Source organism: Loxodonta africana, chromosome 9 (assembly GCF_030014295.1).
Source record: "Loxodonta africana isolate mLoxAfr1 chromosome 9, mLoxAfr1.hap2, whole genome shotgun sequence".
Lineage (NCBI taxonomy): Eukaryota > Metazoa > Chordata > Mammalia > Proboscidea > Elephantidae > Loxodonta > Loxodonta africana.
In genome coordinates, this window is record NC_087350.1 from 87,643,983 (window position 1) to 87,788,161 (window position 144,179).

Consider the following 144,179-nt stretch of genomic DNA (forward strand, 5'->3'; position numbering starts at 1 on the left):
GGGACTGATGTCTCCTGACAACATGTCCAAAGTATGTAAGACATAGTCTCGCCTTCCTTGCTTCTAAGGAGCATTCTGGTTGTACTTCTTCCAAGACAGATTTGTTCGTTCTTTTGGCAGTCCATGGTATATTTGATATTCTTCTCCAACACCACAGTTCAAAGGTGTCAATTCTTCTTCAGTCTTCCTTATTCATTGCCCATCTTTCATACCCATATGAGGTGACTGAAAACACCATGATTTGGGTCAGGCATACCTTATTCTTCAAGGTGACATCTTTGTTTTTCAACACTTTAAAGAGGTCTCTAGCAGCAGATTTGCCCAACGCAATGCGTCTTTTCATTTCTTGACTGCTGCCTCCGTGGGTGTTGATAGCAGATCCAAGTAAAATGAAATCCTTGACAACTTCAATTTTTCTCCATTTGTCATGATGTTGCCTATTGGTCCATTTGTGAGGATTTTTACTTTCTTTATGTTGAGGTGTAATCCATGCTGAAGGCTGTGGTCTTTGACCTTCAGCAGTAAGAGCTTCAAGTCCTCTCCACTTTCTGCAAGCAAGGTTGTGTCATCTGCATAATGCAGGTTGTTAATGAATCTTCTTCCAATCCTGATGCCCTGTTCTTCTTCATATAGTCCAGCATCTCAGATTATTTGCTCAGCATACAGATTGAATGGGTATGGTGAAAGGATATAACCCGGACACACACCTTTCCTAACTTTAAACCAATTAGTATCCCCTTGTTCTGTCCGAACAACTGCTTCTTGATCTATGTACAGGTTCCTCAGGAGCACAATTAAGTGTTCTAGAAATCCCATTCTTCGCAATGTTATCCATAATTTGTTATGATACACACAGTCGAATGCCTTTGCATGGTCAATAAAACACAGGTAAACATCTTTCTGGTATTCTCTGCTTTCAACCAAGATCCATCTGACATTAGCAATGACATTCCTGGTTTCATGTCCTCTTCTGAATACAACCTGAATTTCTGGCAGTTCCCTGTTGATATATTGCTGCAGCTGCTTTTGAATGATCTTCAGCAAAATTTTACTTGGATGTGATATTAATGATATTCTTCAATAACTTCTGTATTCAGTTGGATCACCTTTCTCGGGAATAGGCATAAACACGGATCTCTTCCAGTTGGTTGGCCAGGTAGCTGGTGTCCAAATTTCTTTGCATAGATAGTGAGTACTTCCAGTGCTGTATCCATTTGTTGAAGCATCTCAATTGATATTCCTTCAATTCCTGAAGCCTTGATTTACACCAATGCCTTCAGTGCAGCTTGGACTTTTTCCTTCAGTACCATTGGTTCCTGATCATATGGTACTTCCTGAAATGGTTGAATGTTGACCAATTTTTTTTTTTTTTTGGTATAATGACTCTGTGTATTCCTTCTACCTTCTTTTGATACTTCCTGTGTCATTTAATATTTTCCCCCATAGAATTCTTCATTATTGAAACTCGAGGCTTGATTATTTTCTTCACTTCTTTCAGCTTGAGAAATGATATGTTCTTCCCTTTTGATTTTCTATCTCCAGTTCTTTGCACACGTGTTATTACACTACTTTACTTTGCCTTCTCAAGCCACCCCTTGAAATCTTCTGTTCAGTTCTTTTACATCATCATTTCTTCCTTTTGCTTTAGCTACTCGATGTTCAAGAGCAAGTTTCAGAGTCTCTTCTGACATCCATTTATGTCTTTCTTTCTTTCCTGTCTTTTTAATGGCCTCTTGCTTTCTTCATGTATGATGTCCTTGATGTCATTCCACAACTCGTCTGTCTGGTCTTCGGTCATTAGTGTTCAATGTGTCAAATCCATTCTTGAGATGGTCTCTAAATTCAGTTGGGATATACTCAAGGTTGTACTTTGGCTCTTGTGGACTTGTTCTAATTTTCTTCAGTTTCAGCTTGATCTTGCATATGGGTAATCGATGGTCTGTTCTGAAGTCAGCCCCTGGCCTTGTTCTGACTGATGATATTGAGCTTTTCCATCATCTGTTTCCACAGATGTAGTCGATATGATTCCTGTGTATTCCATCTGGAGAGGTCCATGTGTATAGTCATGTTTTATGTTGGTGAAAAAAGGTATTTACAATGAAGAAGTCGTTGGTCTTGCAAAATTCTATCATGCAATCTCTGGCATCCTTTCTATCACAAAGGCCATATTTTCCAACTACTGATCCTTCTTCTTTGTTTCCAACTTTAGCATTCCAATCACCAGTAATTATCAATGCATCCTGATAGCATGTTCAATCAATTTCAGACTGCAGAAATTGGTAAAAATCTTAAATTTCTTCATTTTTGGCCTTAGTGGTTGGTGCGTAAACTTGAATAATAGTCGTATTAACTGGTCTTTGTTGTAGGCATTATGTGCATTATTCTATCACTGACAGTGCTGTACTTCAGAATAGACCTTAAAATGTTCTTTTTGATGATAAATGCAATGTCATTCCTCTTCAAGTTGTCATTCCTGGCATAGCAGACCATATGACTGCCCGATTCAAAATGGCTAATACCAGTCCATTCCACCTCACTAATGCCTAAGATATGGAAGTTTATGTGTTCCATTTCATTTTTGATGATTTCCAATTTTCCTAGATTTATATTTTGTACATTCCATATTCTGATTATTAATGGATGTTTGCATCTGTTTCTTCTTGAGTTGTGCCATATCAGGAAATGAAAACCCCAAAAGCTTGACTCCATCCATGTCATTAAGGTTGATTCTAACTTGAGGAAGCAGCTATTCCCCAGTTGTATTATGAGTGGCTTCCAACCTGAAGGGCTCATCTTCCAGCACTGTATCAAATAATGTTCAGCTGCTATTCATAAGGTTGTCATTGGTTAAGTCTTTTCAGAAGTAGACTGTTGGAACCTTCTTCCTAGTCTTAGTCTGGAAGCTCAGCTGAAACCAGTCCACCATAAGTGACCCTGCTAGTATCTGAATACCGGTGGCATAGTTTCCAGCATCACAGCAACATGCAAGCCCTCACAGTATGATGAACTGACAGACACGTGGGGGATATTATCATTAGTTATACTTAATTAATGATCCCTGGTGGGACAATGGTTAAACCCTCGGCTGCTAACTGAAAGGCTGGCTGATCAAACCAACAAGTTGCTCTGCAGGAGAAAAGACCTGGCACTCTGCTCCCATAAAGATTACAGCCTATGAAACTCTATGGGGCAGTTCTACTGTGTTCTATATGATCCCTATGAGTCAGAATGGACTTGACAGCCCACAACAACATAATTTAGATAAGGTGTACTATCATCACTCTTGGAGTAAAAGCTTTCAGAGGAACAAGACCAGGTCTACACAATACCACTGAATTTCTTTCCTTGAGAAGGATGTGGGCCAGTTAGGTTACAGCAGCCTGACATTTTATTTAAGGACTAAAAACAATTTTGTTGTTTTCTGATACCAAGCAAATGCTATCAGTGCTCCTCAGATTATCATCTTATTTGTTTCTGCTACATTCTTTGTTCTCATTCTTTCCTTTCCTTTTCAGTTGTGTTTTTTTCTTTCAGGATACCCCACCTTTAAGAAGAGATACTAGGGCTGATGTAAGGCCAATTAATTCTCCTAAATGGATGAGACAATAAAAAGCCTTTACCCCACTATCCTTTAACAATGGAATTCTTCCATAACTTTTATTTATTATGAAGTCTTTGAAACCACGGGCATATAGTTATCCTTAGTAAGACATTAAACAAAACTTCAAGAACAACACACCAGAGAAATTGTTTGATGTAGAAAATTCATAATAAACCGTGAGTTGTTGAAATCAGGCACATTCTAAATGGAAAAAGGTTGATTAAAAAATGAAAAATATGTAATGCAATTCTCTCCAGAAAATTACAGAATAACCTATTAAATTTTGAAACTAAAATAAGGAAATGAACACTCTCTGATAAAAGGACCCTAAGTAATAATTTTTGAATGTGCAGTAAAGGCTTGTAAATAGCCAACAGATAACAAGACAAAGGACTTTACTTATTTCTTACAGAAATGGCCTGGAAAGATCCCAGAAACTTTATGCTCATAAAGGTTATAAATTAGAAGGCAAAACAACCTAGGAAAAAAATGAATATTAAAGAAATGACAATAACTTACTTTAGTTAACAAATTGATAGTTACATGTTTCACCTTTGTGACAGTGAAGAGACCAACATATTTTTGTAATAATGGGTTGATTGAGTTTATCTCTGTTATGTGAGCTTTATAGCTCCCTTAGCTCACCATGACATAGAACCAAGAGTCATAAGTCTCTTAAGATAAGTTCCATGTCTTTTCTATTTATTATGTACCCTACACGGTTAGAAGTATTTCTCTGTAATAGCTTTACATTTTGCAATTTTGAAAAAAGAAAAGAAATGAATGGAAATGTGTGCTGCTGGTTTTATGATCACACGATATAAATCATAAAATGGTTTTCTTTCTCCCTTGGAAAGCTATTCAGAGAGTTCCTTTTCCCATGGGCTAGTTGGCCTTATGCTAAAACCTTCGAGAAGTTAAAAGAGAATAGTTCATTCACTGCACATGTGTTAGTGAAGCTGCATGTTTAAGTCTATGAAAGTTAATATAGTCTGCCCTTGTCTTAAGGAGCCCCGGTGGCACAGCGGTTAAAGCATTCGGCTGTTAACCAAAAGGTGGGCTGTTTGAAACCACAAGCTGCTCCTTGGAAACCCTATGGGGCAGTTCTACTCTGCCCCTGCAGGGTTGCTGTGTGTCGGAATTGACTTGATGGCAATGGGTTTAGCTTTCGATTTTGGATCCTTGTCTTACCAACACTCTCAAGAATAACCTAAATATTTGAATAAATAACTATCATCAGGGATACTGCCTCCAAGTGCAGGCAGTCTACACTGACGAAGGTGTCATTGAAAGCCTAAATCCAGAGCCCCAAAGTTAACTCAGTCTCTAATATCTGGTGCATTACAAAAATTAATACTGTATCAAAAGTATGGACGCCAAACACCGTTTTAGGTCACTAATAAAGTCACTCATGAGGTTCATCCTTCAGCCAAAGATTAGACAGGCCTATAAAATAAACAAGAATAAACAGGCACACCAGCCCAGAGGCAAGGGTAAGAAGCCAGGAGGGAACAGGAAAGCTGGTAACATGGAACCCAAGGTCAAGAAGGGGAGAATGTTGACATATTGTGGGGTTAGCAACTAATTGCTTAATGAGAAGCTAGTATGTTCTGTAAACTTTCATCTAAAGTACAATAAAAAAATTAATAATGAAGATACAAATCTTTCACTGTTCAACATTCCTTTCAGATTGCATTGAAGTTTTTCTTATTCCTGTGGGGGACTACTGTTGAGAAAGTCATGAAGAAATGCGCTCTAAACTGGCACAAGTGATAAAAATGGGCCTTCCTGAAAATTAACGTGGCCCTACTTTGTGAAAAAATATCAACTCCCCACCTTTCTGCTCATGAATGGAAATTGAGCTTTGCCAAATTCTTGTCTAGGAGAGAGAATGGGAGGTCAAGAGTATATTGCTGCCATAGTCAGGGACTGATTTATCCAAAGAAATAATAGTTTCCCCAAAGAACCTTGGTTCTAAGTGCTGGCTGTAGCTTGCTAGGGATGTAGCATTTGTTTGGAATATGTTAACCTATACTCAGATTAAGGCAGTCAGAGGTGGATAACTGAGGGTAAAGTGGGGTGAGAAGCCCAATTATGTTCCAGATGCTGTGCTGAAAAAGGCTTGGCACAGAAATATTGAACATTATGTTTGAATACTCTAGTTAATCCAATCAATGAAACAGATCAGCCGCAAAATTGGTAAAGATAGCTTTTGCATTATACTCTTCAAACAATCTGAGATCTAATCAATAAGCTATGGGGAAATTTTTCAGAAAATTAATTATTTGTAAATTGTGGCCCACCTGTAAACTTACTGTGGAGAAGCACAGTACCTTTATTTACAAAGCTGAGTTATGGGTCCTAGTGTCAAACAGAATCGGTTTATAATTTCAGCACTGCCACTTAAGGATTTGTAACCCTGCAGAGTTTACGTAACTTCTAAGAATTAGTTTGCTCATCTGAAGAAAGAAAAAAAAAAAAAAGCTCATAGTAGTACACAATCCAACAAATGATTGCAAGGATTAAGTCAAAAATAAGATACTAATTATGAAAGGCAATCTATAATAAGTAGTTTTCATTAAAGAAAAAGACAGTGCCTATTTCTGTTATTATTTGTATTGACTAGAATTGTATTCTGCATACAAGCAGTGCTCAGTGAACATTTGTTGACTCCCAGTAACTCTTTAATCCATTGAGCTTGTTATTGAAAGGCATGGTGATGTGAATATTGCATAACTAAATTTCATAACAATATTTTCCTGATAGAAGATTCCCAAATTAGATACTTATTGTTTGCCACATTTTCAAAATAGCTGAGGAGAAAGAGGGTATGAAATTAAATGTCCTGGAATTGTAGATGCTATTGTTTCAAGATGAATGTTGGTCATATTGCATTTGTCTATGTTGAGGCTGTGACTCTAAAGGAAACTTGGTAAACAGGAATGGGAATGGATGAGGTTCCATTTAGTTGCCATACTTCAAAAATGCAGTAAGTCTGTCCTTGGAATCTACAAGCAATTTACTTCTGTTGAGTTTTCTCACATATCATTTTATAAATTAATGTAAAGACAAAGTAAGAATTCTCTTAATAATACTTTTGTTTAAGCTTGAAAGAGCACAGAAAAAGTTTCCATATGGAAATCAGATGACCACATTTTTCTCTTGCTTTTCTAGGCACCAAGAAATATGTCTTCACCAATGTTTCATGAGAATTTTCTTATTTCTGACTGAAGCAAATGACCATCTCCTTGTGACTACAGAGCTTGCCAAGTGTTTTACTGAAGTGCCTCCAGGAATAAATTATGCTCTTCAAGTGTATTTAAGATAATCAACTTGCATATGTTACCCTAGGAAAAATTATCTATGGATATAATCCATAGACCACCAGTCCTTGTGGGGACATGTGGACGTAATGCCTCGAAGTATATCTTGGTAATACGGCAAGCTTTTATAGATCCACTTTAATTGTTTTAGCCTAAAGAAATTTCAACGTCTGCTCTTTCTTGAACGAAAAGATATAATAAAAGTGCATATTTTAGAGTGCTTCCTTCCCTTAAGATTTGATGATATGCCACAAATATGACCTGGTTTTACTTCCCAGAGCCATTCAGCTTTAAGTATCAGATACTTTATTCCCATATTACAGGTGGTGAACAACCATAAAGTTAATAAACTTTCCTAAGGGGACATAGTAAGTTGACCAGGAAACTCAGAACTGAACTCAGATGAGACTAGACTTTCTGATTTCTCCTTTGTGTGTTGTAAAAACGCCCTAATGTACATTTTGTAATTCAGCTTTAAATAGCTGGCATTATCGATCCTTTTTGCCTTCTTTTGTAAACTATAAGAAAAAGAAACATGGTATCACAAGAAACTATGTACAATATTGTATACCGTATTCACCATCCTCATTGTAAGCTATATTTACTTATATTCTTCTACTATAAGAACTGAGTCATCTTAGGTACGAGTTCCCTCATTCTGTACTGCTTTTAGTTTGGAGGTGTGTGTAGGGGTGGAGGAGAAATATATTCAATTGAACATAACTGTTACAGTTATGGAAACCCTAGTGGCATAGCGCTTAAGAGCTACAGCTGCTAACCAAAGGGTCAGTAGTTCGAATCCACCAGGTGCTTTGGAAACCCTGTGGGGCAGTTCTACTCTGTCCTACAGGGTCGCTATGAGTTGGAATTGACTTGATGGGAGTGGGTTTTTTTTGGGTTAAAATTATGTTTGAATTGTAGCTGCATCAATATCTCATAACGGTTTTAATAAAATTTTGAAATCTGTGAAAATCACCCCAAATAAGAGGATTTCCGTCAAACGAGCTTATAAATGTTGATGTACCAAACAAATCATCACATATATGGGGAGAGAGAAAATAATAAATTTTCTAGTGAGTTTAACACTTAAAAACCACCTACTATCTGTTACCTTTGGTGTATATAACCCATTGCCGTTGAGTCAATCCCGACTCATAGCGACTCTATAGGACAGAGTAGAATTGCCCCACAGAGTTTCCAAGGAGTGCCTCGTGGATTCGAACTGCCAACTTTTTGGTTAGCAGCCATAGCTCTTAACCACTATGGCACCAGGGTTTCCTTTGCGTATATAGCATACTTAATTTCCATTCTGTTTAAGTAGGTTTTTCTTTTATAAGCTTGGTCAAATTCTTACAATATTCTTACCCAATATTTCTGGTGCCTGGAGGGAGAAAAGTGGGTGGAAAGAAAGTCATGCAAAACTCAGATTTGTAGAGAGGCATGGAATTCTCTTTTAGGGAGAGACTATGATTAGTAGTTTCTTTGACCCAATGGACAATGGATTTCACAGCTCTCAAGGCCCCTTAGGAAAACCTGGTGGTGTAATGGTTAAGTTCTATGGCTGCTAACCAAAAGGTCAATAGCTTGAATCCACCAGGTGCTCCTTGGAAACTCTATGGGGCAGTTCTACTCTGTCCTATAGGGTCACTATGAGTTGGAATCAACTTGATGGCAACATGTTTTGGTTTTTTTAAAGGCCCCTTAAGGAGATGCTACTCTAGAGAAACTCAAGACTAAGGATTGCTAACGAATTCCATTAGTTTATTATTTTTAACATTTCCTTACTTATAGAGCAATGTAGAAAATAGTCATCCCCGCCTCGCTCTTGTATAAATACCCTTATTTATATTTTAGGAGTTCCTTGTTGCATTGCCTTGAGAGGGAAAAATTGAGGACATGGGGAATAGAGTATTTGCTGTAAATAAATAATCTGCTCTGCTCCAGAAATATCATGTTTACATTCAGCTGTTATATATTAACAAAATCTTAATACATAAAATCATTTATAAACCTTTTTTAAAAATTTTACTTTATAGTCAAACTCCATATATTATCGTATATATATTTTTTATACATATAATACATATACACGTATTATCATCAAATGGAAGATAAGTCTACTATCTCCAGCTTTATAGCCCAGAGATGTTTCCATGGCCTTGGTCTCATCGCCCCGTGGAATGTAAACACATTTCATTTATTAAGATCTTGTACCGTAGTCACCATATTTTTAATGCTATCCTGAATGTAAGCATGATATTTCTGGAGCAGAGCAGATTATTATTTACTTACAGCAAATACTCACTCTAGTTTCCCATGTCCTCAATTTTCCCCTTTCAACTGAGGCAATGCAACAAGGGACTCCCAAAATACAAATAAGAGTGGTTATACAAGAGATGGACAGGGACAGCTATCTCCTTTCCATCTTGAGAGACAGAGAAAAAAATTTTGCTCTCTCATGTAATAAAATTCAACTTGGGAAGGGTGCTGCATTCTTACCATTTGAAATATGAATATGTATCTCTAGGGGGAAGATAAGACTACTATCTCCAGCTTTACAGACCAGAGATGTTTCCATGCCCCTGATCTCATCCCCTGCCTACTCCCATGAAATGTAAACACATACCTCAGGAAAGGTAAACACATTCACAAACTCTACAGCCATAATTTATCTTTCTAGACTTATTCTTTTTACTCAGGTCCCAAGTTTCAGTAAAATTTGCTCAGAAAGCCCTAATAATGCAGAAACAGGAATATTTTCCCTAAAGTCATACAGACCTCTGTGGTCACTTTCTACTCAAACTCTCAAAATATTTTCTCTCAGGACTACACACTCAGCATTTATTACATCATATCATGGACTGAATTGTGTCCCCCCAAAGTATGTGTCAACTTGGTTAGGCCATGATTCCCAGTATTGTGTGGTTGTCCTCCATTTTGTGATTGTAATTTTATATTAAAGAGGATTAGAGTGGGATTGTAACACCCTTACCCAGGTCACATCCCTGATCCAATGTGTAAGGAGTTTCTCTGGGGTGTGGCCTGCACCACCATTTATCTCTCAAGAGATAAAAAGAAAGGGAAACGAGTAGAGAGGGGTGACCTCATACTACCAAGAAAGCAGTGCTGGGAGCAGAGAGTGGCCTTTGGACCTGGGATTCCTGTATGGAGAATCTCCTAGTCCAGGGGAAGACTGATGACACAGACCTTCCTCCAGAGCTAATAGAGAAAGCCTTCCCCTAGAGCTGACCCTGAATTTGGATTTCTAGCCTACTGGACTGTGAGAAAATAAAATTCTCTTTGTTAAAGGCATCCACTTGCGGTATTTCTGTTATAGCAGCACTAGATAACTAAGACACATCATAACTGCATTTTTCAGAATTTGCTTAATCTCTCCAATCATAAGTCCATTTTGTCAGGAACAATGCACGTTTTCTACCACTAATAGATTATGGAGTTCATTCATAAGAAAGACCAAAGAAGAATTGACAGCTTTGAATTGTAATGTAGGTGAAGAATATTGAATATACCACGGACTGCCAGAAGAACGAACAAATCTGTCTTGGAAGAAATACAGCCAGGATGCTCCTTACAGGCAAGGATGGGGAGACTTCATCTCATGTACTTTGGCCATGTTATCAGGAGGGACCAGTTCATGGAGAAGGACATCATCCTTGGTAAAATAGAAGGTCAGCAAAAAAGAGGAAGGACTCTCAAGGAGATGGATTGACACAGTGGTGCAACAATGGGCTCAAACATAGCAACGATTTTGAGGACATTGCAGGACACAGGACTGCTGTTGTACATAGGGTTGCTATGTGTTGGAACCCGAGTTCACGGCACCTAGCAACAACAGCAATATATGATTAGAGGGAAGGTAGGGAACTAAATCACAATATATTGGCACATTCCATAATAATGATCTCTTATTCAATGCTCACATAAAATCTCAGAATAACATACACTCTTGATTGTCTACCAACTCAATTTTTGTTATTTGGTTTGAGTATGCATATCATCCCTCATAATATATGAATATATTCTGATAAGTGTAAGCAATCATGATAATCCCGTACCCATTGCCAGTAATTAGCTCAAGACTGGCCATATGTTTCAATCCAGGCCAATGAGATATGAGGGGAATTCTGTTGGTAGATATTCTGGGAGATGTTTTCTTAATGGGGAAATATTATGGCACATAGGAAGAGATGGTCTTTTTTCTTCTTTGGAGGTGTTCATTTCTTTAAGTGACAGCTGGAAATGTGCCAACCATCATGCAACCACAGAGAGAGCAAAAGCTACACATGGAGGATGACAGAGAGGAAAGAAAATGGAGTGAGGTGCTCAGTAACATTGTTTAGAAGCTAAAGTAATTAATTTGGGAGTCATGCTACGTCTATTATTTTTGTTGTGTGGGACGATTCATTCTCCTTTTTGTATATGCCATTTTGAAATGAGTTATCTGTTCCTTGCGGTCACTGATACAGTGGTATTACCCTTACTCTTTAAATGAGAGAATGAAGTATCCAAGAGAGTAGCTGGCCTCCTAAGATCATAAAGGGCATAAATATCAGGGTTGGAATTCATATCAATTTTAGTTACTGAACTTGTTTCAGCTAAAATATGTAATTTTCAGAGATGAGATGAAATATTATTACTAATTTGAGGACATTAAAACTAGTATTTCTGTAGTTATTTCTAGGTATAACAAAGCATGTTTTTGCTTGTTTGGTTTGATTTTCATTTTTACTTATAGAAAGTATCTCTGGAAAAATACTTAAATGTTATATATACATTTATATTTACAGAAGTAAATATTAAATGCTAAGCCTTCTGCTGCTTATGTGTTCCAGAAAGAAAATTTCATTACATAGCTAAGATCTGGATACATGGGTTCCTAAATATGAAGATAATAAGGTTCAATTCAATTTGAGGTGCAAACAGGTACCCTAAAAGATAGTTCAGCAAACGCACAAAGGACACTTATGATAGTATTCCTTTTTCTCCCTCAAAATATGGAGTCCTAGCCTGGATACTTATGTCCTTATGTACTCATATTGATGTCATGGGAAAAGCTGTACCTCCCTTAGGACTTTGGATTAGATGACAGATTTTTTTGTTTTTAATTTTTTAATTTAAGCATAACTTTCCTCCACATTTTTATCTCATTTATTAGGAGGGTTCCACTGCTTCTCCTATAGGAATAATTCTCTCAACCAGCTCCATGAACTGTTCAAAGCACACTCTCAATTCCTAGGCTTTTAAAACAGAAATCAATTTATTTGAGGTACGGCAGTCAAATAGGGCAACATGGCCAGCTCCTCACTATTCTTTCTTAAAGTAGAATATTTGTAACAAACAGCGTGGGATTATGGGGTCTCTGAAGCAGAAAATAGCTGATGTGAAGGCATATGGTCATTGCCAGACACATTCTGGATTTTAGAATTTACCAAGTCAGCAATCACAGTCTCAGTGAAGGCACGAAAAGCAGATGTCTGACCCCACAGTTCTCATATAATCTAGAGATGTCCACTGCAACTGCTCTGTCAGCTGATGTGTCACTTTAAATGTATACTTCCATGTAATAGAAATTTAAAAAGCTCAGCAGTTGGTCAAATCCCAGCATGCGATGACTAAATGGAGTAGATGAGCAATGACTACCAGTCAGTTCCGCTCTTACTCTTTATTAGAAATTGTCTTTGGTAGGCTGTTTCTGTTGGGCTTCTATCAAGGGAGTGGAACTACTATGAAATCAGAGAATTAGTTCCAGATAACACAGAATCAATTCTCATAAATCATAATTTTTTTTTCCCCACTGAAAACCCTTTGCTTAAATATTTCTGTATCTTAAGCTAAGGTTTTACCAGGGTAACAACCACTTGAATGATAAGGAATAAGAGATTAGTTATAGGGATTGGACAGTCACAATTATGGGAGCTGATGTCAGTTTACAGAATGCTATCAACTCTGTGCCTGATTGTTGCTGTTATTCTGTGCCATCGAGTCGATTCCAACTCAGCAACCCTACATGAAAGAGTAAAGCTGCCCCATAGGGTTTCCTAGGTTGTAATCTTTACAGTAATCTTTATGTAATCTTCACTCGTCTATGACAAGAGATATGGAAGACAGGCTTCCTGGCCAACCGACTGGAAGAGATCCATATTTATGCCTATTCCGAAGAAAGGTGATTCAACTGAATGCAGAAATTATAGAACAGTATCATTAAAATCACACACAAGCAAAATTTTGCTGAAGATCATTCAAAAATGGCTGCAGCAGTATATCGACAGGGAACCGCCAGAAATTCAGGCCGGTTTCAGAAGAGGACATGGAACCAGCGATATCATTGCTGATGTCAGATGGATCCTGGCTGAAAGCAGAGAATACCAGAAGGATGTTTACCTGTGTTTTATTGACTATGCAAAGGCATTGGACTGTGTGGATCATAACAAATTATGGATAACATTGCAGAGAATGGGAATTCTGGAACGCTTAATTGTGCTCATAAGGAACCTTTACATAGATCAAGAGGTATTTATTCGGAGAGAACAAGGGGATACAGGGTGGTTTAAATTCAGGAAAGGTGTGCATCAGGGTTGTATTCTTTCACCACACCTATTCAATTTGTATGCTGAGCAAATACAAGAAGCTGGACTATATGAAGAAGAACGGGGCATCAGGATTGGAGAAGACTCATTAACAACCTGCATTATGTAGATGGCACAACGTTGACTGCTGAAAGTGAAAAGGACTTGATGCACTTACTAATGAAGATCAAAGACCACAGCCTTCAATATGGATTGCACCTCAACATACAGAAAACAAAAATCCTCACAACTGGACCAATGAGCAACATCATGATAAATGGAGAAAAGACTGAAGTTGTCAAGGATTTCATTTTACTTGGATCCATAATCAACAGCCATGGAAGCAGCAGTCAAGAAATCAAAACACACATTGCACTGGGCAAATCTGCTGCAAAAGACCTCTTTAGAGTGTTGAAAAGTAAAGATGTCACCTTGAAGACTAAGGTGCACCTGACCCAAGCCATGGTATTTTCAATCACGTCACATGCACGTGAAAGCTTGACAATGGATAAGGAAGACGGAAGGAGAATTGATGCCTTTGAATTGTGGTGTAGATGAAGAATATTGAATAGACTATGGATTGCCAAAAGAACAAACAAATCTGTCTTGGAAGAAGTACAACCAGAATGCCCCTTAGAAGCAAGGATGGCGAGACTGTGTCTGATATACTTTGGACATGTTGTCAGGAGGGATCAGTCCCTGGAGAAGAACATGATGTTTGGCAAAGTACAGGGTCAGTGGAAAAGAGGAAGACCCTCAATTAGATGGATTGACACAGTGGCTGTAACAATGAGCTGAAGCATAACGACTGTAAGGATGGTACTGGACTGGGCAGTGTTTCATTCTGTTGTGGACAGGGTCGCTATGAGTCAGAATTGACTTGACGGCGCCTAACAACAACAACAACAATTGTTATGGGAGCAGATCACCAGGTCTTTACCCCAGAAAAGTGGATGGTGGGTTCGAGCCCTGAACTTTTGTTTAGCAGCTCAGGGCTTAACCATTGCACCACCAGGGCCTGTGTCTGGTAGTGGGTCTGAAATCACTGAACGTCAGCACAACCAGCTGTCAGAAGAAAACCTAAATATGAAGCAAAGGAGATGGAGAACAAAGTAGAATCCAGGAGGACAAGTGAAACCCATGCCTGTATCTCACCAGCTCCAGCCTCAGCAGCACAGGTGACCTGCCAAAGAAGCTGATGTCCCTGCCACGGAACTACATTCAGGCCTGATCCAGGACTCAGAGAAACTAAAAGAGGAGTTCTGGTGGGAGCCAAATTAGCTGTGGGTCTGATTGCTAATGGCAACAGAGTGAGAGAGCGGATCAGCAACACCTTCTAGCTGCAGTGAGCCCTGACAGCCTACACCTTTAGAGTATAAGGGCTGCTGGTTCACTTCTTGACTTCCAAGTCTCATACAAATTTCTCTTATGACTAAACCTAACCTAAAACCTTACAATAGAAGGGATTCTGGGTATCATAGCTCCACCTTGACTAAGTTGACACAGTATAAAATCATAACATACAAGTTTTTCAAGCGTGTCCAACAAATCTCCTTGTCTAGCTTAAATCTTATATAAGACCTTTTAACACATGTGATGAGGAAAACCTTAAGCCCTGTAATATACCATGTGAGAAGGACTATGTTGAAACAGAAAAATTAAAACTGCTAGAGTTTCTAATTTCATTCCCCATGAAGTCATCTTATTTTATTTCCCGTCTTTGCATGTCCATGAAACTGCCTGCTGTATTTCTACAAAAAAGCAATATCCTTTTTTTAATTTGGCTAGGTCAAAAAAGATTTTGTTCCAAACAAACAAAATGTCCTTGACAATAATACTAACCCTGGTTAATCGGATAACCATGCAAACTCTGAATTTTCCCCTTCTTGCCTCTCTCATAAGCCTGGAGACAGCCTTAAGTACCAATTCTAGAACTTAAGAGAACAAAAAAAAGTCCTCAAGCTGCTCTAAAGTCTCAGGCAAAAAGAAATAAAATAAATAAATAAAACACACAAAGGAAATCATAACTATTTCACAGTTTTAGAGAAGAAATATGTTTACAAATGTGAAAAATTTTTTAATCACAAGTGATCAATAAACAGTGATCTTTTTCTCCTTTATATGAATGTATATACAAACTGAAAAAACAGCCTTGTTGAATAAACACAGAGTGTTAATTTATTTTAGAAATCTAGTTTATAAATGCAAATAATTATTTTTACTTAAATGCTATGAATTTTGTATACAATCTATCGGAAATTACCTTTATGGTAGTTTTCTCAATCTTTACCACCCTTAACTATTTCTTCAGATCAGTTTCCCTTGCGCTATCCCTTATTTCTTCTCTTCTATTCCTGTTGACTTTTTGCTAAAGAAATGGCCTTAGAAGATGATGGCATAGATGTTGAGGAGACTAAGCCCTTAAACCACCTTATTTTCACTGAAGTTTCCTGTTGTTTCAAATCCAAATTCATACACCCTACCTGCTTTGTCTAACACTTGCCAGGGAAACAGAACCTTGAATTGGGTTGGATGGTTATGATTTTGAGATTCTAATATTTACATGCTGAAGTGCCAAAAAACAAAAACCTGTTGCCAAGAGAATATAAAGTGAAAGTCTTGTGGACAAATGCTGCCTGGTTCCTCCAATGTAAGTGATGTTTTTTTTTTTCACTTGTTACAGAGCACAGGTATTAGCTCGAGGGAAAAAGGGGCTTCTAAAATGTTTAAATAAATGGATAAAGCCCATTTTCATATAATTTGAAGTAATTTGATGGTCTGCAAGTGTCCAGAAAGCAGACTAAGCATCAAAATCATTACGAGGGGACTGGCATAATCTAAATGCTTGAAATAGCATTGAGTAGAATGTGGGAATGCTGTAAAATAAAATCATTATGATCGAGGTCTTATTTGAAGGAGAAAAAATACAACAAGTAATTATTAATCAAGTTCAAACTAAAAGAACAATTAACTAATCAAACAATCAAAAAATATTACTTTGGCGCTGAAAAGTGTTAATTTGCCACATTGTGTGAGAAGTTACAGAAGCCCTGGGTATAGCTCTTGCCTTCAAACTGGCTCCCATCCTCATAGGAAGTTATAATCTAGATGTAGCATTAAAATCCCACCAGCAGTGTGTCCCTTTCTCGAACATCCCGCTTTGTCTGTGAGCCCGATGTTTCCCTCGTTTGCTTTTGAATTGATGTAATTTTCACTGAAGAGAAGATATCTCTCTTATTCTGTGTCAGAACAAAGTCCTAGTTTTGTTTGCTCATTGCAACAAAGAAGTGAAGAATCAAGTGTGTGAAAACACCACAGCTTTGAGTTTGCATTTAACAAACAACAACAAAATATTTTTCCGTAAAGAGATGGAAGGACCTAAAGTTAAAAAAGAATGGTTTCTGTATAAATAGTTGTGTCTCAGAGCAGCATTATCAAGAACCTGGCCTCTGCGATCTCAGTGCTAACAAAGTGACACCATTGGCCTTTGATGATTTGTGACAGTCATTGCATTTCAATTGTCTGAAACCAGCACTACCCTCCAGCATCCTCCTCTTAAACACGAAAAGCCATTTATCAGCACTGTCTGATGAGGCCTGAAATGACTTCAAAGATTCAGCTGTAGACCTCTTGGAGCTTGGATCTGTTCCTAGCACTTTTACTGGATACATTTTAAGCACAGTTTCCTGTTAGACAAACACCTTCACATGTTATTAATGGGAAGTTAAAACTCTCATCCTTTGGACAGTTTAGATAATAACTTGCAGTGTGCTTATGCTTACCTATAGCTGAATCAAACCAAGGTTAAGTGCAAACTTCTAGTGTAACGCTTTATGTATGGCGCACGAATTGCCTAAGCATTATACAATATAGCAGCATTGGGACGCTGAGAAGGAAAGAAAATTGCGTTGTGTTAAAACATAAGGATAGTGTCAGTGATAAGAGGCCCAAAGACTCACATAAGTGTTAAAACATTGCTTTTGTGTGTGCTTGGAGAATAGCAGGTAGTATCCTTCAGAGTTTTACTATTTTTACTGGTTGGAGTTGATTTATATTTATATGTTACTTCAGTGTGGTTATTTTTTTTAAAGCAGAGAAGTGAAAATCTCCTGATAGAATCAATCAATCCAGCAAGTTTTTTTTTTTTTTTTTAGAGTATATACTATTTTTCCAACACTGTGCTAGATTCTAAGGGGAATAAAAACATAGCGTGCATATAAGAAATCTCCTGGCCTTTAAAGAGCCTACAGATTCGGTAGATAATCGAAGTTAACAAAGTTAAATATACTCAAAGATCAAAATGTATGGTTCTCAGAAGATACATGCTTTCTTTGGGGAAGGCTTCCAACTGGACAGGGACATTGAAGGTTATCATGATTTAGCAGCTGCAAAGCCAGATCCAGGATAACTGCGACCTAGACATTAAACTGCCTTCTGGAGTTGTCATGCCACAAGTATCATGACTGTGCATAAAATAAGGAGAAAGCAAGCCAGAGAATGTCCCAGCAACAGAACAGAATATGACATCAGGGTGTGTTGTTTTTAGTTGTTATTAAGTCAATTTCGACTCATGGCAACCCCATGTGACTCCATGTATGCAGAGTAGAACTGTGCTCCGTAGGGTTTTCAAGGCTGACCTTTTGAAAGCAGATCACCAGGCCTGTTTTCTGAGGCATCCCTGGGTGGTTTCAAACCACCAACCTTCCAGTTACCAGTAAAGTGCTTAAGTGTTTGTGCAGCCCAGGGAAACTTGTCAGAATCTAGGTCTCATTAATTTCTGGATTTCCATGACTTCCTTTTTTTATGTACTTTGGGCCCTGTATTGGATCCCTGTCTGCGTAGGTCACCCACCAGTTTTCTCCCTTCAGATATGTGACCAATTCCTGGAAGTGCTCTTTCATCAGAGGAATTTCTCAGCTCTTGCCCAGACTTTGCGGAGCTCTTGCTGCCCTTTAAATTCCCTCTTCTCTCTCTTCTTCCCAATAACTATGTATGGACTTTTATTTGTCCCTAGCACTCAAGTATTTAAATAAGCTATTTAAATAAATGAGGAATCTTTACTATTCTAGCTAGTTTTTATTCCATTTTACTCCCTCAGGGGTCCACAGTGCTTTAAATTTTGACTTTGGATTGGCGATCAGAATGTTCGTTAGAGTTAAAAAGGAAGATAAAGCAAGGAAGTAGTGAACGACAAAGCTAGAATCTTTGATGCCTAGAAGATCCCCTAGACTTCTGGTTTTCAGGTTGGGACAAGACCTCTTCTATCCATACAAAACCCTGTTTGGTAGAACAAACAGGTATAGTAGATTCCATCGATGCCTCAGTCAGGTGCTCCTTACAAGACAGGTGCTTCTATCTCTAGGGGTCGGCTTCTTAGAGTCTATGGCTGAATCATGGGAGGCTAGGCTCTCCTCCTCAGGGAAGATCTGCAGCCAATAATTAACTCACAGAGACTGCAAACAGCACCCATATTGTCTCAAAGAGGGACAAATCTGTGGTGCCATTCATGCTACACGGTTCTCTGTGAGATTATAGTCTAAACTTCAGGTAGGCCAATGATTCTCAAATTTTAGTGTGCATCAGCATCACTGAGGGCTTCTTAAAACACAGATCATTGGACTCCAACCCAAGAGTTTCTGATTTGGTAGCTCTGGGCCTGGGAATTTCCATATTAACTGATTCTCAGGTGATGCTGATGCTGCTGGACCAGGGATCACATTCTGAAAACCACTGAGCTGGACCTGCATCTTGAACTACCTTCTCCGCTAGTCCTTGCCTGTTTCCCTCACTCTCTAAGTTTCACTTGAGATCACTCTCATAACCATTCACTTACATAAGAATCCCTATCTCAGGCTCTGTTCTAGTGAACCTAACCGTGTCAAATCAGACCTATTTAAAAAAAAAATCAAATTTATTCAGGGATACACAAGGTTTTTGCATATGCAAAGTCAAATTAACAGCAATAACCTCGATTTCACGAGCTTAACGGTCTCCTTCCTAGAATTTCTTCTGTGACTGCTGTTCAATGAGTACTAGCACCAGTGGACTGAAGCATCCATAGTTGCTAGGCAGAGTGTGGGAAGGGAAGCCTCTGTCTCGCTTGTGGTGACCCTGATAGAAGGATCAACAGCACTGGTACAGGTGCCTCCACATTTCACAGAGCTTATTGAAACTGTCCTTGCACAAACTGTTAGCCCCTTTTTCTCAACGTTGGAGACCAATCAGTGTGAGGACACGGGGAAAGTGAACACGCTGTTCTTCAAAGTCTTCTTCCCAACTAAACTTTCCTGCCTGGGTCATGCTTACTGTGCCTGTCTGCTTTTTACCTCAGGTTGACTTTTCACAAAAGTGCTTTCATAGTGCAAATTTCTAAAAGACTCACCGATCTGATTTTTCTAAGTCTCTGTTAGATTGAAGCTGGGAATCAAGACAGATGCTGTACTTGTTTATGGCAGGAGTTGAACTTAGCTTGTCCTCTGTGAAGTATTGCATTATGCCAATGCTCCCGAAAAAAGTAGTTGTAGGTATGAAATAATGAAAAGGCAAAGTTTATGTTAAAAGCAAATGACTCTCAAAATCCAGAGCTATTTTCCACCATCCTCTTTAGTGGGTTAATGGGAGCTTCCATACCCTAAAAGTTGACTCACTATTTCTTTTTCCTTCTCATGTGACTGCCACAAAGCTTTGTACCCACTGCAAGAATGCAATGACTAAGAGGGCAAACATTCTGCTCTTCACATAGCAATGATTCTTTGGAATTACCTCCTCCTACATTAAAGAAATCCACAGGGCAGCAGAAATGAGTCGCGGGCTCTTATGTGAACCTTAAAAAAGAACTGCGAAATCTCTATTAGCATTAGCTTTTTGCATTTTTCTGTTTTCACTGCACTGTGCAACCTACTATAAACTTGGGACAAATGCTTGAATACCAGCAATATATTCCTGAATTCACTCATATATATACTTGGTTTCAGAACTTTTAAAACTACAAGCCACTACCCCATGGGGGGAAAAAGTAGTCCCTCATTCGACTCTAAGAACTCCTCTGAAATCACTAAGATATGCTCACTTCTAGATAAAAGAGTCCTCAGAACTGACATAATTGGTACTATTCGGAACACGATTACATCTAATTGTTTCACCTTCCTTCGGTCTGGGCCAGGTTTAGAAGATCCAGGCATTCTGTGACATTTGAAGGCTCTGGTAACAAATAGACTCATCTCCTGAACAACCTGATCCATAAAATGAAACAATTTCACTGCTTGTGACATTTAGCAGTTTTTATTCTTCACCATGAACAGGATTCCTGCCCTTATTATTTAAAATTAATTTGTGATGATATACTCCATTTATGCAGTGAATATTACATCCTATGGTAGTTCAATATGTCCTTAAAAATACTGTCTAGTTTACTCTGACTCCTGGCTACCCCATGTGTGTCAAAGTACAACTGTGCTCCATAGGGTTTTCAATGGCTGACTTTTCAGAAGTAGATCACCAGGTTTTCTCAATCTTAACCGAAAGATTGAGACACACGTGGGGACACCATAATAATAAAAACGTACAAACAAGAATTAAAAAACAAAACCAAACCAGTTGCTGTCAAGTCAACTCCAACCCATAGAGACTTCATGTGCTGCTGAGGAGAACTGTCCTCCATAGGGTTTTCATGGCTGTGACCTTTCAGAAGCAGATCAGCAGGTCTTTTCCTGAGGCACCTCCAGGTGAGTCTGAACCATCAACCTTTCAGTTACTAGCCCAGTGCTTAACGATGTGCACCACCCAGGGACTATAGCCAAACTTATTAAGGGCGTACTGTGCTGTGTGCCTCCATTAAGCTAAAAGCTTTACACCTGCTATCTCATTTAATGCTCAACAGAATTATGTGAGCTATGTACTGTTGTGTGGACACCTGGTGGCATAGTGGTTAAGAACTACAACTGCTAACCAAAAGGTCAGCAGTTTGAATCCACCAGGCACTCCTTGGAAACTCTGTCCTATAGGGCTGTTATGAGTTGGAATTGACTCCATGGCAACAGGTTTTTTTTTTTTGGTATTTATGCACTATTGTTTACTTCATTTACCAAATGATTAAATTGTTCATTTACCAAACGATTAAATTGAGGCTTAAGAGGAGAGGTGACCTCCTTCAGGTTACATACCTGGGGGTCACAGAATTGGCAAGTTATTTTGATATCCTTGTTTCTCTCCTCTTTCCACATTTGGAATGACTTGCTTTTCACTGCTTGCTTAGTTTCACTTCCATTCAACACTTGAGATTTCAGCTTCCAGTCACTGTTCATGCTGATCTAATTCTGACCTAATGTTTTTGTTTTCCAAACTTGGATCATGCCTTTTTTCTAAAATCTGGTGCCGGCCCTCCTAGGGCAGCCTGAGTATAGGAAATATAATTCTACTCAAGAAATTTACTGGTGGACTTCCCCAACACTATTTGAATCTTGGATCTCTAATTAACTTTAGTGCCGGCAATATTTTTAAACTCTAGTGGCCAGAGAGGTATTGATAATGAAAATAAGTGCCCACACTCCTAAGAAAATATTGATTATTTAGCCATGGTAACAAGTAGCCTCCACAATGATTTTATACTCTTTCAAAATCAAGGCAAATTTGCCTCAATGACCAAACTTCTCGGTTAATCAGTGACAATCTCTCCCTTCTGAAAGCCAGTCAATAAGGAATAGACTCAATGAACACACTACCGAAGGTCAACTCATCAGCAATAATCCCAACTGATTTCCCACTTAGTTTCTGCAGTTTAAGTCAGTTCACTCTCATCTCTGAAGTCCACCAATCTCTGAATTCCATTAGCCTGCCTTCCAAAACTCATGCATAAATTCAATAGTAGGTTTGCCTGAAGAGACTATGCCTGACCAGCATATCTCTCCCTTTCTTAAGTAAGGAATTAATCCATTTTGTGTTTTTTGTTTTGTAATGTTTGCTGATACCTGTCTTAAAAAAAAAATTTTCCACCACAGCCAAATTTAAGCAACCAATATGCCATTAACCAGTTGGCAAAATTTCAGGAACTTTAACAATTGGCTCTTTTAAGCTGGTACTAGCCAGTTCCAGTACACCACCAATATTTCTCCAGATTATCAACCACATGTCATGGGGAAAGAGAGGAGAGTGGGCAGGGAAAGTCACTGAGCTGTCTGTGAAAAGAAAAAAATCTCTTTCGATGGTGGAATATCTCTGTATGTAGAATTTCAATTAATTCTCCTGTTTTAGCCCAGTGCCTCACCTTCTCCTTCCCCAAACAAAGCAATAATAGCAACAAGAATAGTAATTTCCAGGCCATATGTAATGCCACAAATAGCTAATTTTGAAAGTGATGACTCTACAATGCAGCTCAAAACTTTGTTTTTTTTGGAAGCATATTTGAAAATTTTAAAGATAACAAAACATGTCATCCTTCTAAGAGGATTATCATTTTGTAAACTGAAGCATTTCATTTTTGTTTGCTTAATTCTAAGGACATTATAAGTGATAAAAACCAGTATCTTTGACATGTATTACTCCCTTTTCTTGCCCTGTTTATTTCCTTGCCAAATATAAAACCAAATTGATGAAGAAGATAAATCATATAATAGTTTTAAGGGTTGTGATTCTAGTTTTTTTCCAAGAAAAATGCAAAGTATGTTATGAACTCTGCAAGTGTGAAAATACTCTTAATTAACATTCATGTATTAAACACCTATTCTGTCTGTACCAAGCACTGCTACAGAGATAAAATGGTGAAAATTCATGATTCCTGCCTTCAAGGAGTTTTCAGTTAGTGAAGGAGAATGAAATAAACTTATAACAGAACAAGTTAACTAATAAAATGGAGGAACATACAGTGAGACATAGATGAAAGAACCATCAAAAATTGTCTGACAAATTTAGAGAAGACTTAACAAAGGCAATGAATGGCATTGTTGCTCTGAAACGCAGCATGCTTTACAGTTAGAAGGCTGGATTCTGGTGCTTGACAGTCTAGATTAGATTCTAGCTCTACCACTTACTACTAGCTGTGTCATGGGCCCAGTTACCTAGTCTTCTTGTAACTCGATATTCTGAGTTAGAGAAACTTACATGACAATATCACCTTCCTAGGTGGGTTTTGAAAGATTAAATGCATATAATACTTAGCACAGTGTTTGCATAGTATTATGTAAGTGTTTAAAGGATAAGGACCAGTTTCATGTGAGGATAAGCTTGGGAAGAATATTACAAATAAAGGCAACAGCACAGTGAAGATGAGTTAGGAGGCTGATAGCAAAGCACCTGCAATCCATGCAGAGGGTTGAAATTTTTGACCTGGGTATCCAGGAACCACTGAACAATTTTTATCAGAAAACGTGCATATTAAAAAACTCATTCTGGGGCAGTCTGAAGCAAAAATTGGGATCTGAGACTTCAGGCAGAGGCAACAGGTAGGAGGCTGTTATGATAGCACAAGGAAGTAAGGAAGGAAAATTAAGGGAGGTAAATGAGAAGATAATTAGAAGACAGAATAAACTGCACAGGACTAGAAATAGGGGTAAAGATAAAGAAAAGCATATGTGTGTGTGTACTTTTCCTGCCTAAGTTTATTTTAAAGAAAATTAGAAAACTAACAGCTACCAAGACTATGAACAATGGAAAGAAATTTTAATTATTAAAATAATAACGAGAAAAGATATGACTACAGCTTCATAATGCTTCAAATGAAAATATTTTAAACAAGGGTTGGCTGAACTATTTAAAGTTTTTTTGTTTGTCTGTTTGTTTTTAAGTATTTGGGAAAAGACAGTGCATTGAAAGGAAACTATCGTGGAACCAAATCTGTGCTCTGTCATTTAATAGCCTGTCCATGTAGTTCACATGAGTTCAATCATATTGTACAATTGGGATATTGTAAAGAATGAGAGCTTAAAAATGTTTCTGTATAAATCCAAAAAATTTAAAACTAGCTGCAAAGAAAGGATTTTCTAGTGAACGCAATAATTCACAAATTCAGCATGTTTTAGAATTAGAAAGAACAACTGAATGTTTTAACTCCCTCCCATTTTAGGGAACACTGGTGGCACAGTGGTTAAGAGCTCAGGCTATTAACCACAACATCAGCAGTTTGAATCCACCAGCCATTCCTTGGAAACCCTATGGGCAAGTTCTACTCTGTCCTCTAGGGTCACTACGAGTTGGAATCAACTCGATGGCAACGGGTTTGGTTTTTTTTGGTTCTATGGTTTTACAAAAGGAGGAGAAGAGGCCCAGAGAGTTTAGGTTTGATCTAATCACATAGTTACTGAATGAGTGCATTAGAACATCACTAGACCTACAACCCATTTTCTCCTATTCCAGTGTTTCTGCCACTAGTCCACATGCCATGAAGCTCTAGCTCTACTATCAGTGTTCTGCTTTGAGCCAAGTGATATTTCCTGATAATCAAGAATCTCAAGGACTAGGTAAAATCTTTTCTCTAAATGTTTTTTATACTTCAATTTACCTGCTGCTTAAGTGTCTTATAAACCAAATATAATCTTTTAACATCATTAGCAGAGGCTTGTTCATTCCCCTTAAAAAGGGAGATGTTAGACTCTATCAGAAAATTTATGGGTCATATTTATAGGATTTGAGAAATAAGAAGATATGTTGTTCATGTTGTTTTCATCTCTCTTGTCAGCAAAACTAAGCTATGCTATATGTATTCCATACAGTTGCTGGGTTAAGCCACTAGGAATTAAATTTTTCCAACAATGGATCCACCATAAAAACTGAGGCAGTCTTCTATCACTTGGTGCCTTCTTTCTTGAGTTAGAGTTAAAGCAAGATTTTTTTTTTTTAATTTGGGGACACAGAAAATAGGAAAAGGGGAATATGTTTTGAATTCTAACCCATTTTAACTCAGCAGCATTGAATTTTTCAGTTTTCTTGTGTAAGTCAAAAAAGTAGGGAGAAATTATGATTTTAATTAAGCCTGTAGAAATGAAGGCATGATATAAGCACCTCCAAATTATTCTTTCATTTTATTTGCTTAAACTTACCAGATGCCAGAAAGAATGTCAGTGGCCCTAGTTAAGGGTGTGTTCTAGTTGTTATCGCCTCCCAACTCCTCTCTTCTCAAGTACACTATCATTAGTGTCACCGTTGTAGTTTGAAGTGGCCATGGTGGGAGTATTTACACATGAACTTCGACCAGTTAAGCAGTTACCCTTGAGTCGACTCTAACACATGACGATCCTGTATGTGTTAAGAGTAAAACTGTGTTCCATAGGGTTTTTTAATGGCTGATTATTTGGAAGTAGGTCGCCAGGCTTTTCTTCCAAGATTCCTCTGGGTAGATCTGAAACATCAGCCTTTTGGTTAGCAGCTGAGAGTCCATCGGTAATTGCTCCAAATCAGGATTGTACTTTTATTATTTTTATTTAATTTCTTTTTTTTTAAGCCAGTTTACCAGCATACCACTTTCCCAATCCACCATACTTGACACAGTGTTGAACACATTCTGTCTCAGTTTGACAGTGGGCTCATAATTTTATCACTTAACACAACATATAGAAAATATCTTCTTCTTTTACAGATGAGAATACCGAGACCATGAGTGGCTGAGAATTATAATAGTTGAAGTAGGACTCCATTTTCCCTCAATCCAATGTACCTTCTTCATCACCAAGCTCTGTCATATTAATGACATATTTGAATAAACAAATGGAAAGAAATTGATTACTCAGCTGTCCCTTAAATCAGACAACGTCTCTAGCCAACAGGAGACTGCTCAAATGAGTATTTCTTTTTGGAACTACAGTCAAATTCTAGGGACACACTGGCATGCCAATCAGAATGTCTGAATTCAGTCTTGGCCTTACTACACATAAGCTAGGCTTTTTTTTCTCATTGCTAAAATGTTGATTAAAAATATCAGCTGTGAGTACCCTATCCTGTTACCCAAACCTGTTGCTGTCGATTCCTACTCATGGTGACCCTACAGAACGTATAGGACAGAGTAGAACTGCCCCATAGGGTTCCCAAGGTGGATCTGAACTGTCGACCATTTGGTTAGCAGCAGAGCTCTTAACCACTGCTGAGTACCTTATAGGATTGTGAGAGTACAATAAGAAAATTGATTCTAATGGTTGGAAAATTGTCAAATGCGATCTAGACAAAGAAGTCTCTAGGTGGTACAAAGGTTAAAGTGCTGCTAACCAATTTTTTATCTCTGGAAATTTCAATTAGCCATTGAAAAACCCATGGAGCACAGTTCTACTCTGACACATATGGGGTCTCCATGAGTCGGAGTTGACTTGATAGCAACTGGTACTGGTATCTAGACAAAGGATTATTTCTAATGTGATTATTTGCAGATATTAGATACTGGAGAAAGTTTAGCACTACAAAATACTAGTTAGAAGTGGGCTCCAGAAGCTTTTTCCAAGGACAGGAAGTCCTGTACTTATTCTCCTTGAAATGTTTTAGACAACTAATGAATTATTAATCAGAAATCAAGCATCGAATCAAATGAACTGACTAGTAAGAGAATAACCACTAGTCACTTTAGCAATTTTCTTCCCTAGCATACAGATATCTAAATATCACATTTGTCCAAATCCTGCATTTAGTTACCTTAAAGGAGATAAATGCTACTATTGACTGTGGTGTTGTTTTAATCATTTCTTTGAAAAGAAATTAGAAAATAACATGGATAATCTACGTTCCTAGCTTGAGCTAACAAGGTGACTGTTCCAGCCACTTTAGGAATCCACTAACTGAAATGGGGATCTAGGACACTTAGAACAAACATATGGCACTATATTCTTCTAACCCACATTTGATGGTGTGAGAACTGTCAGAGACATGTGCCTTCTGTATTTTCCTCTGACTGAGCACTGGCATTACTGGTGCATAGTGCTTAAGTAGCTGGTTGAGCTGTCTGTCAAATCAACTGACTAATGGCAAAGAGAGCCTGATCTCAGGCAATGCAAATACCAAGGGCTTCAATAGATGCTAATGTGATAATGTGTCTTTTGCCTACTTATTCAAGTTTTCCTGAGTTTTCCCGTTCCTCTTGTATTCATATATTGGCTTCATTCATTGTGTCATGTGTTACTTTGGATGTATATCCAGCAACCTTCGGGCATCTCTAGCAACTTCCTTTCTATGGGAAAAGCAGTTTTTGTCCTGAGCATCTAGTGTGAAGAAAGCACTTAAAGGAGAAACAGGATAACATAGCAAGTAAATCACAGGCCTGGGAGGCAGATCCCCAGAAATTTGTTACCGACTCCGTTTTGAGGTCATTGGGGCTCCTGGAAAAGTACTGCTTTAACTCCTCCTTGCCCTGGTTTCCTCATGTCTAAAGTGTGGTTAATAATAGTACCTACCACATCAGCTACTCGGCCAACCTACTGGAAGAGATCCATATTTATGCCTATTCCCAAGAAAGGTGGTCTGTGTCAGGGTTGTATCCTTTCACCACATCTATTCAATCTGTATGCTGAGCAAATAATCCAAGAAGCTGGACTATATAAAGAAGACCTGGGCATCAGGATTGGAGGAAGACTCATTAACAACGTGCATTATGCAGATGACGCAACCTTGCTTGCTGAAAGTGAAAAGGACTTGAAGTACTTACTAATGAAGATCAAAGACCACAGCCTTCAGTATGGATTACACCTCAACATACAGAAAACAAAAATCCTCACAACTGAATCAATAAGCAACATCATGATAAATGGAGAGAAGATTGAGGTTGTCTAGCATTTCATTTTACTTGGATCCACAGTCAACACCCATGGGAGCAGCAGTCAAGAAATCAAAAGATGCACTGCATTGGGCAAATCACCTGCAAAAGACCTCTTTAAAGGGTTGAAAAGCAAAGATGTCACCTTGAGGACTAAGGTGTGCCTGACCCAAGCCATGGTGTTGTCAATCACCTCATATGCATGTGAAAGGTGGACAGTAATAAGGAAGATGGAAGACGAATTGACACCTTTGTTAGCGAAGAATATTGAGTATATCTTCAAATGCCAAAAGAGCGAACAAATCTGTCTTGGAAGAAGTATAACCAGAATGCTCCTTAGAAATAAGGATGGTGAGACTACATCTCACATACTTTGGGCATGTTATTAGGAGGGATCAGTCCCTGCAGAAAGACATTATCCTTGGTAGAGGGCCAGAGAAAAAGAGGAAGACCCTCAACGAGATGGATTGACACAGTAGCTGCAACAACGGGCTCAAGCGTAGCAACAACTGTGAGTATGGAGCAGGACCAGACAGTGTTTTGTGGTGTTGTGCATAGGTTCACTATGAGTCAGAACCAACTGGAGGGCACCAGCAACAACAGCGACAACCACATTAGGTAATAATGAATGCAAAGCTTTTTTCTTTCTTTTTTTCAAGTAAGAAACAATCCTCAATAATGTCATTTTGAGAGCTTTTAGCCTTCATAGTTTTAGACAAAATTCTAGATCAAGTTATTAATTTGCATATTGTTCAATTTCTGAAATTGTAAAGTCATGGTTTGGAAAATAACTTTGTAGTATGAATGGCATATTTATTAATATTTAGTCATGTTTAGTCTTTCATCCTTACAAGGTAAATGTCCTTGAAAAGCACCTCTTGTAAATATGTGCTCGGCAGCTTGGTTTCTACAATAATTTACACAATGATACATCTTACTTAATATGTCTTGTGTGCTGCTTACTGAAAATCTATACAATTATTAAAGTGATGAAATGCTTTAGCCATACTGTGGTTACCTTAGCAAATTGTTGCAATGTGGATTGCAAATAACTGCCTCTTTTATATTCTGAAACAATTTTTAAAAAATGATCATGGCATATAGGCTACTTTAAAACTTTACAGATATTTTGGCATTTTTGCTTCATAACAGTAATATATAACAATATTAATTTAGTTGTCAACATAATGTCATTGTGATAATTTTATAGTTACCTTAGCTACAAATAATCTGTTACTGAGTTACTTTATTACACACAACTATTCTTTTATATATTTATTTGTTGAAAATATTATGTAGCATTCTACTGTGCAAGGCACTGTTTTTAAGAGAAATGAGTAAGACGGTTACTAAAGAAAGTCCCTGTCATTTTGAGCTTAATTTCATTGGGGAAGATAGACCCAAAACATGTCGAATACATATGAAAAAATAGAGGGAGAGCAAGTAATAGGAAATGGCCTGGGCTTGGGAGTGGGGGATATAGGGAAGTTTGCAAGGGGCAAAGTTACTTTTCAGAGAATTGATCAGAAAGTCCTCTCTAGTCATGCTTTGGAGCCCTGGTGGCACAGTGCTTAAGCACTTGGCTGCTAACTGAAAAGTTGGCAGTTCGAACCACAGCCTGCTCCATGGGAGAAAGATGTGGCAGTCTGCTTTCATAAAGATTACAGGCTTGGAAACCCTATGGGGCAGTTCTGCTCTGTCCTTTAGGATCACAACAAGCCGAAACAGAATTGACAGCAATGGGTTTTGGGTTTGGTCATGCTTTAGCACAGATCTGCATGAAGTGAAGAAGTCAGAAGAACATCATGGGGAAGATTACTCCAGCAGAGGAAGGAAGAACTTGACCATTTCCAGTAACAGAATGAAAACCAGTATAGCTAGAAGTCGGTGTAAACTGGCGGATTTGGCATAATCTGGTATGGCGTTTTCTGAATGGACTCTAGTTTTGTTGTCTGTAGAAAGGATGGAGTGGGGTAGGGAACAGGGTGGGAGGGGGAGACAGCAGAGAATACTTAAGAGCAGTTAAGAAGATACTGTTATAATCCAAAGAGAAATGATGGTACTGTAGTCCAGGACTGTAATACAAGTAATGATAATTAGCTCTTTTCAAGATATATTTTGAGAGAAGAATTCATAGGTCATGAGGCCTTAATTAAATCCAAGAGCATAAGATCTCTGGTACTCTCTTTTACAGACTGTAACGGGCAAATTTCATCAATCTCAAAGTGTTGATATTACTTTAAAGATCATCTCACCCACTTTTTCACCTGTTTATGAACTCTCCTTACATTCTACCAGCAGATGGTCATTCAATGATCATGGATAAGAATTTTAAGACAGTTTTTTCCTTTTTCTTAAAATGAACCTAAAATTGACTCTCTAGACCTGGTTCTCCTTTTGGAATGAGACACGGAACTAATTTGTTACTGCCTGTACAAAGATTCTATGTTTTTAACAGTGTAACCTTTTTTTTTTTTTCTCTTGGATCAGGGGTTTTTAAAGGCTGTTCTGTGGAACTCTGTGGTCAAATTACCTGAGAAAATACTGCATTCTATAAACTCCTCTTAAAAACTCACCAAGCACATTAGCAAAAGTTTGAGATATCCTAAAGTAATCTTTTCTACTCTGATTAACACTGTGTTCCTAAAAGCTATTCTACCCTGGAATCATTATTTTTATTTTTACACAAGACCTAGTCATATTTCAGAAAACTAGGGTATGTTGTATTTCTTATAATGGTGACTGAGACTAAAAACTCTTCAACCATTTCACATATGACATGATACCAGGTTTCCCTGCAGTGCTGGCTAGATTCCTCTGTACAGATTTATTTTGAACAATATATATCCAAAAATATGGCAGAAAACTTAACATTTCTGATGTGCTTGGAGTAGCTGCATATTTTCTGTGGCTATACTTCTTGTAAACCTGAATCCATGTTCCTTTCAAAGCAACTTAAGTGTATGTTAGGTGTGTTGTAATTGTATCACATCATTGGTCAGGATAAACAGAGAAGGCCCCACCAGAGGAAGAGTTGCCAAGGCATTTCCTCCCTATGTAATTGATGTTGTTCACCTACAGGCTGGACTTAGAACTCCTCTTAGATTTCAATAGGAATAAAGGGATTACTACATCATTTTCACTCTTAATTCTAACATTGTTGTTATTGGCAATGCCACCCAGCTTTGTGTCACTTACATACATTATATATTTTGATCTCAGACATTGATGGAATTTGAATAAAAAAGGGGACCAAAGATAGAAATTTAAGTTAATTCACTACAGTCCTCTCACCAGTTTGGTATTAGGTTGTTAACAAAAAACACATCAAGTATAGCAATACCAGACAAAATTTCACCATCTCATCCCAAAGGATGTAGCTGAAATTGCTTTTTTGAAAATAAAACATGCCATTATTATGTTATCACACAATATACCAGTGTCTCTCCTATTTGAAAAGTACATAAATCTACTTGTTCTTACAAAATACATTAGGTTCTTAGTACTTCCAACATACATTTCTACATTTTCCTTTAAATCAGTAGGTTAAAAAAATTTGTTACTTTTCCTATAACTTGAAGCTCTCTTAACTTGTATTTTTACTGCATTCTGGAAAATCACCTTTACCATCTTTTGGAAAATTAAAACATTTGCTAATTTCCCTTTTTAATCTGTCTCTAGTCATCCATGATTTCTCAGTTTTTTTAGAGTAGTCCTGAAGTCACATTTACGAGTGCTTTGAATAATGTAATTTCTTGAACCTACAGATTTAAATCCCTTTACAATTGAAGACAATTTTCTTCATTTAGCTGTATTGGAGGAGGGGAGCCCATATAGCTAAAAAGAAGCAGAAAGGACATTAGAAATGGATTATAATTAAATCACTGCATTGAAGTATAAAGAGAACAGTTAGATGGATACTTTAAAAGATGAACAAACTAATTTAACTGCTTCTATTTCCACAGGGTTGATTATAAGTAAAATAAGCATATCTCACACAAATTCTACTAAGGTTTTAAAAAGCTTAATCTATTTACCTAAATCATTTTACCCCAATTCAACTGGTATGATCACTGGCAGTATATTCAAATATATCATAATTTTGAGGTTCTGCAATTTGGTTGATTTAGGCTATACACAATAAATAACAGCGAACCTATAGGACAGAGTAGAACCGCCCCATAGGGTTTCCAAGGAGCACCCGGTGGATTCAAACTGCCAACCTTTTTGGTTAGTAGCCAGAGCACTTAATTAACTACTATGCCACAAGAGTTTCCAAATAAATAAAGTAAGAGTATGAAATTATACTGTAATGGCAGTTGAAGAGAGGTCTCCCAAGTATGCATAGTATTAGAAACCATTAGAAGATTTAACAATTCAAAAACTGGCTGTTTGTGTCAACACAGGTTAGAGGAGTGATTGGATAAAACAGAGGGAGCTGTGATTGTGAGAAACAATTTCTATTAACATGAATAAATAAATACATATGCACTGTGTATGTTAGAACACTGAAGACCAATGCAACTAGCATTTATAGCAGATACACATTCATTCCGTAGTTAGGGAGTCATTCAAATATTTACTAAGCACTTATTACATGCCAGGCATTTGCTGGAAACTAAATAAATACAAATACATTATTTTCCCTATTCCCATAGACTTCAGGAGATATTTCAGTCTACAAGTCAGATATCTACACAACTACACTGTAATAGTAAAGAGTAAGAAAAATGATAGACGAATAGTCAAGAAATAGAGGTAGCTCAGTGACGGCCATGATAAGTACTATCAGGAAAGGAAAGAAATCTTTAAGAAAGAATATTATTGTTATTTGCATTCAATAACATTAGTTTCAAACAAAATAAAGCAAAAATTGACTTTTTCAGTGAGCAGTTAAAAAGAAATGGAGGATAAATATTACATGTTAATATAGCTGAAACATGGGAAATGGGAAAAACAATTACCCATTTTTTAACAAGTTAATAACCGTTAAAGTAATGGAGTCAAAAGTGTGAAAGTCAGAAATAGTTTCTAATTTTGAATTTTCAGACGAGCACAGAACCTTTCAAAACTTATATTTTCCATTTATTTTTTTAAATACTTTACCTTTTTGATACGTATGTATGAATTACTTCATGAAGTTTTAATGTATTAAATAAATGAAGTTAATGGAAATGCTAACACTGTATCATGGAGCCATAATTTTATAAGAAGTTGGAATTTCTTACTCAGAGGAATTTCTGGTCAACAGCAGACTTGAGGATGGGAAAGAGATTCACGGAAGCATGAAAGGCAGTGAAGCACAGAAGGCAGTGGAGATGTAGATAACAGGTTTGAGATTCCTTTATCGGTAATGTACGAACTGACAGTGCTGAGAGTAGAATTATTTTTTTTCAAGTTAGTCCTCCGAAGATGTAAAGATTTAATGGCCTGAGGAGAAAAGCTTAAATAGTATAGGTTATATTTCCAAAGGCAAATCCAAACCTAGCGGGATCTCTTTTAAAATGCTATGGTAAGAGTAAATGGCGCATACTCAGTGACACTATTTCAGGTTTTACTTCATGTGGTTGCTGTGCCTGAGGATATAATTACTCCTAACAAGTGTTGATACAGCACTGTTATGTTATCAAAAGCAATAAACATATCTCCTTTCCAGAGTTGTTTTATTTGGGGAAAAATAATCATTGTATGAGTTAATGTAACAATGACTATGTTGTTAAACTAAGGATCCAATCACGGAAGTTTTGAACATTTATACAATGTTGCCTGCTTGAGTTGACAGGCAGCAGTGATCAATTTTTCGTTATTACAGTACTGATCTTTCTTTGATCATTTCTAAGGCAAACTAAACAGACAATGCCACAATATGTAACGTTTCACAGGATTTTTTAAAAATGACAAAATGAGTAAGATGTGTCTCATTCATAAAATGTTAGGATGAATTTAGTGGTTTAGTTTCTTTTTAAGGTTGCATCATTTTAGCAAGATCATTTCAGAATAACAAAAAATGAAACAGGAGAAAGAGTAAAATAAGAGGGAGGCCAATACCAAATGAGGGGATTTTTTGTGTGGACTGAGAAAAATCACCAGATCTAATATAGAGAGAACTCCTACAAATCAATAACAAGAGTACAAATAACCCAGTTGGAACATGGGCCAAGAGTCATGAGTAGGCATTTCACAGAAGAGGAAATAAAAAGGCTAATAAACATATAGAGGTGTTCAAAATCATTGCTGATCACAGAATGCAAATAAAGATCACATTGAGATACTGTTTTTTACCATTTTGAGACAATACCTTATTATGGAGGTGCTAGATCTACATGATACATTAGACATTGGTAGTAGGAGTGTAAATTGGTGAAAACACTTTGGAAAGAAATTTGACATTTTCTCCATGGCTGAATATCCATATCCCCTATGGTCCAGCAATTATACTTGTACATATACAGCAGGGGACATGTACAACAATGTTCATAGCTGAATTATTCACAATAGCAAAAATGCAGAAATCACCTAAACGCCCATCATTGGGAGACAGAATAAACTCCTTGGAAACTCTGTGGGGCAGTTCTACTCTGTCCTATAGAGTCGCTGTGAGTCGGAATCGACTCGATGGCACTGGGTTTTTTTTTTTTTTATATTTGCATAATACAGCAGTCAAAATAATAAATGAACTATGTTGTTGTTAGGTGCCCTCAAGTCAGTTCCTACTCATAGCAACTTCATATACAACAGAAGAAAGCACTGCCTGGTCCTGCACCATCCTTACAATCATTGTTATGCTTGAGCCCATTGTTGCAGCCACTGTGTCAATCCACCTCGTTGAGGGTCTTTTTCCTCTATGCTGACCTCTACTTTCCCAATTCCTCCTGATAACATGTCCAAAGTATGTGAGATGAAGTCTCACTGTTCTTGCTTCTAAGGCGCATTCTGATTGTGCTTCTTCCAAGAGAGATTTGTTCATTCTTTTGGGAGTACATGGTATATTTAGTATTTTTCACCAACACCATAACTCAAAGGCGTCAATTCTTCAGTCTTCCTTAATACATTGTCCAGCTTTCACGTGCATATGCGGCGATTGAAAACGCCACAGCTTGGGTCTGGAGCACCTTAGTTTTCAAGCATCTTTGCTTTTTAACACTTTAAAGAGGCCTTTTGCAGCAGATCTGCCCAATGCAATGCCTTGTTTGATTTCCTGATTGGTGTTTCCATGGGCATTGACTGTGGATCCAAGTAAGATGAAATCCTTGACAACTTCAAATGTGTCTCCCTTTATCATGATATTGCTCATTGTTCTAGTTGTAAGGATTTTTGTTTCACGTTGAGATGTAACCCATACTGAAGACTGTAGTCTTTGATGTTCATTAGTAAGTACTTCAAGTCCTCTTCACTTTCAGCAAACAAGGTTGCGTCATCTGCATGATACAGATTGTTAATGATTCTTTCCAATCCTGATGCACCAGAGAATACCAAAAAGATGTTTACCTGTGTTTTATTGACTATGCAAAGGCTTTTGACTGTATAGATCATAACAACTATGGATAACATTGGCAAGAATGAGAATTCCAGAACATGTAAATTGGGCTCATGAGGAACCTGTACATGAATCAAGAGGCAGTCATTTGAACAGAACAAGGGGATACTCCTGGTTTAAAGTCAGGAAAGGTGTGTGTCAAGGTTGTATCCTTTCACCACATTTATTCAGTCTATGCTGAGCAAATAATCTGAGAAGCTGGACTATATAAAGAAGAACGGGGCATTAGGATTGGAGGAAATGAACTACAGCAACATCCAAGTATTTGTGTGTGCATATACAATATGGAAACCCTGGTGGCATAGTGGTTAAGTGCTATAGCTGCTAAAGAAAGGGTCGGCAGTTCAAATCTACCAGGCACTCCTTGGAAACTCTGTGGGGCAGTTCTACTCTGTCCTATAGGGTCGCTATGTGTCGGAATCGACTCGATGGCACTGGGTTTTTTGGGGGTGTATATTCGATACAATGATATAGGCAAAATGTAAATCTCTAAGGATTAAACATACCACGATGTTCTTCTATAAAATTAAAATAAATAAATATAATCTTTTAGAATATATACAGATATAGGAGATCCACACAAAAGCAAAACAAATAAATGATGAGCATAAGATTCAAGATGATGTTGGCAGAAGACAAGCAGGATGGGTTGCTTATGGGACAGGAGGACATATGATTAGATGTAAATTTTTTTCAAGATTCTAACTTTTGTAATCAGGAGCCCTGGTAGCACAACAGTTAAGCACTTGGTTGGTAAAGGAAAGGCTGGCAGTTCCAACCCACCCAGTGGCTCCATGGAAGAAAGACTGACGATCTGCTTTCATAAAGGTTACAACCTAGAAAACCCCATGGGGCAGTTCTACTCTGTCACTGGGGTCACTATGAGTATAAATTGACTCAATGACACACAACAACAACATAAGTTATGGGTGGTGGGTTCATTGTTGCTTACTACATTCTCAGAAAACAAAAAAATTAAGTAATTGCATTTAAAAAAAAGTGGGCCATGCATGGAACAATGATGATGGTGTGTCATTTATCAGGGGTTAATATTAATACAGTTCCATGTAACTGAGGTCCTATACACATATGTATCTATAGTAGCGGAAATGCATGAGACTGCTGATTACCCTAGACCAAGCATATAAATTTGTCTTAAATTTTTACTATATTTCTGAGTGTTCTCTTTCCTGATCTTTCTGTCAAGAAAAGCAGGGTATAGTATAATCTTGGGTAAGAATTACGGTTAATTTGTTTCTGTATAATTTAGATTTTATTAATACATTTTACATAGTCAACAATTTACCTTCTCTCTCACATCCCATAACCAATTCATGGTGGAAATTATCTGGGCACTGTTAGAGGGGCCAAGCTGTCTGATTGTAATTAATTTGGTGGAGGAATGAAAGAATAAATCACAATCTCTTTAGTAATAAAGTTACCCACCATTTAAGACTCTATGGGTAATGCTATAATTCAACAATTTGAACTACATTGAGAAACAAAGAAAATGGTTTCTAGGATACTATTGATCTATTTAGGCATGAGGCTAAAATAAGTACTATCATCTCTATATCTATAACAGAACCTATTAATTATTCATTTAAAAAGATTAAAAAAAAAAAAAAACTTGTAACCCAGAAAATACATAAAATGAATTTAGTGAAATTTTACCATGATTTCTTTTTTGTTCCTTCTAAAAAAATAACTGTGTTGGGCAAGTGGGTCACTGCTTCCTTGGATTTTGTCAACACGTTCGGAAACAGAGTCTATGACTACGTTGCTTTATCTCCCCACTGAGAACACTTTCGAGTTGGCACTCTTTCAGAAAGAGTTACATTCATTTTACTGTCAGTATGCTTCTTGGAATAGAAGCTATACATTGTCTTCTTGATGTTTGCAAAGCTTTAGAAAACCCAATGTCAACTGGCAGAGGGTTGAGCCATGCTATACAACATTCAATTTAATTGGTAAAATTTTCGTTGATGTTTTATGTGATGTTACCAGCTTTAAAATAAAAATTTTGCAACGATTTCTTCAGAATTACATTCTATTAAGAGACATAACTCTTTGAGTGTAGGAATATGAAAAAAAAGAAATTATAAAATTTTTCCCTTGGTTAAAACATTTTAGAAGCTTTAAATTTTCAAGGTGAAGAGCTTACTTTTGTACTACTCTGTACTGTTACCAAGTACTCTAGGTGGTGGTGTCAAGAGGAAGGCTTCTTTACTGTAGGCTCCAGGTTTCATTATTCATATAATCATATTTTATTGATGGAAACACTTTAAAATCTCTTTTTTCTGTACTCACGTGTATGCAAAGCCACAATAGCATGATTTATTAATATGAGAGCTATTTAGACAAGATCACATTTTAGTAAAGACAATAAAAGTTTTATGTGAGGAAAAAAAACCCACAAAAAGTAATCTAGAGAAATTTAAGGATTATAAGAAACACCTATTTAATAACCTTGAGAAAATGAATTTAGGCTAAAAATTGCCTGTCGCAGAGAACGGATAGCTTCTAGCTTGAATGTCCATGCTCTCCTTTCTTCTCAGTAAGAGATCTCTAATTATTAGCTGGGCATTTTGCCACATAGCTACAGAGAACAACTCCTCCAGCCTGTCTTACAGTCCTGGTGTGATAAGGTCCGGCCAGAAGTTATATTAGCAGAAGTGTTTTGCGGGATATCCCTGAGGGTGCTTTTTCACCTATCTCCATCCTACTTTATATGATGACTGGGGTTTCAGTTGACTTCTTGGATCACAAAATTACCTTGGGAATGGAAGTCACCTGTAGTGGACCAACAAAATAGAACAGCCTGTGTGTCTGACAAAATGGAGCCACAACACCTACAGCCTTAGAGTGTGCACCCCCAGACTTCTTTCCTACCAGAGAAATGCTCTATTGTTTAAGTTATGGTGCTACAATTTAATTTACCCCTTATGACCCACAGAAAATAACTTAGCGTACCCAATATAATCAGGACTTTTCTAAATTAATTCCAGAATTCAAGACCATTTACGTCATGGGTTGAACTGCGTCCCCCCAAAATACATGTCAACTTGGCTAGTCCACGATTCCCAGTACGGTGTGACCGTCCACCATTTTGTGATCTGAAGTGATTTTCCTATGTGTTGTAAATCCTACCCATACGATGTTAATGAAGTGGGATTAGAGGCAGTTATGTTAATGAGGCAGGACTCAATCTACAAGATTCAATTGTGTTTTAAACCAATCCTTTGAGATTTAAAAGAGAGAAGCAAGCAGAAAGACAGGGGGACCTCAAACCACCAAGAAACAAGAGCTAGGAGAATAGGGAGCCCTTTGTTTCCTGCTCTGAGAAGCTCCTAGATCAGGGAAGACTGTTGACAAGGACCTTTCTCCAGAGCTGACAGAGAAAGAAAGCCTTCCCCTGGAGCTGGCAACCCGAATTCGGACTTCTAACCTACTGAACTGTGAGAGAATAAATTTCTCTTCGTTAAAGCTATCCATTTGTGGTATTTCTGTTGCAACAGCACTAGATAATCAAGACAATTTACAATCTCATTCAAATGTATTGTTTCAAAACTACTCCTAAGGGATATCTCATCCAATGTTCTATTTACTTTCTTTGACGATCCTATTCACAGCCCCACCATACTTTTCCCATTTTATATTTACTAATTTCTCTCTTTCTCCATTTGACTTCAAGTGTTCATACATTACATACACCCTTGAAAATTCAGCATCAACTTTTAGAAATCTTTCCTTGATCTTCTAGTTTAGGGATTTCACTTCTCCATATTCACAACATCTATTTTTTTAAACAAACATAGTACGATCATATATCACCTGAAGACACATCTTACGTTGTTTTCCTACATTGGCATTTAAGCTTTAATTCTTACTTTCAATGTGCCTTTTAGTATTTGTCACCCCGTGTATTTAAATCATCTTCTGTAACTATCCACCAACAGAAAATAAAATTAAATAAAAACAAAACTTTTTTTCCTTTACTTTGTTTCCTACGTGGGCAAAAACTTGGCTCTATACTTCTCCCTCACAACTGCCACTGCCACCTGATTAACCCCTAAATCCTGTTAATCTACCTCCTTTATCTCTCTGGATCTGTATACCTCTTTCCGTATCTATTGTCACTGCCTTAGTTCAGACTACATTTTTAAATGCTAACTGGTCTGGTCTACTTTCCTTCATTTTTCTTCCTCTAAAGTGATGTTTTGAGAATGTGTTTATTCATTGTTACTCTTTTAATTCAAATTCTTAACAGTTTTCCCAAGCTTTGTGTAATATGTTCAAAACTCTTAGTTTTTTCAAGTCCCATTAATAGCTGGCTTTAGCTGACTTCTCCAGTCCCATCTCTTTGTTGCACTTCCTTTCTTTGCTTAAACTGTAGTTTAGTTTAAAGGTAACAAACTCTATTTCTATCACCCTCCCCCCACCCATTTCTGAAAACTTTGCATAGGTTCGTGCTTCCGTGTTTGTATTCAAGCTACTGCCAATTCATCCTTTTGAAATTCTGCTTGGAATTACTCCTCTGGGTAGTATTCCCTGAATTTCTTTTCCTGATCATTTCCCTTTATCCACCCACCCCCCCAAAAAAAAAAAAAAAAAAAAACCCACTGCTGTTGAGTCGATTCTGACTCATAGCAACCCTACAGGACAGAACAGAACTGCCCCATAGAGTTTCCAAGGAGCACCTGGCAGATTCGAACTGCCGACTGCTTGGGTAGCAGCCGTAGTACTTAACCACTATGCCACCTTTATCCACATATCCCCTAAAACTATGTAAAGGCCTTTCTATGTGCCCCCATGGCCCCTACAGCGCAAATGATTATTCCTGGGAGAGTTCACAGAACTAACAAGTCTTAGAGCCCAAAATCAAACCCAGGGAGCCTAACTCCAGAGTCTGCATATTAACCACTACACAGAAATGCTTGAATCTAGAGACAAATCCTTTGTAAGCTGCCCATTATTCCACTATCATCAGGGTAAATAAAGTTCAAAGTCCTTGGCCTGGTATGCAAGCCCCATCACTAAAAAAAAAAAAAAAAATTTTTTTTTTTCTTTTTTATTAGCTGTCCCCTAAATGATGAGTCTCATTCTCAGCACTCCTTTATGTCAAGAATTTACGTAAAAGTCAAACTAAGGTAGGAGTTAAAGCTTTCTATTTGTTGTTTCATTTTCCTGTTTTTGCATTGGAGAATGTCATTTTGAAATTTTACATAATGGATTATGAATCCACAGATGTACAGACTGAGGGACAGTGGAAGAAAACAAGCACTACTTTGTGTAAGAAAACCAGCCAAAGTTGTTCAAAAAAGAATTTTATTTTTTTCCAATTACCGTATTACCTTGTCTGATATTCTTCCTTGTCAACAAAATGTCAAAAATAATCTCTGGGACACCTACTTATCTTAGGAAGATGACAACTGACATTTGAATAGACTTCTTCAGCAAAACACCAACTGCTTACCCAAACCCAGTGGTGGCGTAGTGGTTAAGTGGTTAAGTGCTACCAACGGCTTAGAGGGAGATTTATTCCAACTCCATGCTTGGTCTCTGTTTATTTTGTTGCAGCATGTGTTCTGAATTGAAACCCTCAAACAGCAACTAAATTTTAAGCAAGTGACATAGTTGCCAACACAACATTATAGTTAAAAATAACTGCATTTAAGTTGGAAGCAGTGTAGTAAGATAGTTAAAAGCAACAGGCTATAGGTTTAAAGCCTGGTTGTGTATTTAATGGCTGTGATAATATCAGGAAATGATTTGTCTCATTTTATTATTAGAATGATAATAGTATTGCCTAACTCATGGACTTGTCTTAAAAATTAAACGAGATAATGTACATTATGCAATGTTATGAACTGAATTGTGTCCTCCAAAACAGTGTGTCAAATTGGCTAGTCCATGATTTCTAGTATTGTGTGATTGTCCACCATTTTGTCATCCTATGTGATTTTCCTATGTGTTGTAATTCCTACCTTTATGATGTTAATGAGGCGGGATTAGTGGCAATTATGTTAATGAGGCAGGAGTCAATCTACAAAACTAGGTTGTGTTTTCAGTCAATCTCTTTTACATTAAAATATATAAAAGAGGGAAGCTAGCAGAGAGACAGGGTGATCTCATACCACCAAGAAACAAGCCAGGAAAATAGTGTGTCCTTTGGACCTAGGGTCCCTGCGCTGAGAAGCTCCTCCATCCAGGAAGATTGATAACAAGGACATTCCCCCAGAACTGAAAGAGAGAGAAAGCCTTTTGCTGGAGCTGGCACCCTGAATTCGGACTTCTAGCCTCCTAGACTGTGAGAATAAATTTCTCTTTGTTAAAGCCATTCATTTGTGGGATTTCTGTTATAGCAGCACTAGATACTAAGACATGCAATTAGCATAGTGCTGATGTTATTGTGAAAACCCTGGTGGCATAGTGGTTCAAAGTTCTGCTGCTAACCATAAGGTCAACAGTTCAAATCCACCAGGCGCTCTCTGAAAACCCTATGTGGCAGTTCCACTCTGCCCTATAGGGTTGCTATGAGTCGTAAACTACGGCAACAGGTTTGGGGCTTTTTTTTTTTTTTTTTTAACATCATTGCCATCTGTACTTTCCCTCCACTGTCCGTGGCTTTTATTTAGTCAGAAGCCATGTACTGCTTCCGGCTGGAGAGTCTGTGATGAACAACACAGCGAAGCCCCTGCTCTAACAGACCTTACAGCTAATATAGAGCTTTCTAGTATAGTACTAAGGAGCCCCAGTGGCACAGTGGTTAAGAGGTCAGGCTGCTAACCAAAAGGGCAGCAGTTTGAATCCACAAGCTACTCCTTGGAAACCCTATTCTATGGGGCAGTTCTACTCTACCCTATAAGGACGCTTTGAGTTGGAATCAACTTGACGGCAATGGTTTTTTTGTTCCCCCCTAGTGTTAAGTGTAGTGTTAAGAATCTGGGCTCTGGATTAGACAGCCAAGGTTCAAACCCTGCCTTGCCAAGTGACCTTGACAAGGTTATGTGAACTCTCTGTGACTATTTCTCATCTCTAAAATGGAGATAATAATACTTAATATGTTTATAGTTAGTATTAAATCTAGTTCTTTAGAATACTGGATGGTAAATAAAAGGTACACAGTAAAGGTTAGTTACTATTTGAGTGAAACCAGCAACTTTTTGAGCTAATTCACAGGACTGAATTTTTCAAATCAGACTCCCATGTATCAGAGATCATAAGCAGTATCAAGCTAAACTAAATCATCTCAAGAATAGCTCTCCAGGTCTTTCCTTCCTGTAACAGACAAGCCCCTCTAGCCTCTAAATGAACCCTGAAGAGTTCCTCACACAGTGGTCAGCACTGCAATTATGAAACATCTCCACTGTATGCCCTAGACAGTTGAACTATTTAAGCAATATTCTCCAGAGATCCATGCATCATAGGCAATGGGTGTTACTTGCTATAGGTATTCCTTAGCCAGAGACATCCTGCTAAAGGCACTCCAACAATTGGGCTCTTCCTCCTGGCAAAGATTATTAGTCTGTTTACCGAAAAGAGGGTGAGTTGACAAGATCAGACTCGGTCTCTTGCCCTCTCTTCTTTCCTCGAATGTCCCTTCCTGGTAAAGGGAGTGAATGTATTGAAGGCCAGGTACTTTAACTCCTTCCAGCCTTTTTTTTCTTAAGTTATAGAGGAGATGTATCTGTTCATTCTCTTTTCCATCCAACCCCTCAAAGATACTTTTTTCTTCCTTTTTGATAAGTAAAACTTTTACATGGTTCCAAAATCAAAAGAATGTGAAAAGACTCACCTCAACCCTTGACACAATCTTTCTTTCCACTTACCCTTCAGTCCCAACCACTTCTATTATTGTCTGGTGTTTTCTCACTGCACTTCGGTATTTTCACTTAAAAGATATGGAGGCCTTTCCATACCACGATGAAAAGCATTTCCTCATTCTTTTTCGATAGTAACAGAGTCTTCCGTAGTATAGATGTACTGTATCTATACCCTAAAGATATAAGTTTTAAGAAATATGAGCTTCAGGAAAGAACTACTGTATCTCTGCAGTGTGTTTCTAAATCATTCTGTATTGAATTTCGTCTGTGTTCTTAGCCTCCTAATAGAATTCTCTTCCTTTTATTAACATAAAGCTATCAAGATGGAAATAAATAGTCACAAGTTTTCTGAAAGCTATAAATTCATGGAAGACTGCCCCACCTCCCTTCTAGAAACCTTGCCGCTCAACATTTGGCATTCTCACGGTACTCATGTCTAAAAGACACAATTGTATTTTAACACAAGAGAACTAAGCTGTCTCAATGTTCCCACATTGAAATCAATATTGATAAGATTGTATAAGAGCTAAAGAGCCTATTCTGAATTGAGCATATTCCTTTATTCAGCATTAAAACATACAAATTCCCTTCAACTTTGAATAACTGAAAACGTGTGTGCCTGTCTGTTCGAATCCAGCAATACTGTTAACAGCTCAAGCTTTGGAGTCACGCAGATATACTCTCCAATCCCAACTCAATTACGACAAAATGGCTTAGGCTCTTTGGGCATGTTTGCTTAAACCTGTTTCCTCATAATTTGAGGATATAGACTTTAGCCTAGTGGAGCGTAGAAAGGATTAGCAGTTATCCCGTATATGGTTGCTTTCATTATCATCTTTATTATGTACCTAAAAAAAAAATGCTATACTAGATGTTGGGGTACAACAATGTACAGGACACCATCCTTGCTCTCATAGTTCAGAGTACAATGCGAAAGGCGTACCAGTTAACAAACAGTCACTTTAATCTAAAACGATGGAATACATTCATAAGTAAATGCTAAGCTCCAGCAAAGTAAAAACGTATTCTGAAAATACATTTTAGAGAGCAATCAGCTCAAGGAAATAAGGTTTAAGACAGTCTCCACTGAAAGAAAACCATATAATTTAACTCCAATTTTCACTTACTATTTTTTTTAAGGATAAATATACAACACCAGAACAATGCAGTAGTTTTTTTTTTTTTTTTTTAATTTAAACCCAGTGCTGTTGAGGTATTTAATTCGGAAGACTCTTGGATCTGACAGTACCTCTAAGTTTCAATAGCTCTCAATTCCGTACATAGGAAAGGGGCAAACTCTCTAACCCTGAGGCTTGCTTTTCCTGTTGACTGCCATCTTTTTTTTTTTTTTTTATTTTCCATAAAATCAAAGTGTAAAAAGGGGGGAAAAAAGGATGATTCATATCTCCACATTTTTGTTTTGCTTTTGGACAACAAATGACAAATGTGAATTTGGTTTTGCAACAATCCCAAAACCAGCAAGGACATTTCATTTCCTTGCAAGAGGAGTAAGAAGCAAATGCTTCCTGAAGAGAATACACAAATCTACAGGTTTTTCATTTTTGTGGAAGGTGGGTAAATGTCATGAATATGATAGCCCTGACTACCACTACAGCCTAGATACCTCACAAGCCAAAAATCCTGGGCAGGTGTCTGAGCAGCACATGGTTTCCCACAACGTCCCCAGAATGTAAACCACATTTCAGGTATTCAATTTAATGACTTTACAAATGACTTATGCTTATTTTAAAGAGAAGCATTAGTAGGCAACAGTGGTCTGCACATAAACAGCAACCACCAAAAGAACTTCAAGCCAAAATCTCTTGGGAGAGGTGTTTTCTTTGAATGCTGAGTAGTTTCACCAGTAGAGCCTCTTGATTACCCCATTTCTCTAATTCATGCCTAACATGCTGCCACAATATTTTGCTGTTAACTGATAAGTTTATATAATCGGGAATCATAAGTTAAAGATGGACTTTTGATGGAAATACTTTATTCATTCTTATTGCCACTTCACTTTAGAGTCACGGACAGTCATTTATAAACTAAGAATAAGAACTGGAGCTCGAAGATGCATGAAATCTTGCGGCAAGTGGGCAATTTAAAGACTCATACCAGGTTCGAAAGCGCCGCGAACAACTTCCACTGGGAAAGCTGCAAAAACTCAGTGTCCTAAATACATCTTGGAACACTAAATCTAAAATGTAGCTCCCGGCAAACTAATACACAAGGAAATGAAATGCTTCTTTGTCCCCTAGTATCTCACCACCGAATTCATTATTCATTTTTGCCTCCAGAAGGCTCTGCGGTTTAGGTTCGTGTTTTTCCCACAACTTTGCATGAGAAGAAAAGCCTGGGCGCGGAACAGCGCACCCGGGCTCTCTTAACGCGCTTCTGTGTGCAGCCCCGCGCACCCGTTGCAAATCAGTGGGAGCGTGTCGCCAGCCTCGATCGATCCACCGAGCCTAACACCGCCTTCTCGGCCAGTGCTACCTCCACACTGAATGCAAAACAGGCTCACCCCTGAAATGCACCTGCGTCCTGTAACCACCGGTCCGCCGCCCCCTGGGCGCCGCAACATTCAATCGCGACGGCTTCAGGAGCGGTTCCTGAGCCCGGAACAGCGCCGCTCCAGCTACTCCCAACAGTCTTAAGTTTCATCTTTTGCACCAAATCGTCCTTCTGTTCCACTTTTGCGCCTCTGCGACTCCACGTTCTGTGCTCACTTACCCTCTTCCGGGCAAAAACTGCTGCCTTCCAACTTGAAGGGGACCCCGGAGCCAGTCAAGTGCTCCCTCCTGCAAGCGAAGAGCCACGGGATGAATACCTCCGCGGAGCCGTGGGCCCCAAAACCGGAGCAAAGGAACCTTGCGACAGGACAACACTACGCAACTTTGCGTTATCCTCCCACAAGTCTCCGGCGGCAGAGATCTTTGAAGCCCCTGAGTGGATAAACTCGCGGCAAACCTCAGCCTGGCCGGCACTTGGGAAGGCAGAGGAACGCTCAGCTGGAGTAGCGACCCCGCGGAGCGCACAGGCGAATCATGGTTTTAAAAAAAAAAGCAAAAGTTTACTTTCTGTGAGCAATTTTGCAGTTCATTCCCAGTGAGACAAACTCCCGCTAGGAAGGTTCCTTACTAAGGAGCTGTGGCGAGTCTGAGGCGCTTCCGAGAGGGAACTCTTCCATCTTTACGGCACGCAGTGATCCCTCTTCGCTTTGGAGGGAAGCGATAGAAGTTGGCACCGGAGCTAGCCGGAGACCGGGGCAACCACTCCAGAAACAAAACCTTGGAAATGGCTGCTAAAGGGGCTGGGTCTCCAGACTTCTAATCCCTCCCCTTTCGCTAGCTGAGTCGCTCACCTGCTACCGTCCAGTTTACAATATAAGCGTAGACTATAAATTAGTCCAGTTCCCAAAGCTAGGAGTCACACATCCCTAGGCAAATTCTCTCAAAAAGATAGGAACGAGCTGCAGGAGCTCCTTGGGGAATGTTTACTGGAGGGAGCGGATAGGAAGCGGGAGTGATGAGTGGGGATTATGTCCGGGAACCGACGGATAGGCTCTTCTATTCGAAGGACCTCGGGGAGTCCCTCAGCATCCTTGCGAACTGCTGCAACCACTTCAGTTTTCCTCTATAGAAAGGGTGGAGGTGGCCCTGGAGGGTGGAGACGAGGACAGGGTTAATCCTTAGCCCGGCGATCTCACTCAGGCTGTCCCTGGAGTAACTGGCTGCAAGGAACGAGTCAGGGAGCCGAGATGCTGGAGAGGGCAGAGACCAGGGAGGTGGCCAAACGGACTGGAGGGCTTGCAGCCAGGAACTAGCTGCCAGCGATCCGCTAACTAGTGAGGACTGATAGAGTCTTCCCGTTATTTGCATCCTCCGAGACCCTGCCCCTCCTCACCTTTTCCTGACTCTTTGCTAGCTAGTGGCCTGGGGCCGTCCCCGGGGTGGGCGTGCGTGTGTGCCTGCGCGCGCGCGCGGTCGTGCGTGTGTGCGACTGTGTGTGTGAGTGTGTGAGTGCGCTGCCCGCGCGCCGAGCCCGGCCGCCGGGACCCAGCAGCCCGCCTCCGCCTCGCGTTTCTCCTCCTCTCAGCCGCCTCCTCGCAGCCTTCTCGCCGGCGCCGGACCAGCCCCACCCGGCCGCTGTTGCCTTCCGTCAAAGTTTGCCCGGCGCAGGCACCTTCGCCAAGGGGATATGCCCACGGAGACGGGTTTCTGAAGCTGTGCCTTGGAGTGCCTCTTTTTACAGCACCTCCCAGCCTCGTCCCCACCTAATCCGAGCAGAGAGTAGATTTTCCAAATTAAGGGAGAAGCAGAAAGGTGGGTGTTGTGAAGAGAAAGAGAGAAGGGGCCGCAACTCAGAGTATCAGCTTCTTTCCTGCCTAGTGTTCGGGAATTGATTGACGTGCCTGTGGGTTTAAAGAAGAAAATGAAATAGCCAAGTTGGCCGAGGAGGGGCTGCGAGGCTTCCGGATGCCAGCAAGGTTGTCCCTGTCTCGGTTTCCACACTTGGGAAGGTTTGGAGGAGCCTCCACTGAGACAGCTTTTTAACCGCCATCCCCTCCTGATCCTTTTCAAAGGAAAAGCCATCAAAACTGAGGCTGGGAAATCAAGGAGAAACCCCTGGACTTGAGTGCTTCGCATCCTAGCCTTTGGATTTTAAGGCCATAAAGGCGAATTAACAGCGTTTTTTTTTTTCAAGGTAAGAGATGGTAAAACTGCTGTCAGAAATGCCGGGAAGAAGAGTAACTTAAAATAGATGTTGGGGTTGCGGTGATGGTGGTGGTGGGGGGTTAAGCCAAGTTAACGTGATCACTACCGGCGTCGCGCCACGCGATTGCACAAGCCGTGGGAATGGCTTGGGGCGGGCAAGTCGAGGGGTAGCCGGTGCCGCCTGTGCCCAGTTGGGAGGCAGGAAGCCAGAGGAAGTGTCCTGCCTTTACACTTTTTGTATAGCCCAGGCAGCTATACAGCGTGGATTGGGGTTTTTCCCGGCGAGTTTTTTTTTTCATTAGCACCGCATACCCACCCCCTCGTTGCCACAGAGAGCGGTGCGCACCAGCGAACGGCGCTAGGACGCGGTGGCAGGTGAGCCTGGCGCAGGTGGGCAGGTGGCGGCGTCGGCTAGCCGGGATAGGGAGAGAAGCCCTTGTCGCCCCCCGGCGGGCTCCCTCCGGCCGGCGTCGGAATCAGAGCGCCCCAGGTCGGCTGCGGTTCCCTCAGCCTCCGCTAGAGGCTCCCAGCGGGCCCAGCGGAGCGGGTGGGTGTGGGGGCGCCGGGAGGCGGCGGGGCGAACGCGGGGAGCTAGCGCGCCCGCGGGGTGGCGGAGCGGGCGCGGCAGGGGTAGGCGAGCCGGGCTGGGGCTGAGGCTAGGGACGTGAGCCGGAGTCCCGGCGCGCCTCCTGGCTGCGCGCAGCGCCGCGGGGACGCAGGTCCGAACCCGGACTGAGCTCGCGAAAGCTGCGTCCAGAGCCGGAGCCACTTCGGGGATGCCATCCTGGCCCGCGCCCTGAACGCAGCCCCGGGGAGGTAATGCCCTCTTTTCTCCTCTCTCTTTTCTTTCCCCTCTCTGTAAATTCTTAAAAGCCCAAGGTAGGAGGAGGTGGAGGGTGCGGGTCTATGCGGTCTATATCGAAAGGTGCCTTTCAGTCTCACTTCGTGATGCTCCGTGGAATGTGTATTCGAACTAATCCCTAATTTGCCCGCCTTCCTTTAATATTTGCCTGCTTTAAGGGAAGTTTTCTGCAGCGAGCGCTGGGTGGCTGGTCTTTGGGCTGGGCTGCTTCGAGGCGAGCGAGGGGATCCACCGTGTTCCTCTGAGCTGCAGTGGACTGGAGTGCGCGACCCAAGGGGTGGGGTGTGGTGGACAAGGGAGTACCACACCCTCTCCCTTTCCTCTTCTTCCCTCTTCACCTAATGGTGAAGCAGCCTCCCCATCCAACATTCTACTGATTCCCTTTCCCAAGGGATTGGCTCTGAGAACAGAGAAAAGCTGCTGAATTGGGGAGAGGCTTAGGGATGAGAAGGAAGTCGTGGCAGTAACATCGGGGAGGAAGGAGGGAAGTTAAGCTTGTGTGTATGAGGTGGGGGTGGTGGGTGCTGGGAAATGGCTTTGGGGTTCACATTATTTCATGATGTCGGCTTCATTTCACATTTCGCACTGTCTGACATAATCCAGTTTGCTCAAGCCACTAACAGAAAATCACCTCTACTAGGTACTGCCTTGGGCACAGTGGGTACTGAATATGTTTGATGTTGTATCAAAGCAAATAAAAAAAAAAGTGGGTATTGCATGTGCTTACTGTGATTACTCTTGTGTTTGTCAAACAGCTGGCAATATATGTATTTTTCAGTATGCTGTGTTGTGTTTGTGCATACCATATGTGTTCATTTTACACCCAGTAATGCAATTTTTCAGAGTCCTCTAAAGGAGGCTCTTAACAAACGTGATTTGTGACATTAAACCTCCTGCAGAATAATACCTAAGGAAGACAGAAAATAGATAGGGCATGAAATGTTCTAGGAACACGCAATAAACATCAAGGTCTAGCATTTCTGAAATGTTGGGCCACATGCTGAAAGAGTGAACATATTTTGCAGAAATAGGAAGCCGTGGTTAACATTTTAAAAGACGAGGATGTTCTTCGAGGTGCTGTGACCATCATCCAGTAGTACACATTACTTCCAGTACAGTTAGAGTGTGAGGCAGAAAAGATGAAGCACTTACTGCCGAAAACCAGTAAAATGTTTTGTGAGATGCTGTCAGGTACTTCATCCTAGGAATTTAAATGGAATGAATTGCCTGTTGGTGATGACTGAAGTGTAGTTGAGTGGAAATGGAAGCAGATCAACTAATTGACATTTTTCATTCTAGAAAAAGCACACAATATGATCTCAGGGAGGATTGTTATAAAGTTTGTCATTCATGTATTACATTGGATTGGTCTCTGTGTGGAAAGCAAGGATGTTTTGCTGAAGTCTCGAAAAGGATGGTTTATGTTCTTAAAATATACTGTTTCAGAAATGTTATGTGACAAACTGATAATTTATTCACCTAATAGAGTTATTTGCATGTATAGACACAAATTAAATATTTGTTGAATTAGTCAAGACAGATGCATAATAAGCGTTTAATTTTCTTTCGGAAATATACCTCTGAAGCCAAAGTAAGATCTTGATAGTGTTAGTAATCTGTATCTATGGTGCATAAGGGATATTGTGTTTCTTGACATTTAATTGAGTCAAACTTGTGCGGTTGGTTTGTGACCTCAAATTCAGCTCTAGAACTACGTTTCTAAAGATTTTTTTTCTTCTCTCTAATAAATGTGTTTTTAAAGGAACCTAAATGTTGTAGTGGTCCATGGATACCATGGACCTCAAAACTGAGTACTCAGAAGGAAACTTCGTGTCAAGTATAAGAAGTGATAGGAAGTTGTCACAAATTAATTCGCTTGATGCTTCAATTAAAAACTGATTATTATCTGCCTCTGATAGTCATTATGGTTGATTTCATTTGGTCTCTAGATATTCTGTGAAAGGACTCTAGGTGGAAATGTTTTCCTGTAGTACAAGGAGAGGAGGTCAGTATATGCAAAAAGGCTTGTCTGTTGCTGATTCTCCAATTCTGGTTGCATTTTATCCATAATGCAGTAGGCTGGATTAAAAACAAGTAAACAAACAGATTTTGAATTTACATAAATATTTCCTTCTTTGTTATAGCATTCAACCTCTGGGTCTTCCATTCGTAATTTTGATGGGAAATGTGTCACTAAGTCCTTCCTTTTATTAGTTTAAGGTCTACTTTAGTAGTTAGGAACTTTAAGAACTACTTTAAGGCTAAAAGACCATATTTTCTGAAAGAAAATAAATTGTGCTTAAAAAAAGATGTTAGGTAAGGAAATGAAAGAAGAATAGGAGAGCCAGTTTAAATTCAAGGTAGCAGGCTTTCCCAGCTGTCATGTATCTCTGTGATTTCCTTTTTCTGCAACCGTTTTGCTATTGTTTTCCTAGTCATTCATTCATTCTTTCCTTCTTTCTGGTTATAATATTTTCTACAGAAGGAAATCTGTGTACATTTATTTTTAGTTATTTTACAGTATTAGTCCACAAATTATTTTTAAATAGGAGGTAACCTTAAAACATTAAAGTTGTTTCATTATTTTTGAATTATATGCATGAAGGTAGCCACTAGAAGGCCGGTTTGATTCTTTAAGGGGTTTGAGTCTTCAGTTGATCCTCTTAGGCTGTGGATGCCTCCGGCATCTGGCTGTAACTCTATTGGTTTCTGTTTCTGGGAAGCATAGAATCATAGTCACTGGATATAGATGGACTGACTTAGAACGTGGCACATTTGTCCATTGAGTGACTTATTTCCATGTAGTAAATGCTTTTTCTCTGTGCGTACTGTCTAAAGTAATTATATCTGAAATGTTCATATTAAGCAAGTAGTTGAGACACACTCGTAAGTGTATATCTGTTCGGAAATTAGTAAGGTCTTTTAGGAAAGCCATACCTCCATTCAAAGCCCATTAAAAAACCCATTGCCGTCGAGTCGATTGGAACTCATAGTCGACCCTATAGGACAGAGTAGAAGTGTCCCATAGAGTTTCCAAGGAGTGCCTGGTGGATTCCAGCTGCTGACCTTTTGGTTAGCAGCCATAGCTCTTAACCACTACTCCACCAGGATTTCCACCCAAGTCTCTAGTAAATGTACCTATGTTTTTTAAAGTGGTATTACTCAACAAATACAAATGCTAAATGGTTCTTAAATGCCCTGAAGAGAAAATCCTGGATCCAAAAATCTTCTAAGGTAAACTTAATTCAGTGCCACCAGGATAAAGCAAGAATAAGTAGAAAAACCACTGAATTTGCATCAGAAGGTTTGCATTCTATGTGTGTCTCTTATAGTTAAATAACTTGTCATTTTTGAAAGGCTCTCATTTTTTTAAGGCTCAGTGTTGCTTTCTGTAGAATGGGAAAATTTAATATCTACCCTGTATTCTTGAATTTAAAATCTTACCACAACTAGGTTTAAGCTTTGGAAAAAGAAAAATAAACCTTTCAGTTTCCAAGCAAATGACAAGTAAATTGTAACACTTGATATTAGAATAAATAAAATATTTTTAAAGAATTCCTGTAAAACCTCCTTAATAACGTGATTTTTGATATACCTTCGAGGAAATGATTTTTTCCCCCTCCACTTTACAAGAGTCATGAAAATAAAATTTTAATTAAAAGTTATATATTTGGGATGATTGTTGCAAAGCTATTACTAATATAGCACAGATTTTGTTATGTGTGGAAATCTTATAATGCTTATTGTGTGAAACATAAAAGTCCATTTGGGTATTTGAGCTGTTTTTAAAGAGTTGTGATGCTAAAGGAAATGAAGAGAAAAAGCAAAGTAGGAATTTTATGAATAGTAATGTTTAAATAGAAACCCTGTTTTTTTTTTTTTGGAAACTCTACATTTTCCTTCATACTGTGTATACTTAATATGACCCAGGTCACAACTACCATTGTTTTATTATTGTCAGACCAGTTATTCAGTTTCTGTGAATACTTTAAAAATTTTTTAACTTGTGAATTGTTGGATCATGGTTTAATGGACACAAAGCTAATACAGGATCTTGGATTTTGCAATGGAGTTTGCCCAAGAATGATATAGTCCATTTACCCTAATTTATTAGAGTGATTTTAATGGTAACTGTGGTGCAGTGGTTAAGAGCTATGGCTGCTGACCAAAAGGTTGGCAGTTCAAATCCACCAGTAGCTCCTTGGAAACCCTATGGGGGCAATTCTCTTCTGGCCTAAAGGGCCGCTATGAGTTGAAATTGACTTGATGGCAATGGTTTTGTTGTTTTTTTAGTTATAAGTTATTTTCATCAAGTGAACTAGTAAGAAAGTAAATGGTAGATATTAAATGACTCATAGACTTGAATTAAATTTTAAAAGCCCCGTTGAAATAATTAGGTGTTCTTTTGATAACATATGAAGCCTGCTAGAATTTGAGACTGGAATAAATTTTGTTGCTTTTCAAAATGTATTCTCTAGTTAATAGTGAGAACAACCTATCTTCGTTGGTTGCAAGGATAAGCCAAATGCCATTTCCTTCCCTAGAGTTTTAGTGCCATTGTAAATAAAAACTATGTGCGTATTTGTTCTTTTCTCTAGCAAAATGAGTAAGATTAAATTCAAACCTAGGTATCTAGACTGGAAGACAAATTACTTTTTTGTTGCAGATATAATAAAACATATTATCAAATTGTCTATAAAGAGAGAGTTACTTTCTTTACAAAAATCGAAGCCAAAATTTAGCACACAGAAATATATGCAAAGATCTAAGATTCCCTGCACACTTCTGTTTCAAGGTATAGCACTACAGAGTTTTTGAAATGAATTCTAAATTGGACTGCATAAGAAGATTTTGTGTCTTTTTACAATCTCCTTCTATTATAATGTAACTATGGTTAGCTGCAAGATATCTATCTGGTAGCCAGCATGAAGGGGAATAATTAGCATAAAAACTGTATTGCTCGTCATATATCAAGGGAGCCATTGCTCGTCATATACCAAGGGAGCCAACAATAGCGCCTTGTGATAAATGTTGATTTTGAAACAGTGAACTTCATTTGTCCAAAGGGAAGAGACTTTATCTTTTTAACAATTTTTTTTTATGTATATATAAATATGTATATTAACCTGCTGAAAGCAGTTCTCATGAGGATATGTCTTTGGTTGTCACCTGCTGGATAAGCATATGATTATGGATTACAGATAGTTTCTCTTTATGATTTGTCTTTAATTTCATTTCTAGATAAACACTAAAACTATAGCTTTGATTTCAATTAGTTAAATTTTTATTGATTAATATTCAAGTATTTATCGATGTTAAAGTGATTTTCTGTATGATATTCAGGATATAATGGTGTATGTGAACTGGTCCTTGATCTTAAGAATCTTGTGATTGATCTTAAGGTGAGAAGGCAAAAGTGAATTGTAAGATAACTGAAGATAGAGGTTTATCACCTCATTCAGGAAGTGTTCATTAAGTATCTATTATATACAAGGCTGTACAAAATAATACAAGAGTTGTGTCACCAGGCACTTGAGAATAGGGTGAAGTGACAGATGCCTGGGAAGGACTCATAATCGAGAGATAATTAGGCTGAGGGTGACTGGAATATAAATGAATAGTAAATACATAACCTTACTAATAAAACAATGTAGATTAACACAATTGTGAGATAACCTCTGCTGATGAGCTAGGGCAAAGACGAAAACATTAATAGACCTCAGTGTTGGTAATAGAGTGGGGAAACAAGATACTCATATGTACAATTGGCATTGTAAACTGGCTCAATTCATTTGAAGGGCTATTTGATAATATGTGTTAAGTTAAATATATTCATAATCATTGGTTTCATAGTTCTTCTAGGAATTTACTCACAGAAATGCTCTTATGAATCTGCAAAGTATATTACATATATGCAAGAAGAAAGAGAGAGCCTGAATAGCTTCATATATTTTAAAGAGATTCAATTTGTAGTTAAAAAGCCTTTGCACGCCAAATGCCCAGAAGGTGGTGAATGGGTTAACAAAATGTAGTGTATCATTACAGTAGAATATTATTTGGCAGTAAAAAGGAATGGAGCACTGATAACATGCTGCAACATGGAGGAACCTCAGAGTCATTAGGTTACATGAAAGAAGCCAGACACAAAATACCATATCCTTTATGCTCCTATTTATATGAAATATCCAGAGAAGCAAATCCATATAAATTAAAAGTTATTTTCATCAAGTGAATTAGTAAGAAGCTAAATGGTAAATGTTAAAAGACTTAGATCTGAATAAAATTAAAAGTATATCAGTGTTTGCTTGGCACTGAAAGTGGGAACAGTAACTGCAAAGAGATTAAGAGGTCTTTTGGATTGATGGAAAATTGAATTATGCTGATGGTTGTGCAAATCCATAAACTCACTAAAAATCATTGAGCTGTTCATATAAAATGAGTGAATTTTATGGTACATAAATTATACCTCAATAAAGGTATTTAAAAAACCCCAAACCAAAAACAAAACAAAACCCCAAAATATTCGCTCAAAGTAAACCTCATGCACAGATGAAGTCTGTGATAAACTGTTTTAAACATTTAAGGCATAAATAATCACGGTTCTGCAAAAACTCTTTGAGTAAGTTGTAGAGGAGGAAACACTTCCCAACAAATTGTTCTATATATATATTTTTTTTTCTTGTGCTTTAAGTGCAAGTTTACAAATCAAGTCAGTCTCTCATACAAAAATTTATGTACACCTTGCTATGTACTGCTAGTTGCTCTCCTCCTTATGAAACGGCACACTCCTTTCCACCCTGTATTCCCTGCGTCCACTCAGCCAGCTCCTGTCCCCCTCCGCCTTCTCACCTCCCCTCTAGACAGGAGCTGCTCGCATAGTCTCATGTGTCTACTTGATCCAAGAAGCTCAGTCCTTACTAGGATCATTTTCTGCCTTATAGTCCAGTCCAATCCCTGTCTGAAGAGTTGGCTTTGGGAATCGTTCTAGCCTTGGGCTAACAGAAGGTCTGGGCACCATGACCTCCGGGGTCCTTGCAGTCTCAGTCAGACCACTAAGTCTGGTCTTTTTATGAGAATTTGATGTCTGCATCTCACTGCTCTCTTGCTCCTTCAGGGGTTCTCTGTTGTGTTCCCTGTCAGGACAGTCATCGGCCAATAGATTTTATGAGACCAGCATTACTCTGGTGACTGAAACCATTAAAGCCAATGTAAGAAAACTACAGATCATTATCATGATGAACATAAAAAAACCCAGTGCTGTCGAGTCGATTCCAACTCATAGCGACATAGATATGAAAATTATTAACAAAACTTTAGCAAATAGAAATCAACAATATACAGAAAGATCATGACCAAGTCAGATTTGTCTCCAAAAAGCAAGGTTGGTTTATCATTAGGAAATCAATCAGTATTAGTTCACCATATTAACGGACTAAAAAAGAAAAACTGTATGATCATCTCAGTAGATAGATACAGAAAAAAAGTATTGGAGAAAATACGGCATTATTCTTGATTAAAAACTCTTAGCAAGCTAGGTATAGAAGGGAACGTCCTCAACTTGATAAAAAGCATCTGTGATAAACTCATAGCTAATGTATGTCATAGTGAAAGACCAAATGGTTTTTATCTAAGATTGGGAGCAAGTGAAGGATGCCTACTCTAATCACTTCTACGAAACATTGTAATGGAGATTCTAGCTGGTGAAGCAAGGGAAGAGAAAGATTTATTAAAGCAGACAGACTGGAAAGGAAAAAGTAAAACTAAACACATTTATTGCAACATTGTTTAGTAGTGAAGAAGAATTGAAAAATAAATCCAAATGACTGATAGGAAAATTGTTACATCAACTATGAAATGCTTATAGAATGGAATTCTTATTTTGCTGGTTTAGTAAGAAGGTGAATGAAATCTTGGCAGCTCTTTAAATGTCATCGTTGAAAAATCTCTAAAATACATTGTTAGGGAGAGAAATGTGGTTGTAGAACAGTGTTTAGTCAATGGTAGATTTGTTCATTCATTCAGCAAGTATTTATTGTTCACATCTTTTGTATTAAGCACTGGGATGGGTCTTGTATAATCTCTTGGCCTGGGGGAGGGAGCTGATATAATCCTGCCTTTCAGAGATTTATAGGCTGATGTGGGAAAGAGCTGACTGGAAGAAACTATATTATGAGAAATTGTGTTATAGTTAAGTGAAAAACTAAATACAGTGACAGGGATTTACCCATGAGGGTAGAGAAAGGCACAGAAAGATTTCTTTAAGAGGTGCCTGGTCCTGGTGAGCACTCTGTAGAGAGCTATTTTTATAATTTTGGGGTGCTATTGACTTGATTTCGACTGCTGGCAACCATGTGTGATGGAGTAGAACTGCCCCATAGGGTTTTCTTGACTGTAATCTTTAGAGAAGCACATCTCCAGATCTTTCTCCTGTGGAGCCCCTGGGTGGGTTTGAGCCATCAACTTCTTGGTTAGCAGCAGCACTGAACCATTTTTGCAAATGGTTCAACCAGGACTCCTTATTTTTATAATAGCCTAATCCATACCATTCTTTGCTACCTGACCTTATTTCCCTTCATATCCATTAAGCTTCATACCCACTGTCCAAGGAGTATATATTGCACTTCCCTACTACTCTGATTTTCCCTGTGTTATTACGCTCTTGTCTCACTTGGAGTATTTCCCATAATCATCATCAGCATTAGTTGAGCACTTACTATATAGAAATGCATTATCTTAAGTGATAGGTATTCACATTTGCTTAATATTTATCCTTATTCATTTAATTAGTCTAATCGAAGACTTCCTGTTTTTCATATGCAATTGTTTTTATTTTTTCTGATTATAAATTTAAAGTATTCTATCATAAAAGTTTTAATGTTAATCATAAAAGTTTTAATGTTATGGAGATACATAATTTACAAGGTGAAAGAGCTTCCTGGGATGCCCTTGCACCCAAGGTTTTGACAAACTTTGAAGCTACGTTGCGCAAGAAATTAGAGAAGAAAGGAAGAGTGGGACTGAGCATTGTGTGGGTTAAAGGTAAGGGGATTAAGTGGCCAGGGATCAGGGAAAAAAAAACAAAAAAACTTGAGAGATGCTAAATGGGAATCTTTCAAGTATAGTGTTGTACTCTGTAATGGCACTGATTCTTTGATTTCAGACTCTTCAGAATATCACCAAAGTCCTATTAACATTGGTGTGATTGGATTCCTGGTGGAGGCTGGTGACGAAGCTTATATTTATGTCAAGATTGGGGCAGCAGTACCAAAGAGGCAGCTTGTGTGGAAGAGAAGGAAGTAGCAGATATATGGTTCACAGATGGTCCTCTTTTGTTCTTCTGTGTACATGACTTCTGTCATTTAATCCATTTAACTATGGCTTGGGTGCATCCCTACCAAGCATCCCTTCCAAGCAGTTGTCTAACCCAGCCTTAAGCACTGGAGCCTACGGCAGATCATTTTGCCTCCCTGCGTGTTGTTTTAATTTTTCATTGTTTTCTGCAAAAACTCATTCTACCTAAATTAGATTGATGACTCTCCATTGCTTTTTATTTCCTAAAGCATCTTTTGATCTAGTCTGTTGAGAACATCTTAGAACAGATTCATAAGTTAGTGATATTATTTTTGTAGATGCTCAAAGTAATATAGAAGCATGTAATAGATGGTTGGTTCAGTATCCAAGGTTTTTCTTGCAGAATAGTTCAATTTTCAAAAAAGTGCCTGTCTTTTGCAGAGAAGCTATAATCACCATAGCAAAAAAAATGAAGTGTTTTGTCATTAGTTATACTCAAATATATTTAAACGAGATTATAAAATGAAATAAATTCTGCTTATTATAGGTGCTTTTTCTGGGTTATGTACCCTAGCAAAATGCTTAGGTCTGAGTGACTGTTAAGAAGAGGTGGGTTGGAGGACTGTTTGTTATACCGGACCTGGAGGTGGGCTCTGGTCCTGTTTGGATTTTAAAGAGAGATTAGGACCAAGAAGCTAAAGGCATTAATACCTGACCAAGAAAGAAAGAAAGACAGGGCCAATGATTTTATCAAAGCAAATCTCAAGGGAGGATGTGTAGTGAGGTTCAAAAGAAATAAATGGGTTCAAATTACAGCTTTAGAATATGTATGATAGTCAGATTTTTTTGTCACTGGTAATGGTAGAAAACCATGTAGAAGTTATTTGCATTTAAAAAAAATAATCATCCATTTTCTATTTAGCTCATTGTGGGAAAAGAAAGAATTGATATCACCTGTACTAATTGCTAATAAGAATAAAGTAATGAATTAGCTCATAATTCATACTAAATTTTTTAGATATTGGTAATGGTACTTAAAAATAAAATCACCTTGTGTCCCTTACAAAACCACTCTACTTTTGTTTATATCTTTATGCCTTTGCACATTTCCATTTTTTTTCTAGCAGAAATAGTAGCCTTCTCCAAATCGCCCTGGTGAACACTTAGCCTTCAAAACTTAAATCTAGTATCACGTTTCAGAATAAACCATTTCAGAAGCCCTGGACAGAAAGCAATCTCTACTTTTACATGCTTCTCTTATTACATATGCTATTTAATATATTATTATTACTTTTGTTCATGGACCTGTGTATCTTTCAGGATTGTGATCCTTAAGGGTAAAATTTCTCTTATTTGTCAATGTTTTTGCATTATCTAGAACACAAAAAAACTCAAACCCATTGATGTCAAGTTGATTGGGACTCATAGTGACCCTATAGGACAGAGTAGAGCAACCCTGAAGGGTTTCCAAGGAGCAGCTGGTAGATTTGAACTGCTGACCTTTTGGCTAGCAGCTGACCTCTTAACCACTGCAATACCAAGGCTCCACCTAGAACATTATTAAATATTTTTTAAATGAATTTTGAGATCACCGTATTTTTACACAAATAATACATGCCTTCTACATTTGTTTGCCAACCTCGCCCTCCCCTCAAGAAGTATTTTCAACAGTGCTGCTAAAAAAAAAAAAAAAAAAATAGTGTAGCGCGTTAATGAAAATAATTTGTGGGGAGAGGGCGCGGTTGGCAAACAAACATAGGAGGCACACGTTATTTGCATGGGAAATACAGTATTAGATCACTTAGAGAGTTTTAAGTTGTATCCGAAACAACAGCAATACTATTTCCAATTGGTAAAAGAGCATGCAATAGAATAAACGTTTAAGGATTCGGTTACAAATCCTGACTCTGCTATTGACTTCTAGTTATTGGACCTTGAACAAGTCTCTTGATCTCTGGAAGCCTTAGTTTCCTAACATGTAAAATAGACATAACAGTGCCTTTCTGCCCTGCCCACTTTACATGGAGTTTATAATGAGACAATAGATCCAAAACCAAAAAACCAAACCCAGTGCCGTCGAGCTGATTCCAACTCATAGCGACCCTATAGAACAGGGTAGAACTGTCCCATAGAGTTTCCAAGGAGCATGTGATAGATTTGAACTGCCGACCCTTTGGTTAGCAGCCATAGAACTTAACCACTATGCCACCAGGGTTTCCGAGACAATAGATACTGACTGTAAAATAAACTTGTGTACTCTATAGCTATACAGCTGAAGGTCATTTTTGTAATAAGTATATAATTAAAAGCCACTGATAAAATAATATCGAGTGCAATAAAGCTCATTACTTTGAAAAACTACTCAGATGGCTTGTAGAGAAAAGCAACAAAACCGATCAACTTAAAATTTTTTTCTGTTGGGTGTTCAATGCCTTTTTGTTACAGTTTCTCAAATGTTCATATAATATGATTTTATTTTATAGATTAACCAAAAAAGGTTAGCAATGCAAATCAGATAATTGCAGTTTAAAGACCTGATTATAGATGGATCAGTTAATACCTGTCGTTTAGTCATTTAGACCTTTAAGAGCTTGTGAACAACTTCTTTAGCTTACAATAAGCACAAATTTTATGCTCTCTTAAAATTATATGCAAATTGTATATAATGATCAGCATTTAATTCTTTTGCATTTTCAATATTTGACGTCTTCAGACACTTGTATCCTGTTTTCCTCTTTGATACATTTTAGATCGTTGATGGAAACCCTGGTGGCATAGTAGTAAAGTGCTACGGCTGCTAACCAAAAGGTCAGCAGTTCTACTCTGTCATATAGGGTTGCTATGAGTTGGAATCGACTTGATGACAATGGTTTTTTTTTTTTAGATCATTGACAGAGAAGAATTCAGGGACCAAAAAGTTACTGATTTAATGCTAGTTCGGTTCTGGGATATCCACTATTAATGTGTTCTCATAGTATAAGGGATTATCGCCTTATACCTAAATCTAGTTTGTTGGAAATAAATTATGTTTTTCGTCTCTACCCAGCATTCCTATTTGGCCAATGTTAGAGTCTAATCAGATTTTCTGCCATTTATTTTGCTGTGATGGAGCATTTTCCTAAGCCTTTTTGACTTAAGTCAGATTCTCACTGCATTTTTATCTTTAATTTTGGTTTCATGTATCTGAAATAAACGCCAGGGTAGTCTAGTCTAATTTCTAAACTTTTTTTTTCCATTTCTTTAGTAGCTTCTTATCTAATGCTTCTGAGATTCTCTTGGTTAATTGATGTTTTTCATCTGATTTTTCTAAAGATATCCTGATAGCTTTGTTTTTGTTTGGGTTCCCTTTGAAGTCCACACCCCCTCCCCGCGCCACACACACACACTTACTTTCTTTCTGACTTATTTCCACCATTCACTGAAACTGTGTTTACCTAGCATAAACGTTTGTCATAGTTGTGTTTTTTATTTAAACAAACAGGTATTTCTCTCTTTTGCTTCTACCACTTGCCATTCAAACCTCTGTTGAGCTGATTGTTTTTTTGTTCATGAATAAAATCTCAGCTAGGATTCGTATTTTATCTATTTACTGTTAGAAAATAAAATGTTCCCCAATCACTTTGAATGACATGAATAGTCTCATTTCTGTTACATCCATTTCATTGTAGAAAAAAAAAAGTTTTAAATTCATTTAATATTAAACTTTTTTCTGGTTCAGTTCTAGCCAGCTTACTATGGGAAAGGGCAGTTGGTTAGCCTCTTCTGTTTTTTTTTTTTTTTCCTTCAACTTGACTTCTTTGCTTTCTGCCCTATTGAAGTAGGCTGCCTCTGGCTTCACTGGGGTTAAACCTAAAGGAGGTAGAAGAGGAAAAGGTGAGGTGTAACTTGATTGACAAGGAATGTAACACGGAATAAGCTTCCTCTGAGTTTGGACTCTATTTTTTTTGGTACTTTTTATTTATTTAAGCTCCAGGGTGGTATATTACCTACCACATATATATCTATCTACCTCTCTGGCACATGATAGGATTAAACTTTCTGGCTTTCTTTGGTTTAGTGAGAATATGTGATTAGTTCTGATCAGTGAATTGTGAGAAGCAGTGACAAGTGTAACTGATAGGCTGAGCTGATGCGAGTTCTTTCCTTCTTACACTGCAGCCAACAACTTCAAAGCTGATGGGGGCTGTTCCATCAGCCTGAGTCATTGAAGCATCAATGAAAATTGCTACTTCCCTCCCTCCCACACCCCGACTCACACTGAGCATGAGCAAGAAATTAATCTTTGTGGTTTTAAGCTACTGAAATTTGGGGGTGTTTGTTACCAAAGCATAGCATAGTTTATCAAATGCAGGAAGCCATGTGGACTTCTCTGATACCCCTATTGGGTTATTAAACTACATTTTTCTCTGGAAGAGAAATGCATTTTCTTCTGGTTGAATGCTTAATGTTTCTCCCTTGGTTCCTGGAAAAGATCTTCCATCCCCTCTGTTGGGATTAATCAATCCTTCTATGCATTTTTCTTGGACAGGATTTGGGATGTATCTAGGCAAGCTCTTTTTCTAAGTTGCCTAAATCTGGTCTTCTAGAAACATTTACACAATCTTGTCTCCCCCGGGCAAAGTATAGCCAGCACCTCTCTGCTCTGCCATTTCAGGACCAAAGTCACAGTCTCTCACTTTTAAACTCCTCAGGTGCTTGTCAGACATTAACTACTATGTCTCCTGAGAATCACTATATAGAAATTAAGCTCTTGAAGTAGCCTCCATAAAACTTTTCCAAGGTTGAGGTGAGGAGATGGTGATGGGATTTAGAATATATCAACAGATATCTGTAAAACAAAACAAAAAAATAAACCTCTTCCTAGTTTCTAGCCTTTTTGACTGTTTAAGCTTCAAGGGACTAAGACTCACAAAACTGATTTTTGAGAGCCTCCTTTGCCAGTTCTGCATCTAGCACTTTTATTTAAAACATGGGAATGCTTGTCACCTATTGTTTCGTTCTCGGCTTTTGGGTCTCAACTGAAACAAAAACAGAAAATGTCTTATTTTAACTTCTGGTTCTAAAACCATTCTAGAAGTTTAAGTGTGTTGCAGGGGATTATTAGAGTATAGTTTCTCTCAAGTTGGTTGTATCTTAAACCATTCATAAATTGAATTAAAAATACATTTGCCTACACCTGCAGAGTCCTGACCTCCTTGAAAAAATCTCAATATGATTTATGAGAAACCCTGGCAAATTCTGCATTTTTTTTGTTGTTGAAGTCAATATGGTGCTGTGCACAAATGGTATAAATTCACTTACTGCTTGCTCATCAAAGCTATTTGGTGTTTCTCAAGTGTTGCTAAGTGGAATTTACTGAAGAGATTTAAACAAACTATTTATTCTTGTCATTTTAGGAGGACCCATACTAAAACTGATGTTGTCAATCACTGTATATTTATTCCAAGAGATTGCTCTGGCTGAAACAGTTAGTGAATCAATCTTTCAGACTGATTGCTTATGTTGTAAGTAATATGAGACACTCTGGAGCTTGGGGAGGAGAAAGACAGTGAGATGCTACAAAAGCATAATGCATATTATACATTTATAACCTTAGCCAGTGTTCACTCTACAATTTTAAGCTTAATGAAACCATGAAAGGAGATGCTGCATCTTGTTACTCTGAATTGGCACATTAAAAAGTTTTAGTTAGCATATATACCTCAAACAACCATTCTGGTGTATAAGTCAAACTATAATGTTACAAACATTATTATTATTATTTATCTGTGCTTCTACTTTCTGATTAAGGAAATTTATTCACAGTCTTCCATGTGACAAATATCACATTTTAAAGACCTAAGGCAAGTTGAGGAACAGAAATAAAAATTGCCATAGAAAATATTTTTGAATGGTTAGCTCTTGCCATTTGTCCTGATCTAATTAACTCCTAGTGAATTTGAGCAGTGTAACATTTTGGATAGATTGAAGTAGGAATATTTCCACATTCTGGTTCAATTGTTTTGTTTTCGGTTCAATTTGGGCTATGGCCAGGCTGATAACTGTATAAAATTATAAATAAGTGTTTTGCAGTGGAGACTAGATACTGAATTTTTGTGTTATGGAGCACCAGATGTTTCTTTGCAGTGTTTGTAGAGTGTGACATATTATTATGTTCAGGTGATTTAATGTCAGAACTGGACATTGCCATCATCTGGTAGACTTGTGAAAGTCTACATGTTCAGTCATCAGACTGCATAAGCTTTTGGGTCATCTGTCAAAACAATTTAAGTGAGATTAAATGGACTTGGAGTCAGGAAAAAAAGAGATATTTCTATTGCCATTTGCATCTGAATATGCCACACACAAAAAAAAATCCATTGCTGTTGAGTGGATTCCCACTCATAATGACCCTAGGGGACAGAGTAGAACTGCCCTCACAAACCTCCTGGTAAAAAGGCCAGAAGAGTAAGGTACCCACCCTGGGATAGTAGTAAGGACATCAGAACGAAGGATGCACTATGATACCTTATCATATCAATTGGTCTTGAAATAGTTTCTGTTACTTCTGACAAACATCTTCTTTCCAAAACTTCCTCTCTTCTAGTTCAAAGTACCAGGCATATGTTTTAGGGAATCAAGGAAATTTTTGGTATACTATGCATTAGCTCTCAATACCTGGGTATCTTTTCATAGCCTTTGTATAGCTTTTTAATTGGTTAGTTTAGGTTAATCTTTTATCTCAAATTAGACTATAGGCTTCTTTAGGGCAAAGACATTACAGATTTTTTTTTTTTGCATGCTCAGCACTTGCACACTCAAAAGAGTGTTCAGTCTTCTTTTAACACCTGTGAAAGGTTATCTATCAATATATGGTGACATTGAGGAGCTTCTTCCATCACAGCAGCAGTTTCATGAAGTGATAAGAGGAAACCATGACTTTTATTTGTTAGTTTTAGCTTTCTCTTTTACATTAAAAAATTTCAAGTTACATAGGTTAAATGTATGTTTGAATAGGATATTGATACTATGAAGAAATAACAAACAAGTGCTCTAATCTATAATAATTTAAAATATTCCATGCTACTTTATATATAAGAAGTGTGAATGGAAGGATGTTTGTGATCAGGCAAATTACGTGTATTCTTTTTTTTTAATTGTATTTAAAAAAAAGTTTTATAACTTTTTTGGTTTGTAAACTGTAGAGCAAATTAGTTTCTCATTAAACAGTTAATATACATATTGTTTTGTGACATTGGGTACCAGTTCCAGGACATGTTAGCACTCTCCCCTTCTCTACCTTGAGTCCCCCGTTATCAGCTTTCCTATCCCCTCCTGCCTTCTCATCCTTGCCCCTGAGCTGTTGTGCGTATTTAGTCTCATTTTGTTTTATGGGCCTGTCTAATCTTTGGCTAAAGGGTGAACCTCAGGAGTGACTTCAGTACTGAGTTAAAAGAGTGTCAGGGGGCCATAGTCTTGGCGTTTCTCCAGTCTCTGTGAGACCAGTAAGTCTTGTCTTTTGTTGTGAGTTAGATTTTGTTCTACATTTTTCTCCAGCTGTGTCAGGGATGCTGTATTGTGATCCCTGTCAGAGCAGTCAGTGGTGGTAGCTGAGCACCATTTAGTTGTGTTGGACTCAGTCTGGTGGAGGCTGTGGTAGTTGTGGTCCATTAGTCCTTTGAACTAACCTTTCCCGTATGTCTTTGATTTTTTTATTCTTCTTGCTTCAGATGGGGCAGGACCAGTGAAGTATCTTAGAATGCCACTCACAAGCTTTTAAGACCCTAGATGCAACTCACCAAAGTAGGATGTGGAACATTTTCTATATAAACTATGTTGTTCCAATTGAGCAAGATGTCACCTAAGAACATGGTCCCCAACCCGCAGCCCAGTAGCAAATTACATATATTCTCAGAACAAGAGAAGAACATTAGAAAATTCCTTTACGAAATTTGGCAGTTGTGTCACTAGAAAGAATATGTAAGTAAAAGCCAGGCAGCATTTTCATGATTGGAAGGAGTTAGTAACAAGATGTTCTGCAAGTATCAGGTTGTTGTTGTTAGTTACTTGATACTTCCGTGACTCATGATACTCCTCACAACCCCTACGTTTTTTTTTTTTTTGGTTAGGAAACCATTAAAGAAAAAAAAAAAAAACAACAAATATTGAACTACAGTATATCCAGAGGTGTGAAGTATCAAATTGTTTCCTCCAGTCTTTCTTAACTGGACTTTCTCATCTGACCTAGAGATTGCAGAAATCATTTGCATAATTTTTTAAGTTCTCCCAAGGATGGTAGATAGTTAGTGCCCTTGATTAAAAATTTCCTTGTTTTACTTAGTTATCAAGGAAAGATTAGTAATTGCTATTTAGTTAAAATTTTTGCCATTATTTTTCTAGGTTGTTTTGTTTTAATAGGGAAATTTTTGCTAAGCGAGACTGGTATGATTACCACGTTTAAGGCTGTTTGAGAACAGTCACCGTTGTGTGGGTGTAGACCTTGAGATAAATTCAGTTTTCTTTGGCTAAGTCCAAATGTGAGTACCCAATAAATAAAAACAAAAATAATATGTTCATATGTTATATATGTGCTGGAGCAATTGGATATCCATAGCCAAAAAAAAAGTGCCTCACAGTTGGCATAAAAATTAACTCAAAATGGATAGTGGACTTAAATGTAAAACATAAAACTATACAGGTTTTATTAGCAACAAAAGGACAAAATCTTTAGAATTAGATCTAGGCAAAGAGTTCTTAGACATGACATCAAAATCACGATTTGTGAAAAAGAAAAATTGATAAACTGGACCTAATCAAAATTAAATATGTAAAAGTTTTGATTTGAAAAGGCAAGCTACAGCCTGGGAGAAAAAAATTTGCAGAGCAAATAGTGTCAAAGACCAGTGTCTGTAATATATGGAGAACTCTCCAACTCAACAGTAAAAAAACAACCCGATTAGAAAATGGACAAAAGACTCACCAGATGCTCCACTGAAGAGTACATACCAGTGGGAAAGGGGACATGAAAGATGTTCACAAGTTCATCAACATCAGAAAAATGCAAATTAAAATGAAAAAATTAAGATATCACTTTATACCTATAAGAATATGTACAGTAACACTGAATAGATGGAGAGACATTGGGTCACTCATACATTGCTGGTGGGAATGTAAAATAATACAGCCACTCTGGAAAACAGTTTGTTAATTATAAAACTAAACATGTCCTTACAATGTTGTTGTTGTTAGTTACCTTCAAGTTGATTCTGGCTCATGGCAACCCCATGAGTGCAAAGTAGAACTGCTCTGTAGGGTTTTCAAGGCTGTGATCTTTCAGCAGCGAAACACGAGGCCTGTCTTCCAACACACCACTGGGTGGATTCTAACTGCTAACCCCTAGGCTAGAAGTCGAATGCTTAACTGTTTGTGCCATACACTCAAGAATTGAATATTTCATTCTTGGGTGTTTATCATGCAGAAATGAAACTTATATTCATACAAAAACCTGTACACAAATGTTCATTGCAGCTTCATCCGTGGTAACCAACAACTAGAAACAACCCAGATGTTCTTCAACAGATAACTGATTAAACATAGTGTAAACATATCTTCTCTAGAAGACAAAGTAAAGTATTATAATGACATGTGCAAAGAGCTGGAGATGGAAAACCAAAAGGGAAGAACACGCTCGGCGTTTCTCAAGCTGAAAGAACTGAAGAAAAAATTCAAGCCTCGAGTTGCGATAGTGAAGGATTCCATGGGGAAAATATTAAACGACGAAGGAAGCATCAAAACAAGATGGAAGGAATACACAGAGTCATTATAGCAAAAAGAAGTAGTAGATATTCAACCATTTCAAGAGGTGGCATATGATCAGGAACTGATGGTACTGAAGGAAGACGTCCAAGCTGCTCTGAAGGCACTGGTGAAAAACAAGGCTCCAGGAATTGATGGAATATCAATCGAGATGTTTCAGCAAACAGATGCAGTGCTGGAGGTGCTCACTCATCTATGCCAAGAAATATGGAAGACAGCTTCCTGGCCAACTGACTGGAAGAGATCCATATTTATGCCTGTTCCCAAGAAAGAGTGATCTGATCCAACTGAATGTGGAAATTGTAGAACAATATCATTAATACCACATGCAAGCAAAATTCTGCTGAAGATCATTCAAAAACAGCTGCAGCAGTATATCGACAGGGAACTGCCAGAAATTCAGGCCAGTTTCAGAAGAGGATGTGGAACCAGGGATATCATTGCTGATGTCAGATGGATCCTGGCTGAAAGCAGAGAATACCAGAAGGATGTTTACCTGTGTTTTATTGACTATGCAGAGGCATTCGACTGTGTGGATCATAACAAATTATGGACAACACTGCAGAAAATGCAAATTCCAGAACACTTAATTGTGCTTATGAGGAACCTTTACATAGATCAAGAGGCAGTTTTTCAGACAGAACAAGGGGATACTGATTGGTTTAAAGTCAGGAAAGGTGTGCGTCAGGGTTGTATTCTTTCACCATACTTATTTAATCTGTATGCTGAACAAATAACCCGAGAAGCTGGACCGTATGAAGAAGAACAGGTCATCAAGATTGGAGGAAGACTCATTAACAATCTGCGTTATGCAGATGACACAACCTTGCTTGCCGAAAGTGAAGAGAACTTGAAGCAGTTATTAATGAAGTTTGAAGACCACAGCCTTCAGTATGGATTACACCTCAACATAAAGAAAACAAAAATCCTTACAACTGGACCAATGAGCAACATCATGATAAATGGAGAAAAGATTGAAGTTGTCAAGGATTTCATTTTACTTGGATCCACAATCAACAGCCATGGAAGCAGCAGTCAAGAAATCAAAAGACGCATTGCATTGGGTAAATGCTGCAAAGGACCTCTTCAAACTGTTGAAGAGCAAAGACTTCACCCTGAAGACTAAGGTGCACCTGACCCAAGCCATGGTATTTTCAGTCACATCATATGCATGTGAAAGCTGGATAATGAATAAGGAAGACTGAAGAAGAGTTGATGCCTTTGAATTGTGGTGTTGGTGAAGAATGTTGGATATACCATAGACTGCCAGAAAAACGAACAGGTCTGTCTTGGAGGAAGTGCGGCCAAAGTGCTCCTTAGAGGCAAGGATGGCGAGACTGCGTCTTACATACTTTGGACATGTTGTCAGGAGGGATCAGTCCCTGGAGAAGGACATCATGCTTGGCAGAGTACAGGGTCAGCGGAAAAGAGGAAAACCCTCAACGAGGTGGATTGACACAGTGGCTGCAACAATGAGCTCAAGCATAACAACGATTGTACGGATGGCGCAGGACCGGGTAGTGTTTCGTTCTGTTGTGCATAGGGTCGCTATGAGTCGGAACCAACTTGACGGGACCTAACAACAACAACAACAAGAATACAACTCAGTAACAAAAGGAACCAACTATTGATACATGAAACAGTTTTCATGATGTTAAATGAACAAGTCCAATCCCGAAAGATTACATATTTCGTGATTCCATTGATATAACATGTTTGAAATGACAAAATTATAGAAATGGAAATCAGATTAATTAGTGCTTCCAGAGGTTGGGGGGTGTGTGTGTTTATAAAAGGGCAACAAAGTGTTCCTTGTAGTGTTGGAGCTGTTCTGTATTTTGACTGTGATGGTGGATACATCAGCCTGTTCATGTTATAAAATTGTATAGGACTATACTATTTTTTTTTTATACTAAACACAGATGCACATACAGATGTCTGTAAGTAATACTAGGGAAATCTGAGTGTGATCAGTGGATTCTATCAATGTCAATATCCTGGTATGATATTTTTTTGCAAGGTGTTACCATTCAGGGAAACTAGGTAAAGGTACAAAGGATCTCTGTATTATTTCTTACAAATGTATATAAATCTACAATTATCTGATACAAATTTCAGTTAAAAATTACTCTATGGGACAGTTCTACTCTGTTCTATAGGGTCGCTATGAGTCGGAATCGACTCGACGGCAGTGGGTTTTAGTGGGTTAGGCTGCTTAAATTTTGGCTGATCCCCCAAAACTAAAAACAATACATAAAGTGTGAAACACTCCTTTCTAAAGAGGGGTGATAGACCATCCACATTGTATATGCTAGTCTCCAGTCAAAATGTATAGAGACCAGAGGATGGGGTGAGGATAGGAGGGGGTGAGGTTTTCTTTAAGATGATTTGTTAAGGTAAGTGAGGGTGGCTTGCTCAGAAGAGTTTTTTTTTTTTAATTGTTGTAAAGCCACAGATAACATCAGGAGAGATTTGAGAGTGGATTATAGAGGGGGCACCACATCCTAATGTACTAAGTTTCAAAGTCACTCAGGGAACTCTTGCTACCTTATGATCAGGGCAGAGTTAGTGTGGGGGGGTAGGTGTTGGTATCCTGTGGAATTTGGAGAATGTAGGGTAGGTGCTGTTGCCTGATCTTCCCATGAAAAAAATCAAAGACCAAAGCCTGCCTGCAGCTTTCAGTAATAGTAAAACAGAAAGAAAGCTGCATTAGAAGCTCGTTGTACTTTTTCACTGATAATGTGAAAGAGGTCCTGGTTTTCATGCACTAGGGATGATTAGTCCTGGGAGAAGGACACTGTGCTTGGTAAAGTGGAGGGTCAGTGAAAAAGCGAAAGACCCTCAATGAGATGGATTGACACAGTGGCTGCAATGATGGGCTCAAGCATAGCAGCGATTATAGGGATGGCGCAGGACCGAGCAGTGTTTCGTTCTGCTGTGCATAGGATCTCTAAGAGCCAGAGCCAACTTGACAGCACCTAACAGCAACAGGGAGGACACTAAATACTTAAGAGGTAGGTATGGTAATAAGATCCCAGAATAAGAGACTACATGGTGGATGGTATGGCAGTAGGGTGTAGGAGGCATAAGCAGTCAGCATAAGGGAGGGTCATTGCAGATACCAGTGACCATTGCAGGGGAACATTCTCAGCAGTGTTCGAGAGGGTTGTGAAGAAGACTGGACCTCATGTTTCCCACAGAAGTTCTCTTGAAACGAAGAGCTAACTTGGGCACCGACTGCGTTATTAAGTGTGACCTTTGCGATGTTTTCCTTTATGCTCACCTGCCCATCTCTCCAGTTTGATAGAAGCCAGAGACAACACAGTGAACAGTAGAGGATGGGTGGAAGCAAAAGGCCGAACAGGTCTGCTTAGTCCCGGTCAACTCTGCCTCGTGCCCTACACTCTTTGCAGACAAACATGAGCTAGAGAGGAGAAGCAGCTTTAAATTACAAAATGAAGTTTTGTACCAGAAAATGAGACTGTTTATAACACTTTGAAGGTCCGGGAGCTTTGCGATTGGCCTAAGATATTTTTGAAGGACAGGAAAGAGAAATGGAATAGAAAGGCAATGATGATAAAAAATAGTTTTCTGCTGTGCACTCCAGCATATCTAGCCCGTTCAATAAACTGGTCAAATAGCTGTATATATATAGATACACATTTTGTTTAATATTCTTGTCTTGATATTAAAAAAGACTATCATCTTATATAATAAAATATTAATGATAATTATGTCTGGGTGATGGAATTGCAGCTGTTTTGTATTTCTTTTGTACATTGTCTAAATATTCTACAATGAGAATTTTTATTTTACAATTTAAAAAATGTTATTTCAAAATGATACTGAAAGCATTTTGAACAGCAGTGTCAGTGGCAGATAGCTATGACCCTACATCTGGTGCTTAAATGTGTTTTCATTTTCTACTGATCTGCCAAACTTCCAGGATTTCAGCAATCCAGATTTGGGAATACTGCTAAGAAAAAATATTTTTGTATATAATTGAAGGTCAAGTTAGATGATTGTTTATTTTTTTTTTTAGCCAATAAACCTTCCGTATTTTTCCAAATGATAAGGTATTCATTGTCCCTACATGTGCCGACACTATTCTAGGTATTGAAATTATAAGGGAAATGAGTTGAGTCCCAGTTTTCAAGCAGCTCAGTGTGACAGATGAGATGATAGACAATTTCATACCTGTATGATTGGTGCCAGACCGGGGCATGCACAATCACAGAGGAGTAGCATGTAACCCAAACAGGGGAGTTAAGGAAGGCTATTTTTTTTTTTTATAATAAGGAGATGATGTTTGAACTGAGACGTGAAAATCAACAAGTATTAGCTAGACAGAGATATGAGGTGAGGAGGATGCCAGGCTATGGAGATATGAGGATCATGAAGACTGGAAGAACGTGATACATACCAGATTCACACCCAGTGCAAGGGAACTGGATGAGGATGATGGGACTAGGGGAGAGTGGTATACAGATTTGAGGCTGGTTGAAAGCAGGCAGTAGGACCCAGAATCCTGGAGGAAAGGCCAATCTAAGGCCTTTGCAGTGATTCAGGGGCATGAAAATGAGGTCCTAAACAAAAAAGCCCTGGTGGCATAGTGGTTAAGAGCTCCCCTGGTAGGCAGTTTGAAACCACCAGCAGTTCCTTGGAAATCCTATGGGGACAGTTCTCCCCTGTCCTATAGGGTCACTATGAGTGGGAATCGACTCTACGGCAGTGAGTTAAACAGAAGCAGTACTAGTGGGACAGACCAAACCCAAACCAAACCATTGGCATCTAGTCAATTCCAACTCATGGCGACCCTAGTGTACAGAGTAGAACTGCCTTCTAGGGTTTCCAAGATGTAATCTTTTTTTTTTTTTTTAGATAACCTTTAGGGAAGCAGACTGCCACATCGGTCTCCCCAAGAGCAGCTGGTGGGTTAGAACTGCTGAACTTTTAGTTAGCAGCTGAGCGCTTAACCACTGTGCCACCAGGGCTCCCTGGTAGTGGGACTAGAGAAAAAACATGTTGATACAGTTGTATGTGAAGAATGAGGGTGAGGAAAGGGTGAGGTAATTATGCTTTTATGTTAAGGACGTATACACACAGCAAGACTGGTTTATGTAAACATATATAAAGCCTCTGTAAGAAGCATAAAAAGGTGCTCTCTTTTGGTAGATGAATAACAAAGGAAAAAGTGATGCTCCTTGGGCAAAAAATAATAAAGAGGTACACCATTCTCTAGGATGTCCCGGAACCTGGAAGTTCTGTAGCACCAGGGCTATAGTTAGGTAAAGGGAGCATGGGCTAGGCTTTGGTCTCCCCTTGTCCTCTTAGCCAGCCTTCTTTGTGAAGTGTACTGACTGTAGACCCAGGACAGAGGCCCAGACTGCAGCCAGATAGATGTGGTTTCTTAAAGTATGTGAACTTTTCTGGATTTGTATAGGAGAAGGTCTGTAAAGTAAAACAAAGGAGTGTCAGATAGAAATGTTTTGCCTCTCCTTAGCTGAACTGGGACACATTAACAATGTATTATCACTATAGTGTTCAGAGTTAAGAAGACATTTATGAAATGTTATATCACCAGCAAGCTGTTCTTTCACAGTGATTTGAGAAAATGGGTTAATAATCTTTCATTAGAAAAATATTTTTCTCTGAATAAAAAGACCGGTTGTTTCTCTATATTATTTCTGTAGGATTGAATCTCCATTTTAATAGTGGAAGGCAGAGAGAAAGGTAATGGGAGGAACAGAAGTGCAGTTTTTTAGCTTTTTAGCAATACTTCCTTTTATAGTATGAACAGTACCTTCAGAGTTCCCATCATATTTGTTAGCTGGTTCATAGAATTTTAAGGAGCTGTAGCCCTAAAATGAGGTATAAAATAACTGAATGCAATTATGATAGGAATATATAATCGAAATCATTAGAAACCCTGTAGAAGAATGCATTTGACAACCCAAATATAAATGCCACTGCTGCAATTTAAAACATTGATCCTGCAGTTGGGAGCAGGTTAGAGAGCACAGGTAACTTAAAGATGCGATAGTATGTTGGTCCTTAGATCAAGAAAAAGGATCAATCCACTGCCTAATAGACACCATAGAGTATTGTACATTAATTTTGCTTCACTTTAGTAGGGTAATCAAATTACCTGGAGATAATAATAGAATCCTGAATTTAAACGTGATGTTGTTGATGTTAGGTGCCATCGAGTGGGTTCTGACTCATAGCAACCTTGCATACAACAGAACGAAACATAACCTTGTCCTGCGCCACCCCCACAGTCATTGTTATGCATAAACCCATTGTTGCAGCTACTGTGTCAATCCATCTCATTGAGGATCTTCCTCTTTTTCCCTGACCCTCTACTTTACCAACCATGATGTCCTTCTCCAGGGACTGATCCCTCCTGACAACATGTCCAAAGTATGTGAGATGCAGTCTCGCCCTTCTTGCTTCTAAGGAGCATTCTGGTTGTACTTCTTTCAAGACAGATTTGTTTGTTCTTTTGGCAGTCCATGGTATATCCAATATTCTTCGCCGACACCACAATTCAAAGGCGTCAGCTCTTCTCTGGTCTTCCTTATTCATCATCCAGCTTTCACATGCATAGGAGGTGATTGAAAACACTATGGCTTGGGTCACGTACACCTTAGTCTTCAAGGTGACATCTTTGCTTTTCAACACTTTAAAGAGGTCTTTTGCAGCAGATTTGCCCAGTGCAGTGCATCTTTTGATTTCTTGACTGCTGCTTCCATGGGTGTTAATTGTGGATCCAAGTAAAATGAAATCCTTGACAACTTCATCTTTTCTCTGTTTATTATGATGTTGCTTATTGGTCCAATTGTGAGGATTTTTGTTTTCTTTATCTTGAGGTGTAGCCCTTACTGAAGGCTGTGGTCTTTGACCATCATCAGTAAGTGCTTCAAGTTCTCTTTACTTTCAGCAGTCAAGGCTGTGTCATCTGCATAACTCAGATTGTTAATGAGTCTTCCTCCAATTCTCATGCCCTGTTCTTCATATAGTCCAGCCTCTCAGATTATCTGCTCAGCATTCAGATTGAATAGGTATGGTAAAAGATACAACCCTGACACACACCTTTCCTGACTGACACACACCTTTCCTGACTTTAAACCATGCGGTATCCCCTTGTTCTGCTCGAATGACTGCCTCTTGATCTATGTACAGATTCCTCGTGAACACAATTAAGAGTTCTGGAATTTGCATTTTCTGCAGTGTTGTCCATAATTTGTTATGATCCACACAGTCAAATGTCTTTGCATAGTCAATAAAACACAGGTAGACATCTTTCTGGTATTCTCTGCTTTCCATCCATCTGACATCAGCAATGATATCCCTGGTTCCACGTCCTCTTCTGAATGTGGCTTGAATTTCTGGCAGAGTTCACTGTCAATATACTGCTGCAGCCACTTGTGAATGATCTTCAGTGAAATTTTCCTTGTGTGTGATATTAATGACATTGTTCAATAGTTTCTGCATTTGATGGGATCAGCTTTCTTGGGAATAGGCATAAATATGGATCTCTTCCAGTCAGGTGGCCAGGTAGCTGTCTTCCAAATTTCTTGGCATAGATAAGTGAGTACTTCCAGTGCTGCATCCATTTGTTGAAACATCTCAATCAGTGTTCTGTCAGTTCCTTGAGCCTTGTTTTTCCCCGGTGCCTTCAGTGCAGCTTGGGCTTCTTCCTTCAGTACCATTGGTTCCTGCTTATATGGTACGTCCTGAAATGGTTGAACGTTGACCAAATCTTTTTGGCATAGTGACTCTCTGTATTCCTTCCATCTTCTTTTGAATTATAGTAACTGATAGTAAGTGGAAAAGCCCACATAAAATTGTGATTATGTTCATAAAGATTTTTTACAATCCAAACTCAACTCTACATTATTTAGTGTTATTATTTGTCTCTGTATACCTGGAACTTGGGATAATGCCCAACACCTAGTTATTGTTGTTGTTGGTTGTTATCTAGTCGTCTCCGACTCATGGTGTACAACAGAATGAAATGTTGCCCAGTCCTGCACCATCCTCATGAACTTTGGTATGCTCAAATCCATTATTGCGACCACTGTGTATTTTGAGTGCCTTCCAACCTGTGAGACTCATCTTTCAGTACTTTGAGACAATATTCTCTTATGATTTATAGAGTTTTGATTGGTTAACTTTTGGAAGTAGATCACCAACTTTTCTTCCCAGTCTTTGTCTGAAAGCACCACCACTGAAACCTGTCCACCACGGGTGACCCTGCTGATATTTGTAGTATCAGTGGCATAGATTACAGCACCCTAGCAAGGTGCAAGCCACCACAGCATGAAAACTGACAGACAGGTGGTGGTGACACCTAGTAGGTGCTTAGAAAATGTTAAATAAAGAAGTTATTAGTGAAACATGTATTACAATTGTATTATCTTAATGATTTCTGGGTTCTGCCATCTTGACATGATGTTAACAACATACAGGAATTAGGCAGAAGAGCATTCCCAGAATGTTTTATTCAGGTTCAAAAGCAGCTCAAGCAGTTTTAGGACCCTGAAGATGACCTACCAGGTGGAAAGCAATGAAAATAATAATGATAATTAGTGCCAGGAGCAAGAAAACTAAGGCAGAGTTGAGCAACAATGGTTAATTGAAATCATCGCCACCAAAAAATTTGTTAATAATAAAAATGTCTACATGTATATCATGACTAAAATTGAATAAGGAGATTTTTGAAAATGTGGTTCAGATTCCTATTTATTAATAATCTTTTTGAAAATGAAATGTATAGGCTCCTTTTGAATAATCTTAGAAAGTGTTAAGCTACACAGCATATTTTCATGTTTTTCTTATATATTCTAAAGTCATAAAATGATGCATGTAAATGCATCTAACATACTGAATACACTTATTTTGTATGTTTTGTTTTTACTTGTTTATTGATGTTCTTACATTATATAGAGTGTTTTGACAATTTCTTAGTGATTCTGAGACTATGGGCCTATGGGATTTGAACATCTGCATCATATAAAAGGTAAACTAGTTTAGTTCTTTGTTCAAAATCTCTAGAATAGTAAATCTATATTTGCACCCATAACTTTCTCTGTTTTAATTCATTTTGGAGATTGTCCAGTGGATATGTTCAAAGGATTAATTAGAATCAAGATAATTTTAAATTCATTGCTCAGATGTAAAACAGGAAAGAGATAGTTCAGCTTTTTGAATGGTAGAAAAGGATAGGAAGATGCATTGGGAAATAAAATTCTGTTTTGATGTTCTTTAGCCTCCTGGATATGCTGCCTAGTTTCTGTTTGTCAAAATAATTCTGACGTTCTCTTTCACTGTTTATAGCTATCACTTATTGAGCCTTAACAGTGTGCCAGTGTTTTACTTGCATCATTGCAGTTGTTGCTCACACCACCTTATGAGGATGACACCATCAACATCCCCGTTTTGCAGATGAGGGTACCAGAGGTACAGAGAGGTTAAATGACATGCCAAACAGCACACACATGTGGCTGGAAAAGCTGGGATTTCATCCCAGGTGGTGCCACTCCAGAGTGTATACTCTGTAGCATTATGTCATATTACACTGCTTCTGTAGCTTTTGTTTCCCGGTAAAAATATAGATGGCTGCTGAAATCTGAAATTTTGAAAAAATCATACTTTTGATTTTATATAATAGGCATGCTGTAGGTAAGGAGTTCACATTCTTAATGTTAAGTGTGCTATTAACCCCACAGATGTTCAATAAACATCTCACGGTATAAACCATCCCTTTTGTCAAAACCCTTGAACTGCATTTACAGCTTGTGCTGGCGGTATTTTGAGGTCACGGGAGATGAAAGGAAACAACCATTAGGGTATAATTTGGAAGCATTTTTTAGGGAGCATGATCATTGTCATGTGGCACTGGTTGTACAAGAGCTGCAACTGAACTTCCTCAGAGCTGTTTTGTGGAGGGGCTGTGTCACGTCACCTTTTCAGTAGGTTCCACAGTCTAAAGTTCTTTTGCTTAAAACCTCAAGCTAGAAACACCACCAGACAAAGTTTGATAATCCGCTTCTGTAGCTCTCCTCTATAAGGCTGAATAGTTGGAGCCCTAAGAGATGATAGCTTCGCAAGGTACAGCATCAAAACTTGAGGTGCCAACTTCTGCATGGCCTTTAGAATCAGACTGGGCTTCAGTCTCAGCTTTTCCTGACATTCACCAGGTGTGTGACTACACAAATCACCAGACCTTTTTGAGGTTCGATTTCTTATGTTTATCCATGGAGATAATATACCTCTTTCAAAAAGAGATCTACCATTATCAACTCAAATGGAAAAGCTTATAAAGGACATAGTTCCCTGAAAAAAAAAAAGGGAGCTTTTAAAAATATGAAAAGAGACTCAACCTTCTGCATAAGAAGAGCAATTCAGATTAAAACTACACTAATATGCCATTAAAAAAATCTGTTAATCTGGGGAAGATTAAAAATTTTGATAATACAGTGTACTATTTGAGGATAGGGAAATCCTAATAATGTAGTGGTTAAGTGCTACGGCTGCTAACCAAAAGGTCGGCAGTTCGAATCCACCAGGGCGCTCATTGGAAACTTTATGGGGGCAGTTCTGTGCTGTCCTATACGGTCACTGTGAGTAGAATCTGCTTGATGGCAATGGGTTTGGTTTTTTGGTTTATTGACGGTAGAGAACAAGGCATTTTCCTACACCGATGATATGAAAGTGAGCAAGTCCTTGGATTGAAGTTTGATCATATTTATTTAAATTTTAATATGTACATACCTCTAGCCCAGCTAATCTTTTAGGAATTTGTATCATGCGCATGCGTGCACACACACACACACAGAGGGAGAGAGAGAGGGAGAGATGCGTGTGCAAAGTTACTTATATCAGCATTTTTTTTTCTATTAGCAAAAAACCAGAAGTAATTTAAATACCCATTATTTGGAGATTGCTAAATGAATTCAGTACTTCTTTGCAATGGAATACTATATAAACATTTAAAAGAGTGAGTTAGGCTCATTTGTACTGATATGAAATAATCCCCAAATAGGATTTTTAAATGAAAATGTGAAGTATGTATACTATAACACAACTGGTTTAAAAAATGGATATTCAGAGGGGTGATTTAAAAAGAAAAAAATCTATTAAGAGAATGAACTTCAGAATTTCTCCTAAAAAAGCAGCAAATTCTTTATTTGTTCTCTTTAAATAACAATTGTCAGTTTTAGGATTAGGTGTATATAGTATGTAACTATATACCCTATGAGTCGGAATCGACTCTATGGCACTGGGTTAGTATATAACCTGCGACGATGGCCAATTGTAGTTCTCTTTCTCACCAAGGACCAATTGATTTTTATGCATTCAGTGTTTTACAGACTTTAGAGTCATTCTTTTTGATTCTGAATTTGTCCCAAATTTGGCACTTAATAAACAGTAACTACCCTCTGTTGTTTTTTTTTTTTTTACCCTCTGTTGTAGAGACCATATCACACTTTCTTCTCTTTGATGTTGACGTGCCCTTTACTTAGTCTTCTTTTTCTATCCAGGACCAGTAAACTGCTATGACTAGCACTGGAAATAACTTAATTCCAAGACATACTTAGAAAACTACAATATTATTAAAATTAGAGACAATGTCATGCCAATTAATTTGCATACATTTTTGAATACTTGAAAAGCTGTTAATATTTTCAAAATCATTGTAATTTTCTCTTAATTAACATGGAAATTTTGAACAAAGGCAAGTATAGTTATTTTTTTTTAAATACAGCTGTTCAGGTTATAGTGTCGTTTCCCTGTACGATGTTGCCCTCCACCAGTCATGGCTTTATTTTGTGTTTGAATTGTATGAGTTTAGTATAAACCTGTTTACTTACCACATTGGCGAGTTTAAATGTTAATTTATCTAGTCAGTACTTTCTATTTATTTTGATCATAATGTTCTAGAAAAAGAATTGCTTTCAGAAAAGCATCAGGGGTAAATAAATAAAAGATATTATATTAAATTTCCTTGCATTATTTTTAAAACATATTTTAGCTCTTAACTGTAAAAATGTATACTGGAATTCATTTTATTGCAAAGCTGTGAAGTAGAAATGGCTAAAATTAAGTCAGTTTACTGAAATCTTGTGATAATTAACTTTTTCCAGTAATTTACAGTAATTAAAATATGTTTAATTATTATAATTGTATATTTTGTATACTTTATTAAAGTTAGATTGGCCATCTGTCTGATGACTTTTTAATCTGTTGCTTGTGGTAACAATCACTAGATTATGATTCAACGCCAACTGCTGTTTAACTGAGACACATGATTTTTAAAGACTCCTTTAATGTATCCTTAAATTACAAAGTTCACAATCTAACTGCTGAAATTTAATGCTGATCTCAAAAAGCAGAAATGTGTACTTTTCCATTTTCAGCATATTATTACACAACTGATGAGACGGGAGCAATGTATTAACAGTTCATATCATTCATTTCTGTAGAAAATAGACTTGATAGCAGATATTTTCCAGTTGTAGCACTCAGTGATAACATGCAATAAGATGTTTTTTTATTTCAACAGTGTTAGCAAAGACTAAAGAGAAGTAGCAAGTTTTATCATTATTTGAACATGGGGCTTTCTATTTCTATGACCTGGGGCAAGTTGAATTGAAGGGATTAAATGGAGTAAACAATTCAGAGACTTGGACTGACAAAGAACGCTTAGAGGGTTCGGTGCTGCGAGAGTGTATCATTCTAGACTTTGATTTTACTGATCAAAAGATTTTGGGTTAAATTATACCCTCCTTTTCTTCTTCTAATATGATGTATTAGGAAAACAGGATTCACTTTATAGGAATTTGATTTATAATTGTGTTTGCTCAGTCCTCTAGCAGAGAGAGGCATGCCTCCATATTCATTTTTAAAGGTGTAATTAAAAATTAAATTGGCAATACTCTATGGAAGGATATTGACTGCAAAAAAAGATTTTATGGTGAGGCTGTGGTATGGCAGGAAGAGTACCAGACCTGGAATCAGAAGAGTGTGGTACAAATTTCACCTGTGCATCTTGTGAATTTGTGAAAGAAATTTAACATCATTGAGAGCCTGGGGGAGCTATAATGATTCTTTTGCCTTTATCCTTGAGATTTGTATGTGCATATATTAAAATTGTAGAGTGCAACTTTATTATCATTGTCGTAACTAATAATATGCAATTTGTGTTATCTTTTTTTTTATGAGATAAATGCTGTGCTATGTGTATTATCTCCTTTAATTTTCAAAATAGCCATATTAAGTAGGCATTCTTAACAACCTCCTGTGATAAATGAGAACATTGACATTGCCCAGAAAGTGGTAGAGCTAGAATGCCCATGCTCTTTGCCAGTATGCTTTAGCGTAAGATTTTACTTTTTTCTTGTTGCTTATACTAAGATAGCCTAGAAATCTAGTGTTAACCATACTAATCATGAAATATCTTAGTGGCAGTGCAGTTCCTTTTGTTCATTTTAGAAGTATCTTTCTGATGGCTAGTTATCCAGAAGAGTGATAATTCTCTTAATTTCTCTGCTGTTTTGGGGGTGGTTTTTTTTTTTTTATTTAAATTTATTTTGTACCTCAGTTGTAAATGTTCAGATCTGGGAAGGATAGGGAATTGATATGAAAAAAACAAACCCATTGCTGTTGAGTCGATTCCAATTCATAGCGACCCTAGAGGACAGAGAATTGCCCCACAGAGTTTCCAAGGAGCGGATGGTGGATCTGAATTGCCAAACTTTTAGTTAGCAGCCAAACTCTTAACCACTGTGCCACAAGGGCTCCAAGAACTGGTATAAATATACCGAAATTTAATGAGACCCTAATTACTGCACTGTACCAGTAGATGCCTTTATGGGTCCATGTGTTTTTGCTTTGTTTAAAAAAAAAAAAATTTTTTTTTTGACAGAAATCACAACTTTTTTTAATGGGTTGTAAAATTAGAGAAAAAGAGAAAAAACAGATACAGTTAAACATTTCAATTATAATTTAAATGGAATAGTTAAATAATGAGATTTTGTAATATAAAAAGGTTTTGGTTACCTATGATATGAGATAAATGGAGGAAGGATTGAAGTTGTCAATGATTTCATTTTACTTGGATCCACAATCAATGCCCATGGAAACAGCAGTCAAGAAATCAAATGACATATTGCAAATTGGGCAAATTTGCACAAAAGACCTCTTTAAAGTGTTAAGAAACAAAGATGTGGCTTTGAGGACTAAGGTGAGCATGGTCCAAACCATGATATTTTCAGTCTGCTCATACGCATGTGAAAGCTGGGCAATCAGTAAGGAAGACTGACAAAGAACTGATGCCTTTGAATTATGGTATGGATGAAGAATATTGAATATGCCGTGCAGTGCCAGAAGAAAAAACAAATCTGTCTTGGAAGAAGTATAGCCAGAATGATCCTTAGAAGTGAGGATGGCGAGCCTTCTGAAGTATTTTGGACATGTTTTTGGGAGGTACTAGCCCCTGGAGAAGGTCATCATGCTTGGTAGAGGGTCAGCAAAAAAGAACAAGACCCTCAATGAGATGGATTGACACAGTGGCTGCAACGATAGGCTCAAGCATAACAATGATTGTGAGAGTGGCACAGGACCAGGCAGCTTTTCATTCTGTTGTACATAGGGTTGCTGTGAGTCAGGACCAACTTGACAGCACTTAACAACAACAATATATGAGAATAGTCCATATTACGGCTCTCCCCCCTCCAAAACGTGGTAATAGAAATGGTCATAATAATAGCCCAATTAATTTATTTTACTGCTGGAAAGGGCATGGATTCTGAAAGGTTATGTAGTTCAAGCTCCTGTTTTATGGATGAGGAAATCGGGATCTAAGAAGTGAGATGACTTATCTGAAGTCGCACGGGAACTATTGGCAGAATTTTGTTGCGCATAATCCGAAGATAAAAAAAAGGAGATTGAACTGGAGGGTTTGTTGTGGACCAATGAACGTGAACGTGCACCTTGTTTGTCTTTTAAGAAGGGCCCAGGTACCTGACTGTTGTTTGGTGTTACTTCTTCCACATCATCTAGTGGCCTTTTTTAAAAATTAATTTCAGGAAAACTAGTTGCTTTTGAGATGTGGCACATGTGTACCCCTTTTAGCATGCGTGTTTGCGGATCTACTCTAATTTTGTGTTTTTTGGAAATGCTCTAAATCAGCATTTACTTTATGGTCATAAGACAGAAAGATTAAGAGGAATGAGCCTTGGTCTTGGAGTGAGAGGACAGAAGTTACACCTTTTACCAGTATATTCTGTCTTTCTATGCACCTTCCATTTATGAAGTGGGAATACACTTCCATTCTCCCACTTTCTTTGTCCAAATTAAAAGGAGAGAGTATATAAATGCTCTCTGCTGTGTGTAAATTGATTTGTTTTCTCGATTTGTGTAAAGCTTAGCTGTGTGCTCTTGGTAAGTTATCTCACTTCTTTGAACATTAATTTCCTCTTCCCTATCTTATGGCATTATCGTAAATATAATGAAAATAATATGTTTAAATCATATGTGCAAACAACAGTGTCTGACACATAATAGGCATATGTGCTAGAGTGAATACAGAAATTGCCCAAATTTTTCATATTTTACTGTATCCATGCCCCTTGCAATGCAAATTTGGAGATCTTGCTATCAAGAAATAGGAGCTATTTCCCATCCTTTGTCACTTCCTTTGCTTGATAGAGTGCTGTTATGAAGGGTTCCATTTCTGACCTAACCCTGGAAAGGCCTACCATACTTCCTTCCTCTCTCTGGATTCCTGTAGCTGCCATAGGCGTACAGCTGGAGCTATCCTAGGGGAGAATTAGAGACTCCATGAAGTAGAGCCTGTTCATAGACTAGCCAGCCCCTAGCCCACTCAACAGATGTATGAGTGAGACCAGCTGAGATGGCCTCAGCAGGGTCCATATCAATGGGGCTGCTTAGCTGACCCCGTAGAATCTACATGTTGTTGTATAGTAGAACAAAACTGTGCCTGGTCCTGTGCCATTCTCACAATTGTTGCTGTGTTTGAGCCCATTGTTGCAGCTACCATTTCAATCCTTCTCATTGAGGGTTTCTGCTTTTCTGCTAATTCTCTGCTTTACTAAGCATGATGTCTTTCTTCAGGTATTGGTCCTAACTGATGATGTGTCCAAAGTAAGTGAGACGAAATCTTGCCATCTTTGCTCCTAAGGAACATTCTGGCTGTACTCCCTCTAGGACAGATTTATTAGTTCTTCTGGCAGTCCATGGAATATTCAATATTCTTTGCCAGCACCACAGTTGAAATTAGTTCTTCTTTGATCTTCTTTTTTTATTGTCCAGATTTCACATGCATATGAGGTGAAAGAGAATACCTATTTAGGCTCTCGGTGGGGGCGGGGGGAGTTATTCTACACCACTGTGTTTTGGGGAGTTTAGTGATACAGTGATAGCTGATAACACATACAAAACATTGTAGGCATTATTATTGTCATTAGGATTTCAGTATGTACACATTTGGAAATGTGTTGATTTGCATATAAGGTAATGTTTTTTAAGCTTAACAACCTCATACAGAAAAAAAAGAAGCTAAGAAGTAACTAAAGGAATACTTATTAAGTAAAAGTATTTAAAACATAAATGCACATGTTTTAAAGTAATAAGTAGTTGATTCAGCCACCTGAATTGGGAGATAGTCCCCCTCCCAGAACAACATATATATTCTGAGATTCAATGATGAATAATGATGCTTGGAAGCAGAATCACTCTCCCCCTCCACTCCTTCCCTCCCTGCCCACGTAGAGTGTGAATTTTATGTGCTCCAAAATAATACAGCCACTTGGCATCCCTAGTAAAGTCATTAGACAAAACTTTTTGCATGACCTTGAGAACGTACGAAGTGACACCCCCTGAGAGTCATTATAAAAATAATTTTTGGCTTCAGAACATGGATTTTGTCTGCTTTGTTATGAACATGTACTCAGTTGCAAATGCAGTTGGCCACTTTGTCTCAGATTGAGGAAGTCCTTCAGTTGCTTTAACACAAAAGAGTTATGGTGCATTCAGCCTGCCCTATTAAAATTTGTCATTTAAACCGTGTTTTTCACGGCAAAGCACACTTCAGCAGGGATATTTACATGTGAAGTTATATACTTGTCCAATTACTATCTCTATCCTTGTAATTTATGTTGTAGTGCTTTATATGAGATCATGTTATTTCAGTGCAATCTTCTTATTAAATTAACTTTCTTTTCAAGAAGCTTTAAAGATGAAAAGCACTCCGGATGTTAAATACCATTTAAATATTATGTGAAGTGCTCCTCAAGTGTTAACATTGGTAGGTAGTAGAAAAAAATGAAACAGGCAGTGTGAATGGAAGGTAAATTCATCAGAGTCTTCAAATTTTTGGAGGACTTCTTCATGGAGGATATCAATCAGTTATTCTTTGTTATCATCAGGGACTTTACAAAAAACAGAACATGAGGGAATGACCTGAATATCAGCAAAAGAATCTGTGGAAAAATCATTCATTCATTCAACATCAATATTTATTGAGTGCCTACTGTGTGTTAGGCCCTGTTTAAGTGCTGGGGATAAAAAAAAAAAGAGGAGGGAAAAACCCAGACAAAATCCCTGCACTCATTCTGGGAAATAACCCTTGTAGCTCAGAGAGTGCTTTGAAAACACAAAAGTCATAAGTGTTAGCCCCAGGTCAACTTCTGGCACCTGGATCTTGCTCTTACTTATGCGGTTACAAAATGAAGATGGTGGAGTTATGGACACTGCAGGATTTTTTTTTAAATAATATTTTCTTGTGTTTTAGGTGAAAGTTTACACAGCAAAGTCAGTTCCCCTTTAACCATTTTTATGCAGATCATTCTGTGACATTGGTTACACTTTTTACAATGTGTCATCATTCTCATTATTTCCATTCTATTTGTTCTGCTTCCATTAATCTAGCTTCCCTTCCCCTCCTTACCTTCTCCTCTTCGCTTTAGCATTAATGTTGACCATTTGGTCTCATATAGTTGATTATGTAAGGGAGCACAGTGCTCATGGGTGATACTGTTTATTTCATAAACTAATGTATTTGGATGAAAGGTGACCTTTGGGAGTGGCTTCAGTTATGAGTTCAAAGGGTATTTTAGGGCAAAAGTCTCAGAGGTTCCTTCGTCTCTATTGGCCCAGTATTCTGGCCCTTTTTAGGAATTTGAGGTGAGTGTTTTTGGCAGATCGGACTGGTCATTGTAGGCTCCAGGCATACAACACAGTGCTGGGGACTTGTTCCTCACTTCTTCATGGGAAGGATGACCAGAGAGATATTAAAATATAGTACTTCTACTCTACCATGAAGGTTTTCTGATTAACTTTTCCTGCAATGAGGTATTTCTTAGGTAAATAATTTCTTCACTTACTCAGACAGGAACTCTTTTCTCTTGGCAATTCATCTCTTGGTAACACTTTCCTTAGTTTGTTTCCATTGGAAATGGAAAAATTGATTGTCCCTAGTGTTCTGGTTCCTGTTTTATTATTTGCAAATTCCCATTTTCACTCCATTTATTTTCCTCCTGAGAATATGAGCACATTTAACTCCACGGGTTTCTTGTTTGTTGTTTCCTAGTTTGATTTTGGATGTTCTTTTGCCCTCATATAGATTTTGCTCATGGGCTTTTTAATTTACATTTCCTAGGTAGGTGTCACGTATTATTAATTGACATGTGAATAGTTCTGGTTTTATATCTCACCATACTTGGATGGCCTGCTAATTTTGGTGGACTCTTCTTTCCTGTTTAACCACTTCCTTGAAGGATTAATTCAAAATAGTAAAATCTGTCATATATAATATAAAATATTAATATAGTGTATGTTTTGTCTTCTGATAGCACTTACCCATAACCATGGATGATTGGTTATCAGACTGAATCTGGAAAGAAAAAAAAAAAGGAAGGAAGGAAAAAAAAAATAGGTATAGATTTATTTCCTCATCTCTTTGCTTGACTAACTGGCAGATTCTTAAACCAAAGATTAGTCTGTTGACCCACATTTGATTCACATGCTGGCTTTTCTATATATAGAGGTCAGTGGTCTCCTATTCTTCCTGTTATGAGAGCTAGAGAACTGCTGAGTTTATTGTTAGTTGTCCTGGGCAGTACCAGTAATCATATCTGTAGTGTTTACCTTTTCTGACCTGGCCTTTCTTTTAACTTAAAAGTTTCCTTTTCTGGTAGTTCTAACTCCAGCTGGGTTCTGAGCTGTATTATTAATTTTGTATGTACCTCCTATTTAAAATCTGATTATTGACCATAACCCCATACCTAGGGCTTGTACTGTGCATCCTGATTCCTGGAAGACAAGTTTCTATTCAGAAAGCCTTGACTTCTAACTGGTTGTTAATGCTGAACCTTGATGAAATAAGACATAGGCCCCTGAAGAGTTATGTTTACTGTGATGGTACAAAAATTAAATCATTTGAATATGATGGGAGTGCTTACCATGTAAAGGATACAGTTTATGGGATATTTTATAAGAGAAAAACCTTTTTACAAGGCAAAGATTTCTTTTTTCTTTCTTTCACCTTGACTCTAATAAACTCATTACTTGTTAGTTTGTTTTCTTTTGATGTCTATGATAATGGATAGGTTGGCTGTAATTTTTTTAATTGGTGTTACTCTGGGGAATAGGAGGCCAATTGCGGGGGTGGTTTGGCCTGGGTTGTGTGGCATGTCATGCTGGCTGGCTTTAAAAAACCTGCAGCCCTGATTGGAGGAATTCATCCTATGGCGTCTTTGGCCATTTCCTAGTATATCAGTTTGTTTCAACTTCAGTTGCCTCCTCTTCTTTTGTTCATGTTAAACCCGAGGGTCACTCTCAACTTGTCTTCTGGCCCATCTGAGATTGTCATAACAGATCAGAATCCTGCAGTGTTTGGGATTTATACTTTTTCTGTGACTCGAAGCAAACAACATCAGGAAAAAACTATTGGAAATTTTTTTATTCAAAGTTGGGCACGTATAAAAGTTTTGATCCCTTGATTATACGTTAGTGACGGAGTCAGCTTACACACCATAATGGAAGACGTACTTTTAATAATAATAGCCACCTGTATTGTTTCCCCTCTATACTACGTGGAAACCATTTCTAATTTTCACAGCAATTCCATGAGGTCAGCATTTTCAATCCTATTTCATGATGTGGAAATTAAGACTTTTAGATGTTTTAAAAATTGTTTAGAGTCACACCACTAGTTAGTGGCAGAGCTGGTATTTGAATCCAGTAATTCCAATTCCAAACTCATTCTTTCTGTTATACCATAATAGAAATAAAACACCGAGTTACATAAACTCTATTTTTTTATGTATATATATACATAGCTGTTACTTTGCTACTGTGCAATCAGTGTATTACCTCAGTAGATGTTGATTGTGTGCTTTTAAGGAGTAAATTATACCCAGAACCAGTGTAACAAGAAAGTGATAAGATGGATAAAGGACCAACCTGTTTTACAAGAGATATAGAAACTCTTCCTCTCTCCCTGAAAAACATTCTTATACTGCTTCTTGTGGTTTGTTTTTGTTTTTTCCTTTTTCCATTACCCCCCTTGCTGTTATTTTGTAGCCTTAGTTAATGCAATAATAGCATCATTAAACGCTTGCACCAATGGCTCAGATCTCTTTGCCTAGTTCCCTTACACTTATTATTTTATAGAAATGGGCCAGATGTTTCCAGATACCCTTGGGGCACCCAAACTTTTTTCGTAATTAAGGAATTATTCCTTCTTTGGGGCAAGGTATATATGTGGAAAATACGGCATAGAAACTTGGGAAAAATGTGTGACTACATATGGGGGAAGCAGCCTGGAAGTGTAAAATCTACATCTATAGCTGAATCTATATATATTTGTCCATGACTTGTGTTGTTACAGGGAGATTGAGAGAAAATACAGAAAAGACATATGGGACTTACATAGTCTTTTGGTTGCTACAGTGGTCAGGATATTAGAATTACTAATGTCTGAGCCCAGCATTCACTTGCTGAAGCCAAAAAGTGTCTGTAGGAGAGGAAACTTGGGAGAATATATTTTCCTCTAACCCTGGAAATACACAAAGTTCCTACATTTAAATTAAGAAATACCCATTTATTAAAGACCTGTTATTCAGGAGGTACATATTTGCATTCTTGTTCACGATAATCTTGTTCTATAGAGCCATAGATTCAAATAGTGATTTACTGAAGGGCAAGAACCCTTGTTTACTCACCATCTTCATGTTTGAATGCGTGGAAGTGTGTGTGTGCGTGTGCGTGTGTGTGTATCTGCATGCAGATGTTTCTGTAGTGCTGAGATAAATGAATGGAATATCAATTATGAGACTTGCTTTTCCCTCAACATATTATCCTCCTGTACTTTATCACTGCCTTCCTCTTATCTACCTAGCTGTTGATCCTTTTGCATTTTTTTATTATTTCAAGTTCATGGAATAAATGTGTTTTTCAATAGGCTATTTAACCGAGTTGCTCCCTTTTAACAGTTATCTGATTGAATTTTATGTTCTGATTTTGAAATGAAATCATTGTAGAACCTTGAAAATGATTTGGATTGTAACAGTGATCACCTGGAAATATAATTTGGACTTCTGCCTAATGTCCACTTTATTCTTTGTTTTCAGATTTTATTGTTTTAACTCACCATGCCAACACACTGAAAAAATGTGCATCCATCCATGCTTATTTTTTGGAGTACGTATTAGGGAGGGATAAGACTCTGAATTAAATGCTGACAGCAATCAGGAACAGAGCATTTTACATAGCCCTGGGTGTTCTAGAAAGACTTCTAGGTTGAGAATGTAACTATGCTTTTTTTTTGGGAAACGAGCATGCCTGGGACTCTAAACAATGGTACTCATTCTGAATGCTAACCTTATTTTTTCAAGAAACTATGATCGATAGCATAATAGAGCAGACAGTGAATATGGCATATAAAATATCTCAGAGATGAGGAAATAAGCCTTATCTTTGGAAGAATTTTATGTTAGGGTAAGAAAGGAACATTTTACCGTGTCGTTTTCTTAGGAGGTAAAGACCAGCATTTCCAACAAGGCCTACTGGCCTTGAGTAATTTAGCCTTTGCCCATGTCAACAGCCTCTCTTAACCTGTAGCCCTCTGAGCCTTCTTTAAGCTCCTCAGGGATTTGCTGCTTCCCTTTTCTCTTCGTGGAGGGTTCTACCTGTCTTCTAATTAATTATTACACATCCTTCAGAACTCAGCTCGAAAGTTACTTATTTGAAGAAGTTTACTGTTCACTTCCACCAGGATGGGATTCCCTGTCTATACTCAGCTCTCTATCTTATAGCACTCAGTGGAAGTTAAGGAGCCCTGGTGGCAGTGGTTACGAGCTACGGCTGCTAACTGAAAGATCAGCAGTTTGAATGCACCAACTGCTCGTTGCAAACCCTATTGGGGAAGTTCTACTCTGTCCTATAGGGTCACTATGAGCCGGAATCAGCTCGATGGCAACAGGTTTTTTTTTTTTTTAGTGAGCTTTCTAAATACAGTGTATATTTTACTCTTATGATATATGTCAATTCCAATTAGTCATATTTCATGTAGTTAATAGTGACACGTGAGTGCTATACATTACACAATAGCTACTGTATTGGACGGTGCAGGTCTAGAAAGAGTGTTGGCTGTAAATCAGTCACGGTGAGTCAAAATCGACTCAATGGCCAGTGATGCAGTGTGTGATGGGAGTTAGAAATATGTGATTAATTGTTTACTGTCTTTCCTGCTAGAATGTAAGATAATGAGCGTGGTGATCGCTTTTGTCTTGGTTCACCTCCCTTTCCGTATTTAATATACCAATGGTATGTAGTTGGTGCTTGGTACATATTTGTTGATTAATGAGCTAATGGATGAATAAATGCATAAATGTGTAGGTGGATTTAAAACCACAGAGAGAGGAAAAGGGTGTAGAATAGGAAAAACAGCAAAAAATGAAGGGAAGGATAAAATAGAAATACCAAAGGTGAGAGAGATGGTAGGAGGAGGTAGTGGTGGGAGAAGATGTTCAATACTTAGAAACTCCTTAGAAAAGGGTATGAGCGTGGAGCCGTGGAGCTTGGTGAGAAGGAGGTGAGGAATGGGGGATATCGTTTGCCTTTGTAACCTAAACTCAGCCACGTACTGTTTTCTTGGCATTTGAAGTATCTGCGGACAATTTTCAAAGTGATGATACTGACACTATATTCATTAGCCTTCTTTGTAGGGCCCTCGGAGGGTAAAATCCTCTTCTATCCCAACTAAAATATCTAAGGAACTAAAAATACCTGAAATATTGTATTAGTGGAAAAGAAGATCGACTCAACATCATGATTAGTAGAACAAACTAAGAGATGACAAATACAGAAATCTTATAATAATAAAAAAAAAAAAAACCTTGGCTTTTAGACAAGAAGATATCGGTATTAGTTTCATCTCTGATGGCAAATCCAAGTTCTCTGGGTCCCTGAAGATGATACATTTTCAGAGGCTCTCTTTAAGAATGCTAATACAAACTGAGTTCAGGGCTTTGGGAAAGATTAGCAAAAATAAGAGGCCCTAAAGTTAAATTAGCTATGCTAAAATTCTGCCTTTGCTCATTCATGTTATTTACTTGCTGTGCTATTTTGGGAATAACTTCTTTGAACTTTAGTTTGCTCTTATGTAAAATGTGACAAACCATAACTCCCAAAACACATTGGTGTGATTTTAAAAATATGTAGTATATTGTATGGGAAAATTCCTTTGTAAACTGGAGGTGCTATAGAATTAGTCATTGCCATTCTTATAATATTTATTAATTAGCTTATTTTATCTTCACAACCACACTTACAATATCACTTTTTTTTTTAAGTGGAAGAAACAGAGTACCTTTGTTGTATTCTTCCAAAGAACTGAGAGTTGCTGACCAATAGGTTAGTGCTCTTTTCACTGACCTTCATTGATTCCTGGTGGTGATGCTCATTAAGTATTGACCATTTATTAAGTCTATGCTGAGTCAGGTGTGGACATAGGCCAACTGACTGGCCAGGGCTAAAAATACTCAACCCTCTTCTGTGTCTCTTAGTTTTTTTCTTGATTCTAATTCCTACTTGTCAAACTCTAATTTTTGTCTTTAGAGAATGGAATTGATAACTCCTTTATTTTTTTCTGCTGCTGGTTCTTTTCAGTCTGTTGAAAAGCAAAAGAAAAAATATTTTTCATAATAAAAGTAAAAAGTTACATTGAAGCTTGCAGAAATTTCAGTATGTTGTTATATAACATCTGTCCCTTTAACTTGATAGTTTTCTCGTAGTTCTGTACTTCCTAGTAGAATTCCCTTGGGGTTGCAGTTATTAGAAACAAATGATTATATTTCCACTTATTTCTTAGATGCTGGATTTCCTGCACAGAATGTGATTAGATGAGCCCTTTCCCATGGGTATAACTGTAAGGCAAGATACACAAGATTAACTACCGTTTACTTAATATGCCTTTCGTACCCATTTGGGGCATTGATGGGGAGGCCAGGGCCCCTAGTCCTTATGGAAACGCAGCTGTCAGTGTGTGTATAATGGGGAGAGCATGGGGGACGGGTAGCCAGGGTAAAGACAAGGGGAGGGAGACACCTCTGGAAGTGTCTGATTATTTTCCACTTCCCTAAGTAGCTATTCTTCAGCTGTACAAAACTCAGTTCTATTCCCAATAAGGGATGCATACCTCTGAGGCCATCAAGTTAGTTCTGGCAACAGGCTGAGGGGAAACACAGAGAGGATAACAGAAAAGACAGTGAGGAGGCAAGGTGACCTTCAGCAAGTTTCCTATCTTCTTAGAGCCTTATTTTCCTCATTTGTAAAATGGGAATAATCATAATTATCCATTATGATTGTTGTGAAGATTAAATGAGATAACATATGTAATATGTCTGGAACTCCTTAGGTGCTCCGTAAATATATGTCATTCACACATAGGCATTTTAGATGGTATATGTGCATATCAGGGGCTTGGTGCTAAGCCTAATAACACATAGGAAGTGCTCAGTAAAGATTCCTGTATGAAGACCTAGGTGCAGGGGCTGCTCCATGTTGCTTAGTGCCTTACCTCCATGGAGGAGAGGGTGGAAAGAGTGAGGAAGGAAGGGAAGGTAGAACACTGTGATAGAAAAAAGTAAAGATTACTGCTTTTTCCCCTTAAGATTCTTTCCTTTGAAAGATTTAGATAGGTTTTTGTAATAATTCCCTCCGGACTTGTGATCTCAAAAATTTGTTCGTGAATAGTCTCTGAGTGCCCAGAGAGATGCCACCTCTTAATACTGCATTTTAAAGCCGGAGCTCAAAATGTTCAATGAATTACTAAGTCTCCTGGAAGTAGTGAAACAGCTATTTCGTCAAGGAGCAGAATCAGGGCTCTACAGAGTTCTATTTTTATTTCAGTGAATGCCGGAAAAAAAAAAAAAAATAGTGCATTTACTTCATTGACCAGTGAACACTGAGATAGGTGTTGCCACCATTAATGAAAAGCTCAGAAGGCTAAAGATCTTGTCCAAGTTCACACAGCTAGGAAGTTACAGAACTGGGATTCAACACTAGTCTAGCCCATCCTAAAATCACTGCACCCGGCTGTTTTTCATTTTTTTAAGTGAATTTTTAAAAGTCATCCAACAATATTTTCTTTGCCCTTTGGCCAATCTCATCTGCCACCTGCAAGTGTGGGCATTTCCTTATATGCACATAGACATTACAGGCATCTGAACTACACCCTGAGGTATATTTATAACCTAGTCTCTCCAGGTCCTGAATCGGCCTTTTGTGAACTTCCTTTCCACGTACTTGTTTTGATTGCATCTAGTAATGGTCAGCAAATAGGAAACTTCAATAGACTTTTAAATTTTATTCTTAATAAATAATTGATAGGTTTGGCTGCCATAAGGCATAAAAGGAATATCCCATGTAATTGCATTTAAGATTACACATTTTCAGAAGATTAGTTGAAAAACTTTCACTGAAACTTCTGTTAAGCAGTTTTCCAAAAGTCAGTCTAAACCTAGGAAATAGCATGAAATGCTATTCTTAGAGTTATGCATTTTTACAAAAACACAACATGAAGGCTTGGGAACAGTCAGACCAAGTATATTCTACTCTGCTCTTCAGCTCAAGGAAATTTGATTTCACTTTTTCACAATATGGGTGCACATGAAGGATGCCAGCTGGTAAAACTTACTTCTTATTTATCATGCATGCCTTAGGGAGGGTAAAGGATGAGTCCCAGGGAGAAAATGAAAAGACATGACATACAATTTTGTTTGAAACAATGTGAATCTTCACAAATATAGTGTGTAATAGATCATCTTACTTAATTTTAAGTATCTGCTCAAAATAAAAAAAAAAGGTTGTGAGTACTTTTTTATGTTAATACTTTTATTTTTGGACAAAGCATAATCTCATTTTAAATATTTTTCTCTAAATTGTTCATTATCTCAGACATTTAAAATTGATACTGTATTCTGTGTCTGACTAATGGTTTTCATAAACAACATGGTAAATTTTTTATGTATTTGTTTTCAATTCTAACTCCTTGGGATAGTGTGATACGCATGCATTGAAGGGAAAAAAAATTTTTTTGAAACAGTGAAGAACACTATCATCTTGATCATTATATCAGTGTTGTAAAGTAAGGTAAAAATTCACTGTCTTATTTTCTGAGATGTTACTTTCCATTTTGCCCTAGACAGATATTCTCATGAATTAAATATTTGTAATGCAGCTTAATAATTGTTTCACACACATGTATAGATTCTTTCTGCATATATACCAGTAATTTACTTGGAGATTTTTTGCTAAACTTCATTCTATCTTCATGATACTTAGTATCTTTAAGATGTAGCTTAGTAGTATTAATCTCACCTATGGTTTTCAAATGGCAGATATGTAAGATCAATTGGAGGAGTGATGATAAAGTGTTAAATTTGTAGAAAAGCCTGGAAATATTTCTCTTCCTTACAACCAACTTTGCTTTTCCTTCTATTACCACATGAAGAAACCAAAATCTCACAGAGACTGAATCAAGCTCCTGTGTAGGAATGACTATGATAAAAATCAGGAAATCATTTAGCCTAGTTTTTACGTTTCAGTAACTGTAGTTTTTGATATGCCATGTGTATCAAAGGAAGCATATGTGTTGATATTAGTAGAAAGCTGAAGTGAAACATACAGGGTTGGAGAAACCTAATTTAATCACTGCTGCCTTAGAAGTGATACATTCTTATTCTGCATTTCCAAATTTGTCAACTAAACCGAGTCTTGGATTAGCAAGCGGGAGATTATGTATTCCAATCTGGGCTCAGTCCCCTGCCCCCAACAAACTAGCCCATAGTCCCATCTGTTGGGTGAAATAAGATAATTGCATAACTTTTCTTCACCTTATTTATCTGTCTATAATTAAAATGGAATGTAATATCGTAGAAATCTTGAAATAAAAATAGGGGGTAACATCTTCAGACTTAGGATAGTGACTTGCCTAATCAGGTTTCAGACATGCTTAATACAATAACATTATACTGAAATTATATATTAAATAAGCCCAGCAATGATGAGTTTGTATGATACTGTGTGCGTATTTGTGTGTGCATGTGAAAGAGTTTATAGACTGAAAACTCTTAAGTTATGAGTAAGACTGTACATGTCACCAGGAAGAAAAAAATACGTTTTAATTGCCACTTAATTCAGTCATGGATAGTACTTGTATCCAGGTGTTCTGCTGTTTTGTATGCCTGTGTATGTGTGTCTTTTGTTTGTTTATGATTGTTTTCAATAAAGATTTGTAAAGGGAAAGTTTAAGTGGTACATGGAGTGATAGTTAGAATATCCTGCTACCTAATGTATGTTCTCTGTCATTTAATTGATTTAGGATTAGCAGCTCTAAGGAGATGGCATTTCTCCTGCAGCTTTGCATTGTCATCTTACTGCTTCAATTATATTTTATTTGATTAAAGTGATTGTTAAATGGCTTATGATAAGTGACCAAAATATCCTTGATGAAATCAAAACCTAGTCATTTAATTATGTATTTACTTTATGTTAAGACAGTGCTTTCTTAATCCAGATTCCTGTTTTCAATGACTTCACCTGACCAAATAACACTATTTGAAGGATACATCAATTTAAATGAGTTTTAAACTCACTGGGACTGACTTTGAATTCTGACTTGTAAGTAAATTAAGGAGAGTTGTCTCTGAATAATTAAAAATTAATGAGACACCATTACTTGGGTAGATTCATGTTAAAATAAGTGGATAGATAGAAATTATCTGTGATTGCTAGATTACAATAAAATTGGCTATCATCCTTCGTTATATCTTTTATAATAAAAGAAATAACTATAAAAATGGTCTAGTCACCATTTTCTAGTTCTATAAAAAGCTATCAAGATTTCAAAATACAATTTACTCTTTGGAAGTAGTTTGCATTTCAAGGGTTTAGCTGCATTTCACCCATCTTTTGGTAAAATATGCATTGCATTATTAATTTTAAAGAAACCAACAATATTTTTTCTTATAGCAGTGTACCCTCCTTGAAGGGAAGATAAACTTGCTTATGCTTTTTTACCTTTATCATACAAATAATATATTAATATACATTACAGAACTTTCTAAAAGTGTTTAGAATAAAATAGGAAATTGAATTTCTACTTCCCAACTCAAAGTAAAATCTATAAACTGTATATCGTGTATCTTTCTAATACCTTTTGTATCAGTTATATACATTTAAAAAAATCCAGATGTTATCATACAGCACATATTATATTGGGATTCTGCTTTTTCTATGTATCAATATATGTGGAAAAATTTCCTTGTAAGATATATTTTGTCCATCTCATTACAGTACTTTTTAATATTTCATGGATGAATATCATTTATTAAACCATTACATCCTATAGGTGGAAATTTAGGCTGTTTGCAGATTTTTGCTATTACAAATTAAGCTCTGGTGCAAAGGTTATATACACAGCTGCTAACCAGAAGGTCGGTGGTTTGAACCTACCCCGCAGCTCCATGGAAGAAAAGACCTGGGGATTTGACCTGGGGATCTGCTCCCATAAAGGTTAGAGCCTAAGAAACCTTATGGGGCAGCTCTGCTCTGTAACATCATGTCACTGTGAGTTGGAAATCAACTCAAGGGCATTAACAACAGTGTACATACACACCCCCACATACATATGTTTTGCAAATGTGAGAATATGTCTGTAGGATGGATTGCTCCAAATGATACTGTTTGGACCAAGAGTATATTAGCATAGTATAAGTGAAGCCTGTGAGAGCAGGAACTTGATGGGATTGCCTTGTTTTTTTGGGTGTTGCAAGTTTTCTACCTTTGATAGCATGCAGTTTACCACTTCTCTGTTGCTCAGTTTAGTGGAAAATAGTTTTCCTCCTTTGAGAGGTTTCCACCTTACATAGATTACAGTTTTCACAGGTTTTGCTGTATAATATACTTTTTGTCAGAAGTAACTGACAGAAATTCAAATAAAATTGAGGTGTCCAAAAAAAGAAACAAATTATTAGCTAATGCAATAAAAGTTACTAAGACATACCAGTTTAAGTTATGACAAAATCCGTATCTTTTAAATGTCTCCAAAACTCTGATCTGCTCTCCTCTGTGTGAGGTTTATTTTCAGAGAATGTCTCCATGTGTCAGAAAAGATGGTCACCAGTTGACTTAAGCTTTTGTGGTCCTTACACTCATCAACATAAAAGAAAGAGTCTCTCTCTTCCAGAAACCATGTGAAAATTTCTCAGTGGGACTTCACCCACTTTCGTTATGTACATAACTCTTGAAATACTCAAAATAAAGAGGGGTCTGAGGAATCCCTAGTACGAGAAGCCCAGTGCTTTGCTTGACAGCTCATATGCTTGCAAAAGCTGGACAGTGAATAGGGAAAGCAGAAAAAGAATTGATTCATCTGAATTACGGTGTTGGTAAACCATATTGAATATACTTGGACTGCCAGAGGAACAAACAGTTCTGTCTTGGAAGAAGTAAAGCCAGAATGCATCTCAAAAATGAGAATGGCGAGACTTTGTCTCATGTGCTTTGGACATGTTATCAGGAGGGACCAGTCCCTAGAGAAGGATATCATGCTTGGTCAAGTAGAGGGTCAGGGATAAAGAGGAAGACCCTCAACGAGATGGATTGTCACAGTGGCTGCAATAATGAGCTCAAACATAACAATGATTGTGAGGATTGGCACAGGACCAAGCAGAGCTTTGTTCTGTTGTACATAGGGTAGCTGTGAGTTGGAAATGACTAGATGACACATAACAGCAACAACAACCAGAACCACACAGGATGGAAGAAGTTCTTCAAAGAAAAGAGTCGATAATAGGCACAAAGAATACTCACATTTCAAATTTGGGTAGATGTTACCAAATTATACTTCTGAAGCAATTTATACTGCAGCCAGTAGTATAGGAAGTATTGTTTTGGGGTATAGGAAAGAGTTTCCTTGAATCATTACCAACACCACATTTCATCATTTATAGTTTGATGACTGAAAAAACAAAAAAGGCACATACTTATGTTATTTTTTATTTCTCTTAATATTAGTGATATTAGGTATTGTCTTCATATTTTTATTAGTCATTTCCATTTTTTCTCTGGATAGTATTTTTTTGGGGGGTTATTGAATAGTTTATCATTCTTACATAATTTGCAGGAAGTATTATATTATATATCCTGAAAAATAATTCTCTTTTACATAGAAGGCACATATTTTCTCCTGTCTACATTTTATGTTTTAGCTTTTCTATGATGTCTTTCCTTATATAGTATTCTTTATGACTTCTGATTATTGCATATTCCTCAGGAAGGCTGCTACCTACCAAGGTTAATAGTCTCCAACATTTTCTTCTTACATTTTTGAAGTTTTAAATGCATTACATAGAGTAGTTTTACATTTATATATCTAATAACATTTAAAAATAAACCAATTATGGCATCTTGTAACACATACTTCAGTAGAGAAGAAGGCGAATAATTGCCTGGTGCTGTAAAGGGAAGTTAAGATTTATGGTAGGGAGGATTTCACAGGTGTTACTTCCTAACCACATGCATACCTGAGAAAATGTCTCATCAGTATCACCTGGGACCCCACTTTTCTTTCATCTTCCCACTCCACTGTCCTCAACACGTTTACTTTCATTCTCAGACTTGTCTCACCTCAGTCATAAGATGGCTGCCTCTGTGCCAGGCATAATATCCTTTATGATGGCATCCAAAGTAGGAGAGGAAGAAAAATGTAGATGGGATAGGGGATCTCTTCATCTATGACTCTTTCTTTTATGAGGGAGAAAAATCTGTGGAAGAATATTTCCCAGCACATGCCCCCTTTATCTCAGTTTGTCCAGGCATAGGCAAATGAGATTTGTAACATGAGCTTAAATCAGTCATCATTTATCCCCTCGACCCAGACACCTGTCACTTGAATCAGTTTGTAGGCAAGAAAAAATGTGAGAGAATGGTTGATGAGTGGATAGAGTCTACCATGCCAAATGATAGTGCTTTAAAATGTACAGAGCGTTTTTTATATATTCTTTTATTTGGTTTATTCCGGTCATGTGAGTGCAGTTTTTCTCAGTTTTACAGATGAGGACATGGAAATCTAAAATATTACATGACTTCTGTGATATCACAAAGCTGATGAGACATCTTCTGGTTCCCAGTTCAAGACCTTTTCACCTATAGCCCACGATCTCTAATTTAAACAGTCAAGCAAATAAGCCTTTAAAATAGTAAGAAAGATGTAGGAGTAGCTTTAGATACATGGGTAAAAAGCCATCACCACAATTCCAATTTCCTTCTTTCTTTGGTACTAAAATTCTCTTGGGAGGAGCTAACAACAGTGGAGTGATCTCTTGGTAGAAAGTGATGATGGCCACATAGTAAGGAACATAAGTCATTTCTCACATAAAGAAAACCTGCAGTATTAACATAGGTGGAAGAAACCATTTTTTTACAAACGGCTTCACAGAGCAAGTTGAAAAAAAAATTGGTGGTTTCATGAATAGTTTATATTTCCGTAAGAATAAGGTATGAGTCAAAGATATCGTGTACATATTATCACTTAGTTAAAAAAAAAAAAAACCTATGAAAAATTTTGTCGCTATAGAAGGCTGTAACAGCTTTAAGATGTTATCTTTTTTCTTTTCTAAATAGTGGGAAATAACAGAACAGACACTTTCATTTAACAGTCTCTCCTCCAAATACTCCTGTCTTTTTAGGGAATATCATTTAGGTGCTTTATTGTCTCCTGTAGGGATTCATTCCAAATCAATCCAGACATGTCAAATATAATCTGTTAAGACTTTAGCTCTTTCTCTAGTTTCAAGTGATAATACAGTGCTGAGAAACTTTCATGTCTAAGGATCTCTTCTGCCAGCCATTCTGACATCTTGGTACAGATAGACTAAATTTCAGTGTGAAAACACAGCAATGTATTTGCTGTATTATGAATATTCCATGTACCTGAGGTAATAAAAGATGATCCTCATTGATCCTTATCATGTTAAAGTTGTTTTTATTTAAAACACTTGTTCAGTGGACATACGTGATTTTGAGAGATGCTAATTTATAATTCCACTGATCTTTTATGGTCTGTTCTTAAATACCTAAAAAATGATGAACAGGAAAGTCCTTTTCCCATTACTTGTTTACATGATACAGCAGAATTTATTAGTTTTGCTTGCAATGTAGATCTTTGATAGCTTAATTCCTTCCAAATAGAAATGAAGAAATTAGCTTCTTTTAAAACCTTTTATTAAGGGGGGAATTAAAAAACAAAACAAAAAACAGTGAACAAAAGCTTTCTCCCTCTCCTCTTCATTTAAGTATTTATTTTGGGAATTCTTTTTGCCTGTATTTATTTTTAGTATTTTATTCCTTTTATAATGATAAGAAAGAGAATTTAGTTATATGAGGAGAGTAATGAATTTTGAGATACCTGTAATAAATTTAGAAATGATTTATTTAAATGGCTTTAAAAATAAATAAATAAAACCTTTAACAAATTGGAAAGACCAGATGAAGTTATCCAAGGCATTTATGAAATATTTCAGTTGAGTATGCTTTGGACTGGAAATCATACATTGCAACGTAAATGCTAAATACTTATTAAAGCATCCATTTATATATTTCATAAAATACTACTTTAAAACCATCTGTACGGTAATATGAAAACACTGTATGTGTGTGTCTTTGACAGTGAACTGTCTCTTCAGACCTCTGTTTTTTACCTGTAAAATGATGGGCTTGGACTAGCATGCAATCATAAACTCAAATGGCCATGGGGGGTAGCAGGGGCAGAGTGAATGGGAGTGGCAGGGACTCGTAAGACCTGGAGAGGGCATGCTCTAAGGGTGCTGTTTCCTCTTTTTCCTCCTAAATATTGTAGCTCAGATAAAACATATTTGGAAGCTGGATATAGCCAATAGGACTTCAGGTGTCAACTTCTGAACTAATAATGAAGATTGCTTCCTGCTTAAAAAATATATATATTTTCATACCAAGCAAGAGAATCATCTATTTGTTCTAATTTTCTACTTGCCTAATTGTCACCAAACTTAAAATTTGACAGTATAATTGACCCCAAATCATCAAAATCATCAGAGCTATTATTTTGATAATGAAAGGTATCGATCATATGTAAATGTAATTGTTAAATGTATATATGTATACATACATTTACCTATATATACATACATACAAATACACTCCGCTGTTTTTGTTAGGTGGTGCTGAGTTGGTTTGGACTCAGTGACCCTGTGTACAAGTGAACAAAATACTGTCCTGTGCCATGCTCACAATTCTTGTTATGTTTGAGCCCATTATTGGAACCACTGTGTCAGTCCATCTCATTGAGGGTCTTCCTCTTCTTCACTGACCCTCTACTTTACCAAGCATGATGTCCTTCTCCAGGGACTGATCCCTTCTGATAACAGGTCCAAAGTATGTGAGACAAAGTCTCGCCATCCTCGCTTCTCAGATTTTTTCGTTCTTCTGGCTGTCTATGGTATATTCAGTATTCTTTGCCAACACCGTGATTCAAAGGCATCAGTTCTTCTTCAGTCTTCCTTATTCATTATCCAGCTTTCACATGCATATGAGGCAAATGAAAATACCACGGCTTAGGTCAGGTGCACCCTAGTTCTTAAAGTGATATCTTTGCCTTTAACACTTTAAAGAGATCGTTTGCAGCCGATTTGCCCGGTGCAGTGCGTTGTTTGATTTCTGGACTGCTGTTTATATGGGCGTTGATTGTGGATTCAAGTAAAATGAAATCTTTGAAAAATTCAGTATTTTTCTCCATTTATCATGATGTTGTTTATTGCTCTACTTGTGAGGATCTGTGTTTTCTTTTTTTGAAGGTGTAATTCATACTGAAGGCTGTAGTCTTTGATCTTAGTAAGTGCTTCAGGTCCTCTTTCAGCAAGCAAGGTTGTGTCATCTGCATATTGCAGGTAGTTAATGAGTCTTCCTCCAATTGCACTATTGCATTCTTCTTCACATAGTACCTCTTGGATTATTTGCTCAGCATAAAGATCGAATAAGTATAGTGAAAGCATACAACCCTGACTGTCACCTTTCCTAATTTTTTTAAAACCACACAGTATCCTCTTGTGTTCAAAGACTGCCTCTTGGTCTATCTATAGGTTTCTCATGGATACAATTAAGTGTTCTGAAATCCCCATTCTTCACAATGCTACCCATAATTTGTTATGATCCACACCATCGAATGCTTTTGCATAGTCAATAAAACACAGGTAAACATCTTTCTGGTGTTCTCTGCTTTCAGCCGAGATTCACCTGACATCAGCAAAGACATCTCTCATTCCATGTTCTCTTCTGAATACTGCTTGAATTTCTGGCAGTTCCTTGTCGATCCTGCAGCCGTTTTTGAATTATCTTCAAAATTTTACTTGTGTATGATATTACTTATATTGTCCAATAATTTCCTCATTCTGTTGGATCACTTTTCTTTGGAGTGGACATAAATATGGATCTCCTCCAGTCAGTTGGCCAGGTAGCTGTCTTCCAAATTTTTTGGTGTAGATGAGTGAACACCTCTAGCACTGCATCCGTTTGTTGAAATATCTCAGCTGGTATTCTTTCAATTCCTGGAGCCTTGTTTTTCGCCAATGCCTTCAGTGCAGTTTGGACTTCTTACTTCTATACCATTGGTTTTTGATCATATGCTACCTCCTGAAATGGTCGAATGTCAAATGTCAGTCAATTATTTTTGGTACAATGACTTCTTTTGTTGCTTCCTGAGTCCTTCAATATTGTGTCCTAGAGTTCTTCAATATTGCAACTCGAAGCTTAAATTTTTTCTTCAGTTCTTTCAGTTTGAGAAATGCTGAGCTTGTTCTTCCCTTTTCGTTTTCTAAATCCCAGTCTTTGCACATCATTATAATCCTTTACTTTGTCTTTGAAATTTTCTGTTTAGCTCTTTTACGTCATCGTTCCTTCCATTCGCTTCAGCTACTCTACCTTTAAGAGCAAATATCAGAGTCTCTTCTGACATCCATTTTGGCCTTTTTTTCTTTTCCTGTCCTTTACATTGACCTTTTTCTTACTTCGTGTATGATACCCTTGATGCAATCCCATAGCTTGTCTGGTCTTCAGTCATTACTGTTCACTGCATCAAACCTATTCTTGAGGTGGTATCTAAATTCAGGTGGTATATACTGAAGGTTGTACTTTGGCTGTCATGGACTTGTTTTGATTTTCTTCAAGCTCAGCTTGAACTTGCATATGAGCAGTTCATAGTCTGTTCTGCAGCTGGCCGCTGGTCTTATTCCCACTGATATTGAGCTTTTCTATCATTTCTTTCTATAGATGTAGTTGATTGGATTCCTGTGTATTCCATCTGGCGAGGTCCATGTGTATAATCATTTTTTATGTTGGTGAATAAAGATAATTGCAATGAAGAAGTCATTGGCCTTGCAAAATTCAATCATGCAACCTCTGGCATCATTTCTATCACCAAGGCCATATTTTCCAACTGCTGATCCTTCTTCTTGTTTCCAGCCTTGTCATTCCAATCACCAGTAGTTATCAGTGCATCCTGATTGCATGTTTGATCAATTTCAGACTGTGGAAGTTGGTAAAAATCTTCAATTTCCTCTTCTTTGGGATACTGGTTAGTGCATAAATTTGAATAATAGTCCTATTAACTAGTCTTTCTTGTAGGTGTATGGATATTATCCTATCACTGAGAGCATTGTACTTCAGGATAGATCTTAAAATGTTCTTTTTGATGATAAATTCAGTGCTGTTCCTCTTCAGGTTGTTATTCCCAGTGTAGTAGACCATATGATTTTACAATTAAAAATGACCAATACCAGTCCATTTCAGCTTGTAAGCTTTTAAGACCCCACGCACTACTCACTGAACTAGGAGATAGAGCAAAACTTTTTAAAACACTATTAAGCCAATTGTCTGGACAGGCTCAAGAAACCATTACCCAAAACCTTTGAACCAAGGAAACCAATTAAGTATTTGTACCTAAGTAGTATCAACAGTTGTATCCTTTTTTTTTTTTCCTGCTGTTTCTGTTGTAAAATGAAATAAAATATTCTGTTTGTCATTTCACCCCCACCCCCCTTTTTTTCTAGTGTAAAGCTTTATATAATAGGTTTTTAAAACTATGGGTAGACATATTGTTTTCCATTGCTTACATTTTGAAGGTTAAAAGAGATTTTCCATTTCTATAATTTCCAAGGAAAAGCTAGAAGGAAAAATTAGATATTTGCCTCAAATGTATTATTATTAAATCTGAGAAATGCACAGGGGTATTATTAAATCAGGTTTGTATAAATAATATTGACTAAAATATCTTCACTACAACTGTGCTATAGTTATTAAACCAGTAAATAACTGAATTATTCACTGTAACTGCAGTCACATTTTTGTGTCACATTATGATAATTATGGAATTATCTCTATTCATTTTCTTTCTATATGTGTTTTGCAGTTAATTTTATATATATATCATATATTTATATTAGAGAGCATTTGCCTGAGGGAGGTTATCTACCTTTGGTATTTGTAGAAAATCTGCTTTTTTAAATGTGTTGTCTACCAAGTGCCCTGCTTAATTATATCTTTCTTATTGTTACCCCCAACCTTCCACCCAACTGAAGGTCTTTCAAATTCTATTTCTCTCTATAACTAGTATCTTGCAAATAATATTTTTTTGATAAATTATAACATTGGGTCATTTTGATTTATGAAAACTCACCATGTGAGAGAAGTGCCTATTTCAAAACAAATATCAACTCAAATTTAAACTGTTCTAGCCTCATCATTTTATTTCCTGACAGTAGTGCTGAACATGGATTGGTGACTTGTATCAGCTATCTATTGCTGCATCAGAAACCATTTTCATTTAGTGGCTTAATAGAGCAATTATTTATGCTGCTTATTTGGGTTCCACTTTTCTGAAATGGCTTTGCATCGACTGGTGAGGCTTAGTTGGGGAGTTGGTTAATCCACTTTCAAGATCTCTTACTCACATGACTGGCACTTTGGTGCAGAAAGGCCGACTGGAAGCTCAGACTAGGCTGTGAATCAGGGGCCTTGTTTCCATTCTAGGTAAGGCCCTTCGTGGAATGCCTAGGTTTCCTCCTAACATCCTCAGGGAAAGCATCCTAAGAAAACAGGTATAAGTATTTGACATTTTTATAACCAAACCTCGGAAGTCCTGTAGCATCACTTAATCCATGCCCAGTTGTTCAAGGCAGTCACAAAGCCAATCTGGGTTCAAGGGGAGGGGACATAGACCCCATCCTTTGGTGGAAGATTAGCAAAGTTCTAGAAGAGCATGCTCAACAGGAGATACTGTTGTGTTCATTTTGGGAAACTACAATCTACCATACCCAAAAAATATGACCATTTATATTTGCCATCATGCTATAAAGCAAGAACCTATGATTTTCAAGTTTTCAAGCCAAAGTTTGCATGGAGAATACTTTTAAATTCTAAGAAGTGAGGGAAATAATTGCTTCTTCTTCCTTGGTGTCATCTCTATAATTTTTTCTTGTAGTTTTCATATCGAATCATTGTCTAATGCATTTACGTGACCCTCCTCTAAATTGAGCCTTTGTAGCCTTAGGGATTAGCACTTTCTCTTATATATTGGCAGCTATGTAATATGTCTTTTAGTTGTGTAAATGAATGGATGCCATAGTTTTCATAAGGCTTTCCTGATACCAAGAGAAGACCCTTTGTTAGAGTTAGTAAACAAACAAACAAAAAATCATGAGACTCAATCATGATCATGTTTCCTCAATACTATCAGACTCTGTGCCCTATTTCTTACTCATTCTTACTCTCTGGATCAATGATTCCATGTACATATATTGTTGTCATTGTTCGGTGCCATTGAGTTGGTTAAAACTCATAAGAAGCCTATGTATAACGCTGGACAAAACACTGCCTGGTCCTGTGCTATCCTCACAATTGTTGCTATGTTTGAGCCCATTGTTGCAGCCACTGTGCCAGTCTCTCTCATTGAGGGTCTTTAATAATATTTAATAATATTTGATGACTCAGGTATTGTGTTTATCAGTGGCTTTCACAGTCATTCATTCTTTCATTGACTCATGTATTTATTCATTTATTATGCTTCCATGGCAGTTCATTCAACAAACACATATTGAACTCTTTCCATGTGCTTGGCTCTTTGTTGTGTATAACATTAAATGAGACACTGTCACATCTCTGAAGTTTACACTCTGTTACAGGAGGTTGTCAATTTTTATTTTAAAGAGGTATTTGGAAATACCAGTCTATTGAAAGATGAGTTTATAAGATGACTTCCTTGGTAACTCTATATTGTAACAGTTTCATTTATATATTAATGACAAAGGATTTCTTTGTGATTTTATTTCTTTCTGCTCCCCATATTACGTGGATTAATGGTCATCTTTTCACACTATTAATATCACTTCTTAGAAATAATAGGATCTTTTCAGCCATAGCAAATGGGGTTTGATGAGTATTGTGTTATGGTCCAAGGCCATTTATAGCGTGCAGTTTCAAGAATATAAAATCTTTGTGGTTTTGATTGTTGAGATCTGATGGTTTGTTACATTAAGACTTTTTTCCTTGGGTACTTTCTGTTCTATAATTAGAATCTTGTGGGTCAGTGGTTAAGAGCTATGGTTGCTAACCAAAAGATCAGCAGTTGAAATTTATAAGCTGCTCTTTGGAAACACCATGTGGCAGTTCTGCTCTGTCCTACAGGGTCACTATGAGTTGAAATTGACTCAACGGCAACAGGTTTTATTAATAGTTTTTTTTTTTTTAACTGCCTGTTCTATGATTAGAATCCTTCAGCATAAAGTAGTGATTCTCAAAGTGTGGTCCTTAGAAAGCAATATCAGTATCACCTTGGAAGTTTTTAGAAATGCGCGTTCTCATGTTCCACCTCAGACCTACTGAATCAGAAACTCTGGACGGGCAGCTCAACAATATGTGTTGGAACAAGCCACTCCAAGTGATCCTGATACACCCTATAGTTTGAGAATGACTTCTTTAAAGAATTCCAACACATTTATTTCTCTGCATTAAAATTTTGAGGTGTTCACAATATACTTGTGATGATGTATATGTAGTTATTTTGTGTAGTTAAAATTAATAAGCTTACTTTTTCATCAAAGAGTCTATAATATAATCTTCAAAGCAGATTTGTTCATTTGTCAAATTATCTCTATTATTTAGGAAAAAAGATCAAATATACATCTGTTCCTTGTCTTGCATAAGTTTCATGTTAAATCGAATCTGTATTTAGTTTTATAACAATTGCTTCTGCAGTAGTATCATTTTCTTTAATTTATAATAGAATGTTTGTTACCATTAGGAATGCTGGTCTAATTTAGAAAAACTTTAGGAGTTAAAGCAATTCTCTAATTTCCACTCAAAAGTAACAAACCTAGTAATTCTATAGTTAATGACAGTAGGGGGTATTCAGTGAGTACTTACTAAGTATAAATAAGGCCACTTTAAATGTATTATCATATTTAATTTCATGAACACTCTAAAAGGTACTAATCTCCACCCCTTATTAATTGGCCAGTCATGGCACAAAGAGATGTTAAATAATTTGCCACAGCCACTGGTCAATATTGGAACCGAGACTCAAACTCAACAGTTCAGGCTACAGAAACAACTTTCTTAAACACTTTGCTTCATTGCTGCTGTGAAAGGAACAATGAGTCTGGTGTTAGAAGATTTAGTCAGTGGTTCACAAAGTGTGGTTCCTAGACCAACAATATCATCATGATATGGGAGCATATTAGAAAAATTCAAATTCCTGGGTCCCCCTCCAGACTACTGAAACAGGGACTCTGGATTTGGGGGCCCAGCAATGTGTTTCAACAAGTTTTCTACTTGATTCTGATACACTGTAAAGTTGGAAAACCACCCATCTAGGTTCAAGACCAGGTTCTATTATTTACTCTTTAGAATTTTATGAAAATCACTGATTGTTTTGAGTGAGCATCTTTATCCACAAATGGAGGTTAATGTCTGCACGTTAAGTGGTTGTGAAAATAATGAGATATCTTAGGATAACTATTTTGTGAATCACAAGTACTCTGGAGATGTTTCTTGTTCTTAATTTACTATAGCAGCCTTTGAAGGTAGATGAAATTTTTACCATAAGTTATTCTTTTAGAAATATGATAATGCCTCAAGAAGCTCATGCTAGCTTTTAAATGAGCAGTTTTAATTGATAAAAAATGATTAATGTATCATCTTAGCTGTCTATTGCAGAGCCAAGCTTTAGAGGCCCCAAAGAGGCAAGATGAGGGTGAATGGGAAAGATGTCCAGAGTACCCACTTGGGAAGGAATGTTCAGTAAGTGTGTAGTCATGGGGAATTGCAAAGAGTCCTTGGGAGGGAATATTAGAAAGATTTGCTGAAAGATACCAGTGTCAACGCTTTGATTTTTGTTTTGCTTGTTCCTGGTACCCACGTCCCATCCCTTCTACTGGGCATAGGTCAAATAACTCCATCTGAGGTATGAGACAGTTGCCCTAAAATATGGAACAAAGTTCAGGGGAGTTCTGGGCTACTTAAGGAGGGTTAGGTTTAAGGAAACGACTCTAGCTCAGAGTGGGACAAGTCCGCAGAATTTTAACTCTGAGACAGAGTTAGTAAGGGGATAATCAAGGGTTGGTCATTAAGACTGGGTAGATCTGTGAAGACTTCTTTTTTGTAACTCTTTGCTAAAGTTTATGTCTATTAGGTTCAAAATAAGGAGGTCGTGAAAAATGGAAGCTCTCAGAATTCTTATTTTTTCACACACACATGCACACACACTCTTGAGTAACTGAAACAAGATTTGTTGTATAACACACTGGTAGGTATTTCTTTTCTATTCTCTTTCTAGATAGAGAAGGGTTCCAACAGGGTGATTCTGGACTGATTTGGAGAAAATAGACTTGAGAACAGATTGTCATATGTTCAATTCAAGTCTTTCTTCCGGTTCTCTAAAGAGTGTATCTTCCAAATTCTCTTTCATTTGTTGGTTCTGATTTAGTTATTGATACAGTGTACCAGACTGATATTATAGAATAGATGAATAATCTCTTAATCCTATAATTACTGGTTTTTGTCAAAAAGGAATTTGTTAATTCGATGAATCTGGATGAGTCTGGAAAGCTGTATCTGAATAATATAAGAAGCAGAGTATATAGGTATAACTTAGGACTTTTAAATACATGCCCTGTATCTTTTATTGAGCCCTAGTGGCATAGTGGGTAGGTGCTCAGCTGCTAACTGAAAGGTCAGTGGTTCAAACTCACCAGCCGTTCTGCAGGAGAAAGATGTGGTAGCCTACTTCTGTGAAGATTTGCAACTTTAGAAACCCTATAGGGCAGTTCTGCCCTGTCCTACAGGGTTGCTATGAGTAAGAATTGACTAGACAGTAATAGGTTTCTTTACCTTTTAGAGCTTAATAAATGTAATGTTGGAAGGGAACAAGTATGTGGTACTGAGATGTTCAAATACTCTTGTAAAAACTCTTCATTTTCACAATAATATAAGTTAAGAATGCTGAGCAAAAGGAAATTGAAGATTATCCCAAGCCCAAAATTTGAGCTTGTATATGGATTTAAATCCAAAAACTGAGTTTTGTTATTTTATTGCACAAGCCCAGAAAGTATTGCTTTCAGAAATATAAAGGCAAACTCACTGTCCTCGAGTCAATCCTGACTCATAGTGACCCTATTGGACAGAATAGGACTGCGCGCAGGGTTTCCAAGGCTGTAAATCTTTATGGAAGCAGACTGCCACATCTTTCTCCTGCGGAGCAGATGGTGGGTTCGAACCGCTGATGTTTCATTTAGCAGCTGAGCTACATAACCCCTGCACCACCAGGGCTCCTTCATTGGTTTCAAAGAAGTAAGAAACTCTACTACCCTTCTTAACTGCAAAATAGGAAATAAAGGAGTGTCAAATGACTCCTAGGTTTAAATTAGTAATTACTTGTCTACACAGATCTTTGAATGTCAGATTGTTTCTTTAGTCTAACATCATTTTATATATATATATTTTTTTCTGCACAGTGTTTTGCTACTTCTAGGTATATGGTAGTTGCAGTGTGTGTGATTCATATACTACAATCTATTTCTGTTTTCAGTTTACTTTTTGACTCTCCAAATATTTTAGCACTAAAAGAACTTTAATGTGACAGTCAGCAAATTTTGTTAATCATGTGTTTTCTGAATGATGGGTGCTTACCTTCAATTGTTGTCGGCATTTGCTGTCAGGCTCCGTTGTGTTCACCAGTACAGGGAGCAGGGACGGCAGGGTTTTGGTATGCATAAAACACAGTACTTCTGTAATTTTAGCTATTGCATCTGAATGTAATTATTTATTTACAAGTCTGTCTCTCTGCCACCCTCCCATTGTGAACATTTCTTGGAGAGGAATTGTTAATCATTTAGTGGTAAAACTTATAAATCAGTGACATTTTGTTGAATTTTTAAAGCTGAATCTTTCCTGAATAGAATTCCTTTTTTTTTTTTTAACCTTTATTTAGGCGGGGATGCTGGAGATTATATACAATTTAGTTCTTAATTTATCTGTGGTTTTATGAGGTCTTAATAAGCAGCTAGTTTTCGTTGTTGTTAGGTGCTGTCAAGTCGATTCTAACTCATAACGGCCCTATGTACAACAGAACGAAACACTGCCTGGTCCTGTGCCATCCTCACAATCTTTGTTATTCTTTAGCCCATTGTTGGAGCCACTGTGTCAATCCATTCTGTTGAGGGTCTTCCTCTTTTTCACTGACCCCCTATTTTGCCAAGCATGATAGGGATTGATCCCTCCTGATAACATGTCCTAGGTATGTGAGATGTAGTCTCACTGTCCTTGCTTCTGAGGAGCATTCTTCCAAGACAGACTTGTTCATTCTTTTGGCAGTCTTCCTCCAGGCGCTCCTTGGAAACTCTATGGGGCAGTCCTACCCCGTCCTATAGGGTCACTATGAATCGGAATCGACTCGAGGGCACTGGGTTCTGGGTTATGGTATATTCAGTAGTCTCCACTGACACCCCAATTCAAAGGCGTCAGTTCTTCTTCTTTGGTCTTCGGAAATGCCCAAATATGTTGCTTTACCTGTATAATTTCTTTTTATTATTTAAAATTTTTTCTTTATTTTGTCCTCGATTTGTTTCAGAGTAAATAAAATACTCTAGGAAGCAATAATAATTTGGGTACTGGGCGTAATATTTAGAGCTAAAATTCAGTGAGTAATAACTTAGTCTCCTAAAAGAGTACTTATGCTCAGTTTATTTTCAGGTAATAATTTATGAGGTGTAAAGAAAAACATGGCAGAGTGAGTTTTCTGTTATATTGTAGTGGCAGTATCATGTGAAATTGATATTCAAAGACCTAGCTAAGAAAGCTAGCATTTTATGAACTGTTCCATTAGTAATGAAGTATTACTTTCCAAAGACACAAATAACTTTTTAATGGACCTTAGTCTTGGGAAGTTATCAGAAGAAATTTAATGGCATGCAAATGATGCTCAAATTTTAGCATTATTTATTGACACTTGATCTATATGTATTAATGATATGTACATTTAACTACTGTTTCATGTCTAGGAATAGGTAAGAAACCCAGCTTTCAATGAAAACCGTTTGTTTTATCTTCTTGTTTAAAGCCAACCGTCAATTGACTACTGTAGTATGAATTTAGAGATAGCTAAAATCCCAGTATTGCTGAAACTACCCTACTATATAATCTGTCAGTTCTTAGTGACGTACGTAAAGCTCAAATACTTTTTTAGTTGCTGAGTGTATTGTTAAAAGGCTAATGGGCCTTTTTTTTTTTCCCTCTTGCAAATTTTCCTTGGGCATTGAACTAAGACCTAAAGGCTGTGTTGTAGCTTTACATTTAACCCGTCAGAGTGAGAAGTACACACTGACATTGTGTTGTAGTTGCTTTCTTCATACCATATTCCTTCAGTGGATATACATCCAAACCAATCTATAGTAGCATTAGGCGAGGAGAAAGCAGAGCTTTACTTTTGAGGTCTAGTTTAGAATTTCCTGAGAGGAGAAAGCAGAGCTTTACTTTTGAGGTCTAGTTTAGAATTCCCTGTGTGGCATTTGTTGCTACCACATGTCCTGGAATGGTCTGGTAGGAAAGCTTCCAGGTCCACAGGGTATAATCATGGTTGCTGTGCTTCTTTGATTTTGCCATTGCTCCTCAGTGAATGAGGTTTTTCTTTTTCTTTTCTACACACAGAGATGAATTTTTCTATGCTCTTGGTTTTCCTTGAGATGGCAGTGTAAGCTATTTACTCCAGAATAAACTGCTGTTTTTTTTTTGAAAGAAAGGAAACAGCTATAGTTGTATTTGACACTAACTCATATACTGCATTGCCTTAGAGCTTTAAAAGTTCTTAATTTCATAAAAAAACTAATTGTCTACTAAATTTTATTCTCGGTGTTAATCCTTTTTTTTTCACAGTAGATTATTCTAATAAAATAATAATCATTAATGTATGTTTTAAATGGTTTTAATTTTGTGATTTTTTTCCGTATTTTTTAGATTACTGTAAAAAAAACTTCACAGTCTTCTAAAACAAGATAATGAGAAATATCTGGGTCACATATTTACTTCTGCTGAACTCTGATTTCTGGAGACTTGGGGAAGAGAAGAATCATAGTGAGAGAACTATAGTTTTCATGATCATTAGCATTGATATATAAGAGAAAGGTAATAAAATAGTGTTAATTAAAAATGCTAGAAAAGTAGACACTTGTCCTTCACCTGTGCAATTGGTGAGCATACAGACTTTAAAACAAATTTTTTTTATTGTTATACAAAAAGGATAATATGTTCTGGGGATTTTTTATTTATAAAAGCAAAAGCTGTTTGTATTACTAAACTCGTTGCCATAGAGTGGATTCCAACTCTTAGTGACCCTCTAGGACAGAATAGAACTGCCCCACAGGGTTTTCAAGAGTATAATCTTTATGGAAGTGACTGCCCCATCTTTCTTCCACAAAGCAACTGGTGGGTTTGAACCACTGACCTTTCAGTTAGCAGCTATGCGCTTAACCACCACACCAGGCTCCTCTCGTATTAATAGCACCAAGGAATAAGAACACTAATTTGTACTAGGGTTGTAGAAAGAATAACCTAAGAAGCTTAAAAGGAATTAAATTCTTTCTTCTTTCTTTGGGAAATACAAAGCTGACAAATTATTGTCTTCATAAAAAAAGTATAATAATGATGAAAATAATAAAACAGTGTGTAGGAGGCCCTATGATAAATGCTTCATGTCTATGTTCCATCTCACTTTTTCCAAGGTCATGCTGTTATTACTATTGCTGTTTTGCTACTGAGAAATTAGGTTTGGGGGGATTGATGTCTTGGGCGAATAAAAGGAATGGGGTACATGACTCGGTCAGCAGGACTCTGGAGTGCTAGTTGTTAACTCTCAAGATCTGTATTTTTGTATTAGAGGAGGATGTAATTTTGATATTACGTTTCTACCTTTCTACCTCAGTATTTCTGATACCCCTTCTTTTCCTACCAATAAATATTTTCTCTTAGTGATGTGGTAACCACATCTTCTTCTTTTAATCTAAAAGTTGGAAGCAGATAAAACTATGGTATATGGATTACACAGCAGAAAATATATGTGCATTTTTTTCTTATAACATATTGGGTAAGAAAGTTGGTTACATTATTCAGTAAGTTGGGCTCTTCAATAAAGTTTTATAGAAGTTCTCTTTTGGCCTATACTAATCTGAATTTATTTCACAGCAGCCTGTTTTTAGAATAGAGTCTCTCTTTTATAGAAGTTTGCTGTTGTTCTTACCGATCCTTTTCAGTGTTTGAAGCCCACGTGAGAGCTTAAAAGCAGTCTCCTGATGGTGATTTTTAGTTATTTCTTAAAATACCATTAACCAAAACAATTTTAATCCAAATGTCCTATAATAGTCTCAGGTAGCTTAATTTGTATCAGACTGACTTGCTTTTCATGGGCAGTGGATAACCCCAATAGCATCACCTGAATGGAGAGGTGTTGATGTCCATTTTTGCAGAGCACATTTTGACATGGGTCTCATGGAGAATAGTCAAGGATGAGGCAGATGTTTTATACCTTGATCCCTTTCTTACTTGTCCAATTTTCTAAAGGCCCATAAATTCCATGGGGGTTGGTCTATGTGATTTCCCATTGATAGTCTTGGGTTATTTCATGATTATTTGCATGAATAAAGAAATTTTAAGTAAGGGGAGAAAAGGATAATTTCAAGGTTACCTATTTGAATTCAGAGCTTGTGTTTCTTGGTACTTAATATTAGAAAAATATGTTTGTCTTTTATAAGGAAAAAAAAAATCCCTTGAATTTATTTGGTAGATTTTTTAAATACTTTGTGTTTTTGGGTGATGTCAATAAGCTTCTGTTTAAAATAATGTATAGATATCTTTGTAGTTCAAAAGTTGCTGTCATTTCCAAGGCCATATATTGCTAAAAATAAACACTAAAAAGCTTTTTTCATAAATATTGAATTCTGTGGTAGTCTACTTGTCTACCCAGTGGATGCTGCCAAAACTGTGGTCCTAGGTAAGAATGCAAATTGGATCATTAACAATGGAAATAAAAATGAAGAGATTGATTAGAATGAATTATGTTAGCTTAAATGAAAGCTTGGCAAAAAGATAGATTCTGCTTACTAATGTAAGTGGCCTAGCTAAATGAAAAAAATGAGCAAGCAATTTTCTATTCTTAAGACAAATAGAAAATATATAAGGAATAAAGAATACTGAACAAAATGGATGGCAGGTAAAATTAAAGAAAATATGGTGATGAAATAAACAGAATTAGCGAGAATTTGTATAGACACAAGTAACAATTTCTTTAGTTGTGTTTTTCTTAGTGCTGCATACTTTATGTTATTTCAGTGCATATTATTAAGTAACTACTAGTGTCAAACATTCTGTTGTCACTGACATGGAAGGATAAAGAGATGTCTTTGCTTTTAAAGGGAAAAATAAAATTTGTTAGTGCCCTGGTGGCACAGTGGTTGAGTTCAGCTGCTAACCAAAAGTTTGGCAGTTCGAATCCACCAGCCACTCCTTAGAAACCCTATGGAGCAGTTCTGCTCTCTCCTGTAGGGCCGTTATGATTCAAAATCAAATCAACTAGACAAAAAAGGGTTAACGTGAGTCCCAGGAAAAGGCATCATGCTTGGCAAAGTAGAGAGTTAGTGAAAAAGAGGAATACTTTTAAGGACGGGGATTGACACAGTGGCTGCAACAATAGGCTCAAACATAACAACGATTGTGAGGATAGTGCAGGACCTGGCAGTGTTTTCCTTCTGTTGTGCGTGGGGTCGCTATTAGTTAGAACCAATTTGATGGCACCTAAAAACAGGAACAACAAATGTGAGTAGGAATTGACTTTAATGGCAACAATTTCTAAAAAATTTTTTGTTCTATGTAGTCTTACATGTATTGTCTTATTTGATTTTTCCAAGTGAGGTAGGTAATATTTTTATTCCCCTTTTTATATATTAGGAAATAGAGACTCAGAGATGAAGCCCAGAGTTGGAATTTTAATAACTAATTCTAAGCCAATAAGAGATGCTTAGTTCATATCATATGAGAGAGCTCAGTGAAAATATTGGTGATGATTTATAGTACAGCATCTTTCAGATTTTGTGGTCTATTTTTTAAATGATTTTGTACTGATTGCTGAAATATTATCAAAAATGTGGAATCTAAACTTAATAACCAAGAAGACCTTTTGTTCATTAGTAGCTTCTAGAGTTTAAACTTCTTTGACCTTTTTTTTTTGCTTTGCTGTGAACCTACACATGATACCAGGTTGTGCATTGTTTTTGAACATAGAGTTGGGTTCTTTACTATTTGGTGGATAACCCTAAGGAAGAGTGCATGCTTTTGTGTTTTCTTTGCTTAAATACGGCACTATGGTCATTCTTTCATTACTTTTCATTTTATCTCGAAATGAAGGAGAGGTCCAAATTAGGAGGGAATGAGAATGTTTTATGTAAAATGATTACTAAGGACACCAAATATGGAAGAAATTAAATGGTTGTCATGGTAGGAGGTGATACTATAAAATGGCCAGATTTTGTGGAATCCCTGCGATAAAAGGGACCAAAGGTTCAATCCTGGCTATGCTGTTTATTGTCTATATAAAACTGAAAAAGCTACTTAATATGTCCTTTTCTTGGGATGAAGCCTTCTGTGAGAAGTGCTTTGGCAAACAGTAGGTGCTGAAAACATACTTCCTTCTCTCAGGGAAATGGCTCATATCATATAGGAAAGGACCAGCTGGCTGTGTAAAATGATGGTGTAATTTAGGGAGTTGGATGTCATCAGTAATTAAAATGATACCAAGACAAATTTAGAATTAAAGTAATATACATTTACTCAAAAAGGAGACATATTAATTGGGACATAGAAAGAATTTTTCCGATTATCATCACCATCATGATCAGCAGCAGCAACATTGCAATTATCAATTATTGTTTTAGAGCACTGTAAATACTATTTCTATTAACCTGTAAAATAAATGCAATTATAAAATCATTGTTATGAAATTGGCTACTACCCAGGAATAGCATTAGGTTAAAAAAAATGTTTTGAAGAAATACAGTGCTGCTATTAATAATACAGTGCTGCAATTAATAATATGGAAACCCTGGTGGCGTAGTGGTTAAGTGCTACAGCTGCTAACCAAGAGGTCTGCCGTTTGAATCCACCAGCTGCTCCTTGGAAGCTCTATCGAGCAGTTCTACTCTGTCCTATAGGGTCGCTTTCAGTTGGAATCGACTCGACAGCAGTGGGTTTGGTTTTATTTTTTGGGTATTAATAATATGGTATATCAGGAAATGTTTGTTGGAGATTGGCCAGTGAATCACTAAAGAATTATAGAGATAATCAGCCGTATTAAATACCATATTTTGTTTTTCAAAATCTGCTGTATATTCTTTTACTTTGCAGATGGTTTTAATATGTGGTGGCTTAAGTAAAAACAACTCAGATGTTCAATTGTACAAGCAAGTAAATGGCAAGTACACTGCAGTGTATGTGTAGGAAATTTATGGATTTTCCTTAGAAATGGAACATAGTCCTGAAGTTTTAATATTCTAAATGTCATGTATCAGCCTCATTACTGAATATGTGTTTATGATACTTTGGATATCTTTGGGAGATGATTGCTGATTCCTCTCAGGTAGTGCTTTGACTCTCAAAATGTTGCATCTTAAAAAAAAGGATTGTAAGACATTGATTCTGGAGGCTGGGAACGTAAAAAGAGGTCTGAAATTATCAAAACTCATTGCATTTTGTGATGCATCTTGCATATAGGTTATTCAGAAACCTTGGTGAAGATGAATCAAAATAAGAGACTGTATTTTCACTTTTGTTAAATTCATGCATTTGCATGTTTTATTAAGTTTGGAGAGAAATAAATATACAGCAATACAAAAGTAGGGCAGTTCTAGTAATAGACACTATGAATTAGCTCTTAAAAAAGTACAAGATGAGTAAATCCTACACTAGAGTGACACAAATTTCAAATCTCAAATAATCCTCATATGTAATAGCTCTCACAGTTTGCTTTGATACTGTATAGCTGGTATTCTGCTACCTTATCATTAAAGCATAAACTATATCATTTTATTTTTAAAATTTTCTATCTTTGTAAAGAAAAATACTCCATCCCAAATATTTAATTTGAAAATACATTCAATTTGAGAAATGTAATAAAATACATACTCACATGTATTAAAATATACATGGATGCTGTGTAGTTCTCATTGTCAGTTTATTCATTTATATTTTTTGGATGAGGTCATAACAAGAAGAAATGTTCAGATAAGTGGTAAAAAGCCTGACAGATATTCTGATTATTAAACAAAAAGAAATAAACATTGTAGATTAAATTTTTAAACAGTTGAAAACTTTCAACCTTATAACGGCAAACCTTGTAATCTTATGAGACACTGTTATAAATAGTACTGTTTCTGGTATTTGTCCGTGTGAAATGGCAGTATTTGGAGGATTATCTTATTTCTGGACAGTTCAAATTTTCTGTGACCATTGTCTTTGGCTCAAGATTACTTTACTTTCCCAGTCCATTATAAAGATCTTATACCATATAAAAAATAGTTAAAATATATACCAATGAAAGAAAAAATGTTTTTCCTCAATCGTGAGAATGATGATAAACATATTTTCCTTTCTCCAACTTCTGCTACAAGTCATTCTTTTAGACAAGTAGATGTTTTAAAATTATGTAATACCTTATGCAGTGTATTTAGACACTAAATAGTTGTTTTCAGTAAAAAAATTTGAATGAATGACTTCATCATGTTGTTGCAAAATTACTAAATGTAGTGTTCATATTGATGGTAATTAATAAGGCCATTATAATTCTTGAATCTGATCTAGGTTCACATCCAAGCAGTACCCTAGACTGCTTTTATGTTCATTTTTTGTATACTTTACCAGTAAGACATTTAAGAAATAAGTGGCGGAACATTTGGATTCAATTACCTGTGTGTATATGTGTGTTCATATGCACATACATAAATATGCGTCTTTGTTTATTTATTGAGATTTTTCTAAGTTATAGTGCAAAATCACATAAAATTTGTTCTTCCTGTTTTAACATCAAGGAACTTACTCTTCTATATGAAATATTATTTATATGACAACAAAACCACAGTGTCTATGGGCGTTGTTATCATGCTTTCATATGTTTACTCATTATTAAATTAAAACAACTCACAATGAAGCCTATCAGAAAGAAAAATTTTTTTCAAATATGTAAATTTAGTTAGGAGAATTGCTTGTATTTCATAGAGATATATTTTTATTGATTGATTAGTTTAAGCTAAAATTTAACATTTCCAGTGTACAGAAACAGGAAACTATCATGAATACTACAGCTATATGGGTCTCGAAAAACAGACTACAGATGAGTATAGTTTGAGTTATTTTTCTTTTTGTTACATCTAGTTATATTATTGATGATAATAGTGTGTTAAAAAATGAAAATAAACAACATGGAATTTTCTGCCTTCATTTGGAAGAGCTATAGAGTGATCATATCCTGAGCAATCATATCCTCTTGGACCTGGCTCAGGATATTTTTTGCTCAAATTTAGATGGGAAAAAAAAATCCAGCAAATTGGCCAGATGGACTTCCATTTCTACACCTGGATCACAACAGTGTGTGCCTAGAACAATCAAAATGCATGACTGATGACATTTGCACAATATGAAGTTATAATTACACATAGGGAATTCTTAGGGTGATTTATCATTCTGAGCAACAGCTGCTAGAACTTCAGCTCTACTTCATGTAAATTATCTAGAAATACCTTTGAAATTAAAGAAATGAAAGTAAATGAACCATTAAAAAAAAAAAAAAAAACCTCAAAGGAAATATCAAGCATTTATTACTCTATGTTTTAAATACATCATAAGCAATGTAGTTAGTGGAATATCAGGAACCAAACCAAGGTAACCCTGATTTTCTTAGTCATCTAGTGCTGCTATAACAGAAATACCACAAGTGGATGGTTTTAACAAAGAGAAATTTATTTCCTCACAGTAAAGTAGGCTGAAAGTCCAGATTCAAGGCGTCAGCTCCAGGGAAAACCTTTCTCTCTCTGTCGGTCTTCTCATCAATCTTCCCCTGGACTAGGAGCTTCTCCACCCAGGAACCTCTGGTCCAAAACACGTGCTCTGCTTCCGGCACTGCTTTCTTGGTGGTAGGAGGTCCCCAACTCTCTGCTTGTTCGCCTTTCCTTTTATCTCTTGTAAGGTAAAAAGGTGGTGCAGGCCACATCCCAGGGAAACTCCCTTTACATTGGATCAGGGATGTGACCTTCATAAGGGTGTTACAACCCCACCCTAATCTTCTTTAACATAAAATTAGAATCACAAAATAGAGGACAACCACACAATACCAGAAATCATGGCCCAGCCAAACTGATACACACGTTTTTGGGGGGACATAATTCAATCCATGATACTAATTAAAAAAAAAAAATGCAACAACAACAACAACAAAAGCAAGCTTATATGCAGGCGAGAATTTTAGTATTCTTCAATATACTAAATATGTTCAATTTTTTTTGCCTGCCAGTCTAGTTGTTGATTTCTTTTTATTAGCATCTTTATTGGATGGTCATTCCTCCTGTCCACTTACTAGAAATCAAGTAGCAATATCATTCCTCTTTGTTCCACATATGGGCGTGTGAGATAAGCTCAGCCAATTAGCTGCAGGATCACAGGACTTTGACTCTTGAGCTGATGATAAGAGGAAGATAGGAGTCATTCACTGGAGTGATGGTGGAGGGGATGAGTTCTGAGCGAACTGGAGCTGCTCTGAGATGGTTGCTGTAGTTCCTTGTTCCTGTCTTCCAGAGCCCACCTTGGTATTGGCCTGTACTCAGCTGGTTCCCGAGCTTCCAGCCAATTCCATGAACTACAATCCTTCGATATACTTCCAACAATTTTCTTTTTCTAAAATTAGATTCTGTTTTTTCTGCTTACAATCAATTACCTTAACTGATGAATTTTTAAAGTTGTTCGTTATTCAGTATTGACATTGAATTTTTTCCTGTTATTTTCATGGGGTGATATATGTGATGAGTTGCTGGTCCAGAGGATCTCTGAAATAATTGAATATCCATCAGTTCATCTGCATATATATATTGTTAGGGTCTTTATGAGTTGAAATCAACTCCACAGCAACAGATTTTTTTAGACTAATTTTTTTTATAGTCTTAAATGCAACAATGATAGGAAAAAAAATCTCGTATAGCATTGGCTGTAAACATAAAGGTAATAGTAATAGTTGAAACTTGTATTAATTAATGCTGTATAACAAATCGCCCGAGACCTAGTGGTTTAAAACAGCAACATTTATTATCTCCCAGCTTCTGTGGGGTAGGAGTCTGGGCAAAACTTAGCTGGGCTCTTTTACTCCAGGCCTCTCTTAAAGATGTAACCAAGGTGTAGGCCATGGCTGCAGTCATCCCAAGGCTGAACTGGGGAAGGATCTGCTTCAATGCTTACTCACGTGTTGTTGACTAGATTCATTTCCTTGTGGGCTGTTGGCTGGAGGATATCCTCAGTTCCTTACCTTGTGACCTCTCTATAGGGTAACTCATGCTGTAGTAGCTGGCTTCATCAGAGTGAGCAAGTGAGGGAGTAATTGAGAGTGCAAGCAAGACAGAAGTCATAATATTTAGTGACCTAACCACAGAAGTGACAGGTCAGTCACCAGGTCCACAGTTAGGAGAAAATTGTACCAGGCATGAGTCATAGGAGGCAGACACCAATGGGGGTCATTTCAGAAACTGCCTACCATAGAACTTGTGTAGTTATTTGGGAATATCTAAACAACTTACAAGGGAATTGTATGACAAATTGTTTGTGCTATGGTGAAATTTTATGATCTTGGATAAATCACTGAATCACCCTGAAGCTAAGCTTCTTCATTTACAAAATGGAAATAACAAAATAGAGGGTCCTGAGTGTTTGGTCAGATGGTCTGGACTTTTCAGTAGACACTGGGAATCCTTTAAAGATTTCTAGCAAAGGAGTGACATAAATAGCTGTGAAATTTAGGCCGATTAATCACATTGACTGTGCTAATCATAATTAAACCTATTGCCACATGTTTTAAGCACTTTTTATTTATAGCTTACATGTTTTTGGACAGGTTTTATTTTCATATATTACCCTTTGATTGACACTGAAGCAAAATAGGATTGTGACTGGAAAGCATTATCAAGTAATTTGTAATTAGCTTTGACAGCCAAACTATGGAAAAAGAGCTTGCAGCGAGATCGAGAGGAAAAATTAAACCACGTTCAATGGTGAATAATATTACACTTACCAAGAATGTGCTTTTTGAAAGGCATTGTTTGAAGAAATTTATATGATTATCTTATTTTATATTCATAACAATCTTATATATCATCTCCATTTCACAGATCATAAAATAGGACAAATCCATTCAACACCTCATTTTGGTTTATATAGCTAATAAGTGGAGTGACAGAATTTGAACCTGGCATCGTGACTCTGGAGCCTTATTATTAAAAGTACCATCTGTAAACCACTAATATTCCTGCATTACCTGGGAGCTTGATGAAAATATGGAATTTCAGGCCCCTTCCCAGATCTGCTTAATGAAAGATACTCAGCAGTTTGCAGGCAAATTAAAGAATTGAGCATCTTTTGAGCTTATGCTTCTAGCCATTCTGCTGTATTGTGGAATGAATGAAAAAGAGACAGTCAGTTGTAGCAACTTAGAGGGTAAAGGCTATGCAGGTTTTGTCATGTTACTTCAAGATATATCCTTTCCCCTTGAGCCCTACAGCTGAAGTTATCTAAAGTAGTAGTAATGCAATTTGACTTCTACTCCCCCGTAAGTATTACCTAATTTCTGACTTTTTATCTATTTTACTTGAGGGCTGATATGTGTGACAACTGAAGCATTATGGCCCAGGTGAGGAGATAATGTGTGAAAGTGCCTTGGGAACTGTGAAGTATACAACCTAGATGCATAAAATACGAGAACTGGAGAGATTCTTAAGGTTCATTTAGCCCACCCTCTCAAATTACTAATGAGGAAACTAAGGTTCCAGAGGGAAAATGTCACTGTCGAAGTCGTGGTTCATTGCTGCAATCCTGTGGGGATCTCTGAGGCTACAGTTTGATCAGTAGCCTCAAGAGAAGGATGAAGTTAGACAACAACCGCACCCTGAATAGGAGTCAGTTGGAATTGAGAAACACTTTTCCACCGTGCAGGTTCTCTGGGCTGGGTATGTTTGTGTATGTGTATGTCTGGGTTTCCTTGGACTGGACAAAAGGTGAACAACCAAATAGAGATGATTTTAGTGAGGTAAATTAATTGAAGTGGTCAGGACAGATATATCAATACATGAATATATCACTTTATTTATTTTTATTTATTCTCTTATTCATCTATTCACTGAAGACATTGAGCTCTTATGGTGGGAAGTGAAAGGAATCTCAAACCGTGGTTTGTGCTAGACAGTTTGTTTTAATAGCCAGCTGGCCATGTCGGGAGATTCAAGGGATTTTTAAAAGTTAAATGTCTGTTTCTCTTGGAACCTGCTTCAAGGACAATATCTTTTTTGATGTTAAGAAGAAGCTTCCTTTTCCCAATGATGGGAAGAATATGAAATTTGCCTCCTTATGTGTATAAAAAAAAAAAAAAAAACGGAAGAAATTAGTAAATGATACAACTAATAAATGGTGGTACTGTCTACACATACATTGTCATCTACAGAGAGTTCTGACTATAGCAGACAATGCCAGCAGATCCAATAGAACAATTGATTTATAATTATATTCACCTTCATCTGTACTCAAAAATTCCAAATTAAAACAGTAAAAATAATTGTAACCTATCAAATAAGAAGGATTAGAAAGAAGAAAAACAAAACCAAACCAAAGCAACTCAAGCTGATGAGGATGCTTGATGCAACTCAGACTTACCACTTGAAGATCAAAATGATATAGTAGTTGTGAATCTGAAGCTCTTAAAAATTTATACCTTTGACACTGTAAGTTCATTTTAAGGAATATTTCTAAGATATGTAAACATATATTTACAAAGATGTTTGTCATAGTGCTAAAAATAATATTTTTTAAATTTGAACAACTTTATAAAACAAGTAACTTGTTAAATTATGATAAAATGATGGATTATCATACATCAAATATAATGTTCTAAAATGTTTAATGACCTTGGGAATTCTCATGACACAACATTGAGTGGAAAAAACTGTCTGTTCATCCATCCATCCAAATAGATTAATCAATGTAGGGCCATATATACACAGAAAATACCACTAAAGAAATACGCCAAAATGTCATTATGCTATTATCTCGCAAGTTGTAAGTCTGTGTATATTGTCCACATTTCATATGAGAATGCATTCTCTGATAAGCAGAAAAAAAGAGTGCTTTATTTAAAAAATATTTTAAGAAGCAAGTAATTATAATGTTTGAGAGTGCTGAGGATAGGAAGTTTCTTAAAAGATTTTTTATTGTCTGCTATGAATATACCCTTTATGGTTACAGAAAAATTGATTCTAAATAAGAATATTGGTTAGTTGGGACACAAAGGATTTTATGCGGCTTTATTTGGTACCAAGCTAGACACATTAATGAAATAAAGAAGCCATAGTCATTATCAATTATCTTTTGAAAGACTGGCTCAAGCCATATTATCAAAAACAAACAATGGGATCATTGTTATTGTTTCATGACCTGCATGGAAAACCATAGAGATTAAAGCTATTAAGTAGAGAATCTTACATTATTAATTTTAATGCCAGTAATTTTCCTTCTTCTGAATGTCTGTGCCTGTAGTGAGGAAGAGAGGGAGCTCTTTTCAAACTATACTCATTTAGCAGATGGGCCATTAAATGGATGTCATTGTGTGTGGAGAGCAAATAAGACTTTGTGTGGTGTTAATAAACATGACCCCTGGGAAATTTTGTCTTTTGTTTGGCAGTGGGTGGGGGGGACTACCCATGTTGCAAGGGCAGCAGGATTGACAGTGATGGATTAGAAAGTTTTCTGGAATGTTCTTTAGCAACTAGGAGTTAATGTAGAACTATTTCTGACAAATGTTTCACCATTGTTTCCAAGAAATAAATGTGTCAGTTGCGTGAGCTAGAAGACGGATATTATTCCTTTGAAATTTTGCTCTGTTTTTATGTTGTATAAGTGTTACCAGACTAGGAGCCAGGAATATGTCCTCCAGTCCTGACCCTAACACCTAGTCTGTGCAGGGAAGTCACGTAAATTCTCTTGTCCTGTGGTTCCACATTTCTAATGATTATTTTAAGGACTAATGAAATAACAATTTTCAAGGTGCTTATATAAAAAAAATATATAGAAGTAAATATATAAGATCAAAGTTATTATTAGTCATAATAACTTTCATTCATCTAGGTTTAGGGAAAGTAAATCATTTGAAAATTATATGGACTAGTCCAAAACCCAAAAAACCCGCTGCCATCGAGTCAATTCCAACTCATAGTGACCCTATAGGACAGAGTAGAACTGCCCAATAGAGTTTCCAAGGAGCGCCTGGCGGATTCGAACTGTTGACCTCTTGGTTAGCAGCCGTAGCACTTAACCATTACACCACCAGGGTTGGATTAGCCAGGGGAAAAAAAAAAAAAAAAACAGTGTAAGAATGTATTATGGTACCCCCTTTAAAAACAAACAAAAAAACAAAACTCTGGTTAGTATGCAATAGGAATTACTCTTTTTTTACCTAAAGAATACTTTTTTAGAAAAAGTGGCTAGGATTATATTTTCATCACTGGAAGATGCTTATTGGATACTTGTTAATGTTTTGAAAAGTTTAATCTGGCTGTGTTGTGATTAGATGGGGAAGGGTGAAAAGTTGGAGCCACGGACTGTAGATAGGAGGTTATTTGACATGGTCTGTTTGTGAAATAATGAAGACTTGAATGTCCCTAGATAATTTACTGGGAGAAAGCCAATCAATATATATTTATTGAAATTCCGCTGTGCGCAGGGCATTGGGTCAATGCTCATTCTTACCCTTCTGAGTAGGTCTTAAATAGGAGAGAACAGTACAATCTTGGCTCTCCAGCGGCTTTCAGAAGCACATATAAGATGTAACATTTTCTACCCCCCTCCCCTTCTGTAGATGAAGGGAAATCTTTGGGAACACCACTCGCTATGGTTGGTAAGGAGAGCTTGTGCCTAAGAAAAGAGGCCCAGAGGTCAGGTAAGATTAGTCAGAAGTGGGTTAAGTCAGCAGAGTCAAGGAAGGAATCAGAATTTGGCCTCTTGAGGGAATGAGCTTTAGAGAGAAGATGAGCTGTACATCAAGTGAGGATTTAAATAGGACCAAGTCAGAAGGAAAGACCATTTATCTGTAGTTGAGAACATGGGGCATAAACTGAGGTGGAGGAGAGTGACCAGGATTGAGGCTGTGATGTTTTGAGTTATTAGGAGCTCACTTTTTTTTCTCCTGCAGGCTGCATCGTGCAGGACTCTAGTGACTTAACGAAGGCACACACCTAGTTCTGACCAACATTCTTTTTCAGTGCCCGCCTTGTTCAAGTTCACTAGATTATTAACTTCATGAGCTTTTGCTAGCTTATTCCCACCTTTGGCCACTCCTGGGTGAGCCTGACATAGGGAATCATCTTGGGTTGCTGGACATCTTTGAAAGCACTCTCACTAAAAAGTTATTTAAGTGAATACTAGAGTATATTCCAAAACAATGAGCTGTGACTGGCATATGAAAGGAGAGACTGTTCGTGCTAACAGAATTCCAGGTATGAATGTCCTTCAGTTCACTGGCTCTCAAATGTAACCTTTTTACTTACTCCTGAGCTTCAGGCTTTCTAGAACTTAGAGTTGAATCTAGCATCTCTGGAATCAAATATTTTCGCTCATAACTTTCCATGAAAGAAATTTTAGACAAAACAGTTTCTTGTCCCATATGCTCATTTCTCCTTTCCTATGGCTTCTTCTTCTCCTTTTTTTCCTGGAAACAGAGATGTGCTAGTTAGTGTTGGAAGCTCTCTTCCACTTGCTGAGCAGGTATCCACTAACCTACAATACTTCTTCCTGCTTTGTCTCTTGCCCCTTGACTGATTGCAAACTTGCTGTATACTAACTAGTAATACCATAAAAACTAGCCAGTTGCTGTTGAGTCAATTCCAGCTTATGGAATGTATGTCAGAATAGAACTGTGCTCCAAGGGGTTTTTCAATGGGTGATTTTTCAAAAGTAGATCACCAGACTTTTTTTCCATGGTGCCTCTTGGTGGACCAAAAACATCAAACTTTTGGTTAGCAGCCAAGCACTTAGCCATTGGTACCAGCCAGGAACTCCACTACTAGCCATTTTATATACACAGTAGGGCACACTTGTGACATAACAATGATCCTTTATAAATGATGAGTTCTTCTGTAATTCTTATCTAATTTCCTCTGCCTCTGCCGTACATAAGCCCTCACAGTTGGATGTACAAAGAAATACCTCATTTCTACTTGTAGGCGCGGTGCTTCTGAGCTTCTGTGTCATTTTGATCCTCTTTTCAGCAGATATGTGTTTAGCGCCTATTATGTGTTCGAGTTTGAAACATATCCAAGGTCTCTGCCTTCAAGGAGATTCCAACCTAGTAGGGAAGACATATCGGTAAATCGATAACCAAGGTAGCTCCAGGTGTTGATAATGCTATGTACAAACAAGGAAATCTGATAGGAAACTGGAAACTGAGCAGTTATATAAGGAAAGAAGCTATCTTACACTGGCTGCTCAGGGAAGGCTTTTTTTTTAAATTTTGTGCTTTAAGTGAAAGTTTACAATTCAAGTCGGTTTCTCATAAGAAAAACTTATACACACATTCTTATACGACCCTAGTTGCTCTCCCTACAATGAGACAGCACACCCCTCTCCACCCTGTATTTCCCGTGTCCACTCAGCCAGCTCCTGTTCCCCTCTGCCTTCTTATCTCGCCTCCAGGCAAGAGCTGCCCACATAGTCTCATGTGTCTACTTGAGCTAAGAAACACACTCCTCACCAGTATCATTCTGTGTCGTATACTCCAGTCCAGTCTTTGTCTGAAGAGTTGACTTCAGGAATGGTTTTAGTTTTGGGCTAACAGAGAGTCTGGGGGCCGTGACCTCTGGTCAGAGAAGGCATTTTGATGGAGGAGACATATAAGCTGAGAACTGAAGGATGAGTAGTAGCCAAATATTCAAAGAGAGATGATAGCATATGCAGTGGTCTTAGGGCCTACAAGACTTTGATGTATTGAAGGAACTGAAGGCAGACCAGGGCACCTATTCCATACAGATCATCAGAGGCACGGATGATGTTGAAGAGTATTTATTAGTCATATCATGCATGTATTGTAGATCAATGAAATGTATTTGTATTTTCTTCTAAATCAAATAGCATCCATTTTAAGGATCTGAAATTGAGGCATGAAATGAGTTGACTTATGTTTTTAAAGACGGATTTTAGAAGTCACAAGAATAGAAGCAAAGGGGCCAGTGAAGACGCTGTGGTAGCATTCCAGGTGAGAAATGATGGAGGCATAAATTAGGAGAGTGCCAATGGGGAAAACGTAACCATGAGGACTTTCAACGTATTCAGATTTGAATTGAAATAGGATAAATATATCAGGTTATCTGGTTGTGCTTTATAATTAAGTCACTCACCAAGAACCAAAACCATTGTACATCTAGGACTTTTGTATTTCTCCTTCATTTTATTTGATGCTACTTAGAGTCCATTCTCTGTTCTCACAGACATGGCCCATCTTCTTTTCCCATTTTCATGATGGTTTTATCAGAAGACACAGTTTCTGCCTCCTCCTTTCTTTTTAGTTATGACCAGTCTCAAAACTCAGGTGCACAGTCTGCCTGTAAAGTAGAAGGTTAGCCCTGTGCCTGACTCAGTGGTTGTCCAGCCAGTCCCCTTCTTCGGGACTAGAATATTTCCCCATGCTGGCAGTACCCAGTTGTTTTGTGTCTGCAATGACTGGTCTTCTCAAGCAGAGTAGACCACTTTGCCCCTCTGTGGGCAACTTTTGCAAATCACGCACTTCTGCTAGCTTCTCTTCAGTCCTTATATGTGGGATTCATGTCAAGTGTTGCATTTTTCCTCTTGTCATATTGTACTAACTGTAATGAGATGACTTAGCTAAATCATCTGAAAACATGATAGAAAATTCTCAGAGTATAGAATACCTGCAAAAGTAGCCACACTTGTATTTATTTAATATGATGTTTGAGCTCAGACTGTTTCCATTTTTTTTTAATAAAGAATATATTATTATAAAGATTTTTATATTGACATAAGTTTCAGAAGTAGCCTGAAAAATTTACTTGGTAAATATTAGATTACATTAAATATTTCCATATGTCAAGCACTGCTATGTGTGCTTTATTTATTGTCACATATTATATTCTATCATAGACCACTGTGATAAGTACTGTTATTGTCCCTGTTTTATTGATGAGGAAATTCAGATCTAGAAAGGTTAAGTGGCATTCTCAAGGTCACATATCTGCTTAGTGACAAAGCCATAGTTTAATTCATAGGTCTGATTCTTTGTTCTCTGTTACTCAATTTTATGTTCTTTATGTAAATACCTGTGGAAAAATCTATTTCTTCTTTATCATTTTTTTAAACCAATTTCTCCTAAGTAGACCATAGCAATATAATTGGGAGATAATTTACTGGCAGACTAAAAACACTTATTTCCAATAAACATAAAAAAGGTAGAAATAATGGGACCCATCAAATCGTTCAATTTAAATAGGTTTCTAATATAAGTGGTACATTTGGTTTTGCCATTTATACGATAAATGAAAGAATCAGACAAATCATTGGTTTTTATAATTTAATCCAAAGACTGATGAAATGGATTTGTATATTTTTACTATATTAACTATAAATACATAGGAATAAAAATCGCCCAGTACCACAATCAGGGTTGAAAAATCTCAAACTTTGGAAGCCAATTTACTAGTTTTAAACAAACCATATGTTCAAGAAGATGTAGGCATTAAATGCCCTACAAATACTTCATTGGTTTTGTATTAATCTACATTCATTTGTAGTCTTCCACCGTTTAATTGCTTTAGTGATTTTTTTTTTCTCCTAGTGAATGTAAGCACTTTCACAGGATGTTAAAATGTCAGTAAGTGTTATATTTATTGGTTGTTCTTGCTATAGCTAAACATCTTTTTGGCCATAATCATCAAAACCTATAAGGTTGAATAGTAGCAAGACATTCAAATACAATATATAAATATTTGTATTAATAGCATGGCCCACGTATTTATCAAAGTTTGGCATCAAATGACTCATTCTAAGCTATGTAAATTTTTAATTGGTTATTAAATAATGATTTTAATTGGCTAATAAGGCTATTTTATGAAATAAACTGAGTTTTAAAAGTTTTTTATTTAAGCAGTAGACATTTTCGGTTCAGCAAGAACAGTAATACAGTGCATGTCTAATTCAAGTTTTCTATTTGGGACAGAATATGAGATAGTAGAACCCTAATGTAGATCTAGAATTGGGTGGCATAGTTAATATTTGTCATGAATTAAAAATATTAGCTTTAGGTTTGTATTGTATTAATGTCTGTTTGGAGAGAACTAGCATAGGTGCTTTGCATAATCTATATAAAAATCACAAGAAAATATTTCATAATAAGATATGAAAATTAAATTTGCTTTATATTCTTCAGGTATCTTAACTCAGATTGATTTAAAATATCTATTATTTAAGATCCTTTGTAACAAATTTCCCCATGCATCTGTCAGTCTGTCATACTGTGGTGGCTTGTGTGTTGCTGTGATGCTAGAAGCTATACTACTAGTATGTCAAATACCAGCAAGGTCACCTATGGTGGACAGGACTCTGCGGAGTTTCCAGACCAAGACAGACTAGGAAGAAGGACCTGGAGGTCTACTTCTGAAAAAACTGGCCAATGAAAACCTTATGAATAGCAGTAGAACATTGTCTGGTATACTCCCAGAAGATGAGCCCCACAGGTTGGAAGGCACTCAAAATACAACTGAGGAAGAGATGCCTCCTCAAATTAGAGATGACCTTAATGATGTGGGTGGAGTCACGCTTTCAGAACCTTCTCTGCTGATTGGCATTACTCAAAATGAGAAGAAACAGCTGCAAACATCCACTAATAATCAGAACGTGGAAGGTACGAAGCATGAATCTAGGAATACTGGAGGTTGTCAGAAATGAAATGGAACACCTAAAAATCAATACCTTTGGCATTAGTGAGCTGAAATGGACTGGTATTGGCCATTTCGAATCAGACAATCATACGGTCTGCTATTCTGGGAATGACAAATTGAAGAGAAATGGTGTCCCATTCATTGTCTAAAAGAAAATTTCAAGAAGTACAACTGAAGTACAACATTGTCAGTGATAGGGTAATATATATAAGATTACAAGGAGGACCAGTTAATACAACTATTATTCAAATTTACACATCAAACATTAATGCTGAAGATGAGGAAATTGAAGATTTTTACCAACTTCTGGAGTCTGAAATCGATCAAACATACAATCAAGATGCATTGATAATTACTGATGATTGGAATGGGGAGTTTGGAAACAAAGAAGAATCAGTCAGTAGTTGGAAAATGTGGCTTTGGTGATAGAAATGGCTCAGGAGAATACATGATAGAATTGTTTAAGACCAATGACTTCCTCATTGCAAATACCCATTTTCAATGATTTAAACAGTGACTATACACCTGAACCTAACTAGATAGAATACACAGGAATGAAATCAACAACATCTGTGGAAAGAGACCATGGAAAAATCTCAGTATCTCAGTCAGAACAAGGCCAGGGGCTGACTGGGAAACAGACTATCAATTGCTCATATGCAAGTTCAAGCTGAAGTTGAAGAAAGTTAGAACAAGTCCTCCAGGAGAGCCAACATACGACCTTGAGTACATCACACCTGAACTGAGAGACCATTTCAAGAACAGAATTGAAACATTGAACGCTAATGACTGAAGACAAAACGAGTGTTGGGATGACATCAAGGACATCATACACAAAGAAAGCAAAAGGTCATTAAAAATATGGGAAAGAAAGAAAAGACCAAAATGAATGTCAGAAGAGATTCTGAAACTTGCTCTTGAACATCAAGTAGCTGATGGAATGGAAGAAACGATGATGTAAAAGAGCTGAACAGAGGATTTAACAGGGCGACTTGAGAAGGCAAAGTGTTATAGGGAAATGTGAAAAGACTAGAGTTAGAAAACCAAAAGGGAAGAATATGATTGGTGTTTCTCAAGCTGCAAGTTGTAATATTGAAGAATTCTATAGGGAAAATATTGAACGACACAGGAAGCCTCAAAAGAAGATGAAAGTAGCAAAGAGTCACTGTCCCAAAAAGAATTGGTCTACATTCAGCCACTTCAGGAGGTAGCATATGATCAAGAAATGATGGTACTGAAGGAAGAAGTCCAAGCTGCACTGAATGGAATGGCAAAAAAGGCCCCAGGAATTGACTGAATACCAAATGAGTTGTTTCAACAAATGTTTACAGCACTGGATGTGCTCACTTGTATATGTCAAGAAATTTGAAGACATCTTCCTGGTCAGCTGACTGGAAGGCATCCATATTTGTGCCCATTCCAAAGAAATGTGATCCAGCTGAATGTGGAAATTATTGAACAATATCATTAATATCACACTCATTTAAAATTCTGCTGAAGACCGTTCAGAAGCTATTACAGCAGTACATGGGCAGCGAACTGCCAGAAGTTCAAGCCAGATTCAGACTGGGACATGCAGTGAGGTGTACCACTGCTGATGCTGGATGGATCTTGGCTGAAAGCAGAGAATATCAGAAAGATGTTTACCTGTGTTTTATCGACTATGCAAAGGCATTCAATTTATGAATAATGTTGCAAAGAATGGGCATTCAAGGGTACTTAATTGTGCTCTTGCACAACCTTTACATAGACCAAGAGGCAGTCATTCGAACAGAACAAGGGGATACTGCATGATTTAAGGTCAGGAAGGATATACATCAGGGTTATATACTTTCATCATACTTATTCTGTATGCTGAGCAAATAATACAAGAAGCCGGACTACATGAAGAAGAACAAGGCATCAAGATTGGAGGAAGAGTCATTAACAACCTGCAATATGCAGATGACACAACCTTGCTTGCTCTGAAAGTGAAGAGGACTTGAAGCACTTATTGATGAAGATCAAAGACCATAGCCTTCAGTATGGATTGCACCTCAACATATAGAAAACAAAAATCTTCACAACTGGACCAATAGGCAACATCATGATAAATGAAAAGATTGACGTTGTCAAGGATTTTATTTACTCAGATACACAATCAATACCTACACAAGCAGCAGTCAAGAAATCTAATGGCTGATTGCATTGGGCAAATCTGTTGCAAAAGACCTCTTTAAAGTGTTAAAAAGAAGAGATGTCACTTTGAGAACTAAGGTGCACCTGACCCAAGCCATGATATTTTCAGTCACCTCGTATGCATGTGAAAACTGGACAGTGAATAAAGGAAAATGAAGAATTGACACCTTTGAAATTATGACGTTGGTGATGAATATTGAATATACCATGGACTCCCAGAAGAATGAACACATCTGTCTTGCGAGAAGTACAGCCAGAATGCTCCTTAGAAGCAAGGATGTTTAGATTTTGTCTCAGGTACTTTGGACATGTTATCAGGAAGAACCAGTCCCTGGAGAACATCATGCTTGGTAGAGGGTCAGTGAAAAAGTGGGAGACTTTCAACAAGATGGATTGACAAAGTGGTTGCAACAGTGAGCTGAAGCATAACGATTTTGAGGATAGCATGCCACCAGGCGGTGTTTCATTGTGTTGTATGTGGGGTCGCTGTGAGTCAGAACAGACTTGATGGCACCTAACAACACAACAATAACGAATTTGTGAGCATGACAGTCATGTTTACCATTTTTCTAACTGACAACATTTCTTTATCTAAGTAAATATGATTGGGGTAGGAAGCATTTATTAAAAATTTTATTAAAGCCTTAGGGTAGGTTGTAATTCTTTAACCTCTTTTGAGCTAGAATTTACACCTGAAATAATATCTCTAACTTCTCTAATTTTGATTTTTCAGTAAATTAGGCTGACTGCTACTGAACTAGTGTCAATTTGTGGAGTGAACTTTTATGTATACATGTTCTTCTGTGTAAAATGCTCATATAGGTTTGTCCAGTTGCATGCTATACACATTGCAAGAAAATAATAGCTAATACTGTTCGTCTTGAGATGTTACTTGTAAAGCATCCAACGTGAGTTCCTTGGTTGACATAAGATACTTCGAATTGCCTGTTTCTTTGACTATAATGCTAAGTTGAAAATTGTTTATTCTAGGGATAAATGAAAAAATTTCAGGTACTTTGCCTTCTCCTGATATTTGGTATGCTCTGAGCCCTGGCTAATCATTGTGTAATCCATGAAGAAGCAGCAGGGGCCTCACCTAGAAATTCATTATCTGTGTAGAATCAGGTCCCCAGACTTGCTGAATGAAAATCTACATTTTAGCAAGATCCTCAAGTAGTTTGTAAGTACCTTGAAGTTTGAGACAAAGTGAACTAAGAAATGGCCAGTGACAAAGCCAAAAGTGATCATGACTTTTTTCCTAGATCATGGTACATCATCAGCACTAAATATATGTGTTTGTTGATTGACCATCATCAGAACAAGTATATTGTGCTAACCCTGGGCCTTTCTCTTTGTTTGGTCATGACTATAGGATAGGGAAGAATGACAGCACTTTCCATCTTTTTTATGTTTTCCTGTCATTGCTATTCTATCATACTGTTCCAAGCAGAGAAAGTCACCTTTGAAATTTTCTCTGGGAGAGTAAGAAGAAAATATATTAAAAAAAATTCTGAGGCCGTTTGATCTTCAAGCACACTAAATAACAAGATTATAATCTTTTTTTTTTTTTTTTTCACCTGATTGCATCTTAGTAAATGCTTAGGAAAGCATATTTGATGAAATGTTTTACATTTTATTGGAATGTGATACCATCTTACATATTTTGCCTTCTGCAGTATGTGACAATGGTTTCCATCAATCAGTGCCATTGTGTCTAATTATGGACTCCTATTAGACTCTCTAAGGAGCCCTAGTGGTGCAACAGTTAAGAGCTTGGCTTCTAACCAAAATGTCAGCAGTCCACATGCAGCTGCTGCTTCTTGGAAGCCCTGTGGGGCAGTTCTATAGGATTGCTATGAGTCAGAATCAACTCGATGGGAATGTGTTTTGGTTTTTGGAGTCTAAACTTAACCTGAAGTCAGTGCATGTTTTTCTTAACTAAGAACTGCACAAGCAAACATAGTGTGATTTGTGTTTTTCCCCCAGAGAAAAAATATTCTATACTCCATTCAATTAGAGGTGTTAACTTTATGAAGTGTCCCGAAATGTATTGAAACAATGAGACTTTTTTTTGTTGGATTGTTGAATATATATATTTAGTTTCTCCTGCCATAGTAGTGAAGTAATTCTTTTGCATCCAACAGAATATTTTTCTTTTATTAAAAAAAAAAAAATCATGATGTTCATATTCTACAAATCTCTCCTTCTGTGGGAAGAATTTTACTTTAAAAATAAACCAACCAATTGCTGTAGGGTCACCTCTGGTTCATGATGACCCAATGTGTATTAGAGTAGAACTGTGCTCCATAGGGCTTGCAATGACTAATTTTTCAGAAGTAGATCACCAGGCTTCCAAGCTTCCTCTGGGTAGACTCCAACCTCCAAATTTTAGGTTAGCATCCAAGCATGGTAATCATTTTCACCACCCAGGGACTCTTTTTAAAGTAAGAATATCAGAAACGCTGACCCCATACTCCGTCATTCTCCAGCCTTAAATCCCCAAAGGTGCCACCTTAAGCCTTTAGACTATTTCTTCTAGTATATACTCCATATTCCCAAATCACATGCACAAACTTCTCATCATCAGTCATTTCCCACTGTCTTCCCAATGAAATTAAATAATTTTTTATTACTATACTGAGATTATAATAATGAAATTTCAGAACATCAGTGATTAAGAGAACATCCCAAATGTCTCCAGAAAGGAAAAGGTAATCACACACATAAAATCACTGATCAAAATGTCATTGGTAATACTAGCCGTAGTCATGGTGACTCTGATGTCCTTTTGAAATGCCATGACAATGTGTCCCATTGTAGGTCCTTTTCGGTTTGCTGAGCATTGTATGGGCCCCTTCTGTCTGGAGATTCATTTCTATCTACTGGTAAATTTCATTATTCCTTTGCTTATATTCCTATCTTTTTCTAACTTCCATTTCTTAAACTCTTATTGGTTGAAATTTGGGTGCTCTGTTTTATCTTCTATGGCCTTGCTGATAGAAACAATGCTGGAGATCAAATGATAGAATTTAGCAAGACCAACAACTTCTTCGTAGCAAATACCTTTTTTTACCAGAAAAAATGGCAGCTATACACCTGGACCTCACCAGATGGAAAAGACCAGAATCAAATCGACTACATCTGTGGAAACAGACAATGGAAAAGCTCAATATCATCAGCAAGAACAAGGCCAGGGGCAGACTGTGGAACAGACCATCAATTGCTCATATGCAAGTTCAAACTGAAAGTGAAGAAAATCAGAGCAAGTCCACGAGAGCCAAAATACCACATTGACTATATCCCACCTGAATTTAGAGACCACCTCAAGAATAGATTTGACGCCTTGAATACTAATGACCGAAGACCAGACGAATTGTGGAATGACATCAAGGACATCATACGTGAAGAAAGCAAGAGGTCATTGAAAAGACAGGAAGGAAAGAAAAGGCCAAGATGGATGTCAGACGAGACTCTGAACTTTGCTCTTGACTATCGAGCAGCTAAAGCAAAAGAAAGAAATGATGAAGTAAAAAAACTGAACATTTCAAAGGGTGTCTCAAGAAGACAAAGTAAAGTATTATAATAACATGTGCAAAGAGCTGGAGATAGAAAACCAAAAGGGAAGAACACACTCAGTGTTTCTTAAGCTGAAAGAACTGAAGAAAAAATTCAGTCCCTGAGTTGCAATTGTGAGGGATTCTTTGGGGAGAATATTAAACGACACAGGAAGCATCAGAAGAAGGTGGAAGAAATATACAGAGACATTATACCAAAAAGAATTAGCGGACATTCAACCATTTCAAGAGGTGGCATATGATCGGGAACCGATGGTACTGAGGGAAGAAGTCCAAGCTGCTGTGAAGGCATTGGTGAAAAACAAGACTCCAGGAATTGATGGAATATCAATCGAGGTGTTTCAACAAACGGATGCAGTGCTGGAAGTGCTTACTCGTCTATGCCAAGAAATATGGATGATAGCTACTTGGCCAACTGACTGGAAGAGATCCATATTTATGCCTGTTCCCGAGAAAGGTGATCAACCGAGTGTGGAAATTATCAAACAATATCATTAATATCACACATAAGCAAAATTTTACTGAAGATCATTCAAAAGTGGCTTCAGCAGTATATCGACAGGGAGCTGCCAGAAATTCAGGCTGGATTCAGAAGAGGACATGGAAGCAGGGATATCATTGCAGATGTCAGATGGATCCTGGCTGAAAGCAGAGAATACCAGAAGGATGTTTATGTGTTTTATTGACTATGTAAAGGCATTCGACTGTGTGGATCATAACAAATTATGGATATCATTGCGAAGAATGGGAATTCCAGAACACTTAATCGTGCTCATGAGGAACTTGTACATAGATCAAGAGGCAGTTTTTCGGACAGAACAAGGGGATACTGATTGGTTTAAAGTCAGGAAAGGTGTGTGTCAGGGTTGTATCCCTTCACCTTACCTGTTCAATCTGTATGCGAGCAAATAATCCAAGAAGCTGGACTATATGAAGAAGAACGGGGCATCACAATTGGAGGGAGACTCATTAACAACCTGCATTATGCAGATGACACAACCTTGCTTGCTGAAAGTGAAGAGGACTTGAAGCACTTATTAATGAAGATCAAAGACCACAGCCTTCAGTATGGATTACGCCTCAACATACAGAAAACAAAAATCCTCACAACTAGGCCAATAAGCCGTGTCATGATAAATGGAGAAAAGATTGAAGTTGTCAAGAATTTCATTTTACTTGAACCCACAATCAACACCCATGGAAACAGCAGTCAAGAAATGAAAAGACCCATTGCATTGGGCAAATCTGCAGCAAAGGACCTCTTCAAAGTGTTGAAAAACAAAGATGTCAGCTTGAAAACTAAGATGTGCCTGACCCAAGCCATGGTATTTTCAATCACCTCATCATATGCATGTGAAAGCTGGAGAGTGAATAAGGAATACCGAAGAATTGATACCTTTGAGTTATGGTGTTGGCGAAGAATATTGGATATATCATGGGCTGCCGAAAGAACGAACAAATCTTCCTTGGAAGAAGTACAACCAGAATGCTCCTTGGAAGCAAGGATGGCGAAACTGCATCTTACATACTTTGGACATGTTGTTAGGAGGGATCAGTCCCTGGAGAGGGACATCATGCTTGGTAAATTACAGAGCCAGCGGAAGAGAGGAAGACCCTCAACGAGATGGATTAACACAGTGGCTGCAACAGTGGGCTCAACCATAACAACGATTGTAAGGATGGCACAGGACCGGGCAGGGGCAGAGTTTCTTTCTGTGGTACATAGGGTCGCCATGAGTCAGAACCAACTTGACGGCACCTAACAACGACAACAAGAGTTTTATCTTCTAATTATTTAAATTGGGTATAAATTTGAAAATGGAAAAAAGTGATACGAAGTTTTTTCATTTTCAGATATACCCAAGATTTAAATGTTTGAATTAGAAAAACCTTACTTCTTGTGTAATGAGATGACTTAGAAGAATTTGAGAGTTTTTTGCTTATCTCATTTTTGTGATTTAATTATTAAAAAGTCAGCATATTTTGGACTGTGTGTACGTCTTCTGGAAACCTTTCTGTAAGATTACTTTCATCATTTTGTCAGTATACCTATAACTTATGGATCATAAACCTTGGTGTTGCCCCCCACAAAGTGAAATATACTTTGGACCTATTGGACATTTGAATATGCCTCTTACGTCTGAACGTCTCCTTGCCTGTAGGTTAAGAAATTTAATTTCCAACTGTTTTAACTTCTTTGTATTTTTAAAAGTTTGATTGTAAACATCTGGATTTCTGGCAGCAAGTAATTTGAAAATAAATTATATTCTTTTAAGTTATTACAGAACCTAATTGAATAGGGATATGTATTAGCCTTTTTGATGCCTATATCCAAGTCTCATATTTCAGGCAAAGATTATGACATTTCTGAAAGACTTTAGACATCAGCTTTTGTAACCAAGATCAAACAACTGTTTTGGTGACTTAAATTTTTTAGTTCCAGTGGCCTCCAAAAGCTATATATGTTTCATCCATTCTTACCATCCTTGACATTTTAAAGGGTTTAGAGTATAGTTAGATAAACAGGTAGGTAGGTAAATAGATATAAAATAAACTGTATATCCATCCATCAGTACTATCACAGTTTTTAATATTCTGTTACGTATCAGGCCACTTGGCCAGAGTTTTGACTCAGAGAATATGTACGTGTTACTTAGTTTTATGTTTGTTTCCAGATGGCATCTTAATGATCACCAAATCTTACAATCTTACTACATTCACGCAGTTTGTTGCTGTCATTTACTTGGGAGCTGGCAACCATCAACTGAGAGAATAAGAGACGTATAGGCTGAAATTGGTCAGTGATGAAAGAATGTAGAACAATCTGCAGAGGAAATCAGCAGATCTTAGTCAGCTTGCTTTGCTGTAGAGCTTCAGGATAATAGGAGGAATCTGCTCCTTCTGATTTTATGCAGGAGTCTGTAGTTCTGATTTTTAGAAGTATAATGGGAAAGAGAAGGAAATAGTTTATTCTAGCACTGCACCCACCTTTGGGCGAGAGACTATACCACTAAACATAGAACTGCCTTTTATTTTGTAACAAGCGCAAATGTCATTTGGTCTATCTGATGAATTAATACAACAAACTCTTAATAGTAATAAAGTACATTGGGACTGAAATTGGTATGGGTATTATATTAAGTTAGCATCATTTATTGAGCATGACATTAGGTGATACTCGAGCCCCATTTGAATCCTCTTTACCAGCTGCTATGGAACACAGGCTAATAACAGTTCATAGGTGAATGTTTCCCTGAGAATTGCCCTTGGCTGATGGGAGCCTCTGGAGTCTTTGTCTTTTACCCTAGGACATTCCATGGTCAGCAACTGATTCAGGTGTTCAAAAGGCTAGCCCTCTTGCCTCTCTAGGATGAATAATTCCCTCGTTATGTTCACCTTCCAAAAATCCCTGTAGGGTGAATTTGAACTGGTGGTATGCTGAAGCCAGTTTGCACTGGACCTAATTGTTAACCTTTCTTCTCAACTCTGCATTGACACACAGGAATCATTTGGGTAACTTAAAATTGACTACAGTGGGGGTATTTATTCCACAGTTAATTGGCAAACAATAAAAATCAGGTCTTTTTTCTTTTTCTCCAAGAAAGAACTTTACTGGCAAATCACTGAACTGAACCCACATTTTTGACTAGCTTTTTTTTTTACTGCCCTGTTCTACTTCCCTCATTCAACAGGTTTACCTGAAAGTACTCTCCCAACAACAGTTTGCATAAGAATTACAATTTCAGACTCTGCTTTTAAAAACCAAAAACCAAACTGTTTGCCTTTGGGTCCATTTGACTCCTAGTGACCCTATTGGACAGGGTAGAACTGCCCCATGGGGTTTCCAAGATGTAATCTTTACAGAAGCGGACTGACACATCTTTTGCAGAGCAGCTGGTGGGTGCTAACCCCAGACCTTTTGGTTAACAGCCAAGCTCTTAACCACTAAACACTACCAGGGCTCCTTTATGTTTCTAGGGAGCCTGATTTAAGAGAAAACTCTCGGAAACAACAAATACTGTGCTCGGCATTTTGCATAGATTTGTTATGCAATTCTCATGGTAATCCTATGAGGCAGATATTACTTTCTAGATAAATGAGCTTTAAATAGCTTACTAAATATCTCCAAAGCGTGTGTCATTTCTAAAATGGCATGTTTGTCCAAAAAGTGAAGAGGACATTAAAAAGATCACCCAGCCCATTTCTCTGTCTTTTGGCATGACTTTATGTAAAATAGTCAGAATTGATTATCCTTCCTATCTTAAAAGGATGGTGCTTTTTAATGATGCAAGTAAATCACTCTAAGCAAAAGTGTCAGACATTTAAAGATGTACTGTGGGTGAAATATTGTTCTTTGCTCTGAAAAAGATGATTTTGTTTTTCTGCAGTATTCTCGTCCTTCGTCAAGACTGTCATTGAAGTTTCTGCTTTTTCCCCTTGAATATTACTATAAAGTTCAAATACTGTGATTTATCTCATGGTTAAGAAGAAAAGAAGTATACATCATCTAGAGAATGACTGTAGTAAAATTAGACAGCACCCAAAATATTTCAACCTGATCAGCATGTTGGACTCAAACCCAGCCTTTCTCAGCCTTCGATGTTAGTGAAAGGGAATAAGGGCATTCTTTGCAGTTATTATTTAAATTTCATTTTCTAAAATAAGATAAAAGGAATGATAAGCTGGGTAAAGTTGATATAGATTTTATGCACCTTTATGGAGGAATTTCTATCTAAAAATGAAAAATATATACACTGCTCTATAAATTTGTTGAATTGAAAATTGCTTGTAAAGTTGTGGAAGTAGTGATGATAAACCATAGCATTTTGTCAATAATTTTTGTTTTATCAGTTACCTTTGGATGTCTTATAATTTCTTATAGGCTATGAATATACCAAATGTGTATCTTATAAACATATTTTATTAGTTATACAAACAAAATTATGAAAAAGTGTTTTATGTTTGTTTTAATTCTTGTTTAAAGATGTTGCTTAAAAATACTTTTCTATAAGTGATTGAATCAGATTTTGTGTTGTAAGTCTTTCTTCAAAATCCAACTTACTCTCTGATTTTTACTCAAATATTTCTAATCTTTTTATTACTTCCCAGCCAGTCAAACCCCCAGTAATTAGTTAGGGGCAGTTTTAGCCACAAAAGAATTTAGTACATCTTGTTACCATATCTGGTCTCCTAGAACAAATGATACTTACAGCACAAGTGGCCAGAATAGTATTTGCAGAGTGTGGAATCGGACTTTTCTAGGCACTAGTGATGCCTCTAGTTATGAAAATGTGACATGGGAAAAGTGGTTATATTTTGAAAGTTTGTAATATAAGTATCTCTAAGGAAGTGGATCCTATTGCTCGTATTACCTGCCTCCGACTCGACGGCACTGGGTACTGGGTATACCAGAATATGTATTCTTCAGTTGCATGTAATAAGAAAAAACAGTATTTTTAAAATGCAATCTTAGTATAGACTTTTTGTTCTTAAATAATTTTAATAACTACTGTTATTAAAAAGGTTAACAATGTAAGCCTTATAAAAGGTTGTATTTTATTCCTTAAAAAAAACTTATTCCATAAAATCAAATCCTTGGCTTACACTGTTATCATTATTGATTTTTACAGTTTTTTTTTTTTTTTTTTTTATGGGAGATAGTACATTACTTTTCTAACCCCAAAGTAAAATTTAGAAGTTTAGGTGGTTTGCTGAAGGTCACCACTATTGTGCTGAAGTCAAGAATAGTGTTTTGGCCACATTAAAAGAAAAAAGATTATATATATATTTTCGTATATTCTTATATATATATCCATATATATATATATATATATATATATATATATCTATGACTGTGAGGATGGTGCAGGACCAGGGCAGTGTTTTTCTTCAGTTGTACATAGGGTCCCTATGAGTTGGAACCAACTCAATGGCGACTGACAACAACAGCAACATGGAAAGAGTGCTGGTGGCTCAGTGGTTCATCACTCACCTACTTACCGAGAAGTCAGCAGTTCTAACCCACCAGCTTCTCCGAGGGAAAAAGATGTGACAGTCTGCTTCCATAAAGATTTACAGCCTTGGAAACCCTACGGAACAGTTCAATTCTTTCTCATATGATCACTATGAGTTGGAATCTACTGGACGGTAATGGGGTTGGGTTATGTACATACTTATTTATTAAAATATGTATATTTTAAGAATATTCTAGCACTAACAATGTAAAAAGACCGTTGTTGTTAGGTGCTGTCGAGTTTGTTTTGACTCATAGGGATCCTGTGTACAATAGAACAAAACACTGCCTGGTCCTGAGTCACCCTCACAATCATTGCTATGTTTGAGCCCATTGTTGCAGCCAGTGTGTTAGTCCATCTTGTCAAAGGTCGTCCTCTTATTCGCTGGTCCCTCCTGATAACATGTCCAGAGGATGCTTGAGACAGTTTCCCCGTCCTCCCTTCCAGGGAGCACTCTGGCTGTACTTCTTCCAAGACAAATTTGTTCGTTCTTCTGGCAGTCCATGGTATATTCAATATTCTTTGCCAGTACCGGAATTCAAAGGCATCAATTCTTCTTTGGTCTTCCTCATGTATTGTCCAGCTTTCTCATGCATATGAGGCAATAAGAGAGACAATTACTAGGAAACAGTTCTATCATTTGTTTTTATCATAGTGGTTTTTACTCTAATCCAAAATTTGTAAGTCAGTTGAGTACAAGCTTAACTGATCTTTTTCTATATTTTGCATGTGGTTACTCATTTTTCTTTCTCTTAATA